Genomic DNA, 144,179 nt, shown 5'->3' with positions numbered 1-144,179 from the left:
AAAACATCTTGTTGTTGGGTGCTGCAGAGACAGCTCTGGAGTAGGAGCCTGGTGTACTTGGAGGGGATCCGATCAGTTCCCAGCACAAGTGTAGTGGCTCACAACCATTCATGACTCCTGTTCCAGGGGACCCAGTGCCCTCTTCTGACCTCTATGGGTACTGTAGGCATATGGTATACTGCCATACATGTGGGCGTTTAGCCTGTGTGTGTCAGTGCATGGTGCATGTGCAGTATCAACAGAGGCCAGAAGAGGGCATTGGATGCCCTGGAACTGCGGTTTGATTGGATGTGAACCACTATGTTTGTGCTGGAAACTTGAGCACGTCCTTCGGTAAGCACAGCTAGTGCTCTTAACTGTGGAACCATCTCTCCAGTGTGTCTGACAGGATCTTACTATATAGTCCTGGCTGGCCTGGAATTCTTTGGCCTTGAACTCACAGAGTTCCTCCAACCTCTACAGCCTGAGTCCTGGGATTAAAGACATTCACCACCACACTACCACGACATTTTTCTATTTAAAAGAAGGCAGAGATTCCCATTTGAAAGGTTGAGTATGGAGCTGATAAATGGATAGCATTTAAGTACACCAATCTTACTAGGTATAGCTCTTTGAAGAACATTGGGGTTTGAGGAACCCGCCTGCCTCCATTTTGAAGACTGGTGTCATCATTCTGTATTGTTAAAACCAAGTTTTTATTTACTGTAAAAGCTGGGTTTTTGTTTCTAAGTCTGTTTCCTGGAGCCTGACCTGCCCAACCCATGACCCTGACTTGTTTTTGAGAACACGATCCCCTGTGTTTTTGTTTTTGTTTTCTGTACTTCCTTATTGTTCCATTATCTCTCCTCTGTAAACCTGCTTTGCAACTACTTGTGATTTTACTCCTTGAAAGGTGTCCAAGAAATAGATTCGGGGCTGCTCTCTTTAACCTGATAGGAAGCAGTTGCTGGCCAATTCTTGGGTGCACTCCAATAAAATCAAGCTTGCTTCAAATTTGGCTCAAAATTGTGGTTGTGGTCCTATTCTCCCAGTGGCAGGATTAGCATGTTATTGGGTCTATAGGCACTGCTCAGCCTCATACACCAACACTGGCTTAGACAGGTTTTAGACTGAAAGGCCCGCTGCCTCTCTGTCTCCCCCCACCTATGCTGATGCTGGGTGTTCTCTCTGGAGCAGCCGGGATGGGCTGGGAAGGATGGGGGCTGGAGAGTGCAGCGCGGGCGATGCTGCTTGTCCGGGAGCTGCGAGCTGCCGCGGAGCCGCCCTGCTTCCCCCTCATCCCGCTGTCCCTGCCCCCGCCGGCCTCCACTTCCCCCGCCGCCACACCCCGGCTGCCGTCTTCCCTCCCAAGCCGGTTCACCCCCCGCCCCCCCCCACCCCCCACCCCCCCCGATGGGGAACCTTCGTCCCAAGGTCAGCCACCTGGGCGCGGAGGGAGGAATCAAGTCTGTTGTACCAGACCTTGAGAATATGCTGATCTGGAATGGCTCTGTGCCTCATTTGAACCATCCAATAGAATCCCTGTTCCTCGCTTGCGTTTTTTTCTATAAAAAGGCACCTCTCCCTTGGCTCGGCGCGCTTGGCCTCACAGAAGCTAAGTCGCCCGGGTACCCGTATCTCCAATAAAGCCTCTTGCGGTTTTGCATCCAAGCTCGTGGTCTCGCTGATTCCTGGGTGCGGGTCTCCTTCTACGAAAGTACCTCTTCAGGGGTCTTTCAAGACCTTCACTCTGCATCTGGTGCTGGGCTCAGAGACAGCACATGCTAGACACTTAGTGCGTGTCCTAGGGGTTCCTATTGCTGTGAAGAGACACCATGACCATGGCAACTCTTATAAAGGAAAGCATTTAATTGTGGTGGCTCAGTTACAGTTCAGAGGTTCAGTCCATTATCATCATGGCAGGAAGCAAGGCAGCACACATGTAGACAGACATGGTGCTCGATAGTTCTTACAAATATTTTGATTCACAGGAAACAGGAAGTAGTCTGTCTCACTGAGTGTAGCTTGAGCAAAAGAGACCTCAAAGCCCACCCCCACAGTGACACACTTCCTCCAACAAGGTCATACCTACTCCAACAAGGCCACGCCTCCCATTAATGTCATTCCCTTTGGGGCCATTTTCTTTCAAACGACCACATGTGTGAGGGGTAGTACACCCGCTTAGCATATATGAAGCACCAAAAAGAGTAAATAAATACGTAATTTCCATGTAAAGAGGGCGCCATCATTATAACTGCTTTATAGTATGACAAACTTGCTTGTTAAACTCCAGTGAGACTGTGACCATCATTAGAGCAGGCCATGCTTTCCTAGAACAGGCTGTTTCACCTGAGGTGAGTTTATTTCAACTCTGCTTCTTAATACTTAATATGGAGGTAATTTCTCTGCTTTCTGCAGGTTCTGTAGGGTAATTTATTGATTTCACGGGATTTATCCACTAAGAGTATAATACATGTGTTATTTATTTTTGTCTAATTGCTGTGACAAAATGCACAACAAAAGCACCTGAAAGGAAGGTTTATTATGGTTCACAGTTCTGGGGGACGTCACAGCCGGATGAAACCGTGGTAGAAGCAGGAGGTGACAGGTCGTAGAGAGCAATGAGTGCTTTGTGTTTAGTTTTGTGCTCTTTGTTCTGCCCAGGGCCCTACCCATGGAATAGTACCCATCCTCAATTAGGGTGAGTCTTCCCACCTCATGTAACCTAACTTACATACGGCCTCGCAGGCCTGCCTAGAGATTTGTTCCCATGGCAATTCTGAATCCCATCAAGTTGACGATCAAGATCTATTAAGTTGACAAGCAAGAACCATTGGACTGGCAAGATGGCTCAGTAGGTAAAGATGCTGCTAAGCCCGACAACCTGACTTCAGTCTTGTTAGGTCTCAAACACAGGACAAATGGCTGAGGTACCTACTTAACATATCAAAGACTGGCTGCCAGTCTCCCTCAGTCCCTACCTGTTACAGAGTCCTGGCTCCTCAGCACTGGGCCTGACCCCCATCTGCAACCTCTCCAGCCCCTGAGTTTCACTGCCCTTCCCCCCAGCTGCTCTTCCCTATAAGCTCAGCTACTTGGGCGACCATCCTCTTGGCCTCTCTGGGCTCTTGGTGTGGAAGGAGAGAACCATACACATGCCATGGCATGAATACACACACATGCAGCACACAACACACAATAAATCAATGTAACAACAAAAAAAAATCACACTGCACAAATGTTCTCTGATTTCTACATATCTATCTTCATACCATTTATCCTCAACATACAATTACTTGTAGATTTGACTTGTTTGTGTCTACTCCTTTCTAAAGAAAACATATGAAAGACCTCAGAAGAGGCACTTTTGTAGAGGGAGACCCACACACCCAGGAATCAGCGAGGCCACGAACTGGATGTAAAAAACAAGAGGCTTTATTGGAGACTCGGGTACCCGGGGCGACTTAGCTTTTCTGAGGCCAAGCGCGCCGAGCCAAGGGAAAGGGGTCCTTATATAGGGAAAAAGGCGCAAGCTAGGAGCAGGGATTCTATTTGATGGTTCAAATGAGGCACAGAGCCATTCCAGATCAGCATATTCTCAAGGTCTGGTGTCTGGTACAACAGACTTGATTCCTCCCTCCGCGCCCAGGTGGCTGACCTTGGGGGCGGAGACCTTGGGACGGAGTGTTTCTCAACGGGGGGGGCGTGGGGGCGAGGGGTGCCCTTTCCCTGCTCGGCCCCAGCCCCGGCGCGGTGCCAGGGCAGCCCCGCCTGGGTGAACCGGCTTGGGAGGGAAAACGGCAGCCGGGGGAAGTGGAGGCCGGCGGGGGCAGGGACAGCAGGATAAAGGGGAAGCAGGGCGGCTCTGCGGCAGCTCGCCCGCGCTGCACTCTCCAGCCCCTGGCGGTATCCTGGCTCTGCCCTGCTCCAGAGAGAACACCCAGCATCAGCATAGGCGGGGGGAGACAGAGAGGCAGCGGGCCTTTCACATAGGGGCTGGGCATGGTAGCACATGCCTATAATCCCAATATTCAGGAGACAGAGGCAGACAGATCTCTGTGAATTGAACTCAGGGTGTGGTTTTCAGGACAGCCAGAGCTATGTGAAGGACCCTTTCTCAAAACTAAAACAAAACCAAAATTTAAAAAAAAAAAAAAAAAAAAAAAAAAAAAAAAAAAAAGGAAAACATAGGAGCTGCAAATGGAGTCATGCCTGCTGAATTCCACTTCACCAAAGGAGTTTCCTGTAAGATGTGACTTTCCAATGAGAACCAGCTGATTTCATTAGGAGGAAGAAAACTGGGAATGATGGAGCCACAGTTATTCTTTGTCCCTGCTTTTCTCCACCTCTTTCTGCCTGTGAAACTGCTGGCCTGGAGAGCTTTGCCATTGTAGACTGGATGATACCTATTTACTGCTTCTTTGACATGTTTCACCCAGAACTTCCAGAGGTTTTGGGGGACAGACGTCGTCTATGGTAATCCTCGCACTAGGACTAGTGCCAATCACCACATATTAGTGATATGGATGGATGGGAGAACGGAGGAGAGATGAATAGAATAAATGATAAGGACGGAAAGGTTTGCAAGTAGCTTTCATCTGAAAGCACAGGCCCTCTTTGTTCTGTGTGTGGCCTGTTAGAACACTTGAACAGAGGTCAGAGGGCAAGAACACAGTTCTGCCTTGCAATTGACAATGCTCCAGACAGCCCTGAGCAAGGCAAGCATTGTCTTTTTCTCCTGGTATTTTCAGGTCAACGTTTTCTCATCATCAGAATAGAAAGATCAAAAGTGTTGGCCAAAGAGAGAAGAGGCCTTTCAAGTTGCCTGCAGGGTTAGGTTTAAGGTTTACAAGATGCACTTCTATGGCCCATTACCTTTTGGTATGCTTGGCTTGAGGTGAGATCACAGTAATGAGGTCAATTTGCCCAGCATTGTCCTTTCGCATGTTCTTCCCTTCCTGCTTGACAGGAACACGTTCAAGGTCCTGGGCCTCCCAGCTGGATGCCCTCATGACACGGTCCCATTGTCATCCTAGGCCAACATTTTGCCAGCTCGGACTCTGCCAACTGGTCTTGTAATCTGCTCTGGGGGGAAAAGTGTTCCATCCTTCAAATTTTCAGGATTTCCACAAAGGTCAGAAAGGCTTGTTTTCATACCCCAAATTCACAGCACTAGTTTATAAAAAGACCCGTAGTTAAGGTGACTTATTTAGAATTATTTAACCCAGTCTGTAAACAGATGCTAACTGTGTGAATCTGTTTTGCCTCAGCAATCTAATTTGACCTTGGTGGTGTCAAATTCTGAAAAGCCCCTGGTGTCTTCAGAGGGCGGGGTGGGGCTCGGGACTTAGCAATGAATCCATCCAAGCACAGGACTCAGCCACCGGCTCCAACCTAAGGGAGCAGATGAAGTCTTCATTGAAGAGAGTCCACGACAGGAGGAGGAGCCCTTGCCTGCCCTTCATGTTTTGCTGGATGCATGCATACTCCCGCATCGCCGCAAAGAACTAAAAGAAGTGTTAGCTAATGACATTTTGCATTTTTCCACATAGTTTTGGACTTTATGTTCCAGACTCCTGGAGTTTGGTCTACACTGGAAATAGAGGTCAGCTCCCTATGTGGGTTGTGTGTGATTAGCTTAGTGTTCATTATATAGCAGGGATAATTAAAATCGGGATTGCATTCAACATTTTAGGATCAGGATTTCACCAAGTGGACTATGCAATCCATTAAGTAGTAGTATGTATGTCTTATATATGTATATATGACTTAAAAATACATATATACAAGTCAGAAGCACACGTATGTACCTTACCTTTTTTGTTTGTTTGTTTGATTTGGTTTTGGTTTTTCGAGACAGGGTTTCTCTGTGTAGCTTTGGAGCCTATCCTGGCACTTGCTTTGTAGACCAGGCTGGCCTCGAACTCACAGAGATCCGCCTGCCTCTGCTTCCCTAGTGCTGGGATTAAAGGAGGCGTGTGCCCCCAACGGCCAGCCTTTTTTTTTTTTTTTTTTTTGAGATAAGATCTTACTATGTAACCCTGGATGCCTTGGAACTCCCTGTGTAGACCAGACTGGGTTGAACTTGATTGAATTCACAGAGGTCAATTTGCCTCTCTGTCTTCCAAGTTCTGGGATTTAAGAGATGAGTTGCCATAACTGTCAAATACTGTTTTTTTATGTTGATTAATTAATTATATGTGTATGAGTGTTTGGCCTCAAATATGTATGTGTAACAAATGCATGCCTGGTGCCCACAGAAGACAAAAGAGGGCATCAGATTCCCTGGAACTGAATTATGGACAGTTGTGGGTGCTAGGAACTGAACCTTAGTCCTCTGCAAGAGCAACAAGCGTTCTTAACTGTTTTGCCATCTCTCCCATTTTATGTGTATGGGTGTTTCACCTGCATATATGTCTGTGCACTACTTTTTGCCTGGTACCCATGGAGGCCAGAAGAGGGAGACAGAGCTCCAGGTTGTAGTTACAGACACTTGTGAACTGCCGTGATAGTGTTGGGAATGGAACTTGGAGAGCAGCTAGTGCTCTAACCACTGAGCAATCTCTCCAGCCCCAATATTTTCTTATCTCAGTGTCTTTCATTCAGGCTTTGCCTGTGTAGCCGTGTTGGCTCTGAGTGTCAGGAACGCTCTGAGACCTTACTTAGCACACCGAGAAATGCAATTGTCTTCCCTGAGTGTGCCTTCCCGTCTGTCATGCTTGAAGGGATTTGTGACTAAAAGCTAGTGTCCTGCTCAAATTCTGTCCTTCTAGATTTCCTGGAGGCAGAAGCTGTCAGATCATGGCCAGATCCACAGCCTGAAGAAATCAGGCCATACACCCCCATCTGTATCTCTATCTCTATCTCTATCTCTATCTCTATCTCTATCTCTCTCTCTCTCTCTCTCTCTCTCTCTCTCTCTCTCTATCTCTATCTCTATCTCTATCTCTCTCTATCTCTCTCTCTATCTCTATCTCTATCTCTATCTCTCTCTATCTCTCTCTGGGACAGAGCATTAAGAAACCATGCTGTGCTCTGGTTCCACAACCCATAAATTATGGTTCTACCTAAGACCTGGTTCCTCCATATTTCTTGTCTTATAGGCTATCTCAGACTAAATCACATGGTGTGGAACTTCCTGCCACCCTCTGAAAGGACACAGAAGTCAGACTCTTGCCTTTGTTTGGGGGATTTCTCTGAAGACTGTCCTCTCCCTACCATGCGGTCCCTTTGGTCGTTCTCTTTTACGTTAAGCTGTTTCTCTTCATGAAGCCTCACTTTCCCTTTAAGGCCTCATTATGCTTTCTCTGATACAATGCATCGTGTCTTTCTATTGTTTTTCTTCCTCAAGGCCCAATCTTGGCCTCCAAGTTCTCAAGACTCTCTCCTAACAAAGCTCATCGCTGAAGGGTGACTGTGTGTCAGCTCCTTCCAGAAAACCACCTGCTGCCGCTCCTCCTTTTGTGTCTGATAAAACCACATTTTGTTTTTCTTCCCTTAAGAAGGTCTTGTTAATTGGAAACCTAATGAAGTTATGCAAGGCTGAAGATATGGGTTGGAGGAAGAGCAGTTTCCTAGCAACTACAGAGTGCCAGGTTCAATCCCTAACATCACACACACACACACACACACACACACACACACACACACACACACGCTATACAGATGTCACATTTTATTTGAAATCTCTGTAACTTTTTCTTTTTTAATTTTCTTTTAATATCTCTATTTGAGCCTGAAGTTATAACATGCATACTGAATATGTATGAAAACAGGCAGAGGGTAAAGGTGCTTGCCACCAAGCCTGGCAACTTGAGTTTGATGCCTGGGACCCACATGGTGCCCTATAGTTCCAGCTTCATCTTCACAGCTTTAAGCATGGCCTCCTACAGCCTTCTTGCAGGAATTAGTGATGGCAATCTCAATTGTCAACTTGTGATCTATTAACAATTACCTGGGAGACGAGACTATGGGCATGGGTTCTCCTAATTATGCTGAGTTGAGAAAACCCCACCCACAGTAGGTAACACCATTCCCTGGACTTCAGAAAAAAGAGAAAAGGAACGGAGGGAGCGCAAGCATTTTCTCTGCAAGCTTTCTCTCTCTGCAAGCTTTCTCTCTCTGAAAGCATTCTCTCCCTGGTTACTGATTGTGGGTGCAATGTGACTGCTTCAATGAATCAATTTTGGTTTACAATTAGAACAGAATTTCCAACGATTTATGAAATTACCTTGCTTTCCTTCTTTAAAACATTTTTTTTTTAAACCAGGTGGTGGTGGTGCATGCTTTTAATCCCAGCACTCAGGAGGCAGAGGCAGGCGGATCTCTGTGAGTTGGAGGTCAACCTGGTTTACAGAGGGTGTTCCAGGCCATGGAGAAACACACAGAGAAATCCTGTCTCAAAAACCAAACCAAACAAACAAACAAACACATATTTTTTTTAAACAATTGTCTTATTTTGTGTAGATGAAGCATGAGTGTTGCCGTGACAGGCGTGTGGAGGTCAGAGAACAACTTTTGGGAGTCTGCTCTCTCCAGGAATCGAACTCAGGTTGTCATGCCTACCAACTGAGAAACATCACCAGGCCTCTTTCCTCTGTCACTTGCCCTTCCTTTCTCTTGTTCTGATTTTTAGACCACTGATTTCAAGGACTAAAATCTTCCCTGAAAAAGCCTGGCATTGGTAAGTACCCGTTGAAAGCAGCTGTGTTCCATTTCTGTTCTGGTTAAACAAAACAAAACTTCCTGCCACACAGAGATAGATGCAAACATCGAGACAGCTGCTCTGCGGTGTGTGATAAGTGCAGGCAGCTGTGGGCACTGCTGGGTGGGTCTCAAACGCCTCCCTGCCCACCCTACTTCTCCCTGCAACACCCACTGCAGAAGAGGTGAGTCTGATTTCTCTAGCAGGAAAGTGTGGAGAGGTTAAAGCTACAAAGGAAGGAAACAAACAAGAAGCTACTATGACTGAGTTCCGCATAGGGCTTCTCCAGCCTTCTGTGCCTGTCACCCATCCTGAGCTTCCTAACATGCAGGGTCTGAATATAGGTCTCAGGGGAGCCCCATATTTCATTTTTATTCATTCATCTATTTTATATTTTATATTCATTTATCTATTTATTTTGAGACAGAGTCTCCGGTAGCCCATGCTGGCCAAGGATGACTTTGAACTTCTGATCCTTTTGCCTCCCTTGCCTGCTCCCCTCACACCCCCCAACCCCTGCTGTAATTGCAAGCCTGAGCCCAAACAGTGCTGGTTCGTGGGCTGTTGGGAATGCGTGCATGCTAGACATGGCTGGATGTAGCTCTACCGGCAGAGCTATTGTCAGGGAGCTGACAGTATGTATGTAGTAAGTGCTCCGAAGTGCCTCAGCTTGGAGCTGGATGGCTGCGGTTAGGTTGCCCTCTAGTGACAACTGAATAGAAATCAAGGTGTTTCTCCACAACAGACACCCCAGTTGAGACCTTCCCAAACTCTAAAATGATCAATACCAAATTAATGAGATATTTACAAATATGGAGATATATGGAGCTATGGCTCAGTGGTCAAGAGCACTGTCTTCTTCTCCAGAGGACCAACTTGGTAACTCATAACAGTTTGTAATTCCAGTCTCGGGGGGATCTGACAGCTTCTTCTGGCCTCAAAGGGCACCAGGCACATTCATATATGTAGGTAAAACAGCCATACACATAAATAGTAATCTCTTTATTATTTGAATCACTTCAAGTTCTTTTATTATGTACATTTTTAATCATTTATTTATTCTCAGTGCTGGCTTGGAACCAGAGGCCTCACCTGTGGTGAGAGTGTGCTCTCCACTGTCTGCATCCTCAGCCCTTTCACGTCTGAAGTTTGTCAGACTCCAAGACAAGCAGTACCAAAGCTGTCTTTCTCTCTCCTCCCTGCAGGTTTTGTCCAAATAACCACAGCTTATTTCCACAACAGTGCTGGTGGCTGAGCTGGGCCTTCCCCATGTCCAAGTGTCCTGCCGCTAAGCTGCATCCCCAGCCTTCTTCTTACCTTTTGCTTTGAGATAGAGTCTCACTAAATTTCCCAGGACAGCCTTGAACTCAGCTCGTCATCCCAGGCAGACCCTGAGGCTGTGATTGTTTCTCTGCCTCAGCCTCTGGAATGCTTGGGATCACTGGCCTCGGCTACCTGTCCTGGATGCTTTTTATCTTGTTGCTCCTTGAGGAACGTTTTTGAGGCTCCCCTCAGCTACAGTGTGGAGTTTTACAGTCTGACACCCAAGAGCTGCCACAGTGTGGCTCTAACTCTTCCTGTTTTAACTGCATCATCATATATATGAGATAGTTCTACAACACTATGCCAAGTGTTTTTTTTAAAAAAAAAAAAAAACAAAAACAAAAACAAAACACTTTTTTACCAAATATCAGGTCTGCATGTGCTTCTAGTACTGGGGTGGGAAGCTACAGTTTACAATCTTGCCATCAAATAGTTTACATTTTTACTATGTCCCTCCACCCTTTTTTTTTGAGACAGGGTCCTATTATGTAGCCTTGGCTGTCCTGGAACTTGGTATGTCTACTTAGGCTGGCCTCCAACTTATAGCTCCACCTGCTTCTGCATCTCAAGTGCTGAGCCATGACGCCTGGTTTATGCTCTTTAAAAATAGACAAACAAAAACTCCTGGGGTAGCATACTCCAGTAATCCCTGCTATTTGGGAAACTGGGGAAAGTGGATTAAATTTGACATGAATGTGGAGAGATGCTGCCACACACACACACACACACACACACACACACAAATTATAGAGCTGGAGGTATAGCTTAATGATAGAACATTTGCCTAGCATGTATGAGACTTTGGGTTCAATTTTCAGTACTACAAAAAAAAAAAAAAGTAATGAAGCCAGGCATTGGTGGTGCATGCCTTTAATCCCAGCACTTGGGAGGCAGAGGCAGGTGGATCTCTGTGAGTTCGAGGCCAGCCTGGTCTCCAGAGTGAGTGCCAGGATAGGCTCCAAAGCTACACAGAGAAACCCTGTCTCGAAAAACCAAAAAAAAAAGTAATGGAGGGAGGGAGATAGAGAGGCAGATAGGCAGACAGAAACAGAAAACGACATAGAGTTACAGAGACTGAGAGGCAGAAAGAGAGAAAAAGAATTCCCAGGTATCAGTATCTGCTGTGTAGCTCAGTGATTTTTATAAACACAGTACAATCTATACTCATGTAACTTGGTGATTTTTATTAACACAATGCAGTCTGCACCATCTACTGTTGAAGGAAGAAGGAGAAGAATGAGGATAATCCGTTTTCTCAGGCTATATCCTATAAAGTACAGCTATAGGAGTAAATTATGCTGGATTTCATGTCTGTTGTGTATTGACAGATTTCTCACCAAAGTCCCAAAGTATTGCCAAGTGTGTTAGTTACTTTGCACACTGTGGGACAAAATACCCAATAAAAGCAGCTTCAGGAAGGAAGAAATTATTTTGACTCACAGTTTTATGATGGAGCAAGGCAATGCAGAGGTTTCTCTGTTTTGTATTCTTGCTTAGGCCATTTTAAAATAAGAGTTTAGAGTTAAATTCATTTAATTAGAATTTGATCTCCTTGATGGAGACTCCCATGGAAAATTACTCATCTTTATTCTAGGAATTCAAGGTCAAGATGCCCCAGATAACTTCTCTTAGCTTCTGTTAAACTGCTTGCTTGTGCAGAATCCTTTTCAACTAACTGCTTATCTTAGCTTCTGTTAAACTGCTTGCTTGAACAAACCTCCCCCTGCAACTGCAGATACCAGGTTTTTTGTTTGTTTGTTTTGTTTTTCTCTCTCTTTAAAACCTAAACACTTGGGTTTTGACTATCTGAGTCATAGTCCCAGCTGACCAGAATAAGAACTTTCAGTTGGCTATAAACTATGGTCTGTGTAGTCACCTCTGATGGGTGCCTATTAACAGTTTGAGGGTTCAGTCAATTATGGTGGAGACATCATTGTGGCAGACTCCTAGGGAGGCTGGCCACTTTGCATCCACAGCCAAGAAGCAGAAAGAGATGAATTCTGGTGTTCAGTTCACTTTTCTCCTTTTTTCCCAGTCCAGGATCCCAACCCAAGGAATGGTGCCACTTATAGTTAAAGTGTACCTTCCACCCCAATTACCCTATCTAGATAGATTTGTCTTCTAGGTGATTCTAGATCCTGTCAAGCTGACATTCCATATTAACCTACTCCAGGTTATCAATAACATATTTTTACTAGCTTGTGTGTAGAACTTTTTACTTTATGGGACTTTATAATTTTTAAATGTTTTTGTTACTTTGGCAGCTGCATTTGTGGATTACTGCCAACCCATCAAGGTCTTTGTGCAAACAGAAAGCAGCCATGGGACACACCTATGACTGGAGTACATCTTTGTGCTTAAACATGCCCACTTCCTGGATGGATATGGTGGATGATGGGGCCTGGGATTGGAGCACAGGCTAGGAACATATGAGCAGCACAGCCCCCTACCCATGTCAGTAGCATGCACACCCTGGGCCTTCCTAAGTGACTTGGCCTAAATCCATCTAGCAAACATTTAAACTTCCAATAAACAAGCTAAACACCATAATTTTAATGTCAAATAAAATGAGTACATGTTGAAGATTTGATTGGTTCATTAATGAATGAGAAGTCAGTGAGATGATGCTTTGGACCTCCATCTCCATATGCCCCCTGCCAAGTATACTAGAAATGGGAAGGTTAGCTTCTCCCCTTCTTAGAAAATATCACACAAAAAGGCAGAGGTGTCTTGGCTTTGTTGAGGTCTAATAAGGCAAAGCTACTTCCTCCAGGTCAAGAACTGAATCTAAGTTCTTCTGTCTCTGGCCCTATATAGAGACCCCAAAAGAGTTACATACTTCTGTTTCCTCTTTCTCTTAAGAGTTAATCGTGGGCGGTGGTGGCACACGCCTTTAATCCCAGCACTCGGGAGGCAGAGGCAGGCAGATCTCTGTGAGTTCGAGACCAGCCTGGTCTACAAGAGCTAGTTCCAGGACAGCCTCCAAAGCCACAGAGAAACCCTGTCTCGAAAAAACCAAAAAAAAAAAAAAAAAAAAAAAAAAGAGTTAATCGTGGGCTTGTCAATTACCCGGCCAAGAGTCCCCACCCCAACCCTCCCCCCTCTCAGTCCTCTGCCAAAGCCTGAGTCACTTGAAGCACAGAGGACAAATTACCCCTTAATGAGATAATATACATTTCCTTTCCAGAGTCCCTCCCTGGTGCAGCCACTTGTAGGGTTTCCATGGAGCAACACTGCCTCTGCCATGCATCCTGCCCGCTTTTCTTAATTCGAATTTACTCACAAAAATGTAACTTTTCCTTTTTTTTTTCCTCCCTCTTTTTCCTTTGTATGTTGTGTGACCAAAGCCTGGGCATACTTTCCTGAATTCTCTGGGCCTTCTCATTCATCCTCTGAAGCTCTCCTCCTCCACCATCCTTGAAAACCTCCATTGCCAAAGGGAAGACTTTCTGTCTTCCTCTTCTCCATCACCCTCTGACAGCCGCTGAGATTGACAGCTTGTTATCTCCCCCGCCCTCCCACACACACACACACACACACACACACACACACACACACACCCTGTGGTGGTTTGAAAGAAAATAGCCCCCAAAGGGAGTGGCACTATTAGGAGGTGTGACCTTGTTGGAGTAGAGTAGGTGTGGTCTTATTGAAGGAAATGCCACTGTGGAGGTGGGCTTTGAGGTCTCCTATGCTCAAGCTATGCCCAGTGAGACAGTTCACTTCCTGTTGCCTGCAAGATGTAGGATTCTCAGCTGCTTCTCCAGCACCATGTCTGTCTGCACACTGCCATGTCCCACTAAGATGATAATGGACTGAACCTCTGAAAAGTAAGCCAACTACAATGAAATGTTTTCCTTTATAAGAGTTATAAACCATGGTCATGCTGTCGCTTCACAGCAATAGAACCCTAACTAATACATCCCCGAACTCTAATAAAATTGCCCTCAGACTTATTGCCAAGGCCATTTTTTTATTTATTTATTTTTTTTGAGTTTTTCGAGACAGGGTTTCTCTGTGGCTTTAGAGGCTGTCCTGGAACTAGCTCTTGTAGACCAGGCTGGTCTCAAAATCACAGAGATCTGCCTGCGTCTGCCTCTGGAGTGCTGGGATTAAAGGCGTGCGCCACCACTGTCTGGCCCCAAGACCATTTCTGAGTTCTTTTATTAATGAAGCCACAAAAGGGGAACCCTACTTTCTCTAGTAACAATAGTGTCCTAGTCATTGTTCTATCGTTGTGAAGAGACACCATGACCAAGGCAACTCTCATAAAATAAAGTATTTAATTGCTCACTCATTGCTTCAGAGGATTAGTCCATGATCATCACTGCAGGGAGCTGGAGCAGTAGCTGAGAGCTACATCCTTATCTGCAGGCAGAGAGGGAGAGACTCCCCCAGTGACAAACCTGCTCCAACAAGACCACACCTTCTAGTATTTTTCAAATAGTGCCTCTCCCTGGTAACTAAACATCAAATATATGAGCCTGGAGGGCCCAGTCGCTGGCATCCATATACCCAAGGAGTCTGGAATGTTATGGTGGAGGTTCCACGCAAGCCCCCTCCCCCATCTCCCTCCAAACCCTGCTGCATCTCAGAAAGCCCTCCAAGTGATGGTCCCTCCCCCAGAGATGCTCAGGACCACACTCACAAGGTATTTAAACTGCCTCCCAGCTCCCTTTCTCCCCTCCTCTCTGGGGACTGGGGGGGGGGAGCGGGCACCGGAGGCCATCCAGGAGCATGGTATCAATTAAATGTTGGCTTTTCCTAATTCTGTTTGATTTGGTCTGATTTGGATTGCTGCATCAGGGGAGAGGCTTATCTGGGTGCAGAAACTTTTCAGTAACAGTGTGATCCTTTTGTTAGACCCCAGGAAAACTCAGGCCTCTGGGGTCTCAGCCCAGGACCGCAGTCATCCCAATCACCAGGCAGATTCGAAAGCCTGATGCAAACAGCACAAGGCTTTATTGTTGTTTAACGAGCTAACCCCGTGTTAGCTAGGGTCTTTCACCCACCCACTGTGGCGGATGGCTAGCAAAGACAGCTCGAAGGGGCTGCATAGAGATCTTGTAGGGCAGCATAAGGGGAGTGTCTAGGGGTACGCACAGGCTCAGGATTGGTGTGCCTCCAGGCTTGGAGGGCTTGCCCTGTGTTGATTGGCCAACTGGTTGTTATGGCCCATAGGCCCTCCCAGGGTGGTTGCTATGCTCTGTGCGTCATTGCTGTGAGCTTGTCTGTGAAGCACACCCAGAGCCGTAAAGCATAGCAATGCCAGCTAACTTCTGATTGGTTCCTTGCCACGAGGCAGGGATCTGACTTTCTAGTGACTAGGACAAGGTCATGGCAAGCATGTGTTACTGTCATGGCTGCCGAAATGGGGAGCTGGTCCCTTCACTTTATGGGGTCTTTGTGAGTGAGGGGTGGGTGCAGTAAAGAAACCACCGACAAGGCTGATCCATCGTGGGCAAGGTCTTTATTGTAGAAGAGAGAGAGAAAATAGTCAAGAGGCATCTGGGGTAGTCTGCCTGGGCTATCTCTTGGGGACAGAGAAAAGGCAGAGAGAGGAACAGACTGACAATTGCCAGGGCTATGGGAACACAGAAGATAGCAAAAATGGTGGAAGAGGGGGGTGGTGGCACACACCTTTAATTCTAGCACTCAGGAGGCAGAGGCAGGTGGATCTTTGGGAGGCCATCTGCTGTACAGAGCTAGTTCCAGGACAGCCAGGGCTACATAGAAAAACTCTATCTTAAAAACAACATATAGACAGACAGACAGACAGACAGAGAAGAATGGTGGGTGAGTCCTTTAAGGGGTTGTGCTGCAGTGGGAGGAGGGCAGGTTAACTGGAACAGTCTGAAAACTAGGGTGGGGCTCTGACCTTGTTAATAGAAAACTAGATGCCTTCTCGAGGTTGGGGGCTGCAGGAGCCAATAAGAGAGTAATGGCTTTTCCTGGCAAACAGAAAACCAGTTTACAAGGTTTCTGAGGAATGCTGGGTGTTTATAGGTCAGAGTCCTACCTGAGCTGAGCCCAGCCCACCGCCTTGGGCACGGGGCTGGGGGTGGAGTGAAGTGTTGGGGACGGTGAGACCTAACAGTCTGAATGCTACCTCTTATAGTCAGAGTTTTACATTGCACATTTAGGAAAAGTTGATTTTAATCTGTGAATTACCTTGTGCAACAAAGAGAAGATTGAGGAATATATCTGCTACTTGTCCCAAGATTAAAGCCTGTTTTTATCCTCCGTGGGGAGAGCCACTGTCTCACTCACTAGCTAGTTATTCCAGACTGTATTGGGAATGATTTCTTACTCCAGTTGTCATAATGTGTTGTCCCATTAGCTGTAGGAGGGGATGTAGGGCAAGAGGTTCAAACAGTGTCAGTTAGTGAAGATGCCTGGTGTACAGTGGCAGAAAATCAGAAAGGGAAGTTCTAACCTCTAGCCGGAGATACCTTGCTGCTCACAGCGTTCTCTCCACATCTGCCCCAGTCACATCATTGGCAGGCATTTGCAGTGTTGTGAATGGAATACTGATTTCCAAAGACAAGGCAATCAACAGTTGCTTGATTTGGAAACCAAATGGTTCCTGTCAATTTGCATGGCAGTGTTCAGAGTGTGGCTGTAAAGAAGGCTGTTCTGATGAAGTGAAAGAAAGTGGGTCCCTGCAGGAGCCTCTGGAAACCTGGGGGTAGGGATGGCAAGGGCCTTCTCCCCTCCATGTCCCTTCATGTACTGTACTACTGTGTCCTGCAGCCTGCCACACAGCCTTTACTTTCTCTGTCTAACCTATCAGCTCTGCCCCAGCTGTCACAGGACCAACCAACTGTGTCACAGCAGCCTGCTGCTCTCCCTGTCTCTGGACTTGGTCACGACAATGCTCTCCCTACACGACTTCTATCTGCATGACTGTTGTAATGTGTTTTACTTCCCAGATCAAAGTTTTGAATGATTCCCAGCTAACCACAGGATATAACTCAAACATTTTATCTTTACCGTTATCTACTTCCTCGAGTATTTATTTACTGTGTCTGTGTGTGAGCGTGCATGTGCGTGCGTGCGTGCGTGCGTGCGTGCGTGCGTGCGTGCGTGTGTGTGTGTGTGTGTGTGTGTGTGTGTGTCAGAGTTCACGAGACAAGTTGTAGGAGTTGGTTCTTTCCTTCCACCAAGTGCAAACTTAAGTCATTAGCTTTGGTAGTAAAATGCTTTCCCTGCTGAAACTCCTTGCAGGCTCTATGGCGTCTGAGTTTGGCATACAAAGACCTCAGAACAGCCATTTTCTTTCCTCCTGTTGTCTCGAAAAGCTACGTCTTCCAGAGTGTGGCACTTTTTAGTCCCCTATTCACACTGATTTTCATCTCAATTATTCTCCTCTGTAAAGAAATCCACCACACTGACAGGCATACCCAGGGCCCCCTCTGCTCCTGCAGTACTTGTATAAAACTTCACACTACAAACCATCACTGTCATCGTTGTGTTTAAACCCATGCTCTAAGTTTAAGGGGCAGCCTTTTAAGATCTGAGCTATTTTTGTGCACCCCAAGTTTGAACTCTTAGAACCCGGCATATAGAGTACACATTATTTAGTCTTGAGTGAATTAAAAACTGTAAGTTAAGAATTTCACAATAATTTAGCTAAAATAATAATGATGATGATAATAATAATAATAAAATAAGTAACACATGTAAAAAGTAGTATGCTATTTTCTATTCCATATTTACCACTTGCCAGACCATTTACAAATACTTTATGTTGATGTTCCCCAAATTTCAATGTACATTATTTTCTGCAATTTGACACATTTTACTAGTATAAAACTATTTTAGGGGTTGGAGAGATGACTCAGCAGTGAAGAACACTGGCTGCTCTTTGAAAGGATAAGGGTTTGATTCACAGCACTTACACAGGGCCTCACACCCAACCATCTGCTAACTCCAGTTCTAGAGGATCTGATGCCCCCTTCTGGCTTCTGAGGGTACTGCACACATGTGGGACACAGACAATACATGCAGGTAAAACACCCCCACATATTAATTTTTTTTTTTTAAATTTTGGGCTGGAGAGATGGCTCAGAGGTTAAGAGCATTGGCTGCTCTTCCAGAGATCCTGAGTTCAATTCCCAGCATCCATATGGTGGCTCACAACTGTCTGTAATAAGATCTGGTGCCCTCTTCTGGTGTGCTGGCAAATATGCAGACAGAACACCATATATGTAATAAAAATAAGTAAATAAATTTTAAGAAATTCTCTAAAAAATGTAAAAACCCAGTATTTTAAAGTAAAAATGTATCTCATGGCTGTGTATGAGATACTACTGGCACCTGCTAAAAACAGAAATAAAATAAATTATGCAATATTGTTAGACCCCCGGAAAACTCAAGTATCCGGGATCCCAGGCCACGACTGCTGTCACCCCAATCAGAAAGCTTGCTGCAAACTGCACAAGGCTTTATTGTAATTTAACGAGCTAACCCCATGTTAGCTCGGGTCTTTCACCCACCCACCATGGCGGATGGCTAGCAAAAGACAGTTTGAAGCCGCTGCGCACAGATCTTTATAGGGCAGCGTAAGGGGAGTGTCTAGGGGTATGCACAGGCTCAGGATTGGTGTGTCTCCAGGCTTGGAGGGTTTGCCCTGTGTTGATTGGTCAACTGGTTGTTATGGCCCATAGGCCCTCCCAGGATGGTTGCTATGCTCTGTGTCATTGCTGTGCTTTTGTCCGTAAAGCACACCCAGGGTCGTAAAGCATAGCGCCACCAGCTAACTTCTGATTGGTTCCTTGTCACGAGACAGGCGTCTGACTTTCTAGTGACTAACTTCTGATTGTTTCCTTGTTACGAGGTAGGCATCTGACTTTCTAGTGTCTAGGACAAGGTCATAGAAGCATGTGTTCGGCCGTTATGGCTGCCAAAAGGGAAGCTGGTCCCTTCAATATAAGTGGCCCAGCATTTTGTCAGTTTGCTGGACTGTTCTCCAACAGGAAAAAGAGTGAGGAATTAAAACTTCAATCTCTCAGAGGCAAGAAACATTAAAGGATGTGCCTGCAGGGGGAGGAGCTGCTCTTGTAAACGAGTATCAAAAGTTCTGATTCATGTACATTCACAGTTTCAGTGGTAATTATGTATAATTTACTCTTGACATTTAGAACCAAAATGACTGGAGAGACTTTTGTTCAATAAATTTCAGTTAAAAGAGATGTCTGAATTTAGTTTGTGCTTCTGTCAAATTATTTAGTGACAGCAAAGTGATGAAGGAAGAGTCTGGCAACAGGGTTAAAAAACATGGAGTTTTTTGTTATTTTGACAGTGTCTCTCTACCTTGCTCTGATGAGCCTTGAACTCACTATGAAAATGAGACTGGCCTCAAATTCATGGAGATCATCCTGCCTTTGCCTCTCTTGAGTGCCAAGATTTAAGGAGTGCGTGCACGCACACACACACACACACACACACACACACACACACACACACACTTATTTTTTAAATTGTTGGGTTTTTGTGTCTGTGTGTGAAGGGACTAGCTCCCCATTTCGGCAGCCATAACAGCTGAACATGCAATTGCCTGACCTTGTCTTGGTCACTAAGGTCAGATGCCTGCCCCTTTCGGTAGCCATGACAGTAACACATGCTTGCCATGACCTTGTCCTAGTCACTAGAAAGTCAGATCCCTGCCTCGTGGCAAGGAACCAATCAGAAGTTAGCTGGCATTGCTATGCTTTACGGCTCTGGGTGTGCTTCACAGACAAGCTCACAGCAATGACGCACAGAGCATAGCAACCACCCTGGGAGGGCCTATGGGCCATAACAACCAGTTGGCCAATCAACACAGGGCAAGCCCTCCAAGCCTGGAGGCACACCAATCCTGAGCCTGTGCGTACCCCTAGACACTCCCCTTATGCTGCCCTACAAGATCTCTATGCAGCCCCTTCGAGCTGTCTTTGCTAGCCATCCGCCACAGTGGGTGGGTGAAAGACCCTAGCTAACACGGGGTTAGCTCGTTAAACAACAATAAAGCCTTGTGCTGTTTGCATCAGGCTTTCGAATCTGCCTGGTGATTGGGATGACTGCGGTCCTGGGCTGAGACCCCGGAGGCCTGAGTTTTCCAGGGGGTCTAACATGTGCTTTGTTTTGTTTTAGTTTTTCCAGACAGAGTTTCTCTATGTTTTTTAGACAGAGTTTCCCTAGCTGTCCTGGAACTCACTTTGTAGATCAAAATGGCCTCAAACTCATGGAGACTCGTCTGCCTCTGCCTCCCTGAGTATTGGGATTAAAGCACTGGGCTTTTTTTTTTTTTTAACTTTAAAATTTCCCAGTAAGGCTTTGGCTGAGACTTCAGAATCAGTTTGTTCATTTAATAAAAGGAATCAAGCACACTCCAGATATGAAGGGGGTGTCCCTTGTCTATGTTACAAAGGTGTTCACTTTGTTTAAAGGGACCAGTTTCTTCACCCAGCACCCTACTTTAGCATCTGTGACAGGCTGCAGAAAAGACTTGTAGGCCTCTGACTCAGCACATGTATGACCTTGTTGAGCCTGCCCTAGTCACGAGAGGGAAGTCAGATACCCTCCTCGTGGCAAGGATCCAATCAGAAGTTAGCTGGTGGGACTCTGGATGTGCTTTATGGCTCTGGGCATGCAGAGCATAGCAACCACCCTGGGAGGGCTTATAGACCATAGCAACCAGTTAGCCAATCAACACAGGACAGGTCATCCAAGCCCGGAAGCACACCAATCCTGAGACTGTTGCATACCCCTAGACACTCCCCCTTACTCTGCCCAGTAAGTTCCCTGCCTCATGGTTTCTCAGGGTCCACCCCCCCCCCCATCCACCGTGATGAATGGATGAAGGGCCTGAGTTGTTGCAGTTATTCAGTTAGCTTGTTAAACAAGAATAAAAGACTCCTTACTTTTGCATCGGAATGGATCTTTTGGTGATTTTGGGGTTCAGAATTTGGGCACAACATGCTCAGCTGGGAACGCTGCTTTGTGGGAATGGAGTTCGGCTGTTAGTTTATGCTGGGATGACAATCTACACAGTCCTGCAGCTGTGGGAGGATGAAGGCAGTTGGCCTTTCTCCTGATTTGGGTGAGCACCCGGGAAACCAACTGGCCTCAGTGCCCACAGAACTAACAGTCCTGTCCAACAGATTTGGTCGTTAGTGCCATTTTACTAAATACACAGGCATTCTTCTGTGTCTTCAGGCATTTGAGGGTTTCCCTGTTCCAAACCATTCTCACAGGCTACACTTTGGAATGAATCTTGGACAGAACAAATCCTTGTGGTTCTTGCCCCAAATGTGTGACCACTGACCTATCATCTCAGTTCACACGTATTCTACTTGCCCTGTGTCACACTCATGCTGGTGAAGAATTGCAGGGCAGGTTCAGTTATGGAGGGTTTAAAATGCATGACCACTCCTTTTTTTGTCTTGCTTTTTGAAACAGTTTTTACTAGGTTTTCTATATGGCAATAATAGGTTTCTCTGCCGACAAAATAAGTCAGATCAAGCCAAATTGAAAAAGTAAAAGAACAGGTTTATTTGAGCAAAGCAACTTCCTGATGAGCTCTCTAGTCCCAGAGTTCAAGGCAGGAGAAGCCACATGCCTGTAGGTGAGGGGTGATGATGTGTCTGCCACAAACTGGGTTTGTGTTCAAGTATAGTCAAAAGCTGGGTGGGGACTTAGGCTGTTGGCTACTTCGGGGAAGGATCTATTGTAGCCACTAAGAATGCTTTCTGGTGCCTTCCCTTTGTTCAGAGATTCTGAGAGGGCATGGTTTGGAGAGACACAGGGAGAAATGGGGCTTTCTGGATCAAGCAGGAATGAGCCGGAGATTCCAACAGAACAGTTTTCCCTGTGTATGCGCCCTGGCTGTCCTAGAACTTGCTCTGTAGACCAGACTGGCCTTGAATTCATAGATTCTCCTGTCTCTGCCTCTGCCTCCCGAGCACTGGAACTAAAAGTGTGTGCCTCCACCACCCCTGGCTACATGACTGATCTTAAGGGAGGCGTGGGGGGAAGGAGGTAGCTGTGGTATAACCACTACATTGTGTTAGGAGATGGAGACTTAACTTCCTGTTGGGAAGACTCCATATTCCCTGTGGGTGAGGACAGTGTTACAGAGGACAGGACCAAAGATGGTTATGGGGGCACTGGTTATTTTTCTCAACACTGCGACAAAATGCCCAGCAGAAACAGCCTAAAGGAGGAGAGAGAGGCGTGTTTTGGCTTGGAGCTTAAATCTATCAAGATGAGGGAGGTGTGGTGGAGTGGGTCTGTTTGTCCACTGTGGGGTTTTTTTGTTGTTGTTTTTTCGAAACAGGGTTTCTCTGTGGCTTTGGAGGCTGTTCTGGAACTAGCTCTTGTAGACCAGGCTGGTCTCAAACTCACAGAGATCCACCTGCCTCTGCCTCCCAAGTGCTGGGATTAAAGACGTGTGCCACCAACACCTGGCTGTTGGTCCACTGTTTGCAAGAATGTAAGGCAGAACCTGCTCACCTGGCAAAGCCCAGGAAACTGAAGACAGGAGCTGGAGGCAGACCACCTAGTTCCACTAATCAGGTCCTACCTCACAAAGGTGAACATGCTGTGAATATTTTAGCACAACTTTAAAATAAAGCCCAAAAGAAGAACATGCAAAGAAAAGTCTTTCTTAAATTCTGGTCCTGTTTGACGATCTAGGCCAGCATATCACTTTGTCCATCTCCTGGCCTCGGGCATGATGGGCAATGTCCCTTTATGCCAGAGCCTTGTTATCAGTTCACAGTTTAGCAGATAACAAGTGGGAGGACATTTTAGTTTATATTAAATGAGATCCTCAGCTATGCTGTCCATTAGTTTAAACTCCCAAGAGGAAAAAAAAAAAAGAAAAAAAAGAGAAGAAAAAAAATGCCCACAGCTGGAGCCTGAATTTGCAGTTTTGTCTCAAGAGATGGGAGAACACCTGGTCCCAGCAGACTTTCTGTTGAATTTTATACTGTTTTAAAAAACAGACACAAACTTAGCTGTCTTTTTCCCAGTTGGCCCAGGCTCAAGCAATCTCATGAGATTTTACTCTTGTTTTTATCAACTGGGAAAGGGATACACAGAATTATGTTCCATCTTTGTTAGACTAAGCCATCATTTTGACAGCTCAGATGGTGACCGAAGTGACTTCAGAGGTGCAGAGCCTTAGAGGTACACATTCTTGACTGGCCCTCACCTGTAATCCCAGCGCCAGGGAAGGGAGGCACGAGGATCAGGCAGTTCAAGGACAGTCCGTTTGAGGCTAGCCTAGACTACTGACCAGAACCCGAATTTGGCTTAAGGCTCACGTGCGGACGGCTTGGTCCCCAGCTGGTTGTGCTGAGAGGTCCCTGGATCCTGAGAGTGGTCACTGTTAAGTCGCAAATCCTGGGACAAATGGCTGAGGTACCTATTTAACAAATGGGTGCCTATTTATCAAAGGGAACCTGGCTGCCAGGTTCTCCCAGCATCCCTGAGTACTTACCTGTTACAGGGTATAGCTGACATACCCCGTCCCCTCCCCGAACCCTCCAGCCAGTGGCTGGACTGCCCTTTCCACAGAGGCTCTTCCTATATAACCCAGCCACTTTGGCGACCCGCTCCTTTTTTGTACCTTTGCACTCTTGACTACCATACCTGGCTCCCCTCTCTTCCCTCTCCCTCCCCCCCCCCTCTTCTCCTCACATGGTTCAGGGTCATGTCCACTCTGGACTCTCCTAGGTGTCCCCGCTTCTGGCTAAGCCCTCTCTTTTATCTACAGTAAACGCTCTCCTCCACCATACCTGGGAGCAGCCATGTCCTTTCCTCTTCTCTTTTCATCCAATTACTTCCTCAATGGATTCATTCGCTGATGAGTTCTTGCTGAATTCGACATTGAGAGGTAGCCTTCGTTGGAGAAAGTAGACACTGGGACTGTACCTTGGAAGATGGATCTTTTTTGTTGTTATTGTTTTATTTTGTTTTTGTTTTTTCAAGGTAGGGTTTTTCTATGTAGCCCTGGCTGTCCTGGAACTCACTCTGTAGACCAGGCTGGTCTTGAACTCAGAGATCCGCCTGCCCCTGCCTCCCAAGTGCTGGGATTATAGGTGTGTGCCACCACACCCAGCTGGAAGGTAGATCTTGTCATCATTATTTCCTGTCCTGTCCTGTTCTCTGTTTCTTGGCCACCGTGAGGTGAGCAGTCTCTGGCCCCTCTCCTCGCCTCCAATGTCCTGCTTTATCTTGGACACAAATGGGTCCAGCCCCGGTGAACTAAAGCCTCTGGAACTTTGGGAAGAGCTCCAGGAATCCTCCAGATGACATTTTAGTCTACTTATTAAAGCTGTGTATTTCTAGAACCCACCCAGCATCTGTAAAGGTTGCCCGTGAGGCTTGTTTGTTTTGTTTTGTAGTGCTGAGGGTTTGAATCTAGTCAAGCTCTCTGCTACTGAGTTATATCCCCAGCACTTCTCTCCCCCCACCCACCCCACCCTACCCCACCCCAGACTCTTTGAGACAATAAACTGTCACAGTGGCTTTGAATTCACTTATATCCCAGGGAGACTTTGATTTAGGATACTACTGTCTCAACCTCCCAAGTATCTGGGATTCAAGGCATGTGCTACCAGGCAAACTTTCCCAGTGCCACACGGGGGGGGGGGGGTTGGAGGGCTAAGAGTAGCCAAGTCTTATGCTAGTGGGGATGGAGGCCCTGTGGCTCCCTATACCCAGGCAGAACGGATCTTCAAGGATGTGGCTTCATCTCCCAATCTCAATTCCTTTTCTCTCCCCAAACACTAATGTAGTGGAGTTTGGAACAAGAAAGGAACCTAGGGGAAGACAGTCATTGCCTTAAGTCTTCAAAGAATCAACTCCAGGCAGCTCAGATCTGCCCTGAGCTTTTCTTGAGGTGGGGGGGGGGGGTTTGCAGTATAGTGAGGTCCAGGGGTGGCTGTGAAGACTCCTCCCACTTTATGCAATAGCGTGAATTATCTGTCAGCTTTGAATAACAGCCAGTGTGTGATCTCAGGGGAGGAGGCTTGGGAAAAGAAGTCCTTCGTGGGATTGCAGTCCTAGGAAGAGGTGCCTCAAGATACACATTCACTCCCTAGGAGCTGAAGACAGACTCCAGGAAGCCTGGGAAGATAAAGGCACACAATGGACACTTCACCTCGCTGCGCCAAGTGCCCAACTGTCTGGCAAAGATGAACTGAAGTTAACAGGACTCAGTGGATAACTGTGCAATCTGCCCTGCCCACTTAGTCTGCAGGGCCAGAGAGGCAAGCAGAAACACCAAGGTGGCAGGAAAGACACTGGAAAGTCCTTTCTCACCTGGGTTTACTGGAACATATAAGCTTGGGAGGCCATGCAAAAGTCCTGTGAAAGGCTGTCTAGGAGGCTGGGACCCCACAGGTCTTTCCTGGCTCTCTGGCCCACCTCCCCGGACATCAGGGGTACTTTCTCCTTCATTCACTGCCTCTCTTCTATTCCTAACCACAATGCCAATTCGTTGTCCTCAGACACAATAACCTGGACTTGGGTGTCTGCTGAGCTCACATCCACACCGCTAACAGACAGTATGACTGGAATTCTACTCCAGACTGGCCAGTGCAGTGTTCCCTCAAACAGCTGAACTGGAGCAGGCTAACCACGGCCAAGGTCACCCAGCTAAAGAAGGAAGTTGGTATTGGAACTACAGCTTTAATCTTCTGTTTATGAAATGTCGATTTTGCAGTGCATGTGCTTTTACTGGACTCTGATCTATCCAATTGCTACACACTGTATTTTGTCGTCCTGTGATGTGGGTAGATTTTACATACAGCATTCAGTAGAAGTGGCTATGGCCAGGACAAACCCTGGAATTTCGTACATTTCTTTGAGTTTGCATGGGCGTTCACAGTCCCGGTACTCACAATCCTGGTGCTCACACTCACCGGTGGGGCTCCTTGATCACATCCTCTGAGTTCATTCCGTAGGGTGTAGCGATGGATGTTAGAGAACATGCATTTGACTCCTGCCAGGTAATTTAATAATCGATTCAGGGCACATTTGCACATTGGGTGACGTCTCCTTGTGCAGTGACAGGTTGCTTTGATTTCTTCCCGTTTTCTTTTTACAAGGCAGAGTCTTGTCACGTACGTATCCCAGGCTGACCACAAATGGGCTGGCGCCCGGTTCTTGACTGTCCTGCACTAAGACTCCTAAGTGCTGGGATTTCAGGTGTGTGCGGCTATGCCCAGTTTCTAGTGCTTAAAACACGAGTTTTACAGCATCATGTTCACAAGGTAACAATCCTAGAGATGGTGTGCGTCTATTCCAAGCAGGCCCCGCCCACTTCATAATATACATGGTCTGCGGGTGCTTCATTTTCCACTTTCTCCGCAGCCCCGTGGTTTCGCTCTATCCCCAAGATTGCCACCAGGGGGCACCCGTGGCTATCTACCACTGACAGCTCGCTGGAGAGGCTGAATGGGACAGCAATTGGCTGCTGGCTTAGAGCGGTAGTGTCTTATCAATCAGCCTCCGGCCCGTGGCTCCAGAGATCTGGATCTTGTTGCCTCTGATTGGAATGGATTCCACAAATTCTAGCTTTGGGTTATCTCTGTACTGCTAATGAGTAAAGAGGCATGCTTGCCTCTGATGTGGGGTGTGTAAGAACAAGACTAGACATTTGCCTGAGGGCTCCCAGAAGTGCCCAGGTAGAAAGCATCAGCTTTTTTGTTTTTTTTGTTTTTATTTGCTTGTTTTTTTTTTTTGTTTGTTTGTTTTCCGAGACAGAGTTTCTTTGTGTAGCTTTGTAGACCAGGCTGGACTCAGAATTTGCGTCTACCTCCCTAGTGCTGGGATTAAAGGCATGTGCCACCACTGCCTGGCAAAAGCATCAGTTTAAAGAGCTTGATCTTTAATTTTTTTAGATTTATTTATTTTACTTTGTGTGCGTGAATGTTTTACCTGCACGCTTGTATATGCACCACATAAATATCCGTTGGAGCCCCTGGCGTCATGGATGGTTATAAACCACTATGTGAATGCTGGGAACAGGATCTGAGTTTTCTGCAAGACAAATAAGTGCTCTTAATCGTGGAGCCATCTCTCTAGCCCTCCTATTTAGTTTTAGAGATTTATTTTTGTTTATTATAAGTGTGTGTGTGTGTGTGTGTGTGTGTGTATGTGTGTACATGAGTGCATGCACCCAGGAGGCAGAGACATAAGATCCCCTGAAGCTGCACTTACAGCCGATTGTGAACTGCTCAGTGTGGGTACCGGGAACAGAACTCAGGTCCTCTGCAGGAACAGCATGTCCTTAACCACCGAACCATCTCTCCAGCCCTGCACAAGTAGAAAGGATAGCTGTGAACAGCACAGCAGCTAAGCTGATAACACAGAACTGCAGCTCAATGCACTCCCTGTGGGTCTTTGTGATCCTATATACTTTCCTTCCCAAGTGTCGTGCTCCAAAAGAATCCAGGGACAGAAATAACCTTACCTATACCAACCTCCTCAGTCCCTCAGAGCCATCAAAGGTGCTTGTGAAGGAAGAGACCTTCTATATCTGTGCTTAGTACAATGGCAGAGGGCTTGACTTTGGTCTCTGTGGTATGTTGATAAGTGTTTAGTGACCAGCTCTTCACACAACTACCTGTCTTTCCTGTTTCTGATTCTGTGGGGGTAAATCACCCCACCACGGCTGAGTCAAGCATCAGTGGGATTCCACAGAACGCTGAGCTGGGAATGGCTGTCAGAAGCCTGGGTGTGGCGTCAAGAGCACTGCTCATAATAAATCCAACAGGATGACTAGAAAGTGATGAGTTTGCTTAGGGTCACTGCTTTTAAAAAAATTTAACTGTGATAAAATACACATGATGAAGTGTATCTTAACTATCTTTATCTGCTTAATTTAGTTTGTTGCACATTTTTGTAGGACCACTGGCCAGACTCACAAAGCTGGTCTCTGTCTATCAGTGGTTCTCATTTCTCCCTCCACCATGCTGTGGTGACGTCTACTTTACCTTCTGTGAGATGACTACTGTAGATCATGTATGTGGCTGCTCTGTTTCACTCAGTATAATACATTCGAGGTTGCTCTAGGCTACAGTCACAGCCTTTGGTCTCATGGCTGAGTGATACCCCCAGTGTGTATGGAAATACCACTTTTGCTTTGTAGACGAACACCTGCCTGCTCTCACCTCTTGGCCGTTTTGAATAACGTTGCTATAAACACATGTATAAAAATATCTTTTTGAAATTCTGCCTCCAGTTCTTTTAGACAATGGAATGGATGCTACTCTATTGTGGTGGGTAGCAAAATGCAGGTATCTATATTTCTGGGCTGTATGGAAGTCCATGAAGATTGTTTTTTAGCATCACAGCTGCTCTGTTTGGTCTGGGCCCACTCAAGAACAGCCCTGAGTGTGACCCAGGAATTGGGGTTAAGGTGTCATCATTCATGTAGGACCACAGGGCGAAACAGCTTAATATGTAGGCAGAATCATGCCCAGGGGCCTTGATTCTGAGAATTTTGAGACGACATGGAGATTACTGAGAACATTTTCCAAGTTCCCAGTTAACAACACTATACAGGCTGCAGTTGAGAAGAGGGGAGGGTTATTTACAGGGGAGACTAGGCAGTGGGAGCCTTGAGACCAGAGAAGGCAATGGGAAAATAGATGCCAGCTAGCCACCAGCAGCTAGACAAGACGTGAAGCAGTCTGCCCATAGCTACTTCAAAGGGGGTGTGAGACTGCAGTTACCTTGACTTCAGCTCAGTGAAATAAATGTATTCTGCACTTAGGGCTTCTTCCAGAACTGAGAGAGAACACATTTTTGCCAGGTATGTCCAACCTTTGGCATCCTGACACACTGTTGCTACTCACAAGGCTCATACACAAGGTGCAATCAAGTTACAAAAAAAAAAAAAAAATTGTGTTCTATTCAGTTATCATTGGCTGGAGAACCCTGGAGGCTATCAAATTTGTAGTAATGTCACTATGGGTGGAAACTAATATTTGTGGTCAAAAATAAAGCTGTCCTCATGCTGGATGGTTCAGTCGGCAAAGTGCCTTCCATGCAAGCATGAGGTTGTGAGTTTAAAACCCCAGCACACATATACAAAGTTGGATGTGGTGGCATAAAATTGTAATGCCAGTGGGGCAGAGATGGGCTCCTGGAGTTTGCCAGCCTAGCCAATCCATGAGTTTTTGGTTCAGGGAGAGACCTAGTCTGCAAGTTGTTCTTAACCTCTATGCACATGCTATGACACACACACACACACACAGACACACATACACACACACACACTCAGATATGGTAATAATAAAATACTGTAGAGGACATTGAACTCTGGCCTCCATGTGTATATGCACACTGCCACATACCCACTCCACATATATACACACCATACCAACTCGCACACACAAACGGACACATACCCACATATATATACCCAACACATGTACCCACACTCATACATACCCCATGTCCACCTGCCTGCACACAAAAGATCAAGCAAGCCTTCTGTAACACTAGTGGTCCTTCCTGTTCTTTTATAGAATTATAAATGTATACCATTCTCCACTTTTTAGCTTTTGTACCTCTTCAGAATATTGTGGAATTATCACCTATTTTATTCGGCCGTGTAGCCTGTAATTTCAGTATTATATCATTGTGTTATCAGTATTGTGTTATATTATTCTGATTTCACTGTTACTATGATGATAATGTGATGAACAGCAGTGGTAACAGGCTAGTGCCTTACTCCCGTCCCGCCTGTCACTCAAAGAGGAGTCTACCAGGATGTAAGCAGCATGGGAGCTGGAGCTCTGATTCCTTTCTCAGCACCTGCAGGGACGCCTGACATGGAACATAATGCAATTGTTGGGTTGATGTGCTGTTGGTCTATTCCTCTGTTGCTGTTATTTTCGAAGCAAACCCCCCACCCTCCCAAGAGGACCCACAAACAAAACCCCAAACCTTTGTAATTTGGAGTCCAAAGAGAACACAATTTCTTTACCTAGGTAAAAAGCCAGTGTAGTGTCTGTGAGGTATCTGGGGGTTTTGTTCATCAATTGGACCAAAGCGTAGTGAGTGTCCTCTAAGGTTACCTTGGTAACCATGGTAAGGATGGTTACCAAGGAAACTGCTTCTGTCTAATCACAGAATAGCTGTCAACAAACACTGCCACCTTTGGAGTCCAGCAGGAATGAGTTGCAGCCTGGGACTGCCAGTCACTGTGACCTTTTCTCACTTTCCCTAAGGCCTTCTTGTTTAAGCTGCTCTTTTGTCATTGTCATCCAGTCCTTTATTCCATGCTATTACAGCTTGGTAGCAAAAGAACTGAAAACACAGTGTAGGGTCCCCCAAACCTGTTTTGAAGGCATCTCCTTTTAAAACTGTGCACATTGGTTTGTATGTTCCCACAACCTGTTGTGATGCAACAGAACAGATGCTGTGTGGACCGTGACTAGTACCTGTCAATCAGCAGTCCAGCGCAGCTGCATTCCAACCTCTCCAGCCAGGACTCATTTCCTTGTTCCCCAGGACACTTAGCATCTGCTTGCAGACACAGCAGGCAGGCCTTGGCCTCACACTATCTGCCCTGTGCGCTTCAGAAAGACTGCCCCGACCTCAGTTATTCTGTAGCACATTTATGCCAGCAGTTTGTAGACTAGGTTTTCAGTAGCACTGACTAGACACTGGGCTAGAAAGACAAACCTTTTTCTTTCTCATTATACATTTGAGGGTGGGGATTGATTATCTTAGAGGTAAAATGAACTCAGAACCACCTTGTCGCCATGGATGCAGTAGACTCCCATATCCCTTGCTTTTTGTAACCTTATGCCTCCAACTTCAACTACAAAGATTAATGTTTGAGCTCCAGCTCAAACCCCTCCCAACTCCCACTGGTTTCTACGTGGTGCTCTCTCATCTTGGACTTGGACATTTAATGAGTATCTCAAACCTTCCCGATTCCCCAGACCTACTTCCTCTTACAGTACGTTCAACCATGGTCATCTGCTCAGGTAAAATATCTTGAACTTAAGTTTGTCTGTATGTCCACGTGGAGGTCAGAGGGCTCCCTTAGGAGGGGTCCACCTTGTTTTTTCAGTCTCCCATTGCCTAGTTTCCAGAGTAGGCTGGTCTAGCTGGACAGTGAGCCCTGGGGCTGCATTACCCCTCTCCCTCCTTCTTCAGCCCTGGGATGACAAGCACATGTCACTACCTGGTTTGTTCATGAGTTCTGGGAACCAAACTTCTGTCCTTACTGCCTCTTTGAAGTCATTCTTCTCAAGTGCTTTACTGAACAGATTCATTCAGCAAGTATTTTCTACTTTGAGACACAGTATCTATATATCTCCAACTGTCCTATAATTCACTGTAGACAAGGCTGGCCTCAACTCCTACAGAGCCTCCTGCTTCTGCTTCTAAAACCATGTGCCAGCCAGGCATTGGTGGCGCACGCCTTTAATCCCAGCACTCGGGAGGCAGAGGCAGGTGGATCTCTGTGAGTTCGAGACCAGCCTGGTCTACAAGAGCTAGTTCCAGGACAGCCTCCAAAGCCACAGAGAAACCCTGTCTCGAAATAACAAAAAAACCAACCAAACAAAAATGTGCCACTACACCTGGCCAATGAACAATTTTTAACAGGTCCCTCTAAAAACAGAAACAGACCCAACCAATTCATGTTTTCCCTTGGACCAGTCTGGTCATCATCACCGGGAGCTCCCCCTGAAATCTAGTCTGGACACTGAGGCAGCTGACCCCTTCTGCTCGAAGCTCTTTTCTGTACAGAAGAAAGGCAGAGTCTTTTGCCTGCATGCATAGCTATGTCACCAGGCCCCTTCTCTTGTCACACACTGCTGCTGTTCCCCCTCTCTGCTACCTCTCATCCCTGGATTGATGCTCTCCTCTGCCCAAATGCTTCAGCTGCTGGGTCTGTGACCCAGCCCGACACGGTGGACACCCTTGGCTTTCTACGCTCGCTCAGTGGGCCCTGCCTTTTTCCCTTGTTGCTTCCCATTAGATGTAACACATTCTAGATCTCATTTCATTTACTCTCTTACCTCCACAAGATTATAAATCAAGGGCAGGGATTTCTTTCACTGATGTAGGCATAGAGTCGTGTCAAAATAACCACTGAAAACATGAACTTGAAGCCGTCCCTCCCCCCTTCTCTAACCAAGCCCCTTTACTGAAATAACACAAAGTCACACAGAGTTCTGGAGTTGAAAATAAAAGCCAAAGACCACTGTACGTTAGTTTGTCAACATGTAATGCCCTGGGTTTATTTTGTGAGAATTCTATCACAATGTTTCCAGGTGGGATTAAAAACCTTAAGGATAACGTATGCCATTGGACTGGGCATTCAGACTTCGGTACTGACAAAGCACTAGTAGTAGTCTGGTAAGTACCGTTCTCTTCACAGAAGAGAGGTCAAATATTTCCAAAGGAAGGCACCCGATATTTGTGGCTCTGGCCTCGCAGCCTTCTGGAGAATCTTAAAAGGAAAAAAGCTGGCTGGCTGTTTTACAAACTGGAATGACGATACACGGACAGCAATTACTGCATTCTTCTCCCCTATAGCCTTTCTGTAAGAACAAGTAAAGAATGAAGTCTTTAAACGATTCCACAATAAAAAAGTACATCTTTTTGTGCTAAAAAAAGGGCAAGACAACATAAACTCCAGTTGTAAGGACTCCATTTGCGTACTTGATTTAACACTTTTTGGCGTGGAAGGAAATGGGACGACTGGGCTGTTTGCAGAGCAGCAACATAACATTAGTGCTTTAAGTACCAGGGGCCGCCCAAGCTTGCAGGCGGGCAGGCGGGGATGGGAGGGTTCAAGAGACTTCATTTTTAGCTTGTTGCGCGTCCTAATGGTAGTAGACCAGGAAGATCCCCATTGAACAGTACATTCCCCATTTTAAAAAACTGATGCCTTTTTTTTTTTTTTTTGTAAAATTCTGTATGTATGTCACCATTTTTTTTTTTTTTCACATGATACACAGAAAACTCAAGGACCCAGAGGGAACCAAGTTATGTTATACCATTTACAAAATACCAAGGAGTCCACAGCTACCTAACACATTTACTACAGCACAGGAACCAATGAGGGTACAGTGTACAAAACCTGTAAACACGGCACAATAAATAGACAGCAGGTTCCGCACCATGCACATGATGTGATGACACCAGCTACACAGCTCACAGCTCACACTCTTGTTGCAGTTTATCCCCCCACCCCCCGCCCCCAAGTGCAAAGCATCACAAATGAACATTTCTGTATTCAAGTAACATATATACAAGGGTATTACAAATATGCAGTACTATACAGATAATTGCTGTATTCTTAATTTACAGATGTTGATTTTTTTCCTATTAACAGTAAGAAAAGTTGAAGCATGAGAGATGCGCAGTGCTGCCGAGTCCCCACAGCTGCCATGGAAACGCATGTGTGCATTCCATCCTCCCCTGCGTTCCAACGCCTCTGATGCATAGCACCTGATCATGTCCCCAGGCTGCAGTCCTGCTCCCAGGGAGCTACGTCACCTCCATTGCTACTGTGTTGTCTGCTATATTGTTCAGTGCTGGCTTTTCCGACTCATGATTTTCCCTGTTGGGATAAAAGTTCAGTTACTTAACTGTCACGTACAAACTGAGCAAACAAAGAAAAAGCATTAGCTACCTTTAATGGTGGCAAGAAACTTTATTTATGTGACAGTGGAGCAAAGAGAAGTATGAATTTTTACAATTATGAAAAACAGGCAATCAGAAATCAGGTGTCAACAGTCAATTCCATGGCCAACTGTACTGCTGAAAGACTGCAGAAGAGCCCAAGTGACTAGGGATCTGTATACTAACTATCCAAACATCTCAAGCTCTGAAAGTTACAGCTGCAGCTGCCTTCCACACTCAGCTTCTCTTCTTCTATTTATTGAGTGTGTACGTACATACACAACTGGTTCATCACAGTATATCATAGTTGAACTTTTGTAGAGTTGGTTCTTCTTCTACCATGTAGATTCTGGGGCTCAAACAGCTTGTGAGGTTTGGTGGCAAGTACCTTTACCCACTAAGCCACCTTGGAGGCCCTAAGCCACCAAGGCTTATTTTGGTGTGTGTATGTGTACGTGAGCATGTGGAGACCCAACGTAGATGTTGGGTTCCTTTCCTATCACTCTTCCCCTGAAGATCAGAGAGTTGGCTAGGCTGGAGTTTTAGGGATTTGCCTATCCCACCCCTTCCTGCACCCCCCTACAGGGTGGAGGTTATAGGCACTCAACACTACATATAGCTTCTTTTAAAATGTGGGCTCTGGGAATCAGAACTCAGTTGCTCATGCTTATACTGTCAAGCAACTTACCACCTGACCCATCTCCCTAGGCTGCAAACCCTCTCTAACCCTTTATATAATTGTGTATGTGCCTATGTGCGCCAGTGTGGAGGTCAGAGGAATATCTTGCCCGGTTTGGTTCTCTCCCTCTACCAGGTGGATGCAGGGAATCAAACTCAGGTTGTCAGACTTGAGGGCAAGCACCTTTACCCACGGAGCCAACTGATTGATGTCAGGGCTTTAAATCTGGGTCCTAATGAGCCTCACAAAGGAAGTCAGATACAGGACTAGTAATCAGAACACTAGGGTTGTCTGCAGGGATCCTTGGAAAGTCCACTGACCTCTAGGAATTTGTTTCCTGCTTTTAAACAGAGACAGGGATCTGAGAAGTCCCATATACCACAAATGTTCCCATATTTGTACAATTCTACAGCAATGAAAGTCATGACAGTTGGTGATGGAGGAAGAAGGGGAACCACAGTCCACCCATTAGCCATGACTAGACCAACAATACATACTGGTACTGAGCAGAGAGGGACCTGTGGGTGTGTAAAGTAAAGGCTACCAATAAGCTGCTATAAAATTGCTTTCCCTGCAACTCCCCAACTCTTGGCTAAAGAAATCTTAATGTTGGTCCAACACAAGTTGCTTGTGTGGTCTGCCCTCCTCCTGTCATTCCTTTTCTATTAAGCTTCCTAAGTCCCTAGGAAAACCGAGTACTTGTTAACCACTAAACACTTGCATTTCCCCAGCGTTATATTTCCGTTTGCCAACTCCAACTTCTAGAAATGCCCCTTTTCTTCATCCAATCAATTATTACTCCAGGTGGAATTAGATATTTTCTAGAACATACTCAGAATTACTGTGGTGTAAAAAGATTTCTCTTTGTTTTCAAATGATAGTCATTGTCTATATAATGAACTGGACAACATAACAGTGCTTTAAGATACATCCAGAATAGTTTTCACCGGCACCGTCTCTTAACATTAGCTTTCATATTTTAGGCTATTTCTTGCTAATCTGAAAAATGCAGGTCTTTGTTTCTTTTTCTCCTAGTACCTTGCAGCAGTGGGGTTTTAATTATAGTTGATATTGAAAGTGTGATACAGCCTTAACAAAATGCTAAACTGTCTACTGAAATTCAAGAAGGCGAGTGACCAGGGAAACAATGCCTCAGTTAAATGTCACCAGGCAAGGATGCCATTTCCACTATTAAGAGTAACTTGCAGGAAGGTTTACCAATTCTGCTCACACAGTAAACTACAGACAAAACCAGCAACACAAACATCCTAAAGAGAACACCTTCCACCCAAAGGCTGGGGAAGAGTGAGAACATTCTAAGTAAGTTATTGCTGCATTAAGAGAGGGAGACCCTGGGAGTTAAGAGCACTGACTGCTCTCTTCCAGAGGATCAGATAGGGTTCAATTCCAAGCACCCACATGGCAGCTAGCAACTTTCTGTAACTCCAAGATCTGACTCCCTGACACAGACATACATGCTGACAAAACATATGTATGAGGCCCAAGTCACATAACTATCACTATCTCAGTGGACTGGCTCATTCTCAACTAAAACTGAATTCAACTGACAGAATTACAGCATCCACATGCTCAGTTTTTAAATAAACGAGGGTTTCTTATATCTACACATTTTGAATACATGGAAGGAAAAGCAGAGAAAACTCGGGGACAGCCACTCCAGAAGGCTGAAGTTAGATGTCTTACTTTTCAAACATTTTTTTTTTTCCATCTAAAAAAAAAATTTTTTTAATTTCATTTTGCATTCCAATCACAGTTCTCCCTCCCACCTCCCTGCCCTCGACGGCCTCCCTAACCCACCCCCAGTCCACTCCTCCTCTCGGGTAAGGGTTCCCATGAGGAGTGAACATAGACCAGCACAATAGGTTGGGGGAGTGGGCTCCAACAAGCTAACTCATGTACTGGGGATTATATTGTGGTCCTACTGCCACTGTGCATGGCATCCCACTCTAAGGAATGGGCTCTTTCCTAACATTTTAAACTTAGAATAACTACTCACCTTGGAACTGAATCTACAGAGGATGATGAGGGGACCTTGGAAACTTGACAGTTTGCCGCGGCAGCCAGCTTTAAGGCAGATGACGGAACAGCACTTAAAGTCCTAGGTATATGTCGTGCATTTATTGGGGCGATAGAGTTTACAGTGGGGACTGATGAAGGTACAGTTAATCGAATGTTGTTCCCAAACAGAACCTGAGTTGTTGCAGAATTGGCAGCAGTTACTTGATGACTCAGTGCACTGTGGGAACCCGAAGTCTGTGTGATATTTGAAGGCTGTAACAAAGTTGAACCTGCTGTCGACGGACTCGTATGCACAAGCGCTGTTGGTGTAGTGCTACTGAGGTGTAAGCCCTTGTATACTCCTGGGGAGAGAAAGGGAGCATGTAAACACTGCATTCTGTGTCTGTGCCACAATGTGCACAAATATGTATGCACAGCAAAACCACAGGGCCACGGAGATGTCTCTATCCTCACCTGAGGCTGGAAGGACGCCATTCACCCCAATCCCAAGCACCACATCATCCTTCATCTTGAATCCCATCAGCTGTTCTGACGTCATCAAAGCAGAAGCAGCAAACTGCGCACTAGCAGAATCCAAAGTCTTAGAAACAAAACCCTGGAAGGAGAAAACAAAAGAAAAGCCATTAGTGTATCAGTCTTGGATCAGCATTAAGACACACAGGTGTACCAAAGTCAGCTTCAGTAGCATTTTAAAAGCTGGCCGGCCGGCCGGCCACTGAAACCTGAGTCTCTTCTTACCGACAGAAAAGTTCACTAATTTAAAGGCTTATACGTTTTGACCTTCCTATAAGATACTATAGAATACACAAGTCAATTATCAAAATTAACCCTGTAGTACAGAATGTGACAACAGCAGAAAGTTCTAACTGGGAGGTTAGAAATATATTTCTCAAATAGTTCAATGCTGGACAAACATAAGGCAAATATGAAGCTTCTGTGTAACCTCTATTGTCCTCCCTCCCTGCTCATACCCAACCACTACACAATCACAGACATCTTTAGATAGTAAGACAATCATCCCTCAATAAAAAAGTAAGATAACATAATTTAATTTAAAAATTTGTGAAATTCCCTTAAGATGCTGAAAAGACTCAATTCTCAATCTTCAGTCCCAAATCTATCCATACAGCAGATATTTTTCCAAGCTTTAAATTTACAAGTGTTTTAAAAGAGTAGAACAGGTTTGGGTTTAATTCTGAAACTGGAGAGTGAGGTGCATGGGGCTTTAGGCTTCGGACAGCGCCATTACAGACTACAGGTCAGTCGGCAGCAACTTCACAGCTAAGGGAACTATGTTCTTATGTTACTTTGTACAATAGGCAGCAGAAGGGACAGCTCCCATACTCACCTGGAGTGTTCTTTCTAAACCCTGTATATTCAGGCCAAAGCCACTTTTCTGCTGGTTAGATGCAAGGCTCTATGACAACACTTGGTAATTAGAGATGAACTCTGGTGGGAAACAATGAGGGATGATCATAAGACACACAAGGCCCTCACCTGTGGCGCGGCGGTGGAGGAATTACTATTTGCTTGCTGTTGTTGAGTTTGTGCAAGCTGCTGCTGCTGCATGAGTGCCAGTTGCTGCTGGTGTTGCTGGTATTGTTCGGCTGTAAATGCTGAACATAAAACAGGGAGATGATTCACAAAAATGCACAGACACCACAGACATCTTACAACACTAAAAAAATCCAGCATTAGAAAAGGGTGGCTTTGTGCAAAATTGAAGCATTAGGATAGGATAGGCATGATCCTGCTAGAGATCACTTCTAGATGGAAACCCCAGCCTTTCCCGCCACAATTAACAAAAGTGGCTCCAATTTAAAGGGAAAAAAAAAAAAAAAAGAAAAGAAAAGAAAAGAAAAGGAAAACGAAGCTTCCCGAATTAAACACAGGAAACTGCTGCTTTTCTAAAGCTGTGGCACTTGTGCTGGACAGTGTAGGAAGTGCTCTTGTATTCTCAGTCCACAGGCTTGGAGACGCACTTCTTACTGAGCGTGAGGTGAAACCTGGTGACCACCATTACACTTCTAGTTTACCCAGATCGCCACGCCAAGGCACCCAGGCCTTCCCAAGAGCGCTGTGTGCATACGCTTCTAATGTCTACATAGCTTCTTATTTTAGTCATTAGAAAGGTTTCCTCTAATAAAAGGTAAATCTGATAGCTTATGACTTAAAAAAAAAAAAAAAAGCCTAATCTTTTAAGTTTAACAGGAAGAAAAGAAGTTCCAATGTTAAGTCAATGAATTTTCCCCACCCAATTAACCCACCTGGACAAAATCCAGTCAATAAGAACGGAGTTATGCTGATTACTGTACAGAGTGATGACTGAGGAAAGACACTGTGTTATGCTATTTATGTGTGTCTATGGAGAGCTCAGTTCTAAAAAAGACAAACAAAAAAATGTTCATTTATTACCCCAAAAAGTGTGTGCAGTTTTAAAAAGGAAACCTGTTTCTTTATTCTTTTCCTTTGGCCAGTTTATTTTTTTTTTTAAAAAAAAGGGGGGGGCACAAAAACAAACAAACAAACAAAAAAAAAAAAAGAAAAAGAAAAAAGAAAAGAAAAAGAAAAGCACATAACCCTAGAATCACCTGACTGCAAGGGCTTCCTTAAGAAACCTTTCCTGTCTGAGTAAAGTTATTTTAAGGAAAAAAAAAAAAAAGTTTAGCACATATCCCCAGGTGCCAGGGCACCAACTGCTTATTCGAAGTTCCTTGAGCTCCAGTTTGCAGTTTTTAAACACCTCCCTGATCTGCTATAATGTCTCTTTTAGTTGGAACATCAGCCAGGCCCATCAAGTTTTCTAATTTTCACCTGTAACTTAGGGGGGAATCTTTACTACTGCTCAGGATCCCATTTCTGTCTACTACTACTATACAACAGCTAACACCCCCATCACATTTTGAACGGACCCAAAGTCAAGAGCTTGAGAAAGCCCTGTCCAACTATTAGCACCTACACACATCTTTGAACTAAACTAAGTTCGTGGACCACATGGGCAAAAAAGTACCTTCTCACTGGGAAATACTCCCATTGAGTCTCCTCTTCTATGTGTGTGACAGCACCATTTAATTGGTTATCTGTTTTCCTGTTTGTAATCTACAGATCAAACTCTATGGGAGAGTTATTGATACTAGGATGTTCCCCAAATAAGACATAAGTAATTTCTTGTCATGTATACATCATGTAACAGAAGTGATTGGGTCAGAACCATTGAAAAAAACCTACAAAATGAATGCTGCTCGGAATAAAGGTTCATAGTTAACATAATTATTTTCCATAAAACAACTGTTTAAACACCTTAAGATACTTAATTAGCTATTTTTTAACCAATGTGTTTGAAAGTTATACTTTAACTTCCTAAAAGCAAATGTGCCACCCCAGCCTTTGCTTTTCCAATAGGGAATATTTAGTAATTAAAAAAAAAATATTTCTAGAAGGGCCAGGTCATACTTAGAAAAATCGTAATTCAGCATTCACTCGACCTCTTTCATGAGTGAAAGTAAACAGAAATGCTCATAAAAATAACAATGTCTTTTCCCTGTAAAATTCTTTTGTGTATCTTTGACATTTGTGTTTTAGTTAAGCATCTAGTGGTAATTAACTGGGAACCAACTTTGATAAACTTCCACATACCTTTGCCCTAGTTAAATCAAGTTCACCCCAGTTTCTGCTGGTGTGTCAATCTCATTTTAACATCTGTTTCCTGCTGATGAGGATGCAGAGATAAAGACACAACATTTAACCCACAGCCAGTCAACTCCATCTGAGAAGGCTGTTTCTTATTGGAGCTATTCTGACTGGAGACTAGTTGTAAAATCTGGCCTGGATGTTTCTGGTAAATGATCTGTAATTAACAGAGCAACAAACAGGCTGGCAGCGAAGAGATAAAAGCCTATCACAAACAGTGCTTCAAAGAGCATGCCACCCTTTGTGGTTCAGTGTCTTCATTTAAATGTGACAAGGATTAAACGAGGTGACTGCCAAAGTCCTCTTAGCTCCCTCTCAGAAATAGAATTAAAGGATGTGAGTTTGTACAAAGATAAGGTAGTAAATGTGGATAATTAAAATGTGAACTGGGTTTTATATTCTCATCCATCACAGAGACTGTAGAAGCATTCAAGGTCACCGGTCCATTCCAACTCCAAGGTCTAACCAAATGCTCCATGGAATAAAGTGAAAGCGGCCAACTTTCTGAAATGTCTAATGAACTGGGGCATCAAGGTAGAACATTTTCAGCTATACATCTACTTCAGATAAAGTGCAGCAGTCAAATTTAACTCACAAACGGGGGTGGGGGCGTGGGAGGGTAGGGGAGTCAACCAATCAAATCTAGAATCACAACTGCTTTGCAGAACCACAAGGGCTGTGGTCAGGTGAGATCCTTTGTACCTAACTTCCTCCTATAACCTCATACTGGAGATGAAGACTGAGGTCCTCGAGTCAAAAAGCAGATGGAAGACAACCACCACCACCACCAAACAGAGAAAAACAGCTTTGGATTTGGAGTTTACAAGATATAATAAAAGCCTTAATTATTCACCTGCATGAATAAAATGCTTAAAGAAATCCTCACAGGCAGGGCACCTGGCCAGCAAGAATGTATGTGGGAAGGGAACTGTGTGAAATAAAAGGCTAGGGGAGGAAGTGGGATGTGACTTCAGATCTTAGGAGGACAGTGTGACAGTGGAGAGCGAACACACTTAGCATGTTCCCATAAGAAAACACAAGTCTGAACTCAAGAAGGCTGCTTTTGGCACAATGTATGGATAAACTTTCTAAGCAAGCTCCTTCAATGTAGAATAAATCGATCTGTTCTATTTCCCCTCATCAGAAATATTCAAGCAGATGTCAGAAACTACTCTGTTTTTTCCAGGAAGGGTTTCTCTGTGTAACAGCTCTGGCTGTCCTGGAATTTGCTCTGTAGACCAGGCTGGCCTTGAGCTCATAGAGCTCAGAGTACTAGGATTAAAGGAGTGTGCTACTATCACCACCACCAGGAAATGTACTGACCCAGTGTCTGGAATGGTCTAAGGTCCTATAGGCATACACATCCCTGTGGCTGCAGCAATCTAACTGAGGTGCTCAAATGGGTGCAGGGGATACCACTAAGAAATGAACCATTTCAAAATGGAGTCTGGATTATTTAAAGGTATTTATATTTCATTAAACAAACAAACAAACAAAAAAACCAAAAGCCATAAATCTGTTTTAAAACATAACCTCGAATCAGAAACTTCTGATTCTAACAGACCTAACAAAAAAGTGATTAAAACAAAAGCTTCGGGTATGGCTCAGTGGTGTAGAGCACTTGCCTAGTATGCAGGAGACCCTAGATTTGATCCCCAGCCCAACAAAAACAAACTAAAGACCCAAGCAAAACAACTACAAATTGAAATGATTCTAGCATTAAGGAGCTGAAATCAAAGGGGTTGTTCCCAAGCTCTTAGCCATCTAAAACCCAACTTGAAAACCAAGATGTGTGCAATTCAAGTGATGGCAAGCTGTGTCAGACCTGAGCACACATGGCTGTGGATGACGTCAATGTGACATTTTTCTAGCCCAGTGCTGCTCTGGCTGCGACTGCCCTTGCACCATCTACATACACCTGCTGAGCTCACTGTGCACCTTACAGGTGCTGTGTGAGAAGCCCACCTTCCAGAAAAGATTCTGCATTAGAAAGCCTCTAGATAAAGCTTAGGGTCCTGGAGTCTTACAAATGTAACAAGAATCAGTGCACAAGAATAGTCCCTTCTACACACAGATTAAGCCAAACATACTAAGTCTATGCACAGAACGTCTGTCACTTACAGAAATAAAGCAGATTTTTACAGATGGTGTGAGTTTAGATAAACAGCTTACAATGATGCTGAAATTCTACTGGGAGCTAGGATTTTAAGGCACATCACTGTAGTCAGAGCTTTAGTCTTACTGAAACATCTATACACTCATACATTTCCTTCCCTCTGACTGTGTGTATTTCTGTCTTTCTTGCGCTCTATGAGAGAGACAGAGTGTGCAGTGCACCAGGAGGACAAAGGACAACGTGTGGGAGTTGATTCTTTTTCCACCATGTGGGTACCAGGGACAGAACTCAAGATAGCTGGCTTGGCAGCAAGTGCCGTTACCTACTGAGCCATGTTGCTAGCCCCTGTAATAGGGTCTCATCTAATTATGGTAATTTGATATCACTTCAATTTCAAATGCACAAAATGAATGTTTAACTGAGCAAGCACTAAATTTGATTGAAAAGGTGCTATTATAGTTTAAAAGCCTAGAAAATTATTTGGAAACAGTCCAAATCATGTATTTACTAATGATTATTAAGAAGAAATAATTTATCCGTAAGTAGACCTAGCCCTAGAAATTCTAAATCCCCATCAGCAAGTCTTTCCAAGATCCCCTTCTGTTACACAGAACAAAGGGGATACAGGATTCACTGACACCTCCACAGAGGCTACCTAACATCAGACATGTCCTACTCAGGAGACCCTCTGTGGTTACACAGCCTGTGAAATGGCCAAGACTGAGATCCCTAGTAGTGGGAACAAGCTATACATCTGAGGGCACTCTTCAAGGAAATGAGTGGACTCCTGGCACCTTTATTCAGAACTTCCTGTTCAAGATGAGTGTATGAGAACTCACATATAACTACTTCAAAAAGGAGCTGTTTGTAACCATCAATTCCAATGATCTGAATCAGTAACTGAATAATCAAAAAAGCGACACATTTGAAGCCATCATTTGGCTTAGGCAGCAGGGAAGTGCATTAACTGACTCACATCTGACGGGATAGTTAAGTCAGCACACAAGTTCAGCTTGACAATGCCTTCGGAGAGGACTTGGTGAGACTTAATCATCTTAGTATAGCCAATGCTTCCTCTGGCATCAACCAAATCAGGCTTTTTTGGTACCAAATGTGGTTTACATCTGGGGGCCATGGTGTGAAGGAAAAATTAAAAAAAAAAAAAAAAACAAAACAAAAAAAACAAACCACAAGTGTGATGGAATGAGATGACTGGCCTATAAGGTAGTATCTGAACTCTGCAGGCCAACTTCAAGTGAGACCTCGTCTGATTTTGGTGCCTCTAGAGAATGCTTTCTTTAAGGAGAAATGTGCTTCAACTCCCATGTAACATGCCAATAGCTAGATTTTCTTTTAGGAATTCGGGGGCTGTTAGCTGAACTCACTATGGTGCACATGACATAATTTACAAAGCCATAGAGAAAGCTTCAAGATCTCATGAATATTCACAAGTAGGAAAGCAGAGTGTCACTCTGCAGTCTGTTGGCTTTTATTCTCTAAGTATATACGAAAATAAACACAGCATTTAAAAAGCTCCATTGTCAAACAGTGATTTAGATGAAAAGTTACATGATTATTAAGCGTTTTTTGGGCCAACTGTTGCTAATGCTCACCTTTCAATGACAGCTGACAAACAAACCAGAAAGCTCTGCAACTGACACCAACATGTCTATATAAGTAATGTGCCTGCAAACTACCTTACCTAAAACAGTCATAATGAAATATCTGGAGGTCTGTTACATGCTTCAATGTCTGTACTTTAGGAGGTGACATGATGTGGATTGATGGAACATGGCTATTTTCTCTATAAGGTCTCAAAAATTTTTATACATCTTAACAACTAATTTTGGGCAACGATTAAAAATTTACACTGGTGCTTGTTTAGGGCTCCACACCGAACAGCAGTTCAGCCTGATGGTAAGGACTATATGGATAGAGACACAGTCACCACAGTTAGTGGAAGTACAGTCAATCAAGCCCCAGAAACAGATTTCCAATTGATTCTCAAGTTTGGTCAGTTCATAGAAATTACTGATTTTGTAACTAACAGGTAAATTAGTTTATGAAGCATTTTCTGAAGGTTTCCGAAGGTACAACAAATTCTCATGCTTAGAAAGCACTTTAATGGTAACTAAAATAGGTAATTAGGGAAGCAATCCTAAAAAAAAAAAAGAAAGAAAGAAAGAAAAAAAAAGAAACTATTAAAATTAACCTAGAAGAGCTTTAACAATGTAATTTAAAGATATTTTTAAACATAAATCAGGCATGGTGGCACATGTCTTTAACCCTGGTACTCAGGCAGATCTTTGTGAATTTGAGGTCAGCCTGGTCTACAAAATGGGTTCCAGGACAGCCAGGGATTCATAGTAAGACCCTGTCTTAAAAATCACAAATAAACAAACTATTTATTCATTTATTATATTCATATACTTGTGTGTATGTATGCACACATGTATGCAGGCCAGAAGACAACCTGAACCAATGGGTTCTTTCCTTCTACTGTGTGGGTCTTGGGGCCTGAACTCAAGATTGTCAGGCTTGGTTAAGCACCTCTACCAGCCAAGCCATCTGGATAGGGAACTTCTATAATTTTATACAATTTGGAAAATGTGGACTCAATGATTTAAAAAAGAAAGCCAAGAGTATTGCAGTATTTTTAGTATTTTAGTCAAAGCACACCAAAGTAGGTATTATCTAAAAATGTTTCCAAAGTATTAAAACTCAGTTTCTCTTGCATGTACTCTGAATGACTACGTCAGCGTATGTTATGTGTAACTATATATATGTTATGTGTAGAACAGATTAGGTGTTCAAGTACATACCGCCAACAACCTGGATCCCTTTTATTTTCTTATTACTTGAAAATTAAAGAGTCTCGTGGTTCATGGGCTGCCTCAAAGAGTAACAAATTAAACATTAAATATATAGTAACATACCATCTCTTTATGACTGTGGTTAAGAAAGGATACATACACACAAAGTCACATAGCAACATACTACTAAGAAGAATTCAAAGAAATAGTTAAGACATCTCACTATGGGTGCAATAGACCACCACATCCTCAACAAGATGGATGACCCCACCCTGATACAGACATAGCAATGGATGCTACAAATGAACGTACCACAGTGTGCGGAGCCACTGCTACTTTTACTCTGCGTGGAGGTACTGCATGTGTGGGTCCCAGGCTGTGCTGTTCCTGTTCGATTTATACTCCTATGTAATTTTCTACTGGAGAGTTCATCACTGTCACTGTCATGTAGGGATGGTGTCCGAGGCCTAAAGTGCCGCCATCTACATGATTTGATATCGACTAGTATCTGACTGAGGTCTTTAGAGGAAGATCTGTCCGAGGTATTGGTTTCTGAGGTATTGGCAAACTGATTGACTGGAGAAGGTTGTGGTGAGGAAAGCATGTCCAAATCCAGGTGGTGAAACATACTGTCATAGTCTGAATGCGCTCTGTCCAGCAGGACCCTGCACAAGGAGCAGATGTCAGAGATTACATCAAAGAGGTTTTTTTCCTTTCCCGAAAGCCCCAAAAGCTGAATAAAAGTATACTGCATATTTAAAAGCCATAAAGTTCATCATTGCAGTACTTGGCTCTTTACACAGAGTGTGTACATGGCACATGGCACTTGGCACATGGCACAGCACGCATGCAGAGGTCAGAGGACAAACTTCAAGAGTCGGTTCTCTCCTTCCACCTTGTGGGCACTGGGAATAGAACTCAGGCTGTCATCTTGGTGGCAAATGCCTCTTCCCACTGAGCCATCTTGCTGGCTCTGGTTCTTTTAGCCTCAAATCTCAATGCTGGATAAAAGTTCTTTTTTTCAAATTGTCTTTCAACCAACATTTCCTGTGCTTTGCAGTTCCTTCTCTCCTCCTCTATACGTATGAAGGTATTCTACTTCAGACCCAAGAACCGTATCCTGACAAACCGAGGCCATGAACAGAAGAGTTAATCACTGAAGTAGTTAATGTCAACTTTTCCCCAGATTTCAATGACTTTTTTTGTAGTTTCCTGAACCAAATCCTGAGTGAGTAAACACAATTTACACTTGTCCTTTCTTAGGGTTTTATCCTGTGATAACTTAGTTTAGATGTTAAGAAGTTTGGGGAGAAAAGAACCTATATGGGGTCCATTAGCAAGAACTACATAGTGGGTGAGGCTGGTGAGAAAGTTGAGTGGGAGCATACAGACAAACCGGTTCAGCACAGCAAGCTGGAGTCACTAGAGTCTGTTCACAAGGAAGGCCCCAGTTCAAACTTTGATTTCAGTGCCTAAAAGCATGCGATGCAAGGAAAGCAGAAGCGCATTACCTTCCACCGCGCCCAACCCGTCTTCGTGCAAATCCAAGACACCTCTGGGGTACGGTGAGCGTTGTTAAGCAGTATCTATAGCGAACATCCCCCAATCCTCCATCTTTAGGGCTAGTCCAGGGCCAATTGCCAGTTTGGTCTAAATGAGGCTTAAAAAAAAAATCCAAATTATTGTATTTTGCCAGTTTATCTGTCTTTTGTTCTTTACAAAGAAAGTCTGACACTTACAGCGTAGTACTGACAGCCTGCTTTCCTACGGAAAGCAAAAGGACCATCAGGGTCATTCTCTTCCTCAGCTTCCGAAGAGCCAGACAAAACCTTGAAATAAAACAACGAGAGGTCAAACAGGCTCCTATACTCCTCTTCTGTATGCAGGGGGCTGGTCTTCTGTTTACCTGGGACAGAGGCTCTTCATCTGAGCTGGGGAAGTCATACTGGTTTAAGTCTTTAGCACTGAAGACTGGCAGCGCAGCAGGGCTTGGCTGCTGAGGAGTGGCGGCAGACGATGGGAGGACTTTGGGCTTCTTCTCGTATTTGCGCTTTGGACGAGTAAGATCAGCCTTATCCTGCTGCAACACAGACAGGGATCAGTTACACACCAGAAGCCACATTCTACAAGCTGCAGCCCCTGTTAGTAAGTTTAGTTAATTATCAGCTGGGGAGTCAACTGCTTAAACTATTTAAAAAGGCCCAGGTTTCCTTCCTGGTGGTCCCTCCCACGCTCAGAGGATCATTCTCAGTTTTTCCTAACAATCTACATTTTCTCTGTTCAAAACAAACATACGCTTAAAAGACTTTAAAAAAGTGTGTGTATGTGTGTATATGCATGTAGGTGCCTTCAAGGCCAGATAATTATCAGGTCACCTGAATTGGAACTACAGAGTTGTAAAGCATCTGATATAGGTGCTGGGAACTAAACCCAGGTCCTCTGTAAGAGCAGTGTGCTCTAATTGCTGACCCATCTCTCCAGCCCAACAACAAAAAAATTTAAATGAAAATTAAAGTTAAAAAATGCTCAAGATAACAGGAATATTCCATTAATTACTCTGTCTTCCCCCCCACCCCCCATTTCCGAGACAGGGTTTCTCTGTTTAGGCCTGGCTGTACTGGAACTCACTCTGTGGACCAGGCTGGCATCAAACTCAATAGATCTGCCTGTCTCTGCCTCCCAAGTGCTGGGATTAAAGATGTGCGACACCACCACCCTGCCATAATTACTCTGTCTTAATGGTAAACCAGATCCAAATATATGGCTCATGTTTCTGGAACATACAGAAAGAAAACAATGTTGTGTAATTAGAATCTGAGTTAAATCCTGAAATATAAAAATCAAAGATTTCTGAAGTGATCTGTAAGGCCACACATTTCAGACAGGTGGACCACAGACTTCAATATTAAAACGAGGGGAAAAAAATCCCATTAAAATTTTAGTGCATCTCATATCCCCTATTAGCAAAGCCCTCCTTTATCAGACCCAGAACAAGGCCTTTCCTGGTCTTGTGGGGCAGTAAGAGAAGGAGGAATGAAACTGTCAGGAAAAGCTAGTTTTCTTTCCACCTTGCAGTAGAATTTACTTATTTCTCCTGTTTACTGGATGCTACTGTTACCAAGCCCTAATCACCTTATGAACTTTGAACTCCTTCCCATCCGTGACCTCCTGGTGTTTGAACTGACTGCTGTTAGTGATGGGGATGATGGGAATGGCGTACGTAGGCTTCACCGGCTGTCTCTGTGCCATGACCTCAGACATGATCTCTCCACTGTAGTCACCTAAATTATATCTGAAATGAGAGAGAGGAAACTTAAGCTGTACGTAGAATACAATGAGATGCTTCCATAAACACTGAGAATTCAACATCCACCTCCCCAGTCACCTCATGTGCCTATTGCTGGTGGAGGGGCGGGGCGCATAAACTACTTAAGAGCTACTTTTTTTCTGAGACATGTATCCTAGGCTGCTTCCAACATGCTATGTACTCAGTGTGACACTGAATGCAGATGGGTGGTTTGCCTGTATGCATGTCTGTGTACCATGTGTGTACCTTGCCCAGGGAGGCCAGAGAGGATGCTGGATCCTTGGGAACTAAACTTACATACAGAAGGTAGTGAGATGTCATGAAGGTGCTGGGAATCAAACCCAGGTCCTTTGGAAGAGCAGCCAGAGCTCAACCTTGGAGCCTTTAAAGTCTCTGCCTTGAACTTTTGATCTTCTCGTCTCTACCACTTCCTACAGTTGTGAGTCACCACACCTGGATCATCTGGTGCTGGGCCCTGTAATCTTATCTTGGAACACAGTGACTGAGAGGCAAGATCCTAAGGCTGAGATGCCTCAAGTAGTGTCAAGGGACCTCCGCTAATTAGGGCTGTCTGTGCTACAAAACTATTTTTTTCCCTGAAAGAATCATAAGAAATTTAAGTGTGTGTGTGTGTGTGTGTGAACCTGGAGCTTTCATTCTCTTCCTCAACAAGTGTGTTAAAATTTATGCACATCTGGTGCTTAGCAACATGCTTGCCTACAGTGTGCAAGGCCCTGGGTTTCATCTCTAGTACTAAAAATCTCCCACAAACCTACAAAACACCCCAAATAAACAACCAGTATTCAACATGAACCCCTTCACACTGCCTCAAACTGCCACAGAAAGAACTCAAAAGAACAAAAGAATTTCTCAGTAGAAACACCTGATACATTTCTTAGTGAGCCCAATCACTTTGAGAAAATAAGACAGAATTGTGAATATCATTTCACAACGTTCAACCACAGTCTGTTACTAAAGAAACTATTTCTGTGATTACAGATAAGTAGGAAATACACAGGCTGTGACTGGCAGCAGTCCTAGCATATAAGCACAAGGGTCACCTCTTTTCCATAATTTCCAGTGTCAGGTGCAGTAGCTCCCGTTTGCTCTTCTCCCTTCTCTTTATCATCTCCAGGATAGTCACAGCCCGGCTGAGATCCCGACGCAGCTTAAGCATTTTTTCATATGAGGCTTCATCATTTTTGCGATTCTGAAAATATAAAGTTTTGCTTAACTTCAAGAAGCAATTCTAACAAGGTGCAGATAAGAATGTATGCATTTGCAGGGTTACAGTTTAAAGACACAGGAAGGGAACATATATTAATTTGTACTATTAAGGCCCTCATAAAAACTAAAGGTCAACTTATTTTAATATTTTCCATTGTAATTAAAAGGTCTCTCTCTCTCTCTCTCTCTCTCTCTCTCTCTCTCTCTCTCTCTCTCCTCTCTCTCTCTGTGTGTGTGTGTGTGTGTGTGTGTGTGTGTGTGTGTGTGTGTGTGTGTGTGTGTATACAGTGGCCAGAAAGGAGTGGCACTGAATACTTTGGAGCAGGAGTCACAGGTGTCTGATATGGGTACCAGAATCATAACACTGTCCTCTGATAGAGAAATAAGTGCTCTGAACCACTGGGCAACCCCTCTAGTATAATTTTAAGGACTGTTATATGAAAGCACAGATTAAGTCATAAAATTAAGAACTACAATTTTTCTTAAAAATGTAAAAATTCACTTACTTTTCGAGTTTGCATTTTTTCAGTTCGTCTTCTAAAAGCCACGTAAGGATCATTTGTGCTAGAACCGTCTCGCTTTTCCTGTTTTACCGATGGGATAAGTGATGGCCCTCGACAGTTTTTCCTCTTTTTAATCCAGTATTCATAAACTTCTCTAATTAACTCATCATCTTCTTTTAGTAGTAGTTTGGCTTCCTGCAGACTGACTGGCTAAATGTAAAACCATTATGTCACTTTCATAAAATACATATACAAGGACTCAAAACCATTCTTCATTTAAATAACAACAATCAAGCCAACAATAGTATTGACAGAATGTTTTAAACAGGGTTAGTCTTGAACTTGTGAGGATGACCTAGAACTTCCGATCTTCCTACCACCTCCTAAGTGCTGAGTGTACATCACCACACTTGGTTTACATGGGACTGGGGAGCAAGCCCAATGTGCACGCTAGGCAGGTATTGTACTAATTGAGCCCCATCTCCAGCCCTAGTGCGTTCAACGATCTTTACAACGATCAAATTTCACAGAGCATACAGTTTGCTGTATTTCCTGACGGTAGGACTTGATATTAGTAATATTTTACCTGCTCACCAAATACACAAATGGCAGTTGAAGACTTTTTTGTTTATTATTGTTTTGGAGACAGGGTCTTACCATGTAGCCTTGGCTGACCTTTAACTCACCGAGATCCACCCACCTGTCTCTGCCTTCCAAGTGGTAGGATCAAAAGTGATCAACACATCACCTCCAGTCTATTATTTTATCTCAACATACAGCTGGGGTGACGGAGGCACAAAAAACTCAAATATACTGCTCAAAATGATACAGGATAACACAAGGAGATGTAAATTCATGCTTTCAGTTCCGGAGTCTGCTGGCTCATCCCTCCTCAACACTGCATGATTTCACATAATATAGGCATTATTATAATAGACATACAGAAATGAAGTTGTACCTGCTGACCACTGCCTTTTTCCAGACGGTCAATCATCTCCTCAAATTGCAATGGGCAGATGTCCATTTTCTTCTTCAGTTTATTCACAAACACTTCATCTTCAGAATCCAGATCGTAATCAGGCTGCTCAGCGTCCAAACTAAAAGCTGACAGAGGAACCATAAGCAATCATTTACCGAGTGTCTTCACCAGCAGAGGCCGCACAGACAGCTGCATAAAGCAAGGCCTGGACTTCCTAAAGAATGAACACTTTTTCTAGGTTCTGTCTTCAGAGTCACACACCTCTAGGCTTACTGCTTTGTCTTCTACACTGAGAGCCAAACACAAACTGAATGAAAATCAAAACCTCTAAAAAACAACAAACAGGACTCTCCACCCACACTTTATGTAGGATTTTTTTTTCTAGATTATTTAAGTCCTAGTTTATAAATCATTTAGCTATTATTCCAAAAGACTAAGGAAGCCACTACCAAGAGTGGTGACAACTCCTATGGTTCAAGTCTAAAGAATTACCACCACTGTGCCAGAGACAAGTGGCTTGCTCTTATATATGTTGTCAAGAACTGCCACTGTATAGCATCAAAAATCATTCACTGGCTTACAAACACCAAGGGAGGATGATATTAAGGAAAACTAAATATCTGGATATCAAAGCTCACTTTTTTTTCCCTTTGAGTTACTAATTTCTAACTCTGTAATTGAATGCCTAGGATGGTGAGCCTTTTTTTAAACCGTCTCCCTAATGACAATCTGTGACCACCCAGTAGCATATCAAGTTTCACATCATACAGCATACTATAGTTTATGACTTCAGACCTATGCATTAGCCATTTTTTAGCTACTAAGCAGGTAAATGCCAATGTAATATTTTAAAAATCTAGCATGACATCACTCCTTTAAAGTCCTTTGGCTATCACTCACCCCAGAAGTGACTCCTAAGCTCTTCTATTTCAGAAACCAAACCCAACAGAAAAATGGGCTGTGAAGATATATAATGTTCTGCATAAATTAGAGGCATTTCAAGCAATCCTATAAGTTTTTTTCTTCCCCAAGACAGAGTTTCTCTGTGTAGCTCTGACTGTCCTTGAACTCAGAGATCTGCCAGTCTCTGCCTCATGAGTGCATGCCTTTACTCCCAACCCAGTTAAATCCTAGAATCTTATACATAGCTTTTAAAAAATCTGGCCCCAATCATTCTTCTTCCTTGCACCATTTTTTGTACTGTTTTACACGTTGTCTGTTAATTATGTTTGCCCAGTAGTAACATGAGGCTGATCGTGAAGGGAGTCTGCACCTTATCTTTGTGCCTCCAAGCATTCTAAGACAGTGACATGTCCCTTCTTCTGCTACCCCTGTCTGCAGACTCAATCCAGAAGTATTTTAGTGTTATGTAAATCTACTTAAAGGGGAGAAAAATAACCACCACAACAACTAGTTATTTGTGAAATAAGTCCTCACTGGGTGCCCAGAGGACTCCAGTAAGTACCTGTAGAATTAAATGTATTAGTTTACTGACTTTTCCAACAATGTGGAGGGAGTGATACAAGGGGATGTTTAGACTTACAGAAGTCTCTAAGTGCTAGCATCTGTGTGCCCAGACTTTGCAGCAATTGGATCTTCAGTTGTTTTCCAATTGCCTGTCCCTGATCCATAAGCAGGCTTTTGGAGACCCTTGTATGGAGGGGCAGAAGCAGAAAAGCGTTTGATTCTTTCTACTTCTAACCAAATGATGTTTATACCCTAATCATTTTGACTAAATTTTTTTAGTCAAGTAAAATCTAAAATTCAGCCTCTGCCACATTAGCTGCATTCCAAGTGCTAAACACTCACATGTGCCTGGTGGTAAGGGGCTGTTCCAGAAAGTACAAATTAGAAAACATATCCATCACTCTGGAAGTTCTATTAAAGAAGGCTAACCCAGACCATCCAGAAAACCAGATAATCAGGGGCCAGTACTGAGTTCTACCTTCTTAGGCTCCTCTCCATACAGTACTCACTGAAAAGCTCCAATGTGATATGTGGCTTTTTGTTAGGACAAACCACACAAGAACTCATCATCACAAAGTTTAATCATTCATACGAATGAAAGCAACTTGCCCCGCATCACCACACTCAGCACACTCCCTGACCACAAGCAAATTATCTTGCAGCTGTCAGGGAACTGTGGTGTGACTGGAAAGGAAGATTCCACCATATTACCAGAGAGTGCAGTGACATTACTAAGGGCTCTCTGACTTTCCTGTTGACAGTGCCAACACATGAAAACACCAGGTGTACATGGGTGCAGAGGCCTGACATAGGTCCCACTGTCCAGTTCAGCTGGCCTGGAACTGTGATCCCAGAACTCAGGAGGCTAAGCCAGTTTGTTCCAAGTTTGAGGCCAGCTTGGACTAGATAGTGAGCCCCTCCAAAAAGTTTTATCAATTAAAATGAAATTCAGCTAGTCAATTGCTGTTAAATATCCACCACACTGTGTATCTTGACTCCTTTAAAAAGGTAAACCCAGAAACACACACAACTAAAAAACAAATCAAAACACAACACGGTTAGAGATACCTCAGCACATAAGAACACTTATAGCTCTTGCAAAGACCCGAGTTCAGTTTCTACCTACAAGATGGCTTATAGACATCCATAACTAATTCTAGGAGACCCAGAACCCCCTTTTGGCCTCTGTGGGCACCAGCCATGCATGCTGTGCTCATGCATGCATACATACATACATACATACATACATACATACATACATACATGAAGATAAAACACCGATTCATATAAAACAAAAACAAGCAAATTAAAAAAAAATTATCACCATGCTGTGAGTGCAATTCAGTGGCCCAACACTTGTCCCACATGTATAAGGACTAGGTTTGATCTTCAAAGCCACAAAAACTAAAACAAAAACAAACCTTTAATATTGTGTGTTACATACAGGAACATGTTACAACATGAATCCAAGTGCAAAGAACACAATCAAGAAAAACATACAATATGCTATTTACTGTGGGTGGTATTTGGCAACTTTGCCTTAGATATCAAAGTCAAAGGTATCTCTACTTGGTGGTGACATCACTGAATTCTTAACCTCTTCATGGTGAAGACTTAGGTCCTGGAGTCACTTTTAGAATGCACTGAAGTAGAGAAACGGAGAAGCCTAACCTTGAAATCCCTATGAATTCTCCATATGTACAGCTCTGTGTTTGATGTTATAGACTATGTGACTTTGTCAGTCACAAAGCAGGGCCCTGGACGTGGCAGCACCCCAACCTTCTCGGGTCCCCCAAAGATGGTCAACGCCCCCCATGTCAGCAGGAAGCAGTCTTAAGAAGTCGACGCCCTTATTCCTTAACCTGCCATGTCTAAACACCCACCTTTTTTTAATAATAAGTAGAGGTGGGAATGAAAGGTTCAGGCATTATGCTGGCCTGCCCCTGTTACCTGGTGGAATCCACTCAGGCAATACCCTGGTCAGCCCAAGGTTCCATGGGAAAGAAGTCTGCACGCAGGTGCAGAGGACCCCTTTAAAAGATAGGCCCCTGCCCTCTCTTTCTCTCTCTCTGCCCCTTTACTCCTCTTTCTCTCTGTCTCTGTCTGTCTCTCTCTCTCTCCCCCTGTTTCTCTGTTTCCCGCTCTCTCTCTCTATGGCGACCAGCCATGGCGGTCAGCCATTACCCTGTTCCTCTTCTTAGTCTACCCATTCTGCCTTATAATAAACTTATAGTCAATATGTCCATCTCAATATTTCTCTTTTCTTCTTTTTAAACAAAAGAATAACAGCATGCTTTCAGAATCTGGGCATAAAGGCAGAACACCTGTTCTGAAAAATAATGAAATAATAAGTTTGACTGTGTTTTAAAGTATCTACTGGGGGAAAAAACAACTTTTACATTTCCTTTACATTTGTGCCTGTGCAGCCTTGAGGTCAGAGGACAACTTTTGGGGTACAGTCTTCTTTCACCATGTGGGTGGGTGGGGGTGTTCAAACAACGGTCATGAATGAAAGGTTCAGGCATTATGCTGGCCTGCCCCTGTTACCTGGTGGAATCCACTCAGGCAATACCCTGGTCAGCCCAAGGTTCCATGGGAAAGAAGTCTGCACGCAGGTGCAGAGGACCCCTTTAAAAGATAGGCCCCTGCCCTCTCTTTCTCTCTCTCTGCCCCTTTACTCCTCTTTCTCTCTGTCTCTGTCTGTCTCTCTCTCTCTCCCCCTGTTTCTCTGTTTCCCGCTCTCTCTCTCTATGGCGACCAGCCATGGCGGTCAGCCATTACCCTGTTCCTCTTCTTAGTTTACCCATTCTGTTGCGCCTTATAATAAACTTATAGTCAATATGTCTGTCTCAATATTTCTCTTTTCTTCTTTTTAAACAAAAGAATAACATTTTGGCGCCCAACGTAGTTCCCTAACATAATGAGCTATTTTGCTGATCCACCATCCTTCTTTTAGTCTATAACTCACTATGCAGCCTAGGCTGACGCTTTTTCTGCCTTAGCCTCCCAAGTGCTAGGGTAACAGGTATGAGCCTGTTATGCCCATCATAAATGAAAATCATGCCCATGAAAAAAAAAACAACCCCACCCTCCCAGTATTCCCCCTACAAAACTTTCCTTTGAAAGTCTAAATTTCTGTGCACTGAGAAATAAAAACACTTGTGGAATACTTGAACACTTTTATCTGTATTTGTAAATTGTGGGGGACCAAAGTGTTTCCACTACGGAATATTTTGAGATTCAGCCTTGGGTCTCACTAAACATGGAGCACTGGAAAGCTCCGGCCCACTATTGTATTGTTAATGTCAGTAGGGCTACTTTTGTTTACCATGGCCTCAGGGTAATATGCCTCCTTATTTGCATGTCTATGCACCTAAGCATCTGACTAGGCCTGCACCTGGGCAGAGAGATCTGAGGTGATCTGAGGAGAGAAGGTTGGGAGTGAAGGGGGGAGAGGCCAGAGCATCGAGAAAACAAAGAGAGAAATGGTTGCCTGGTAGTATTAGCAGGATGGTTAAGAAACACCAGAAAGGATGGCTAATAAAGAAATGACTCTAGTTCCACAACATGGAACTGAGCTCTCTGAAGATGACAAGATGCCTGTGTTTGGTCTTTATCGCTGTCGGGTTGCTCGAAGCTTCCAGGTCCACACACCCCCACTCAGGTAGAACCCTCATGGACTAAGGCTGAGACATGCTGGGTCATGACAGTAAACACCCTGGTTTTATCATCTTACTTCTATGCATACCTGAAGCTGTGCAGACTGCTGCCACACTTTCGTTCACATTTGTTTTTTCATTTTCTAAGTCACCAGAGAGTAAGCAACAATAGATAATGCCTCTGCCCAAGACAGGAATTTCACCTGCAGCCTGTATTCCAGTTTTGTCAGCTCATCCAATAGTTTTCAATGACTGTCCCACTGCTACATGTTAAGTTGCTATATTTCTCACTCTCCTTTAAGGTGGAGTATTTTTTACTATGTTAAGACCCTGATAGGCTTTTAAAACTGTGAACCCTTCTAAGCTTTTTATCATCACCACCATTACCACCGCCATCTTTTAGCAAACTCCTTGCTGGACTGGGAATATAGCTCAGTGGCAGAAAGGCTTGCAAAGTGAACAAGACCCTAGGTTTAAGCTGGGCATAGGTGGCACACACCTTTAATCCCAGCACTCAGGAGGCAGAGGCAGGCAGATCTCTGTGAGTTTGAGACCAGCCTGTTCTATAAGAGCTAGTTCCAGGACAGTCTCCAAAGCCACAGAGAAACCCTGTCTCGAAAAACCAAAAAAAAAAAAAAAAAAAAAAAAAAAAAAAAAAAAAGACCCTAGGTTCAATCCCTAGCTGTAATAAACAAAATACTTTCTTCACTTAAAAAAAAAAAAAAAGATTTGTTCTTCCATCATAATTATATTTCGTTCTTGATTACAGTAGGCTATAACTGTCTCAGTCCTCAGAATATCACACCTGGAGGCACACAACATTTACTTGTTCCTCATAACTGATAATTAAAATTTTTATTACATTTTGTCACATCACATGTGTGCACACACATACCACAGCACACTCATGAAGGTCAGAAGACAACTTTCAGGAGTTAGTTCTCTCCTTTCACACCTTGGGCCCAGGGAATGAACTCAGCATGGTGGCATACGGTACCTTTACCAGCTGAGCCCCTTCTTGGGCTCCATCTGGTAGTTTTGATTTACCAAGTCAAGATGTTGCCCAATGACTCCACTATAATGCAGATTTATTTTCCCCCTTCCTTGTATAATAAGCAGGGTAGGGGGAAGAGCTTAAAACCACTCAAATATCCTACTCCTCAGTCCTTAAGTTCAATAGACACCGGTGACCCCTATGATATCATCTTGACCATGGGAACTCCCTCCATTGTGTCACAAGCTCTGGCACTCAACTGGAAGTATGAGACGCTCATCATCACCCTAAGTTTACGATTCCTCCTTCCCATTGGTTTATTATTTATTACTGCATTTAGATGTTCCAGGGTCACCTTGTCCCTCCCCTGCTTAAGCCTGGGATCAGACACTTTCCTAATGACACAGATACTGGGTGTGCTTATTGCTATGGAATAGTATTGCTTTTGATCCCTTGGAGCAGGAGAAATAGCTTAGAAGCCCTACAGAATGGAGCTGTAGACAGTAATGGTTTTAATGTTTCTTCTTGCAGAACTATGAAAAGAGAAAATAATGTCTCTGTTCCTGAGCCAAGCCAACATAAAAACAGAAAGAGTTTCCTAAGCTAATGCTTGATGAAATGTTAGTAAAGAACTTCAGTGACAGATTTACAAATTAACACCACAAGGCTACCATAGCACATACTACACAGCAGTAAAATGCACTATCATTTTGGGGGCAGAGAGAGGCAGGCAGACACTCCCAAACACACTTGATCATGGCCTTCTTAGGCACATTCATTTCACTCTAAAAACACCAAAGAAATAGTTAAGGCACTCTCACTCCTACCCCTGATATTTCAATCAGCACTACAGAGCCATGGTGGCATAAACACTGAGGTACTGGCACAGAAACAGACCTGTACATCAATGCAACAGAATTGAGCATATAGAAATAAACCCATGCTCCTATAAACACATAATTTTAAAACAAAGATTCAGGGAATAATGCTAAAAATTGACAATTGGGACCTCTTAACAACCACCACCACCCCTCAGCACAGCAAAGGAATAGATAACTGAGCAAAGAGACAGTATAGAGAATGGAAGAAAATCATTGCAAGCTGAACATCTGACAGGACTAATATCTAAAATATACAACTCAAGAAACTAAACAGGAAATCAAACTACACAATGAATAAATGGACAAATGGAATGACCAGTTTTCAAAAGTGAAGATTAAATAGTGACTAAACATATGACAAAATGCTCAACATTAGTAGCTATGAAAGCTCATAAAAACCACATCAAGCCTGGGTCTCACTCTAGTCAGAAGAGCTAAGACAAGGATGACAAACGACAGCAAGTGCTGGAGAGAAAGTAAAGGAGCTCTCTCACCCTCGTGATCTGACCTGACTGCTGACTGCCTGCTGAGGGGGAGTGAACTAACCCCCCACTGCTCGCTGATTGTCAGTGAACTAACTAATCCAGCCATGTTGGAAATCAACAGAGATTCCCCTCAAATAAAAATGAATCTAATACACGGCCCACTCCCTGTGTTTACTGCTAGACTGCACATCAACTTGTCACACAGTTCCATTGCACACCAATGTTTCCTCACAACAGCTCAGTTATAAGCCAACTTGGGGGTCCAAAAGTAGAGGGATGGATAAAGAAAACGTGGCCTGAACACAATGGAACCTTTCAGTCACAGAGAAGAACAAAGTTAGATCTTTTGTGGTACAATGGATGTGGCTGGAGATGACTATATTGAGCAAATTCAACCAGTTCAAAAGGCAAATGTTGCATGTTTTCTATCATTTGTGGGTCTTAGGCTTTAAAGATATATAATAAAATCATGTATTTACAAATGACATGAAGCAAAAGACTTTCTAGGGAACAAAGAAGGAACAAAGGGGACTTAAGAAGGGTAAGAAAGGGGAAAGAAACACAGGATGGGAGTGTAATATGATTAAAACACATTTACATGAAAATGGCCTCACATAACCCTGTTAAGATAAAACAAAAACAGAAATTCCAAAGAAAAATCAGTGTAGCTTTTTTTCCCCCTTAAGACAGGATTTCTTTGTGTAGCCTTGGCTTCCTAGAACTAGCTCTGTAGACCAGGTTTGGCCTCAAATTCAGAGATCCATCCACCTGCCTCTGCCTCCCAAGTGCTGGGATTAAAGGTATGCATCACTCCCACCCAACTAAATTAGTGTAGCTCTCAGAGCTTCCCCCACTAAAATTATTTTATTTATTGCATGTCTGCACGATGTATGAGTGTGGGCACAAGCATGCCAAATATAGTGAATGTATATGAGTGGGTGGGACAGAGGAGAGATAGAGGACTATTTTTTGGAAGCTGGTTCTCTCTTCCACTGAGGGATCACAGTGATCTAATCCAGGTTGTCAGATTGCATGGCAAGCAAGGCCAAGCACTTTTACCCACTGAGCCGTCTTGTCCTAGTTTAGGAGGGAACTGAAATGCACTCTGGTGTATGTATATGCACTTCACACATGTACACGACTGTGTGTGTGTGTGTGTGTGTGTGTGTGCATATGCACACACACACAGTTCCTAAAGAATTATATATAAATGTGACTAGTTCATATATATATAAACTATTCAGAGAGTTCCTAAAAATTCAAAGCAATGCCTCTTTTTTTTCTAACTTTTTATTTTTGAATTTCACATCATGCACCCCAATCCCATTCATCTCCTTGTCCTTCCATATCTGCTCTCTGCCCTTGTAACCACACCCCCCAAAGAAAACAAAAAATAATAAAGAGTAAAACAAAAAAATCTGGCTGTGGAGGCTGCAGTGTGTACAGCGTGTCAGTATATCCTTTGGCCCAAACAGCTTGACTTGCAAATGTTGGTTGCAATTAATGACTGGACTGGTTTAAGGGGCAGGGCCAGCTCACCAGTGTGTCACAGTTGACAAGGGGCGGGGCTTATTCTCCTGCTCTCATGCCCTCAGGGCCAGCTCCCTTATGCTGCCCAGGTGAGGAATGGATCAATGTAGTCTTCATAAACTAGTTATTAAGTTATCTACCAGAGTCAAGAGTCCATTTTCCATTCGAAAGAAATTATACTGTTTGTGATGGCAATTCTTGGTTGTCAACCTGACTACATCTGGAATTAGCTAAAACCCAAGTGGTTGGGTACACCTAGAAGGGATTTTCCCTCCCTTCTCCTGTCTTCCCCTCCCCCACTTTTGTCTTTCACGACAGGATTTCTCTGTGTAACAGCCTTGGTTATCCTAGAATTTGCTTTGAAAACCAGGCTGGCTTTGAACTCACAGATATCTGACCGCCTCTGCCTCCCGAGTGCTGGAACTAAAGGTGTGCGCCACCATGCCCAGCTGAAGGATATTTTTTTCCTTTTTTGTTTTTTCCAGACAGGGTTCCTATGTGTAACAGCCCTGACTGTCCTGGAACTTGCTTTGTAGTACAGGCTGACCTCAAACTCACTGAGATCCACCTATATCTGCCTTCCGAATGCTGGGATTAAAGGTGTGTGCCACCACTGCCCTTTGAGGGATATTTCTTAATAAAATCATTTGGGGTGGGAAGATCCAATTTTAATCTAGATCTTTGAGGTGGGAAGATCCACCTTTAACCTGGACCACACCTTCTGCTGGCAACCTATGTAAGGGACACAGAAGAAGGGAGCTCTCTTTTTTTGCCTGCTTGCTCTCAGTCATGCTCGAAAGTCCACTCTTTCACTGGCATTAGAGCCCACTTTTTCTGGATTCCAGCACTGAAGACCAGTTGAGCCTTATGGACTGAACAACTACTGGATTCTTAGACTTTCCATCAGTAGACAGCCATTGCTAGACTACAGCATGTAAGTCACTCTAATAAAGCCATTCCATATATATATATATATATATATATATATATATATATATATGGAAAATATATATATATTTCAACTCTATCAGTTTTGTTCCCCCAGAGAACCCCGACTAATATACTATATAATGAACTTTTCTTCATTTATCATAGTACACTAAAAACCATAATAATTCTGTTTTTTTCCCCCCTCCTGAGGTAGGGTTTCTTTATATAACGGCTCTGGATATCCTGGAACTTGATTGGTAGATCAGGCTGGCCTCAAACTCAGAGAGATCTGCCTGCCTCTCCCTCCCCGAGTGCTATGATTAAAGGTGTGCACCACCATCACCCAGCTCCATTAATAATTCTTTAAGAGTTAATGCCAATGTTATTCAATTTCTTCCAAAAAAAAAAAAAACAAACACAAAAAGAGGGAACATTTCCCAATGTGTTTTATCACATCAATTCTAATGACACCTAAATCAGGTAGACAGATGATCACAAGATGATACTAATACCGCTCATGAACATAGATGCCAAAGTCCTCAATAAACTCTTACAGAAAATATCTCATCCACCAGTGTACTGAAAGACACAATATGCCACAGCCAAGTGAGCTATATTAAGGGTGGAAGGCCAGGTCAGCATTTGAAAATCAAGCAGTATAATCTACCACATTAGCAGGCTGTGCTGGTTAGATTTTTGTTCATGTAATACAAGAGTTACCTGGGATGAAGAACCTCAACTGAGAAAAATATCTATGTCATATTGGCCAGTAGGCAGTTTTATGGGGCATATTTTTGATCAATGATTGATGTGGGAGGGCCCAGAGCACTGTGGGTGATACCACCCTGAGCAGGTAGCATTGGGTGCTGTAAGAAAGCAGGCCACTGATGGCATGATCCCTATGGTTTGTTTGCTCAGCCTGTTTTCTACCACCCAGGACTTATTCCCAGATGTTAAGGGTTATACTTAGCTGTAATAATCAAGATAGTGGTGTTGTATTGAGATAAATACAAAGATCAATAGGAAAGAATTGAGAATTCAAAAATAGACCCAGCAGGTGGTACACGACTAAAACCCCAGCACCTATGAGGCCAAAGTAGAAGAATACCAAGTTTTGAGTCCCTGTGAGATACAAAGTGACACCCTGCCACAAACAAACTAGCACCCACATAATACACTCAATTATTTTTTGACCATGGAGCAAAAATTAACTCAATGGGAGAAAGCTTTTTTGGTAATTGTACCAGAGTAACTGGGCATACTAAGGAAAAACAATTATTTTTTTATTTCACCTTCATGTTTTATATAAAAATTAACTCAAAAATGGATCACAAACATATATAAAACTGCCAGATTTCCACCACAGAATAAAGAATGCTCTAAAAGCCAGGTGTGGCAATTCATGCCACCCAAGGCTACAAAATAAGAGCAGTCATGCAAAGGGAGTATCAGTAACTTGGATCTCACCCAAATCAAGACTTCTGTTGTGGGAAGTGAAGAGACATGTGACAAAGTAGAAGAAAATATTTGCATCATGTATCTAATATGTTTTTAAGCCCAGGGTTATGTTTTCATTGCCTCTCAGGAGTCAAGAGTTAAACAACCCATTAGAAAATGAATGGGTAAAGATGTATGATCGGTCCCCGAAAATGGCACAAATATATGGCAAATAAAGCCACAAGATTCATCTCTCCAGGAAGTGCAAAGTAAAAGTAAAGATAATACTATATACAGTCTGAAAATAACCATAATGCAAAACTACTGACCCCAGATGCTGGAGAGAGCATAAAGCAAGATTCCACACATGACTCTGACACTAGTCAACATGAATACTGAACCTAGATAGATTCACCTTTCCAACTATTTGTTTTTAAGTTGCCAACTACTTGAGGCTAGGCAAGTGAAGTTATAGTAACAATGCAAGACATACCATCTTAAACCCAAAAGCTCTCAGTTCATTGCCACCCAATGTGGGCCATTTAGGCAATCATTTCTAGTTCACCATCAAGTGGAATAACTTTCAAATTAGAACTTCGACACTTAAAATACTAGCATCTTGTCCTCCTAGTGTAGCACAGGTCAGAGACTGGCAAACTATACCCCATGAAACATCTCTGGCTTGCTATCTGTTATTATCAATAAAATACAGCTGCCTATATACTACAAAACATCAAAGGTGAATATTTGTGACAGAGAATGGAAACCTTCCCAGGAAAAACTGACTCCTGACTTACATCAAGTTCTTTGAGGCCAGTAAACATTACTAATTCCTTCTAAAAAAACAACTGATTTTATTCTGAGGTATATTAAAATCCTACTTGTCTGAAACAGCCTATGATGAAATTATGTAAAGACAAATGCCATCTTTTTATAAGCGATATCTCAAACACCACACTTTCTTTTTTTCTGGAGACAGTATCCATGATGACTTCAAACTCAAAATGTAGCTGAGGATGACCTGAACTCCTGATCCTCCTACTTCTACTTCCCACATATTAGAATAATAAGTGTGCACTACTGTGACCAGTTTATTAAATGCAGGGCTTTGTGGCATGCATGTATCCCAACAGATGAGACACATCCCCAGACTCTCACATACCATGTTAAAAGTGGAAAATAGGCTCTATTAACTTAGGCCATGGTGGTCAAGGAAACAGGTTTTGCCAAGTCAAATAAAGCGATAAATACAGAAGAGAAACCAATCATTAAAAGAACACTCACGCTGTATGTGAATGAGCTGCTTTGGCATCTTGAACTCCCCAGGGTATATGGACTCATAGTAAGCGATGTTACTTTCTGCCTCAGGAACTGGAATAACCATATTATCCCGCTTCTCGCCGTACACTTGCTGTGCAGATATAGCCCGCTGAAGATGGTGTTCCTAAAAACAGGGAAAACACAAAATGTAAGCTCTAAATTATAGTCATCAGAATGTATAGCCTTACAGAAGATTCTGCTCATTTGCTTTCAAATGAAGGAATTCTGGTAGACCTAACAGCACAGCTAGTATAAGAATTTTTTTTTTTTTGACACAGGGGCTAATTATGTAGACCAGGTTGGCCTCAAACTCACAAAGATTCATCTGACTCTGGCTCTGAGTCAGGCGTATGTAGCATATAAGAGTATTTTAAGTAGAGACGCAATTTCCTCAAAAGGCAGTATTTGCCAAAGACGAAAATCTGACTAATGGCATAAAAGCTTACACCTGAAGACAAGAGTTATTTTTTAAATTCAACTCTATTTGTTCCCATTTAGGATAATACAAGACAGGTATCAACTAGGAAGAAGATCAGCACAAAAATATCAATGCAAATTTGTTTACAGGGAGGAATCAAGAGAATGGAACAAGTTAGAATGAGTAGGGAGACAATATCAAACCCACCCCACAGTAGCCAGGTTACATAGGGTTACCACTGAAATGTCTAATTAAGTATTACCTACTAATCTTCAAGAGGAAGGAGAACCCATGAATGGTGATTTTTCACGGCAACTTTTGAATTTTCCTTTATGCACTGAGTAATGCTCCCCAATGCAACTAACCAACTATGCTTTACCAGTAAGCCATTCTGGGCTAGTGGACACAAGTTTAACACAGAATTGACATCTGGGGTTTGAGAATGCAGTGATAATTATATTTTGGCTTTTATTCTAGATTCTTGAGGCATATGAAGTGAAGGCAGCTACACTTTTGTGAGAATCATGAGTCTCTTGTGACCTACATGCAAAGTATACTGTCTGCATGAATGGGACTGTGTTGGCTGAGGCACTTTACACAGGCAGTGAGCCTAGATGTACCATGCCGATGCATTAAAATACAGCACACTATGGAGCTAAGAGCACAACCAGCAGTGTGCTTCATCCAGGAGAAAGGTGACTGGTCCTCACACACAGCTAAGCCCACCCAGTTGTCCTAAATCATATGCCACAAGTATCAGGTTTCCAAGCGAAAAAACGATTCTAGGAAAGTCAGTGAATCTTTTCAAAAGTGTCACATTCATAAAACCAGGATAAGGCTACATCTATCTTGAAAGCTGAAGACAACAGATAAGAGGAGTTTCAGTCCTGAAGAAGATGCCCCCCAGCTCTGAGAAAGCATCATGTGTGTAACAAAAGTGGATGAGGGAACCTGGAAGGTTCAGTCCATTGCACTGTGAATGGAATCCAAACCTCAGGTTGGAAGTGAGCCATTTGGCTGTTCATTAACACTAGCACTATCTGTTTAATGACATGTTCAAAGGAAAAAGCAGGCAGGACTGTAATGGTAACTACAGTCCCAGATGTTGACTCTGCCTGCGATTTGCAGGTCCTTCAGTCCAACAGTGTTCTGTCTAGTGATTTCACGGGTGTTAGGCTCAGAGAAGGCCATCTCTGGCAGCAGAACCATCTTTCACTATAGATGTTACCTACTTTTCCACTCTGAAAGGTAAAGCCAAAAGCCTGCCTGCGCACCTAGGGTGGAGCGACATCAGAGCTCCAAGCTGAGGATTTCACCACTGATTTGGAGTACTCAGACTAACATAGAAGGGCAGAGGAGGAGCCTGGACTAGCTCCACAAATACCATTAGCTACTGATTTATGCCTAAGTCCAATTCTTTCACCTTGATCCTTACACAAAATAATTTCCTGAAGCCTGGTGGTAGTGATGCACACTTTTAATCCCAGCACTTTGGAGACAGAAGCAGGCAGATCTTTGAGTTCAAGGCCAGCCTGATCTATAGAGTGAGTTCTAGGACAGTCAGGGCTACACAGAGAAACCCTGTCTGAAAACAACAAAAATTCAAACAGAACACTTCATGAATCCATTGCTTATTTACTGCTCTGTGAAGTTCAGCATCATAAGCTGATAGATGCCACCAACAGTTTACACTAGAAGGTCTTGCTACTAAGCCCTGAGCCGGGGCTCCAGAGGCAAAGGGCATACTTGCATGCATTTCTTCATTTAAATTCAGTCCCACATATTAAGAGAGAGCTCCAGACACAATTGAGGACAGAGATTTCCACCCTGAACAACTAGGGCATAAGCTTCTGTCAAAACTGCTAGGCTGGCAGGAAAGACAGTATGAGCCTGAATTAATGTCTATATTGGAATCTTCATGTGATGGATAAAGAGACATCATTGTAGGTGTCTTCTGGACTACAGGACTGCACCATTGCTGTCTGTTGCTGGTACTACTTACTTTAAAGAACCAGGATGGAAAGCAGAGCTCAACTTACTATATAGGAAGACAAGCAGACTATGATTAAGAAATATTTTATGATTCAAATATCCTATAAATTTAAAAGGCTCTTTCATGGGGATCAACTAGAAGGATCCTTTCTTGGAAAGGAATTATTATCTTCCTCCTAATAAACACATACTCAAAAGGCCAATCTTCTGTCACAAGTAATAATTTTTCTTCTGAATTTCTCAAGTCCCCTCTGGACACACAATAAGAATAGGAGTGGAAGCATGTGCTCTGAACTCAGGCTGTTTGAATTAGAGCCAACTCCAACAGCTAACGGTTTGTGATTCCTGGCAAGTCTTCCAGTTAGTCAGTGAGGGGGGAGGGGCAGGGTACTGAAAGTGCCTTTACAGAATTGGCTAGAATTTAAGTAAGATAAATGTGAGGCTGAAAGGTGTGGTATAACAGGCATGCAAAATAAGCTTTGATTCAGTTATTACTCAGAAAGCTCTTACCAGTTGAGAGAACACCAGCTGCTAAAAAGTATTGTCCTCATCTAGCCCTACAAAAGACTAATTTAGCATAAACTTACACACACACACACACACACACACACAAGAAAAGCATTCCAATTGTCTGAAAAGCTCACTAAGAATGTATATATTCTCTCAAATACTTTTCTATACATGTAAATACAATCTGTAATACAGTAATACAGTGATATACAGAGAGCATTATTGTACAACAGTCTTACTACATGCTTTGTGTCACTTGATATATCTTGAAGAGCTTTCCATACTGAGACTTTACTCTCTTCAGTAGATACTCTAGGTTTCGTTGTATAAGTCAAGTGCAGATTGATAGTGGAGGAAAAACAAACCAGGGAACAATCTAAATGCATAAACTTTCTCCTTAAATGCTATAAAAACAAATCATCACTGTTGTACTATATACAGGCATTTTTTTTTTTTTTTTGGACATGGGAAAGCATCTACAGACAATTACAACGTGTTTAAACAGACTCTCAACATCTATTCCAACATCCCCTGGGGTAATACTATTCAGCAACCCTGGCCACCCCCCCCCCCCACCATACAGGGTTTCTTTGTGGCTTTGGAGGCTGTCCTGGAACTAGCTCTTGTAGACCAAGCTGGTCTCGAACTCACAGAGATCCACCTGCCTCTGCCTCCCGAGTGCTGGGATTAAAGGTGTTCACCACCACTGCCCCGCAGCCCTGGCCATTTTTATTTTTATTTTTTTAGACAGAATCTCACTCCGGAGCCCAAGTACTGGGTTCCAAGCAGATGCCATTGCCTGGCTTAGTATCTCTTTTAAAACAAACAAAAAGCCCATCAATCTTTATCTCATTTTATATATTTTTATTTTGGTATAACAGGTGTGCATTTTCCTTACAAGTTATTGCTAAGTTCCCCCAACTGTCGCTTTTCTTTGCTAAGCTCTGAAAGGGCTTCCATTAATGTTAAAGGAATGAGTTTCATGTAATAACTGTACAAACTTTTGCTATAGTTTTATCTTCTGGATTTTTTGTTTTGTTTTGTTTTTGTTTTTCCAGACAGGGTTTCTCTGTGTAGCTTTGGAGTCTATCCTGGCACTCGCCCTGGACACCTGCCTCTGTCTCCCGAGTGCTGGGATTAAAGGTGTGTGCCACCAATGCCCGGCTGGATTTTTTATATATAGAAAGTTCTGTAACTCAAACTCACAGGCCACTTTATAGCTTGTCACACTTGATCTCGGAAAAGTTGCAAACACTGTGGTGCATAAACAAATGCTTTGTTTATAAATCTGTTTTATGTTTGTGTCGAAACTTTCCATTACTACTGGTTCCCGGGAGATGGCAAAAACTAAATGTGAACGAGGAGGAGAATTGATGTTAAGCCCAGAGACAGAGACCCCTGGTAAGCCCCAGATGGGAAGGCAGACACAGGACACACTTCTGCTCTCAGATGCACACACTTCTGGATGTCAGCAGGAAGGAGAGGGAGGAGGAAGGAGAGAGGTAGGGCACTTCATCCTCACTTCTTACACTTGTTCCCAGCTCTGAACCTTTTAGTCATGGTTTATCTTTTATCCTCCTGCAAATCTACCCTGCACCCTGAGGATACATTTGAAATGCAGAGAGTGTTGTAGCACATCTGTAGTCCCAGCGTTCCTGCAGTGAGCTTGGGAGTGGATCCAGGAGTCTCCAGAAGCCTGAGGGCCAGCTAGCTTGCATACAAAGCAGCAAATGATGAGATCCTGTTACAGATAAGGTGTAAGGTGAGGAAAGACTGACAGCCAAGATTGTTCTCTGACACTGTCTACAGTGTCATTAGATTGTCATTATAAGAGCTGGTTGAGGGTACTTGCTGCCAAAGAGTATATGCCTCTAAATAGGCCACATCCTTAATTTCTGAAAAGTCAGAAAAACACCTCTTGCAAAAATAAATAAATAATAAAAATCCCAGAATTCTTAGCTTCCAGGAGATGAATCTGTCTGAAAGGTGGGTCCTGTCAATGTGTCATAAGCATCTATCTGCTCACATGGGGCTTCGTGTGCTCCAGCTACTCACCACGCTCACTCCACCATGGAAAAACCCCACTTGTTCTTCACAGTCAAGCTTATAACAACCTTCTCTACCTCATGCACAGGTACACAAAACTGTCATCTCATGTCTGCTCCAACAGAAGCACATTTTACACTTAGCATAGCAGGCTGTCATTATGTTTACACATTAATCCCCAGCATGTGAGCTCCATTAGATTAGAGGTGTCTGTCTAGTTTACCTTTTTAACTTTTTCTTTAAAAGGTGTATTTTCTCATGGTATTTGGGGATTATAATTTTTTTTTTAACCTTGAGGACTAGTTGAGAATATCTTTGCAAACTACTAAAATTTTAGTTTAATAATCTGTCTTATTGTGTAGTATTTTATAAATTATCACTGAGGAAAGCTGAGAAAGAGCAATATCAATGAAGAATAAGGAAACACATTTTTTTTTTCTGCTATATAACAGAATGGGATAAATGCCACAAACCACTCAATTTCTATTTAAGCAAGCAATGACCTCACAGCAGCAGTAATAATCAGGGCCACAATTAGACTATCCTAACTGAATTAGAGACAGTCTGTTCTAAGTAGCAATAATACATAAAATTCCTTCTGGGTAATAATCCAGCTATAGTCACACACAGAGTCTTTGCTGTTGGTCCTTTCACATCCCCTTCAAATTTGGTACACAAGTCTCCTAAACAGATCATTGCTTATCAAGGCTCTTCCACTATACTCTAACTAGATCGGCTAAAATTGAAAAGGCCAACATCAAAGGATGATGAAAGATGATGAAGATTTGGAAGGAAAGCATTTATATATTTTGCTTTGACATTTCAAATGTCCAAGGGAATAGTTAAAACTTGTTGAAGGACAATGTGCATGAAAAGGCCAACTTAATGTTTATAATTTTTCAAAAGAAATAAACAGAAAAGGTAAAATTATTTGCCACTATACTAGAACTTAAAGTATAATTCTGAAATCCTATTTCTGGAATTTTAAGTATAACGGAAATTTTGTTATGAATTATTAGCCGATTCATTACTAAAGTTGAGCACTGGGAATGTCTGGGTGGCCTGAGAGTCTGTGGCAAGGATGTTTTACAGCCATTGCCAGGAGGCTACAGTTCCTAACTCAATGGAGAAGGTGTTCTCATTCTACCAGAAGTTTGACAATAATGGGTAGCTCAGCAAGAACACCTCCTAGCAGCCATCTCACCTCTTGCCAATACTGTGTAATATTGGGCTAGCAACTCCCCAAAGTACAAATGACCTTTGTTTCTGAGACTTGCAGAAACTGAAAAGACTAAAGTCAGCAGGCCAGAAGGTGCATTTACTCTCCTGTGGCAGGAAGAAGCCTGTCAGTCTGGGAACGCCCATGCTCACCTACCTGAGCCCCTTTTGACAGAGGGGCAGAGAGCCCACTGCTTCTCACTGGGCGAGCTTTTGTCTAGTCTTTCTTCCCAAAACATCTTGTCTTTTGATTTAACTGGCAGATGGTTTCTTTAAAAAACAACCAGGGCTGCTGGGCATTGGAGGCATACGCCTTTGATCCCACTACTTGGGAGGCGGAGGCAGGCAGATCTCTGTGAGTTCCAGGCCAGCCTGGTCTACAGAGCGAGTTCCAGGACAATTTCTCCAAAGCAATATGGAGAAACCCTGTCTCAAAAAACCAAAAAGAACAACAACAACAACAACAACAACAAAAACCCTCAAACAAACCAAAAAAATCAAAACCAAAAACAACAAAAAACAACCACGGCTTAGGTTACTAACATGTTCAAAGGCAAAAAAAAAATTAATTTTGATGCTTGTCTTTAAGTCCTTCTTTGCAGCCCCAATGGGCTGTCTGTGCTGCACTTTTCAAGCTCCTGCAAGGCTGGTGATGTTCAACAAGGAGAGGGCAAGATTAAAATAACAGTTCCTAACTTTTAGGAGAGTCACAATCTAAGCAGAAAGTGCCCTACAGCCCCTTCTCTCCCTTTCTGGTTAGAAATGTCACAGTGATGGTATCTACACTTCACATCATCAGCTCCTCCCCACCCGCCTCTGGCTTATTCTAACCCAGTCAAAGAAAACACAAAGGCTATTCTTTGTAAAGCCAGTGTAGGCATTACCTTGACAGAAAGCAAACACATCCAATGAACATTAACAGCTACATTAAGGCATTATGGCCACTTCCTGTCCACACTCAGCTCTCCACTGTCCCCTACTATTTCTACGGTGGTGGTGGTGGTGGTGGTGGTGGTGGTGGTGGTGGTGGTGGTGGTAGGTCTACACATTTCCGCTCAGATTTAACAAGAGCTCCAGAGCAATGTCTTTTCTTGTCTATTTTTTCTAGAAGTTGTTCAGTATTTTCCACCTCAAAGTTACAGATTATGAGCCAGCGGAACACACAGCTCCACCTTCTCTTTTGGGGCTACTGCCAGTGGTCATTCTGAAGAAGCTGAACCCCTCCCCCCTCCCTTTTAAGCTTTCTATTTATTCTTTGTGTCCCATTCATTTACCCGTTCCTTCGTATCCACCCTCCGCCCTTACAAAGCCCCCCAAAATAAAGGAAAAACCAACCCCATCATGGAAGCTTCAGTGTGATAGTGAGTCACACAGCAAACCCTTTTGTCCATATATCTTTACTTGCAAGTGTTCATTGCAGAGAGTCATTGGTCTCGTTTGAGGCTTCTGGTTTCTACTACACTACCGATGTTGGGCCCTCACTGGGATTCCTCTTGGTTTATTATGTTGTTGCCATGGAGATCCTGCAGCTTTGGATCTGCATGACTGGTCTCTTCCCATGCTCTAGCAGATCACAGATGGGGTGGAGGTTGGAGTGGGCCAACTTATACCCCTGGTTCTGGACCTGGGTAGTTACAGGGTTGGTCAGAAGCTCAACTCTTAATCGGAAGCTTTCTACTGTCTTCCTGCTTCGAACTGCTTGTGATGTTTATCTTACTAGTTCTTCCAACCCAACAATTCCCACCCAGAGTCAGCATTTTACAGAACTTTCTAGTAATACCAAAATGTAGTAGTTCCCTGTCTTTAACCCACTTATAACCCTCTTCATTTTACATGACTGTGGGATGTCTCCCACCATTTTTACATAGCACAGTTATTACAGTAACAGAGAAAACACCGAGAAGTGATTCATAAAAGTGTCTACCTCCTTAGAAAGCATTAGGTGAAGGATGGCTGACACCAGAAGTTGGAAGTCAGCCTGGGCAATACAGAGGGTTATGAAGACTAGTCTATCATCATATTCAACTGAAATCTTGATGAAGTAGAATACCAAGCAAGGCAGAATCAGGAGAAAACCTCCTGATAATGAATGAATTGATGCCCCCAAACTACCTGCATCACACATGTGAGAAAGAGGTGGGACAAAACAGGCAAGAATCTCAAGCAGGTGAGGGCCACAGGCCTGTGATGCCAACATTTGGGAAGTGGAACAGGAAGACCAGGAGTTCAAGGACAGCTCTGGCCACACAAGACCCTGCCTTTGATTATTCACCCCCACTCCCACCCCCAAACCCTAATGGACTGAAATAATTAAGAGCAAAGGGCCATGATGTAATAAATGGTTTGTGAAGATAAAGGGGAAGGCCCAAGGGGGAGAGGGTAGAAGACAAGAAAGCAAATGGAACAGCCACATAGCTTACATGGTAGAGATAACATAGTAGCAGAATGATGGATACAGTTCTGAACAGAGGAAGCAAAGTTCAGGGTTGACAGGATCAGTCACTTTTGAATACATGTGTTATACTGATCCATCTAGGAAAAGTGATTTAAAACAGTGGTCTTGGAGGGGGTGGTTCTAAAACTGGAATGCTGTCTTTGAAAAGTAGTTCTAGCAGTATCATCTAGCCAGAGAACAGCTGTGCATCCATCTCAGCAACAGGCAGAGAAAAGGATGTAGAGTCCTTGCAGGTGCCATGTTCTGCCCAAACAGACATGCCTGTCGTGTAAGCACTTCATATATCTTCCTTATTCATGTCAGGGGGATGCACTGCAAAGTTTGATGAGGCCCAATTCACAATGCACAATAAGCTTCAAATCAAGTTGTAATGTTAGGCTGTGATGTGCTCAAATCATTCTCTTCTACAACACAATCACCTATTTGGGAAATTCTTGTAGTTCCTTCCACTGTTGAATTTAAATGAGCTATTTCCCACTTAACATTTTTATTTTTCTATCTTTAAAAGCAGGGGAGGGGGGGCTCTATTTACTATAGATGCTGTAATGCTGAACCACGCTTTATGGAAAAAGATTAGAGGTTAGCAAACTAGAGCTCGGGATGGGGTGGGGGGTGGGGTCAGTGTTTGTACATGCCTCGGAAGCACAGCCTCAGCCTTGTTGAGTCACTCAAGACTACCAGAGCGTGATTTTGTCCCACAGCAGAGTTGAGGAGTTCTGGAAGACTGGAAGGCCTGCAAAGCCAAGCATCTACTATCCAATTCTTTACAAACCAGTTCCAGACCTTTGACATCTGTCTAAATTCTGATATGAGATGGTATGGAATAGTGAGACTCCCAGTGGCAGCTACTAGAGCTCCAATAACATGGTAAAAATGACCAACAAGCAAGACACAGCTTATCAAGTAGAAGCGTTAGACTATACAATGCACACTTCATGTTTACTTCTAGGTCTGTTACCAGGTAAAACCACTTTACAGGAAGGTGAAGATCAGTAAGATCATGTCACTTGCCCACAGTGGGAGAAGATGCACTTTGGTTTTGGTCTGGATCAATAACTCCAGTCTCTCAAAGGTGCCTAATTCCTCCACATTTTTTTCTTTCCCAGCTCTGGCTGAGTTCAGGTTGGTTGCTAATATTAAGAGGAGCCACAAAAACTTCAAGCAGCTGAAAATATATATACAATGGCTACAAGGACCATGAGGAGCTACAGTCAACTTAGGAAAGCAGCAGTTTCCTAACTTCCTTTACTCGACTGGGAAGCCATAGACCCGTGCTTCCGGATAACTCATCACTTTATAACTCAATTCTGGGTGTACTGAACATGGTGAAGGGAAATTATGACTTCAATAAGCATTATTTTATCTTGCTGAGTCTAAAACCAGAATATTAATATTCATGAGTCCGTCCAACACATAAACTTTGGCACCACACTTACCTAGTATATGGGCATAATGTAGTTTGTGTGTTGGGGGTGGGGGGATGCTGAGGTCAACACGGAGTGGCTTCCTTTATGAATGTTTACTACACACACACACACACACACACACCTACCTGAGGCAGAGTTTCTCGATGAAACCAGGGCTCACAGACTGAGCTACACTGGCTGCCTATATAAGCTTTGGAATCTGTCTCCAGCTCCCCTGTGCTGGAAGCCTTCTTGTACGTGCCATCATGCCTAACTTTTACATGGTTGCTGGGGATCTGAACTCAGGTCCTTATGCTTGCATAGCAAGCACTTTCTCCACTGAGCCATTTTGCAAGGCTGTGGTTTATTATTTATAGAATGCACTCAAGAATAGAAATTTCCTTGTAGGAAGAGAATTGGCTGTCAATTAAAAGGAAATTAAGAAATTCACTTGGCTTTAGAATTAAGTATTAGTATAAAATCATTTTTACTGTGTAAAAGAAACAAATTATTCACCATTCGGAGAGAAGACTTGTGTGATGAGCAAATCTGGTTAAAACAAAGTGTCAAGCTTGATTAAATTTGACCTATAAAGAATAGGTTTTATCTCATTTGTTTTCCAGCTGGCTAACGTTACAAACAGTATTCAGCTAGTGTTCCATTCACCTTATTAAACATTTTGTGTAAGACACCTGAAAAATCAAACTTTCAGAACATGGGTGAATGCTGAGACCTGGGCTATTAAGGAAACTGGGGCAGTGTAACATGGTCTGGAAGGGAAAAAGTGACAGTTCTGTGTCCCTTGGCTTCTGCAAAAGCATAACCTCTTAGAGTCCCCTCTCATATGTGTAAACAGTAGTATCTTCCCATGGCAGTTAGAAAAGGCCTGGTGATCTCAAATATCCTCTTTTCTTCATTTGCTAATTAAATGCAGGAGAAAATAAATATCTGATAATTTCAAATCACCAATAAGCTTAACATGTGATACAAGTTGTTTTTGTTTTTAATGGCATATGAAAATAATTTGTGGACTCCAGTAGAATGCTTTTCAACAGTCAAGCAGAAAGGCATGTAAAAGGTAACATCAGAAATGTGGGCTGAGCTGGGTGGTGGTGGCTCACGCCTTTAATCCTAGCACTCTTGGGAGGCAGAGGCAGGCAGATCTCTGTGAGTTCAAGACCAGCCTGGTCTACAAGAGCTAGTTCCAGGACAGCCTCCAAAGCCACAGAGAAACCCTGTCTTGAAAAACCAAACCAAACCAAACAAAAAATAAACAAAAAACAAAAAACAAAAAATCCTCTGCAGATCATCAAATCCTGACAAGGGCTTTCTCTGAAAACTTCAGGTACTGTAAAGCACACAGACTCCAGCTGGCCACTTCAGCTTTTCTAAGACAACGATGTCTCTACACACACACTTGGAACACAAAAGGAGAAAAGTGCATCGAAGCCACATGGGATTCTGTTCTCACAGCTTCCAATCAAAACCACAACTGCAATTCATTTCAATACTACTTATGTCACACACAGTGTGTGACAACTCACAGGAATATTATTTCCCAACTCTGAATGCTACCTGAAATAAATCTAATCACCTCCTTCCATAAAAACAGACAAAATGCATTAATCACTTTAATACGAGGAAGAAGGGGAAAAAAGAGCTGCAAATTGAACATAACCAATGAGGCTCCAAGTCTGATATAATTCATTAAGTATTATCTCTTTAGTTGATGTGCACAGCGACAGATGACACATTTCTTCTTGTAAAATGAAGAGTAAATACAGCTCAGGCAGCATTTGAGAGAGACTTCTTCCAAATGATATTAAAACATGCTCAATTTGGAACTCAAGAATTCCATTAAATTTGGTGAGAATGATAGGCTGATTCTATTAAACAAACAAAAAACAAAAGTAGGCATAATCTCATCCCAAAGACAAACTGTAACAGACAGTGCCAGTCAATCTTTTCATTTTTTAAAGTCTAAAATGGCAAGTGACGAGCCGGGCGGTAGTGGCTCACGCCTTTAATCCCAGCACTGGGAGGCAGAGGCAGGCGGATCTCTGTAAGTTCAAGACCAGCCTTGTCTACAAGAGCTAGTTCCAGGACAGCCTCCAAAGCCACAGAGAAACCCTGTCTGGAAAAACCCAAAATAAATAAATAAATAAATAAAATGGCAAGTGAGCATTGCAATAATAAATGCTGGCACAGGAGAGGTGTTAGAACATCTGTTCAATTAGGGAATTTGATCAGTCTATAAATTCCAATCACAAAAGAAGCTTCCAGTAAGTAAATGGTATTTTAAAACCCAATCAAACCATGGTCAGAATGTAAACTCTTTTTGTAATAAGGGGGAAGCTAGATTAATAACTAAAGTGTTAGAAAATACAGCCATCTTAAGACACACACCTCTAATCTGCTCTAATCTGCTGAGCTAAGCATGGTGATATACACCATTAATCTCTTGAGGCGGAGGTCAGCCTAGTCTACATAGGATGTTCAGGACAGCAAAGGCTACATAGAGACCCTGTCTCAAAATAAAACAAATAAATGGTTCTCTGAAAACAGGACAGTTAGCAGACTGCTCCAAATACAAGGTGCTGTTGGGTACATTTCATCTTCCCCAGCCAATAAAACAGGGACACTCAAAGTACCTTTCCTTCAATGCTCCTGGGAGGACCGAACTTTCTGGCAGGTCATTCTCAGTCAAAGTGACCTCCATCTGGACCATAACATTTAAGTGCTAGGCTAGGATTGAAAGATTTCAAAGCACTTTCTAGTATCACCATGTTTGAAATAATGGTTACTGTAGCAGCCTGTATTCCCAGCTGACCTAAGGTGATCTAAAATGTGACAAGAGCAGGAAATAATCCACACACTCTTCTAGGAGGGTTTAGAGACAGCATTTCTCTGTGTAGTCCTGGCTGTGTTGGAATTCGCTCTGTGGACCAAGCTGGTTTTGAAGTGCTGGCATTAAAGGGGTGTGCCACTACCACCTGGCCTAATAAATAAGCTTCTGGCATTATTATATCCTGAGATTTTTGAGGCTGTTACCACAGACATACCATAACCTGACCTACGTATATTCTAACTTATAAATAGGGGGTAAAATAAAACCTGAAACATTAAAGAAAACTAAAATTGATGCCACAGATTCCAAAGTCAGGAAGCAAGAACAATGACAATCTATAGAATGCATGGTGAAAAATCACTTACGACAACTTGAAAGGACTGGTAACGTACTTTAATTAAACCTGCAGCCCTAGGAAAGTTTTTAAAAAGTGAAAGACAAAACAGTGTACTGGTTGTTCTGTTTGGCATTACACAAAAGGGCAGATGGACACACACACACACACACACACACACACACACACACGGTGGGGAGAGACAATGGGCAGGTAGATACAGACAAAGCCAGTAAGGAGGCAGCTTTTAGGAGACATCTGGACAAGAACACTGGCTGGCATACCAAGCAGAAAGCTTAACTGCTGACAAGTAAATGACAGACATCAAGAGCCTGCACAAGGCATCTGACAGGAACTAGACGCATGCTTCTGTCTCTGCTTTGCCATACGCAGAGAGGAGATTGTGAGCTGTTCCGGCTATCAAAGCCAGAGCACACATCAGATGAAGCCTAGAAAGGCAAAAGAAAAGGGGGATCTCTCAGATGTCAACACAGAAGCCACAAAGAGTTATGGAGCAGGGGCCTCCTCACAATGGCAGACAGGACTGAAGAACAGGCATATCCTGTGGATTTATTTCTGCAGCACTTCTAACCTTCCTACATCTACACGCAGTGGTTATTATTGTCATCCTGTCTCTGTTAATCAAGTCTCTGATGAGAGGAGGAGGAAGGTTACAGTCTTCATTCACATCCAAGGCAAGAAGCAACACATCCAGACCTACAGACAGAATTACGTGTAGCATCTGGAAATAAAGACTTCACGTGTGGTAAAATATTTTAAGGTGGGTGACTTTTGTTTATGCTGCATTTGTTTAACTCTGTGAAGCTGTGATTCTTTGCCTGTCTAAAACACCTGATGGTCTAATAAAGAGCTGAATGGCCGGCCAATAGTGAGGCAGGAGCAAGGATAGGCAGAGGCTGGCAGGCAGAGAGTATAAATAGGAGAAACATGGAAGAGGCGCAAGGAAAGAACCAGGGGAGGAGGATGTCAGGGGCCAGGCAGCCACCCAGCCAGCCACGGAGTATGAAGAAAAGTAAGGTAAACAGAAGTAAGAGAGATAAAAGCCCAGAAGGGATTATTTAAGTAAAAAGAGCAGGCTAGCAACAAGCCAAGCTAAGGCCAAGCATTCATTAGTAATAATAAGACTCTGTGTGTGATTTATTTGGGAGCTGGGTGGTGGACCCCCCCCAAAAAGCCAAAAGAGTAAAAAATGTTCTAACACTACATTCACATTTCCTGCTGTAGTTAACTGGGACTTTCAGGTAGACTGTACTGTGCCGATGAGTTAACTGTGCACCAAGGGAAGACTTACTACTAGTGTTACCTCCCCAAATATTTACATTTCTTCCAGCCACATGCTAAGACTGCAATTACTGGTTCCTGTATGGTTAAGTTTGGTACATTATTTTTGCTAGCCAAATTCTGACCAGAGCATTTAACATTTAACAGTCTGATCTTCCTAAATTTTTCTTTCACTACAGTAATACTGGGGATTGAGACCACTCAGTCTATATCCTGGAGGGGGGTTATGAAGAATGGAAAACCCCAAGTCAACCAAAGGGCACTGCAGTGACATAAGTCTTTGTTGCAAAGCCCCTAGGATGGGAAAAGGTTTTATGCTTATAGTCTAGCTTCTCTACCCTATCTAATACCTGAAAGGGACAGTCAAGTTAGAGTCACACTTATGGATCTCTATTGTCAGTGACAAGAGTGTGGCAATGAAGCCTGGTGGTTAAGAAACTTGTCTCAGAATAGCAATCACATGGGAAAACTAGTGTCTTGATAAAACTCTAAAGTTTAATAGGAGCAAACACAGCCTTGGAATAGAATGGCTAGAAATGCATGAGTAAATTAACCAACAGTCACAAATAATGGAGGCAATAAAATCCAATGCTAAATTGGATTTACATAAAATAAGCTTCAGTGGAGATACCATAACAGAGAGAAACATTTTAGGTTTACAGAGAAATCAGATAGGGTTTAGTTGGGAGGGGGTAGGGAAGGCCTGGAGGGACAAGGGAACTGGGTTTGCCATGTAAATCAATCTTGTTTCTAATTCAAAAAAAAAAAAAAAAAAAAAAAAAAGCTTCAGCAGCAATTGCTATGACAGTCTGACATACTTGTAATGGACAACTAAGGAAGCGACCTAGCTGGGACTTGTAGGGGAATGCTTCAATAACAGGAACAGAGAGCTGATCTTACTGCTGAAGGGAACCTGAAGGCTTCAGAAGAAAAAAGCAACAGGTCAGATGATATACGGCTCCGAGCACCTGTCCTAGCTAGGGTTTCTACTGCTGTGATAAAACACATGACTAAAAGCAAATTGGGGAGGAAAGGGTTTATTTGGTTTACATTCCCACATCATAGCCTATCATTAAGGAAGTCAGAACAGAAACTCAAACAGAGCAGGAATTTGGCAGCAGGAGCTGATGCAGAGGTCATGGAGATGTGATGTGCTGCTTACTGGCTTGCTCGACCTGCTTTCTTATAGAACCAGGACTGCTAACCCATAGATGGTCCCACCCACAAAAGTCTGGGCCCATCCCCCCATTTAGAAAATACCTTACAGCCAGATCTTATGGGGCCATTTTCTCAATCGAGGTTCCCTCCTTTCAGATGTATCTAGCTTGTGTCAAGCTGACATAAAACTAGCCAGCACAGCTTCACACACCACTTCAAAATCAGCAGCAACAGGAATTTGGAAGGCTCAGTTAGGATTACTTAAATCTGTGTGAAACACTGTCCCCTAATCGAGGGAAGGAGCATAGCAATAGGAGTAACAACATTAATTTTTTTTTTTAAAAAAACTGTATTCTTTGTATGATGTGTGTGAATAAATCAACAGGGTGAAGTCATGTTCTTTTCCATTTTTACATGGCTTCTGGAGATTGAATTCAGGCCATCAGAAATTCAAGGCAAGCACTTTTAATTGCTATAACATTAGAAATATTTAGGAAACTACCATAGATACTAGCAATTTATTCAGGGTATTTTCGATGTTTATTAGCCTGCCTGAACTTGTCCAACTAAATTCTCAAATTCTTGCCAGCCTAACCTCTTCACAGGGATTCAGCAAATCTGGGCATGAACTGGACACATGGGCAGCCTAGCACCAGGCTGCTTAGCTGGGTAAGAAAGAGACAGAATTCACCGGGCACTGGTGGTAAATGCCTTTAATCCTAGCACAGGTGGATTTCTGTGAGTTGGAGGCCACCCTAGAGGGAGTTCCAGGACAGCCTCCAAAGCCACAGAGAAACCCTGTCTTGAAAACAAACAAACAAACAAAAAACAGAGAGAGAGAGAGAGAGAGAGAGAGAGAGAAAGGAGACAGAATTATTCATGTCATGGTATCTCTAATAAGAGCTAGTCATTCTTTTATAAAACTGGGTGTGGTATCATATGTCTATAATTCTAGCACTTAGGAAGCTGAGGCTAGGAAGACCAAAGAGTTCATGGCCAGCCTGGGCTACACAATCAGATCCTGTTTACAAACAACCCCCCCCCCCCCCAAAAAAAAAAACTACAGGACAAATGCATCAAGGAACATGTATTTATGGAGCAGATTCTTTAATATTTCCCGGTACACAGAAGAAGAAGAAAAAACCCTACTGTTTTATTTTAGTGCAAATGTCTTATAGGGAAAAATCCACAAAAGAAAAAACTGGAATTCTCAGGTATGGTGCTCCACTGCCAGACGGTAGATGAGAGTTTCCCTGCCAGTAAGAAAGCATTTGCCATCAATCTTACTTTCAGATCAGAGAAATGGAAATCAATGTTAAAAAAAAAAATAATTCAAGTAAAAAAAAAATCAACTTTGAGAATATATGACTTAGTCTACTTATCTTTGTTTCAAATGGTAAACAAGACTACTTTTTAGAAACCACTACAAGTTGGCTGAGTTTCCTTACACTGAGTGGCAACGTAACTGCTGCGCTGAAAATTATTTCTCATCCTTAAAAAAAAAGAGAGAATTTAAAAACAGACCCTTCACACTGTCTAATTTATCATATGAATTTTAAGCCCCATGTTTGCAGACACCACGGCATGAACACGGTGGGAACCTTGAGAGTTTAGTTCTAGATGTGCAAGCTGGCACACTCAGCACAGAACTACACAGATTATTACAGGAAAGCTCATGACACTCTTACAGTTTTGATTCATTACATTTCTCATGTCCTTCATGTAACCCAATCTTAAAATCCTATTTCACTAGTCTCACTCCCAAAATACAAATGCTGAGTATCATTTAAGAAGATGACGTTATTGAGTGCAACTATTTAAACATTCATTCAAGAAGCGTTTGTTACCTCAATATTCAGTTTTTGAAGATGCTGCTTTCTGCCATCAAAGGGCTTAGAATGGTGAGCATATATACCTTAATTTGTTCTCTAGTGTTCAGGAGCCACGGCACTTTCATCTAAGCTGACAGTTAAAAGAGTTCACTGAGATGTCTAGATGTCTAAATGGGGACAGTACTGCCCAATGGCCAGAGGTTTGTGGTGGCTAGCCTTCAAGACTAACCTGAGACATCTGCTTCTTGGTATTCAAAATCCTGGCTGGTGTGTGAGCAGCAGGGTAAAAGTGACCCTAAGGCATTAATAGGACTAGGTAACCAAAGACCAGCCGTTGGGTGTGATCTTAGTGTCTCTAGGGGAAGTGACACTGGCAAGTCATGCAGATAGCCATTGGAAAGGCCAGGGTGATGGGGAACAGAAACTATGGGCTTACAATGTGAGTCTAGAAGCAGTCTGCAAGCAAGCAGTGTTGGCAATCCTGTAGGACTCTTCTGAACCTGAGTCAGAACTGCCAGTCAAGTGGCCCCTGGACACTCTGAAACCATGAGATTATAGATATTTGATGTCTCAAGCTGCTAACTTGAGGACAGTTGCACAGTAATAGATGACACACAACTGATATTGATTCCTTGCCTCCCTAAGAAAAATCTAAAGTATCAGAATAGCTTTGGAACTGGTCCATGAACCAAAGACAGCTCACCAGTGAAGAGGCCACCGATTAAAGCCGGGTAGTGTGTCACATGGTATAGGTGAGGACACAAAAGCAAGGGGTAGGGTACTGAACACTGGAAGGCATAGAGTCATAAGTCAACGTTTAATTAGTAACTGGGTGTTGGAACTAAAGAGACTTCTGAACCAAAGTTAGAAATGCTTTTATTTTTCTGTTATACATAGTAATAAATAAGAAGAATTAAAATAGGAGCTCTTAAAACAAGAGCCAGGCTGATGATTTTGAAAAAAAAAAAAAATGCAGTATCTCCTTACAAGTAATGCAAACATTTGGAAATGGATACTGAGCCAAAATCAAACCCTAGGTACTGCCAAAAACTACGGTCCAAATGGCATGCTGACAGCAGTATCTTTCTTGTGACAGGGTCTCACTATGTAGCCCAAGCTGGCCTCAGCTGAGATCTTCCTTCCTTAACCCCCTCCCCCAATACTCTGGGATTCCTGGAGAGTGTTGAGACTATAGGCTCAGGCCCTGCCTCTTTTGCAAATCTCTGAGACCTCAGAATGATCAGAAAAGATGCTTCAAGTACTTGTTTCACAGATTAGCTCATACAGCCTTTCAGAAATTTGTCATCTCTCAGTAGGACTAGTAAAGGGACGATCTCAAAGAAACTTATTCACACAAGGCAGGTGTTAGGTACAGGTAGCTTACACTTGTGACACCAGCCCTTGGCTAATGATTAGCAATTTCAAGGTCATCCTTGAGGACATGCCAATTCAAAGCCAACCTGGGCTACAAGACACTTTCTCAAACAAAACCAAATAAATAATTTAATTCTACAAATGGTTTCAAATAATAGAACTCAATATAAATTGAAGACTCAAAAAGTTTTTAAAAGAATTATATATGTAGAAATATGGGTCTCATGAGTTGAAAGAGACAAGAGATAGTAGAAAATAGACACTATTAGAAGCCTAAATGTTGGCAGAGAGCAAACAATGGTAATGGGTTGAAAACATGACTCAGTATTACATGTTGGAGAGAGGCAGGTAATAATAACTTTCTTTACTTTTAGCTTTCCAGGTCAAAGATAATGCTCATGAAACTGAACACTAGGAATATACCCAGCAACCCTCAATTGTACTGAATTTGTCTTAGGTGAGATATCAGCCTTTGAGCTGATACTGTAGTGGGATGAACCTTGGGGGAAGTAAGAATAAGCTGCATATAGAAGGGACGTGATGTCAATGGTGATGTCTCTCTGGCCTGGCCTAGATAGATCTATGTGACCAATAGCATATTAATGGTATATAGATTCTGAAATCAGATCATAAAAGACTATGGCCCTCCCCTAACACTTATTCTGGGGGAAGTGAGGTGCTATGTTGGAAGGACATAGGCTCCAGGCCAGTATCATGAAGATAAGCCACATATAGATCTTCAGCCCTCAGCATCAAGCAATTTTGTGGAATATTTGTGCACTGTGAGAAAATGTATTGCTGTGATTGGTGTAGTAAAAAGTTGAATGGACAATAGGCAGACAGAAGGTATAAGTGGAACTTTGGGGCAGAGAGAGAACTCTGGGAAGAAGAAAATGAGAAGGCCAGCCAGATTCGGAGGAAGCAACATGAGCAGTACAGAGAAATGAGGTAACAAGCCAGATAGAACACAGATTAAAATAAATGGGTCAGTTTAAGTTATAAGAGCTAGTGGGACAAGCCTAAGCTAAGGCTGAGCTTTTACAATTAATAAGTTTCTGTGGCAGCTGGAGGCCCAAAGAAAAATCTAGTTCAAGATGCTAAACTTGGGAATAATTTGTCTTAGAGCAAGAACTACTATACTTGTGAGTTTTTTTCACTTTCCCTAAGTAAATCTAGTTCTGTTCTAAAGCAAAGAAAAATGAAACAAAAAGAAAAAAGAAAAAAAGGGGGTGGGTGGATGGGAAAAGCAAAGGAGCAAAGTGAAAGACTACAAGTGGAGACATTGCATCATGTTAGGCCCCTATACATCACAGAATCTGCATCTTCATCTATGAGATAAAGAGTGATGGTAAATAAACCTTCCTGAGAAAGTGCTTTAACTTTGTACAGAGAGTCTGAGATTTGAATGAATCAAGTGTCAGAGCAGTTTCTAACAGCTTAAAGTTACTAAAATAGCTGGTCATGGGTGGAGCATGCCTGAGGCAGAGACCGGTAGAGCTCTGTGAGTTAGATGTCAACCAGGTGGGTCTACATAGTGAATTCCATACCAGTCATTGCTACAGGAGGAGACCTTATCTCAAAACAAAACAAAATGCCATGAAAATACACAGAACTTGTTAAAAGGCACAGAATGCTCCTTTCTCCTTAAACTCTTTAGACAGCTGATAACTTTTTTCATAATGCATTTATGCCCCTGAGACATCCCATGGGAAACAATTTATCTGAACTGACTTTCTTGTCCATTAAGCAATGGTGCTGAATACATTATGTCACACTAAGTCATAAATAAAACTAGGCCTGTATAAAAATCCGAATCTACGACTATTAAAGCACTCCACAACCTTCATATCCTCATTTGATAGAAACCTGTTGACATCTTAAAACCCACTAACAGTTCTGCCCTTCAACCAAAAGAAGTTGAACTAATCTTGAGTCCTCACACTGAAGTGTTACAGTGAGTTGATAATGCCTACAAAGGTTCTGAGAAAATCCACTAATTGTATACTAAATAGCACTTTACATACTAGCTACATTCCTGGAAAATGCAGCACAGCATGTCTCAAAACTACATGAAAGAAAAAGACTTCTCAGAGAAACATGAAATTAGGGGCCTACATGCAGATAATTCACACACAAATTTTATCTATTTGAATGTTCTGTGGGACTATTTTGTTTTATGTGTACAGGTCACCTTCTAATAATTCAGCAATATCTCAATAATTGTGACAGTTGAAAGTAGCCTCTAAAACTCCGAGAAAGTCTTCAGGTAAGAAAACAGTTAAGCCTCTGTCATAAACAATGTAGAGAAAGGGGAGGTCTCAGATAATCTGTAACAACCCATAAAGGCCCACTTCCTGAGCATTACAACAGTTGTGCTGTGTAAAAAATTCTCGTGCAAGTATTTATGAAGCATGGTGATGCACATCTGTAATCACAATACTTGAGACGCAGTGACAAGAGGATTGCTGCGCATTTGAGGCCAGCCCACCTGGAGTCATCCCTCCTCTCAAAAGGCTATTTATGTGACTGTCTGTGAGGAGTGACAAGCATCTCTCCAAGGTCAGGGGGCTGAGAACTTTTACCCAGCGAGCAGCCCTTCTTCAGACTCACACCACCTGACTGCAGCATGGTCCCCTTACAGCTCAGCCTCTGGCGGGACTGCATCAACTATTATTGCAGAGTATGAGAAATCAGCATGCCTCTGGCTTTTCCCAGCAGCTCATGTGAGTGACCCAATCCTTCCACTCTTCCTGTCTTTTCCAATTTCTTTATTTCCAGTTCCCTCATCTTCTTGCTCTTATGTAGCTGTCCTTTTCCTACACACACACACACACACACACACACACACACACACACACACACACACACACCCCGACAGGTGGGATACTGTCTTCCTTGATTTCCACATCTTGCCCACACCGTGCTTTTTTTGTTGTCCTGTCATACCATGGTATTCTTCTGAGAGTTGTCATGTGCTTTGGTCAGCCAGAGCTCACCACATTCCCAATAGCATACCCTGTTATCATTCTTAAGGGGATCCACAGCTATAATCACCGATACCAAGACTCTCTCACCACACCTGAGGGTCTACTCCAGGCAGCTTGCTTTCACCAATAATTGTACCTCTAAAATCTAAACTCAGGCATCCCGCTCTTTTCTGCCTGACTCAGTTCCTTTCAACTATCCAAGCACTCCTACTTTTGCAATTAATTCAATGGCACCCTCCGTTCCAATAAGTCCTATATTAATTTTCTGCTATTCATTAGCTCCCCTATGTCTTCCTCTGCTTACACAGTTCAGATTCCCATGGCTCAGCATCATAATTTGCTTCACAAATACTTGTGATTTCATCATTCCTCTCAACCTCTTCTGAACTTGCTGGACAAACGTCAACCTTAGATAAACCCCACTGTTTACACTTTGTGTCAAAAATCAAATTGAATGCTTGATCTTCATTGAGCCGTTCACATAATCACTTTAAAATGATCACAAACACTGGCCTTTAGCAAATCCATCAATCCCATTACATTTTCTCATTAAGTTTTTGCCATGTCTGACTCTCCAGGTTCCCTCCTCACTGGTGATGACCTCACTTCATATGCTGCAGAGAAACAGAACTGAGGATATGTGACCTCACCCTCATTACCAATTCTACTAACTAATGCCGACTCTAGATACAGCTTGCCTTCCTTCCTTTAAAAAAGGGGGATATTCCTTTTCTGACTAGTAACCAATTCCCCCAATCAAATGGATCCAAGAGAGGCAGGGAAAGAATTATGAAGAGCAGAGCCACTGAGTTAGAGAAGAAGGATCATCTCCTCTTTTTAAATGAAATCATTGTTATACTAACTCTAGTAATTTACTGTTATTTACAACTTTAAATGCTTTTATCTACTTATGTGATTACCTAATTGGCCACATATTTCTGTTCTTTGTATGTCTGGTAATTTTTTCTTCTTTCTGAGAAAGGGTCTTGCAATGTAGCCTTTGCTAGCCTTGAACACACTATATAGTCCAGGCTGATCTCAAACTCAAACCAATACTCATGCCTCAGCTTCAATGTGTTAAAATTACAGGTGTGCCTCATCATGCCCAGCCCCATCCTGGTGATTTTAGTTGGATGCCAAACGCTGAGTTTTGTGCTGTAGGATATTTGAATTTTGGCTTCCAAGAGTTGTGGTCTTTGTCTGGAACACAAGTTGCTTTAACCTCAGGTTGCTTGAGCCTAGTGTTCAATCTTTGTGAGCCCAGAACAGTCTTCAGCCTAGAATAGAAGTGGTGATAATTTTCGAGTGCTTTTCTAGACCCATGCCCCTTCTGGCCAGGCAGGGTAACACTCCTGGCCCCATGTTTCTAAAACAGTCAGTCCCTCTTCCCACAGACTTGGAAGTCCCTCATTAGCTCAGATCAGCTTCAGGAGAGCTCAATGGGATCCCTGGAGCTTTCTGCGCAGCCCCTGTATTCTACCCAAACTCTGAATTCTCTTCAATGAACTCTGTTGCCAGGCTGTATTTGGGATTTCTTCACTGTGCTGCAACCCAAAGATTCTCAAAGCTGAGACTCAGCTTTCTTTACCTCCTTTGTCTGAGTCAGGACTCTGTAACTCACTTAGTCATCATCTGCAGACCTCAGCCCCTCCAGTTTCCACCCAATTATTTTCTCCCTTTCATAGCAAAGATACTCCGAAGCATTCCTTGTACTTGCCACGTTCCCCCTTTCACCTTTTATTATTTCTCTAGCAATGAACATTCCTTTCCACCACTTCACTGGAACAAGCCAACAGCACTAAGCCAACCACATTAAACTTTCCTATAGTCGTGGCTGGCACCTCTAACAATCCTTCCTGAATTGTAGGCCATAACTTTAAATATCTATCATACACTAAGGTCTATCAAATGAAATAGTACTATTAGTTACAATCTTCATTGCTTTCTTTCAAAAACACCAGACAAATGCAATGTAAGAGTGGAAAGGCTCATTTTACCTCACGGATTAGGGGGGAAAGGTATGGTGGCTGGAAGATGTTGTCACAGGTGTTGACCAAAGAAGACAAGTCTACTGGACACGAGTCAGAGAGGGCTATTCCAAGATGGATCCCCAGTGACTCACTTCCTTCAGCTAGGTCCCACCTTCTAAAGGTTCCACACACTCCCAAACAGCTTCATCCAAAGTTTCAGAGTCTAAATACATAAGCTCACCCATTTCCTACCCAACCTACAAGTACCAACCCATGGCTTTCAAATCATTCACGTTCTCATTAGCTCACTGTACTACTACACTCTTATATGTCTAATTAAATTTGGATTATGAGATTTTTTTCAAACTCTCTATCTTTTCTATATCCTCCTTCCTAATTTCTCACATCTCATTAAATGTCCCCATCATCTATCCAGCTGCTCAACAAAAAAAAACAAAAAACAACAACAACAACAACAAAAACAAACTCAGGGCATCTTCCTTGCATCCTTTCTCTACATCAGTACATTAAAATTCATCAAGCCCTGCTGGTTCTACCTCAAAATGTGTCTCAAATCCATTGAGTTCTCTTCATTTCCATTACCACCACCTTACAAAACAAACAAAATCCTCCCACTCTTGCCCCAAAGGCCTTATTCCCCACATGGTATTTCAGAATGACCTCAGGGGGGAAATGGTGGAGTATGTTGCTCCTTTACATGAAAGCTTCTTTCAAAGCACTTCCAATTCCTCACCCCCAAGGACTGTGGGCCTCACTGTGTTCTGGTCACTGTGTTCTATCCTTACACTTTCTGCCTGGAAGGTTCTCTACCTTCTCTGCCCTGTGAGGTTCTTCACAGGACAGGCTCATTCTCTCCACTCAAGTCTCATTTAAGTGTACCTTTACCACTACTTAAGAGAAAATTGTCTTCCTTCCTTCTGGAGGAATTTTTATCTTACTGCCTTTTATACACTCTGGTCTCATCCAATCATTTAATATTGACATTTACTACACGCCAGACACTATTTCAGACTCCAGAAATTATCTGCAACTGAAGTAGATAGATTCCCATCTCATAAAACCGACAGAACGGAGTCTAAGAAGACCCGCAGCACATCTCTCAGTGGTCCCTGCTGCATCCATAGGGCTCATTAGGCCCCCAGAGAATGCAACATCTGCTACTTACGGGGACAGAACGGGCTTAACTGTGCTTATTGTCTGCGCAATGTCTCTTACCTCAAGCATCTCTAAAATAAGGACCAAATCTCTGCTTTATACTTCATACTACATTTATATATTTAAACTTCAGACCTCCTGTACTGATAGAACATTAATTGGAAGTGTAATTACTGAATTCTGACGGTAACCCCAAATTGACACAACAACCAAAGTACTCTGTGACTATTTCATCCATTTATTTCCTGCATATCCTTTAGAACTCAGCTTTAAACTTGAGCCTCCCAAGGCAAAACCAGAACCAATAACTCAAGAGCCTTGACTGCCTTCTTTGTAAAGGACAAGCAAATGATGCCATTAATTCATTCAAGATTTAAGGCACAATGCCACTTTAATAGGAAACTATTGTAGGTCAGGACCTTGACTTTCACAGCTTAGAAAACATGGTGTTGTGTATACTCAAGCAACATCAGAGGCTGGGCTAGACTTTCTAACTAGCTTCCTAACTAAATTTAAAGACAGTTTTTACAGCTATATTGGGGAACTCTTTAGGGAAGAGAGCACATTTTACACCAGATAATCAAAGATTCAGGCTACATAAATGTTAAATTACTTGTGAGCATCAATCAAAAGGGCATTCTAAAACCAGACTAGGACTTGGCAATAGCACTTGTGTGTCCACCATTCTTACCCATGCCTTCTTTACTCCTCAAAGCTCTCCTATAAGGTGGGTCACAGGACTGCTAACACACCAGGAGACTGAAGTCCACCCAGTAAGGTTAGTGACCTGCAAAAGGACTCAGGCTTGCTCCATTTTCTTAGCGTATATATCTGCTATTTGGGGCTCTAAATTATTAAGCTAATTCATCCCAATACATAAAAAGACTGGAACCAAGAAAATTATTCCCCACAGGACATTTTATAATGTTATGTTTATACCTGCTAATAATACCAAGGGGAACATACTCCAAATGACTTGTTTCAGGAATCTGTTGCAAAATTCAGCAAGCTATGTCACAATGCACATCCAAAGCTGAAAGAAGCTTTTTGAAGCTAACATCACACTGTTCAGGAATTCATGTCTGCACTCAACAAGGCTGCAACCCAGACAGAATGCCACAAACTTCTCAAGGCCAGCAAGTTTGTTATCTATTTACAACAGAGAAACAGTGACTGCTGGATGAAATTTACTCATTGTAGAGTTGGGCTCCACTAAGTTTAGAATACTGTAACAGCCCAGTCACTTACCACCATAGGCATTAAGAAAGTTAGCAAAGACTTCAGTCTATGAACACACTGAAGATAATAGCACTGAGTAATCCACAGAAAGTAATCCTATGAAGGTAGTTAAGTGATTTCCTTATAATTTGACTTACTCTCACCAGAAAGCTTTTTCGACAGGGTCTCACTCTTCAGCCTAAGGCAGCTTCTGACCACACCCACCCTCAGCAGGACTACAGGCATGAGCCTCCACGCCTAGCTTTAGAAGTAATGTTTTAACGGTCCAAAGCTTACTTCAGAAGTTACATACAGTTTGTCTCTAAGTTACATTATTCTTTCATATCACTTGTGTACCCAGAAACAATTTGCTTTACTACCTAACTGTAATAAAGTCTAATTTCCTTGTGTGTTATCTAGTTCTAAGGAGTCAGTATTTTCATATGTGTAAGCAGGGCACTTAACAAGTGTTAAAGACACAACCAAATATTGTTATTTGTGTATTTACATGCTATCCATAGCTGTTTCGTTATTATTACTATTCTTAAAAACTGTGCCATGGAACACAAAATATAAAAATAAAGCCCATTCTGTTTTTAATAGAACACTGATTCAATCCTTCCTGAGACAATCTTTTAGAAACAGATTTTTATCCCTTGTTTGTTCTATTTTTAAGTAGTTCTTTTAATTAAATTCTAGTAACGAAAAATGTAATTTGGTAAAAGAAACTGTATTGCTGATCACAACCCACAAAAATTCCTTTAGATATATAAGCTACCCATTTTGATCATAATTTCTTAACATGAAGTTGAGATATAAACTAACCCTAAATATCAAACTGCAAAATAAAATGGAAGTTAAACTTGTGCCGAAACCCACTGACTGCTGCCAGCATCATGCCTCTGTGCTCCTCTCAACAGTCTCTGGATGAAAAGATGACAGACAACTACCGAGTGCACTCCTCTACAGAACTTGGTTTCAAAAAAATATATATTAAAAGCTCAAGTGAATAATACTTGAGGCAACCAGGCACTGCAGTTTTCCGTGGGTCCCTTTGGTAGTTTTTTCTTCCGTCTCTTTCTGGGTTCTCTACTCATATTTTTCAGTCATTATGGATTGTCTACTCATGTTTTTCAATTATCATCCCTTTATTGGATTTATTTTTAAAATTAAAACATCTTCATTTGAAATTTCAAGACAGCAGATATTAACCTTGAAAAAAGAATGAGCCTTCTCCTTCAAAAGACTTCACAAAACTTTATACGCTTATCAAGGGAATTCTCTAACTTCCGGAAGCTATGTAATCTCCAAACCCCAGTTTAGAAACCTTTACTCAATGCAGGTGTGGACTCCACACGCCTATAATCCCAGCACTCACGGGGTAGATTACAGTATCAGGAGTTTCATGGTAAGCTTCAGCTACCTGACAGCCTGTCTCAGGTAAAATCACTAGAAGTGGAAACTGACCTTTATTTTTCAAATTATCTAACCTTTCACTATCTAATGCAAAATGCCCAAATCTTCCACACTATCCGTAGTTTCTTAATTCTACTTCTGCTACAATAGATATTTCACTTCACTTGCAAGATCATTGACAGGATGGAAAAAATGGGCTGAATTTTACAACTTTAGACACAAGAAACTTATACCTGGCTTCGAATATTAAGGGCAAAAAAAGTCTTCTTTCAAAAGGAAACCAGAGCTTCAAGATTATTACTTCAACTGTCAAACTTATTTTCATGAAACTGCAAAAGTAGATCTTGTAAAAAAATTAAATGCAGAGCTTTTAATATTAGGAATATGTGCATATTTCTAATTTTTCCATACCTTAAAAAAGTTTAGACGAAAAGAACAGAACTGTCTATAAATCCTTTACTAGGGTGTGACAACACTCTATACCAGATCAGAATGAAGTCGAGACAAGGCAGGACCATCAGACTGTTGTGTCTAGTCAGAATCCTATAAATCTATGGAGTTGGGTTATGAGAACTAGATTTCTACCAATCTCAAAAAACCTAGTGGCTAATATCAACATGGCATCATTTGCATTCTAATTTCAACTAACCCAGCCAGGAAACAGGCTAAGTCTCCACTCCTCATAAATGGCCTGTTCTCTTATGTCTCCCAGGAGAAGTTAAAGTAGCCCCTATTTGCCAAACATCACTTTAAAAACAACTAGTTTCGACCTGCAAACATGCTTCCATACAAGGAAACTGTAAAGTCCCAATTTTAGCCGCTGAAGTAAGTTGTAACAAATCCATCCAACAGTGCTACTATCCTTGGAAAGATACCCTCCAGTTATAAGTAAAACTGTGGTCCTGTTCAGATCTTACAATGAAACAACATATTTAAGAGATGCTAATTGATAATGGGACATCCACCTCTCATTTGTTTTATAAACCTTTGTCTTTTTAGTCCCCACCCCCTCCAGTACTCACTTTTCTCATGAAGTTACTATCGCTTCCCTGGACTTTAAAATTACAGGTGACAAAATTTCCACTATTACTTTTTGATGTATTACACTGTACCAACTGAAACATTTAATCTCCAACATTTTACAATTTGGCCAAATATTTCAAGCACTACAATCCAGTTATTTTTTTTTTTCAGTTCTACACTAAGTTTTAAAATGGAGTAACAATGTTTTACCCCCACCCAAAAAAGGGAGAGTGTCATCATTTACTTAAACTTGTTTCTTAAAAAATTAAGCATACCTAATTAGGCTTACACATTCACCTTTTTAAAGGTACTGGTGATGGACCCAGAACCTTACACAAGGTAAGATTCTATCACTAAAGCAGGGACCTAGTCCTTTGCTTTTGTATCCATTTGGGGATAGGGTCTTGATAAATTCCCTGGGCTGGCCTCAAACAGATTTCTTAATACAGATTTTGCTACCAGGCTTTATTCAGTTTTTATTGCAGAATAGGAATACAGGAAGAAGTTATCCTCCCAGTGCTAGAAGATTTCTAAGCTGGTACAGTGGCTCTCACCTAATCCCAGTACCAGGGAGACTGAGGAAGGAAGACAGTGTATTTGAGGCAAGCCTGGGTTACACAGCCAGATCAAGATCTAGATTTCTTTAACTACAAAGATATAAAGTCAACAATTATATCTTTAGGTAGATACTTGCCATACTACAATTCTGCAAATGTATTTTTTATCATAAAATGCTTTCTTAAAAGCAGTGGACAAGACATTATCCTCATCTAAATCTGTTTTGTCTAATTAGAATCCCATTAATCCATGAAGTTGGATTATGATAACTAGATTCTATGTCTTAACAGTCTCAAGACTGACACTAAATTAAGAGTATATGCCCTTTTCTAAACTGGACAGTCAATTCAGGTCCCAGGTTACAGGACCTGGCAGGAAGCATAGGCCACATGCCATGAACTTTGCTTTAACTCTTCTTTTTCCAAGTACAAAAGATTACCTCCGAATTACATCATGCTTGGTACTTTTCAATACTACACAACATACTACCTTCAATACCATGACTCACATAGCCTGTCACTAGCAGCTGGACACACACAGTTTGTTTACGAAGGATTTTAAGTTCTATCAAACAATCTAGGCTTCACTTATATACAGTTTTGATTGGCTGTGACTTGAAAAATTCTAAACAGATGATGGAAAAAGGTACCCTCAAGGGGGAAAAAGGAAATCCCCATATCTAACAAAAGTTGGACCTTCACCTGCTAAAACCCAGTGACAGTCATTGCACAATACCAAGACTGTTTCAGTGACCGAAATTATCTGTAAATGTTAATATGCATGGACAGACCCTTAAGTTGAACTCAGCTCTTGTTTTAGATTGTAGTTCTTGGGACTGTCCAAAAGACTCAGATAAGCAAGACCTAACTCCATTTCTAAAGTGCACTGTTGTGGGTCTTGCTCTTGCTTAATGATTTCCACCTTAGATTCACAAGAGCTACAAGTTAATCCCTCAAGCAGGGTATCACCAGCACCCCAACTTGAAAGCAATATCTGTAAAACTTACATAGAGAAACAAAAATAAAACAAAAAGACAAGATTCTGCAGTCACAAGTACTTTAATTTTTTAAAAAAACAAATCACTTATTTTAAAAATAAACAAATGGCACCATTCTACTCTAAGTTGATACAGGTCAAAATAAAGAGCACTGCGCTCGCAAATAAGCTGCTGAGAAGTCAGCACACTACCCACACATCTCATCTACTACATACACTTAGCACTCAGCTGTGAAGGTAGATTCAAGACCCTCCGCCCCAAAGTAACATTCGACTGTCAAAACTATTTTACTTTAAAAGGTTAAACAACCCAAGCAGTTTGAAGAGTTTTATTTTGAAAAACATTACAGAGAATAGAAAATTCTTACAGTACCACAGAAGTATTACAGTACAATTTTCCACAACAAAATTGGAGCACACAAGTCCATGGGAATCCTTGACTTCCTTGAACTGTCAACACAAAGCACCCTGTTTAAGTGGCTGTACCTGGAAACCAACGTATGCAATTCCTCAGAATTAGAATTTAAAATGTTAACGATTTAGGGGAAATGAGAGGAAGATTCTCTTATCTCTGTGTCGGACCCAACTTCCACAGCAAGGTAAAGGCCACGGCTAAAGTAAATCATTAGCTGTATAAACAATTTAACTACTGCAGCCCACCCAGTTAGGACATCTTAATGTTAGGATGTCTGTGAAGAATTCACTCAACTTTAGCTCGGCTATTAATAAAAAAAAGGACCTTCTTTCAAAATTTATAGTTTTAAGAGTTATTGAACCGAGTCTTCTCCATCGTTACTCTGAAAGCAGGCAAACCCAAATTTAACTTACAAGTAACTAAAAAGTTGCAGGCTGCAGAGGACAGATACAATATTGTAAACAAATCTGCAACATTGTCTCAAAGATCAAAAAGTTGGGGGAGACAGTGGGTTCTTTTATTTATTTTAAATCCGCCGGGTTAACAAGCACAGCCGGTGCAAGCAAGCATATACCGGGAGTTTTATCTTCTCTAAAAGTAAAGGCGTCTGGGCAGACAAGGGGCACCCTCGGCATTTTCCTGCAGGAATCGGGAGAGAAATCAGCCTGAGCCCTGAAGTCAACATGACAGGCCCCTCGGAGGCTCCACGTGGGGGACTGCACCGAGCCGCGGGGAAGCGCGCCCGAAGCCTGCGCCGGCAGCCGCTGCCAGGCCGCGGCGGGCCCGGAGCGCCACCCAGCGGCCCTACGAGGGACCTGCAGGCGCGGCCCACTCCCGGCTCGCTGCACCCCCACCGCCGCCCAGCCCGCTTCCCTCTCCGGATGCACAAGGCCCAACCCAAGAACTGAGACCACAAAATGGCTGCCGGCGGCTTCGTCACGTGACCCCTTTGTGCCTTTCGGGCCCCCGAACTCCGCGGGACCCGGGTACCAGTGGCCGGGGGCGGCGGAAGGCCTTCGAGGGGGCCCCGCTAGGCCTCAGCGGCCCGGGACCGAGCACCGGGGAGGCGGGGGACCGGCCCGGCCGGCGACCGAGAGTCGGCGGCGGAGAGAAGATGGCGGCCATTTTGTGTGGGTCTGCTGCTCCGCCGCCGCCGCCGCGGGCAGCGGAGGGCGCGGGCCTGGCGGCGGGTCGGACAGGGGAGTTAACACGTACCGACTCCTCTTCCTTCTCCATTCCGGTGGGCATCTGCGGCACGGCCCGGTTTATCGAGGCGTATTCGTGCAGGTCGGGCAGATCCTCACAGCGGAAGACCGGCAGCGGCTTCGAGGCGTCCAGCGCCCGCGCCCGAAACGACAGTTTACTCATCTCAGGCGCAGCAGATACCTCTCCGCTCTGGGGAAACGGCCCCGGCCAGCGGGATCATGGAGAACCGGGGTTTCGGTCTCCACTCGCCTGCCGCTGCCGGGGACTTGGGGGCGGAGCGCAAAGCCCGCCGTCCGGGCCCTGACACCAGCCGGGAGGGTGGGAGGCTGTGCCGCTCCGCGCCTCGCTCACTCGCTCTCTTCAATACGCCATGGCCAACATGGCGGACATTAAAACTCCACTGTGCGCTCTTCAGCCAACCCCAGCCATTCCCCACACTGCATCGCGCAGCGGCGCGGGCACGCGCGGGGGGAGCGCGGGCTCGAGCGGGCGCCGGCGCGGCGCGGCACGGAGCGCGCGTCCCGCCAACCCCCGGCCCGCCGGCCGCGGCCGCCGGCCTCGTCTCGTCTCGTCTCGCCTCACCCGCTCCGCCCGGCGGCCTCGCGTCCGCCCGGCGCGGTCCTCGGACGGGCGAAGGTGCGACGAGCTCTCGGCGCCCGCGCGCGGGGCCCTGGAAAGGCCGCCGCCAAGAGCGGCCGGGATGCTCGGGCCTGCGTCCCGGGCGCGGGCACCTGTCACCGCGGGGCTGGCCGCGCAGGGCGAGCGCAACGCAGCGCAGCGCAGCGCAGCGCAGTGCGGGAGGTGCAGGACTTAGAAATAAACCTGCACGCGAAATCACAGGCCAACTCTTTAAGTCAAACAAAACTGAGTTACAATTCTGAACAGGTTCTGTCATCAAATCGCCGGTCAAGTTCCCACCCGGGGCTCGCTATAAATACCACTTATATATATATTCAGCTCCAAAGCAGTTTTTATCCAATCCTACCCCTTTTAGTTTAATTGACGCTCGCAGGATAATTGCGGCAAATTGTAACAATCTTTGGTGAAACACAGTTTCCAAATTCCAGAGCCCGTGTCGCTAGCTAGCTGGTGCATTTCGGCAGTATTAGAAGTAAACGTTACTTCAATGCAGCCGTAAGTAGGTTCACACTCTTGCCATCTGTTCTCTGGGAAACTTTATAAAATCGAATCAAAGACCTGTATTGGTTCGGCGGCCACACCAGAAAAGGGACATTAAAAGTTAATTTATTAAAAAAATAGATGTTGATAAGACTTTGAATATTTGGTTTGTATTATACATGAAAATTAGTACCCAGGTATCTCTTTTCAGTGAGATATTTTATAAACTGGGAGGGCTGTTAGGGTGGATTTTGAAAGATTGGCGGCAAAATTTCAAATGTTCATCACGGTTTTAAAAACCTGTTTTAAGTCTGCTTTTCTCCCTGAGGGCTACATAGTAAAAATAATCACTATTCTTAAATACAGGGTTTGATATGAACTGTTAATTAGTTTAGCGTACACTGGCAAACTATCTCTCAGGTTTGTTTCTATGCAACATTAATTACGACCTTCGTCCTAAAAGAGCATGCTTTGCTAGAGCAGACAAGCAGAATACCGACTGCAGTTCTTCCAGATTACCCTAAAACTCCAATACTGACAGATCATCTCTGGGAGGAAGTGAGACTTTTTACTTGCCTTTCCTCCAGCATCTAGGTTCGCTAACTGCCTCTCCCGAAGAGTTTAGGATGGAAACCAATGCTTACTGGAACTGGCAGAAGTGGTCTGCAACCTAGGTTGAGGCTCTACTTAAGTGTTCACAAAAGGTTTGGGATATGATATCTGAATGAGATCATGTCGGTTATGGGAGGAAGAAGGAGGGATAGACAGATCTCAAGAGTCATGGAGACCATATCACATTCCGGGAACCCAAAGAACTGCCAGATCCACCATGGAATATAACATATTTTTAGCCAGGTTCAACAGTTAGGGACACATTGGCTAAACGTTACGGTGGCAGCAATCCTGCCTGTAATACAAGGCTACTAAAAGTCCTAGTAGGACAATTTATAGTTGGGGGAAAGTGAAGATTTTAGAAGACAAAATAGTGTCTAGTGAGTGAGCCAAGGAAATAAATTATTTTGCTCTTCATTGGAATGACAGCCTAAGGGCTCCCGTGTAGAGACTTGGTAGCATGCACAAGGTTCTGGGTTCCAATCCTAGCAATACAAAACAGACTGACAAGCAGGTTGTGGATGTATGCTTTCTACATCCTACAGCAGCAATAGACATGGCAGAAATGTTTTTGTTTTCTAGAAATTTTCAAACCATCCTTCACAACAAACTTAGATCTACATGCAAATCAGTGTGTCCTTTCCATAACACACGCCTGCTAAGGAGCACCTGTTTTTGAATCAGTTCTTCATCCATCTCCTTGTACCCTCAGATCCAACTCTCCGGCCCTTCTAGGTTTCCCAGGACCCAAAGGAGTTCCACTCCTCTGCCACACTCACTTCATACGTCCTTGTCCTGAGAAGCAGGACAGAGTAACGAAGGCTCAGCTCCAATCTTTCTCAGTTCTCCTACACGATTCCTTCGGAGAGACTATCATGAGCCCTGCACTATCTTTTTCTCATCCATCTTTTAGTTAAACCTCCCTCCTTTTTGTAAGTATCCCCAATAAGAGCTACATGAAATTCTCAATGTTGCAAAAGTGGACACTAGCACTATATGATGAATACACTAAACTTTCCTCAAACAGAAACATCTTTGGGAAGAGAGCCATAGTTAAAAGATCTATAATGCAGATCACAAAGAGATAAGGAACAAAGACATCATGATGGGCTACCTCTGTAGAAGACACAAATGAGAGAGCAGTGAACCAAACATTGGGCAGCACTGGGAAGTGTACAAAGCGGCAGTCAGAGCAGGGTGTGGCGGTACACACCTGGGATCCCAGCACTCAGAAGGCTGAAGCCGGAGGATTGCTGGGTTTCTACCAGCTTGCACTATATAGGAGAACCTCAAAAAAAAAAAAAAAAGCCAAGCATCTCTCTCTCTCTCTCTCTCTCTCTCTCTCTCTCTCTCTCTCCCTCCCTCTCTCTCTCTCTCTCTCTCTCTCTCTCTCTTCTCTCTCTGTGTGTGTGTGTGTGTGTGTGTGTGTGTGTGTGTGTGTGTGCAGACAAGTTGACCAAACATCAAATGATCAAATGATGGCAGCATGGGTTTTAGCTCTGGAAGATGCCATGGGGGAATGAAATAGTAGAAGAAAGAAAGGTGTTAGTGGAGGAGCTTAGGGAGGAGGGATTGCCAGATACTCAGGAAAATGGAAGAGGTATTCAGCCAGGGGATAGCAGGAGGCTCCTGCAACAATCCTGCTACAAAACTAGCAAGTAGGAATTTGAATGGACAGTGTTGAAGTAGAAAGTAAAGAGATGCAAGTCTCTTTGGAGTGGTTTTGCAGGTGTTCTTGCTGTTTGTTCTGAGAGAGGGTCTTGATATGTAGTCTAGGCTGGCCTGGAACTCACAGTCCTCCTGCCTTCTGAGTGCTGGGATGCAAGTGTTGAGTCCTGTCCGTTGTCCCCTCATCCTGCCATGAGATGCAAGGTTTAATCAATGAAAATACTGATTACTCATATTATCATCACCCTGATATTCTGAGCACAGTTCAAGCTGTGCCTTTAGCAGGGTGTCACAGTACACGCCACACGTCAACTTGCCTGAAACCCAACTTCTATTCCATGTCCTCTTAACCCAAGTCATACACTTGTAATTGCTCCATATTTTGCCCATGAGGAAAGCTAAAGCTGGTTTTAAAATGGGAGTTAAGACCTCCTGTAATGCTGCTAATATCACTTCTCGTTATTACCCAAGTCAAGCTCTTCACAGGTCAGTCTCATCAACCCCAGCAATCAGCGCAGCTCTCCTACCTCCAAGTTTCTATTTATGCTTTTCTACATTCGTGTTCAGCTCTAGACTATCTTCAGAAATCCTATCTTACAAGAGTGTCTTGAAGACTGAATGAAAGAACCCATGAAAAGCATTTAGAACGGTCCGTGACCTATAGAGAACAGTCCATAGTTACTGCATTTGATGGCACACAGAATGGAACTGACAGCCTCACACATCCTAGGCAAGTGTTCTATACTCAGCTTCATACATCCTCAGCCTTTGTTTTCTTTTTTTGCTTTTGTTTGTTTGTTTGAGATGTTTTCCCTACATACTCTGGGTGGCGTAAACTCTTCATTCTTCTGTCTCTGCCTCCAAGTGCTGGGATTATAGGTACATGCCACCAGCTCCAGCTAAAAGAAATTTTATTATCCTTCAAAATCCAACTCAATATCACCTCCTCCCTGAAACTGACAACTTAATTCATCTAAACTCTACTTTTCTAATCTGAAAACCAAACAAGCAATTAGATGAACTCAACAATCCTTAAGCCTACATGAACCTTTCTTTCTCTAACATCAACTCCACTTTTGATCAGGAGGAATAATGCCCATCGCTCACTGTACACTTACTACATTCCCGGCAATGTGAAAGAGCTTGGCAATAATACTTCACTACTTCCTAGATAGCCCTATTTGATGTGTCTGCTGGGTTAGAGAGGGTATGTGAGCTAGCTGCCTATGGTCATGAAGCTGGTGAGAGGCAATGCGGAGGTTAGAATAGAATCTCTGTTATCTGATTTTAGAGGGGGAGTCCCTGAAATAAGATTTAAGTGGGAAGGGAGACCATACAATGGGAAGGACGGGTGGTAGGGCACAAAGAGCTAGCTGGGGATTTTCTTTTGAAAGGTGGGAGAGATATGGGCACATTTGTATTAAACACAAAGAATGGTACAGATGAACTCACTTTAGGACAATCCTTTTACTCATGAGAAGGAAGACATGAGGGCAGGAATGGAGAGTAATACAAAGAGTTAAATTCTTTGATAGGACAACAGGATTAAATATAATACCAGGTGAGTTAGCAGGAGTCTAACTTCCTCATTCTTGTAAGCACTTAATAAATATTTACTTGATTCAGATTAGGGCAAAACTGTCGGTGCTAGAGAAATGAGACAACACCGTATGTATAACCTCTCAAAGGGAGGTGCTTCTATTGTATTTAATTGGGGAAATAGGAAAATAAAATCTGTAAACATGAATGGTCTAAATGAGAATGTTGGTACTGAGCACTGTGCAAAAGCACCAGTAGTGAATGAACATGTTTATACTTAAGGCAATAATTTCCCTTAACTTGTTTTTTATTTTCATAATAAGCCACAAAGAAATGACAGTAAATAATTCTTCCAACATAACACTTGACAAAATTTACACTGAGTACCCTTTCTGATGAGTTAGGTTTTTTTTTTTTAGCCTAGAAAATGCTAGAAAAGAAATATTACAGTTTATATTTAATAGAGTATCCCAGAAATCATATTTACATACTGAATTCTCTACACTGTGATTTATGCTTACAATTTAAAAACTTCATGAAATGATTTCACCAAAATGGACATTAAAAAAAAATCTCATCCAGCCTGCCTTATTGTGTAAAGCACATTCTAAAGTTATAGAAAACCTACTTACCACCATACAGATTTTGTCAAAATGCAGAACTTCTATCCCTCTAAGGGTGGGTGAGTTTGACAGTCTTTTAAGATGTGTCCCTTCAGTTCCTATAGGCCATGGGTGTTTTGCTCACCCGGCAGGCAGACAGCTGAGACCCCTGGACTGCATTTTAATGACATCTACCTGTTATAGCTGGAGAAGTGGTGGAAAGCCCAAGTTGAAAACCACTGAAACTTGAGCTTGAAGAGCAGTGACTTAGTGTTTAACTGAGAAACCAGAATTCTTTCCTAAGTCATGGATATGAACAATGAGGTGGCTCAGAAGAATAAATTCCATTTAGAAAAAAATATAAGAATTAAACCGTGTTTAATTAAAAGTATTTGGCAGAGTGTATCTCAAATGAGTTGTGTTAATTACTGTTGACTCATGTAGCCCTCTCGGGTGCTCACATGAGGCTTGGAGTCCAGGAAGGACCAAGAGTCAGAACAGGAGGAAAACTCCGAGCCTCAGACTACAAGCCTCAGGTACCTTACAATTCTGAATAGATGGGATCCGAGACCTGTGCACCATTTCCCAAGAAATACATATGTGAGCCAATAAGGCATCGTTGGCACAGGTGGGTAAAGGTGTGAAATCTGAAGATGCAAAAAAGCTTCCAGTAAAGCAATGGCTTATGGGAATGATCAGACAGGTGGACTGGTGGGGATGAGAGGGCATTGGAGAAAGTGAGGTTACACTGAATTGCTATTGCTTCCACAGTAAAATGGGATTTTTCTAGTTTCTTTGTAACCCTGGGTACAGGAGTCTCTTTCTTGTCATCAAATAAGTCAACGTAGTGAAATGGAGTATTGTTTTTCACTGTGTCTATTTTCACTGACACTTTGAGTAACGTTGCCTGCATATGCACTATGCATCCAGTTCCCTGTCCCTTCCACAGGAGGGAAGAGAGAGTGATGATTCCAAACCCATGGGAGTAAGATTACAGGTGTCAGAAATGAGTCACATAGCAAGAGCTGAAGAGCACAGAGGATGGAGCCCCAGGGCACACCAAGAGTCCAGACAGCAGAGGAAGAAGAGCCGGAGAAAGAATTAGGAGAGTTGGGAGAAGCTTGGAGACAAGCTGAGCTCATCAGGAGAGCAAAGGAAGAAGACGGTCACCAGAGAGCAGAGGATCACTTCTATAGGGTACTGTGTGCAAAAGGCTGGGGAGTTGACAAGTGAGCTGGAGGAATGAGTGGCTGTGGTACCTGGAGCACCTTAGTTATTCATTGGCAGGCCAAAGCCAAGCAAAACTTCAGTTCATCTCCAAGTGCCCTCCTATAATGATTTTTTTTCAATTTTTATCTATTTCTCTGTTGTTGGTGGGAAGGCAATACCATGGCCCATGTATAGAGGTCAGAGGAAAACCTGTCAGTACACTCTCCACCTTGTGGATCCTGGGCATTGAACTAGGTCGTCAGGCTGGGCAGCAAGCACTCTCACCCACTAAGCTCTCTCACTGCTCTGTCCTCCAATTAGACTTTTGTAGTTTCTTGTTACCATTTGAATTTGAAATGTCCCTCTCAGGCTTGTGTATGTGAACACTTGGGCTCAGTCAGTGGTGCTGTTTTGGGAAATTGTAGAATCTTTGGAAATAGGGTCTAGCTGGCAGATATAAGCCTTAGGGACCTTTTGAAGATTCTACAGTAGCCTTGATCCCAGTGTGGCTTTCTGCTTCCTGGCAGTGCCATGTAACAAGCTCCTACTACCATGAATTTAGCCACGCCTTTTCCATAAGACAGACCTTTCCCTTTCAATTGTTCTTCTCTCCCACGTGTTTCTGTCTGCTATTCTTGTCATAGCAACAAGAAAAGTAACTAGCCGGGCGTTGGTGGCACAGGCCTATAATCCCAGCACTCGGGAGGCAGAGGCAGGCGGTTCTCTGTGAGTTCAAAGCCAGCCTGGTCTACAGAGAGAGTTCCAGGGCAGGCTCTAAAGCAATACAGAGAAACCCTGTCTCGAAAATACCAAAAAACAAAAACAAACAAACAAACAAACAAAAGTAACTATTCATTCACCTCCCAAAAGGAATTGTAGCGAAATCAGCTCAGGTTGAGGCCCTAGCCTGAGGTTCTCAGTGTTCACCCTCATGGCATCCCTTACATTAAAAGGGCACATTCCATACATGCATTCATTTTGTACATCCTCTTTCTGGTTCAAAGATGCAGAAGCTACTGTGCCAAACACTTGTCTGCCACTGGGAATTACAGACAGAGATAAAATTCATGTCCAGATCTGAAACCTTAAGAAGTGAGTTTCCCAAACATGGGATACATGAGCCCAAAGCCGAGACCAATAGTGCTGTGTTGACACCTTCAGATGTGGTAATATATTTGTGTAATCGATTTATTACAAGGTTAACATTTTGGTGTTTTCATTTCTGCCAATCTTTTGGGGCTTGATTTGTTAGATGTTGGTTTTACTTTTCCCTTGCTTATTTTACAACGTCAGACTAACACTACATATTATTGGTAACACTCCTGCTATCTGTTTTATGGCCTTTGTATCTCCATACAATTGGAGGATGTTCCATTTTTACTAAATATACTTTTAAAATTATCTGGTTATTTTTCAGACAGGGTCTCACTGTGTGGCTCAAGCTGGCCTCAAACTTGCTACCTCCTGCCACAGTATCCCACTATGGGTAATTATGCACAGCCTCATAGTATGTACCATTGTTTTCTTAAGCATTTTTCTCTTAAGGGACCCTTTATGTACACTGACTCTTGTTTACTATAAAGAACACATGTAAAACCAGGCAGTGGTGGCACATGCCTTTAATCCCAGCACTCAGGAGGAGCTCTGTGAGTTCAAGGCCAGACTGGGCTACATAGTGGGTTTCAGGACAGCTAGGGCTATAGAGAGAGAGAGACCCTGTCTCAACAAACAAACAACACATATGAATAAAGATGATTAATAAGCCTGAAAAATGACTACTGATTACATCTTGCCCTTTAAAAAGCTATGGGTTCATGATGTGTAGGTTTAGAGGCAACCTGCAGAAAGAAATGGTATGCTTAATACAATGTATCTGGATGTACCTATAGCACACCAGCAAATTCTAGTCAAGACAACTCAAGGCAAATTCTAGTCAAGACAACTCAAGCAAACAGAAAATTTCTAACCACATTATGCATCTAATTATCTAAGATGCCCGATACACAAGCTTTGAAGAGGCTTGAAGATCTATATAGCCATAAAGTATTATATTTATTACATTCACACTATATTTATTATATTTATATTTATTACATTTAAAAATATTTTGCTTTTATTTTTAATTATGTGGGTATGTACACGCACTCAGGTGTACAGGTGCCCATGGAAGCCGGAAGAATGTGTAGCTGTCCTGAAGTTGGAGTTAGAGGTGACTATGAGCCACCCCACTGGAAGTGGGAACTGAACTGGGGGGCCTCTGCAAGAACAGCAGGTGTTTGTAACTGCTGAGCACCTCTTCAGAGCCCGATTAAGATTTGTATCCTGATAATAAACAATGTTAAGCAAGACATTTAAACAAAGAACTGGACAGAATTCCTACAGAAATAAGAGCAGATCACTATATTCCACAGTATTTTTGGTGCTTAAAACTCTATATCTAAAAAACTTCAGCTTTACTTAGTCCTCAACACTTCTGGAAATTGCTTTGCTCTAGTCTAAGCCCTTAGAGTTGCTGTTTCCCAATTCAAAAGCCAAGAATCATAAACCTATCAGCAAGGCTGCTCCAAGGATTTGATGAAATACTACATGCAAAGAGTGCCTGAGCCATCTTCTCCTTTTTTTGTTTTTTTCTGAGACAAGGCCTCACTGTGTGGACCAGGCTAGCCTAGAACTTCAGCCCATGCTGGCTTCACACTAGTGATCCTCCTGCCTCAGTCTTCCCAACACTGCAATTACAGGTATGTGTCACAGCACCGACCTCCACAGGACCCATTTTTAAAGGATATTTACATTGTACTTATTTTACTTTCTCAACTTTATTTTTGTTCCTTGTTGCTGCCAGGGAACTGAACTTGGTTGGACCTCACACATGCCAGGCAAACATCCTATTCACATCCAAACCACATCCACAGCTCTGCAATTGACTTTCTGTATGCTTGGCACCAAAGGTAATAGTGTTTGTAAGGGCCTCAACTCCTCTAAGTAAAGAAACAATAAAACCCTCAAACCAAACACCTACACAATATTTTACAGAACCAGCATATGAAAGTATGGTATTTTCATAGTCTACAGGGGTTTGTTTGTTTTAATTCCTTTCCATTTAGCAGATGTGCACCCTTCAGGCAGCTCGAACAAGGAACCACCTCCCCTGCTCTCTTCACCTCACTACCAGGGGATTAACTGTCAACTAAAAGGTTGCTCAAGTTCTCAGGGCCCAAAGCTTCCAAGGCAAAGAGTTAGTTACCCAGGGGAAAACTCCCCAGGGTACCAGGGCTTCTGGACACAGCTGGCTACCGTTTGCCTCAGGGAGAATGCAAATGGATAGGTAATGATTTACATTCAAAACACCCATAGGATTTGGAAAGGACAGTAGCTTCCTGGGTTGAAGATCTGGATCCAGATCCACTACCTACTATTTGCCATGACTGTTCTGGTTACAGCCCTAAGTGTCCCTGAGAAGCTTCTGTGTGGAAACCTTGGTTCCCAAGACAACATTGTTCAGAGGTGGATGCTGAGATAACGGCTCTGACCTCATCAATGATTGACAATACATTCATAGATTTGTAAAAGTGAAATCTTCATCTCCTCTCCTCTGCTTCCTGACAGCTGTAAGTGAGCAGCTAATACCCAACCAATTATGCACAGCCTGCCACCAACTGCATCAAGTTACCATGGACTGCAACCTCAAACATGAGCCAAAGTAGATCTTTCCTGTTGATTTTCTCAGGGATGCTGTGATGATCCGCAGTTGACCAACACAATGGCACTACAGAAATGACCTCACATGAATGGTCTAAGGAATGAACTCTCCTCCTCTCTCCTCTTAGGCAGTTATCCAGAACAAATGAGATACTACACTGGGAACCATCTCTACAAATTCCAAAGTGCTGTCAATAAAAGGAAGATCAGATGAGTCAATTTAGTTTCAACAGGGTAGCTGGGAGGGCACACAGCCCTCAGAATAACAAGGTAGAGCACAAAATGTATGCCCTGTTCACTGCTCACAATTAATCACAGAGGATTTAGTTGCTAGAAAGGTTCCTTCACCCATTTTCCTTTCATATGAAATCTTTAAAACAATTTTACTTATTTTTCTTTGCCCCCTTTTAAATCTAGCTGGCCATAGTTCATCATTGGGCTTTAGAGAATGTTGAAATCAGGCTCATTATTACATAAACGATGGAGTGGATTTATACTAACCTTTCAGCCATCCAGTCCCTCTTTCCCTCGAAGAAAACGATAAATTCTAGACCTTAAACACAAATTGCAAATTTTAAGTCTCTCTCTCTCTCTCTCTCTCTCTCTCTCTCTCTCTCTCTCTCTCCCCTCCCTCCATCCCCCCCCACCTCGCCATTGGTCTCTCTCTGTCTCCCTCACTAAGGATGAAACCTTTGTGCATTCGAACATTCTGCATCTTCAGTAAGACTTAGTTCCTGGGCCGGATGGTGGTGGCACACGCCTTTAAATCCACCAGAAGCAGGCGGATTTCTGTGAGTTCGAGACCAGCCTGGTCTACAAGAGCTAGTTCCAGGACAGCCTCCAAAGCCATAGGGAAACCCTGTCTTGAACCACACACCCCCACACCCCCCAAAAAAGAGTTAGTTCCTGGATACAACTTCTTATTCGAGGCAATGTTAATGTACACACACTTTTCCATAACAGGCTTTGGGGGAAATACCCATGCTTGCACTGCCCTTTCTAGTTTTTCTTGTTGTAACACAACTCTCTTTGTCTTTATTTTGAGCTGTCCCAGTGCTTTTTCCAGATAATTTAAAGCTCACAATCTATGGGAAGAGCAATTGTTCATAGGTATCAACTGTGACAGACTGTACAATTGTCTTTCTTCAAATTCTTAATTCTCAGTTGGAATGAGTATAAGAGCATAGGGCTGGAGAGATGGCTCAGTGGTTAAGAACACTGGCTGCCCTTCCAGAGAACCAGTGAGTCATACATTAATGGGTTTGTGAGGAAAGGGCTTCCTAACAGCCATGCGGCTTAGCTCCCCATACACTCTCTGCCATGATGTCATGCCTTAACACAGGTCTAGTGACTGGTGTGAGTCAAGTTTCCACTCCCAGCACCCACATGATGGTTCAAAACACCACTCAAGTGACTTGACACCCTCTTTTGGACTTTTTAAGCACTGCATGCATGTAGTGCAGATATATGCAAGCAAAATACCCACACAAATAAAAATAAAGAAAAAATGTTTAAAAGAGCATGATTTCATGATACTGCCCCCTCCTGTTATGTTTCAATGTTGTCTTAAAAAGCAGAAGGCATTCCCAGTCATGTGACAGTTTTTAGAATTGACTCACCAATAAGCTAAAAATCTATAAAGATCCACCTTTCTTGTATCGTGATTACCCCTGAGCATTTTAAAGAAGCCAGGCTCCAATGCTCTGCTGCCAGCCAGCTGTGTGATCTCGTCCCTCTCCTTGTGTTGCTGGGCATCAACCCAAAGTCCTGTTCACGCCACACTAGTTAGTGCTCCAGCACTGAGCTACAAACCCCCCAGCCTGATTTCAAACTAAGTCTCCTGGGTTTCCCTGTCCTCTACTCTGAAAAGCATGAATTCTTGGTGATGATGCTTCAATTTTCTGAAATCTCCATTCTCCTGTAGTTCACAGAAAAATAATATATGAAAAAAATTAAATATAGAAAAAGCAAAGACAACTCTTTGAGAAGCCACGCCCATGATCTCAAAATGTACCTTCCTTTCTTTGAGTACCTTTTCCTTCTAACCCTTGTGTTCACACCTATATTAAAATACTTCACATAAAACCTCCAACTCTGGTTCATTAAAAAAAGAAGAAAATCTAATCAAATATGTTCAGGGGCCAGTGAGATAGCCCTGTGGGTGGAGGACTTGCCATGGGAACTTGATGGCCTGAGCTCCACCCTGGGAAACCACATAAAGGCAAAGACAAGAACCAGCTCCACAAGGTTCTCCTCTGACCTTCACGCATGGGTTAGGACCGCCCCCCCACCACACACATATACACACACACACACAATGATCATAAAACTTAAAAAGCTTTTGAGATCTGTGAGTTGTATAGATCTGTGAAACTATGCCTTCAGCATTTCCTGGTAGAAGGTAAACAGAGACTAGTTTAGAGTGTTAAGAGTACATTAAACAAAATACTGAGAGATGCTCCAGGAACAGGAATTTCAATGACGGAGCCAAGGGAGTGATGGTGGATTGGGAATCCCTAACACTTGATCACTGGGGATCAAAATGAGGGCCTCTTGCATGCTGAGTACTCATCCTGCCCCACAAGAGGCTCCTGTAGTAAAGCTGGATGTAGTTCTGCACTGTGTGATCAAGTGTGATTTGAGGGATCCAAGCAGCTTACAAACATATTGAAACTAGAAAAGAAGGATGCAGGGTTAATGTGAAGATAAAGACAAAGACTTAATAACAAAGGCTGACATGGAAATGATTCAAAAAATTGTCTAGGGAGAGGGAAAAAAAATCTGCAACTAGAGTGATATTCTCCCTGAAAAAGGATAGAGAATTTCCTTGTAATGGATTTAGAAGATAATTAACAACAATAGCATAGTTTAGGAACCAAACAACAATGACAGAACACTTTAACTAGTTTAATAATATGAATTGTTACATGTATAAAGAATCAATTTAAGTCTACACAACGAAGCTTGATTATGTTTTATATAACTAGCTTTTCTGGTCTTGTTTACCAAGCCCTACTCCATGCCAGCTTTGTATTACAAACCATGGAAGAGAACAAAGAAAAAGATGTTTTTGACCTTGGTCAATTTTTTTTTTCCTGTTCACATAAACAAGCTACCCTATTTGAAAGGAACAGTTTCTTATCTTTATGCTTCCAGATTACAAAATTATTTATCAAAAATAAAATATGGGTAATAATTCATAAATTTACAAAGTAATTTATTTATATCTAGCTTAGTCCAAAAGCATATTTATTGTTTCTGGTTCTCTTTAATAAAATTAGAAATCAATATTCAATAACCATAGAATAGTAGGACACTATTTTTTTAAGAGATAAATATGATGCATATCAATACACACAGAAAGCATGGTGCAGAATGCAAAGGCAAGCACACAATGATTACACAGCCTCCAAACACAGGCAGGGCGCTGAGAACCATGGAGGAAAGGAGAGGGAAGAGATACAGGCTGGCAGAGCGGAGAGGGTGGAGGGAGGCAGAGAGGGAACTCAAAATTCAAGTGGGCTTAATGCAAAGCTGTACTGATAAAGGCAAACTGCAACATATAAAAAGGTGTTTAAGAGGAAGGTGAGGTGGTTCAGTGAATAAGGGCACTGGCTGAGCAAGCCTGGCAGATGACCTGAGTTGACTCCTGGAAGCCACATGGTGTAAGGAGAGAACAACTCCCCCACAAGTTGTTCTTTGACTTCCACAAGCACACCATTGCACGCAAATATACATGTGTACACATGCACACTCTTGCCCTTGAGTACACACACTCAAATAAATCGGTGTATAAAATAATGTTTAAAGGTATCTGAGGAAGCTTTCATTCTTTTACAGCTAACATCACTAATTAATTATTCAAACCTTTAAAAAGCTAGCACAAAGTGAATTTCCGTAGCAATGTTTGAATAAATTCATTGCAGACGATTTTAAATGCAGATATTATGGAACCTTTCATTTAAAGTCCAACAAATGGCAGCCACAGTGACATGTGGGAGCCCGAGGATGGAAGAAATTGAGTTTGAGGTCAGCCTGGGCAACAAAGTGAGATGCTGTATAAAACAGCCAAGAATAACTCCAAAAAACTTGCAGAGTTACACATTTGAACATTTAAAATTCTATGTTTTTTGTTACGTAAAATAAAATGCACACTCAAATTTAAAACTGAACAGTTTGTTTGGTTTGAGACACATTATCATGCAATTCAAGCTGACCTTGAGCCTCTGGTGACCGAGCCTCTGCTGGGACTAGAGTCATGTGCCATCACATCTGGCTCAATTCATTATTTACCTGCAGTTTCATTTCCCAGAGTTACTGTGCCCATTCACTGCTTTTTAACAGTGTAGCTAAATATTGGAAAAATGAAAGATCTGGGGCTGGAGAGATGTTAAGGGAGCACTGCTCTTCAGGAAGACCTGATTGCCCTTCCCAGCACCAGCAGGTTAGTTCAGGAGCACCACAACTCCAGTTCCCTGGGACTGGACGCCCTCTTCTGGCCTCTAAAAGCAATTGCACTCACATGTGCATCCCCACCCCCAACCATATACATGTATCCATAAAAAGAAAATAAAATCCATTTTAAAAGGCAGAGACATTAGAATCATATAAACCCAGTTGAAGCACACTGTGTGAAGCTCTGGGTTCCTATACATTTGAGAGGAAATGATGCACAGAATGTTTTCTGTCCTCTAAGGTAAACATCTATGCTGCTCTGCCATTAGCCTATCCCAGTGAAGCTATTATTTTGCTACCTGTTAATTTCTAATCATTCTGGGGAGAAGATTGATGGTATTAATATAGGTTGTGTTAGAAATATAAGCTCACAGTTGACAAGAAACATTAGAGAAACAACCTACGACTTCTATCAACTTTCAGGTGCTGCCCCCTGCTGCCCTGGGCCTATGTTTCCTGAAACCTGTCCTCAACCTTCAGTCTTCCCACCTCTTTACTCTCCAATAAAAACTGGCCATCGGCAGAGATTGTGGTCAGTAGTGAGCAGATGCTATCATGAAGAGGCAGTTTTCCAGTCTCTGTCTCTACCATTTTGTGGGATCACCTTTGGCATGTTCTGGGGGTACTGAGTTTTAGATGGCCCAGCTTGAGGTTCCAAGGGCCATCCCACACTGTGTTCTCGTTCTTTTCAGAGGTGCAAATCTATACAGCCCACAGGATTCCATCAAAGCTGCCTTCTCTAGAGTTTACTTCATTTCCAAATCCTGCTCTTTCTGCTTCTTTCTAAACCTCAGCAGTTTTTTTTTAATGTGGTAGAAGTTCAATAAAGATTTGCTTAAGATATAAAACTGCAGTTGGACAAGAGCCATGGACTCTGTGAAGTCTTGAGGTCTACTGAGAGCATGATAAATATGGTTGATAACAATATGCTATATTTTAAAAGTTGTGAGATAGTATACTTTAAGTGTTCTCAAAACAAAAATGATGAATATGTGTGATATAACATGTTAATTGGTTTAATTTAGCCATGCCATTGTGAACATACTGTATTATGTATCATTATTTATGAGCTAAATAAATGAAGAAAAAAGATTTGCTTAATAGGTGAGAAGGAGATAATACAGAAACTCTTGAAAAGTCTGTTTCATTCACTGATTTGTGTGTGTGTGTGTGTGTGTGTGTGTGTGTGTGTGTGTAGTGTTGGGGTATGGTGTGTGTGTTCCTGTGTGTGTGTGTTTCTGTGTGTGTGTGTGTGTGTGTGGTGCCTGCACATAAGCCTGTGCATATGAGCATCCAAGAGTGCAAATGCAGAGGCCACAACAGTATGTTGGGTTTCTTCCTCCATCACTCTCCATCTTACTGACTTGACACAGCGTCTCTGCCTGAACAAGAAACTTGTTTTTGGGCTAGACCGGCTGGATCAACCTGTCTCCAGCCCCCAACATTGAGGTGACAGGCACACACACAGCCTTTTCATCTAAGTGGTGGGAATTCGAACCCAGTCCTGATGGTTGTAGCGCAAGTGCTCTTACCCACTGAACCACCTTTGCAGTTCCTTACTGACTTTTAATAAAGCACCTGGAGAAGACAGCACTCTGCCCCAGGAGCCATTCTAATACTGAGGACCCATGTGTTTAAATGAGACCACGGGGTGGGGATGAGGGTGGGGACTGGGCTTGACCCAGGGCTTCACATAGGTAAGCAAGTGCCCTACCACTGAGCTAAGTGGGGTGATCTGATGTCCATTCTATCTCCTAGGGTTGGGACCTCAAGTTTCCTACAGTGTTATTGAAGGTTTGGTGTCATGGGAATGCTATGGGGAGATGGTAGAGTCTTTATTTAGGCGTTTGGGCCAAGCGGGAGGACGTTAGCTCATTGGGGGTGGTCTCACGGGGAAAGGCAGGGCCACATTCCCTCAATCTCTTTTGCTCACTGGCCACGAAGTGAGGGGATATGCTCTGCCCCACTTATCCCCACTATTATCATCTGTCATCTCCAGACAGTGACAGGCCTCCAGTCCCAGACCAGAACTTCTAAAACGGAGCCAGCAACTCTTCTGTCTTTATAAATTAATTTTCTCAGATGATTTGTTACAGTGATTATGGAAAAACATGGAAAGGTGTTTTGACCTCTGCAATCAGAAAGTGAGTTCAGAGAATGTATTGAGTGCTCCCTGCTGGCCAGAAGTGATCGTAGGTGCTCCAAAGGCATTAACTAAGTTCTCCCAGTGCTAAGGTGAGTGTCACAGGAAACAGAGGGTCTAACAGGCCTAACATATTCCAGCTGTAAAGGGTGCAGTTCAGAACGCAGGCGAGCTCACTCAGGAGTGACTCATCTGTACACCATCCTCGTCTAGTTGGCTTTTCTGCACTACCCTGTAAACTGGAGCTCTCTGGAAATGTGGCCATACAGTGGACAAAGCCCCATGAGATGTCCAGAGCCCACCAGGCATGTGCTACAGCTGCAAGAGCTGACTGTTCCGTAAAACAGAAGGTAAAACCACGTGGCATCCTGCAGTCTTTAAAAGTCTCTGAGGTGCTGGGTGCACACCTTTAATCCCAGCACTCCAGAGACAAAGGCAGGCAGATCTTCTGAGAGTTCGAGGCCAGCCTGGTCTACAGAGTAAGTTCCAGAACAGGCTCCAAAGCTACAGAGAAACCCTGTCTCGAAAAACAAAACAAAAATCTCTGAGGCTTCACTATAAGAGATTATTGTATAATCCAAAAGATTAAGAAATGCAAAATCCAAATATCTGTCAATGGAGTCACTTGGTGTGAGGACCATAAAATTCTAATCCAAACTGAGTATGGTGGCAAGTGACCGAGGCAGTAGGTTCACGGTTTTGAAGTTATCCTAGGCTACATAATGAGAACATGTCTCAGAATACTCAAAATAAAATAAAATTTAAGAAGGATTTTAATCTTTAAAAACAGGTAAAGGCCAGCCAATATCTAACTGAAATATGCCCCTGGAATATATTTTTAATTAAAAACCACAGTGAACACAAAGGGAGACTCAGCATGGCTCAGAAAGTCCCAGACAAGGATGTAGCTGTCTTGTCACTAAAATCTCTGCTTATCAAATCCCAGCAAGCTTGCAAGTCACCAGGGGAGGTAACTCCCAGAGACTATACATGAGGGGTATAACTGTTCCCATAGGAGCTGAGCACAATGCAAGCCAGAATGACTTAGAATGCACAGTGGAAGGCACAATGATCACTTTAGTTTTGAAACAGGGTCTCATGTGGCTAGCCTTGAACTCACTTTGTAGCTGAGGTAGTCCTTGAACACCTGATCCCTCTGTTTTCACATCCCAAGTGCTAGGTTATAGGCGACTGCCCCACACCTAAACTCCTAGGAGATTTCATCAAAAGGAGCTGTACTGGTTTAAAACAATGGACTCAGTGGAGAAAAGGTCAGACTCAGTGGAGAAGAGGTCGGCCCACTGCACGTTTAAGCAAACATCTACTAAGTTTATGGGTCTCCCCTAGTTAAAAACTGTGTGGTGAGGGCCATTAGCTTTCTGTTTTCCCTTCACACAGCAGGCTCAAAGCTGCAGTTTTTCTCTATTTACTTAAGATCTCCTCCACCTCCTAGGAGATAGATTTCTGGCTACTAGGTAAGAGTAGCAGCAGCACTGGTTCACTTGCAGCCCTTCCCAAAGTTGGGCTTCAAGCCTTGCTTCAATAGTTATTAACCTACTGATCCTCAGCCTCTAGCTGCATAGCAGAATAGCTGTGGAAAATGCTACACCCAGCTCCAGCATGGATCAATAAACTCAGAATCGCCTGAGGTAAGACCTAGGCATTTTATTTGCAAGTTTCTAGGTGAATCCATGTGTAGATAAAAGGCTGGGAGTGTAGCCCAGACACAAAGTGCCTGCCTAGCAAGCACGAGGCTCTGGCTTCTGTCCTCAGCACCACACAGTACATAGGTGAATAAACACAGGCACACATGTGGGCAGCACTGAGAAGCACTGGGATAAGATTATGAGCCTGCCATAGCATGGAGGATCCAGGTACATTCTGGACCAGGGCTACCCAAGAGAGCCTTCTAGAACATCGGAAACGCTTCAGAGTCTGTGCAGCCCAATATAGAAGTCACTACTAAGTAACCACCTGAAATGCAGGCAGTACGATTGAGAAACTGGAACTTGAGAGTTTAGATTAATTCAAATTTCAGTATACACAGATGCATGTAGCAAGTGGACTAGTGTACTGGAGAATACAGCCCTTGAGTTTTATGCCCTTTTAAGAGCCAAGTCTGTTATTAAATGGGCACTGAATGGTGTGTGTGTGTGTGTGTGTGTATGCCCCAGTAGGTAGTGTGTTCTGTATGAGGAGGTCAGCAAACACTTTGGGGGAGTAGGTTCTCTCTCCTTCTGCCATGTAGGTCCCAGAAATTGGCCTCAGGTCATGAGACTTAGCCAGCAAGCACCTTTACCTGCTGAGCCATCTCACTATCCTCAGACTCTTTTAGATTCTAGGCCGTGCTATTCACACCTCTTTGAAGTTCTTCACACCATTTTCCTGGCAAGCACTTCAGCTGAACAGGACAGACTGAAGGTGATCCTGGCTTCTGAGGAAGGTAAGGACTTCCCTCTCCCTCTCCCCTCCCCCATTCAGGTAGAAAAAAAAGGGGGGGGGAAGGTCTTTATATCTAAGTGTTCTTTAAGTCTTGTAGTTTAATAATGGGGAAGTGAAGCGATTAAACTCAGGGGAGAGTCCTCTTCAATCCTTGGCATAATACAGTGCTTTCCAAGTGGGGGTTGTGACCTTTGCCTTGGAAGATGGCAAGTTTCCAAGGATCCGTGGTGACAGCCTGAGTTCCAGGGCTAAATATAGGTCACTGGCAATGACAGCTTCTCTTTCTCAGGCACTTGGGAACCCAGTCCTATGAATGAGGTTATTTATTGATGGTTGGTGGGAGACAAGACAGAGAACTGCCAGGAACATGGCACAGATAGAGGACTCTTTCCACCGCCACTGCCGACTGAATAAAACCAAACTGCGTTTACCTGATTTCCAAAATGACTTGTAAATTGTGGGTGGCTGTTTTGAAATTCAGAAAGAAAAAAAAATTATGCTTTTTCATTTAACAAAGTTTGAAAAAGCAAGAATGGATTTATAAAACTTAGTAGCAATCCAGACCAGGATACCTCCCCATTGGGGCAACACAAGCATGTGAACTGCAATCAAACAAATTTCAACGGTGAAATCAACACCCATCAAGTCTTAGTCAACTATCACTGTTTCAGCGAGGCCACCCTGCCCACCCTATTTAATACATCGATATGTATTCATTCATTATATCTGCCACTTATTAAATGATAGTTTGTGACCCATTTTTTGAGGCCCAATTAAGTATTATGGCTGATGGCCTGAATGTACTGGGCTGTGTTCTCCAAGGCTGTACCCTGAAGGAATGCATACAGGTCACTTGGGACTGGCTGAAAGAGTACATTCTCACAGGACATCCCCAGACTTCCTGAATACAGAACCTGAGGGGTGTAACCCAGCACTCTGTGTTTTTATAAGCCATCCAGGTTATTCTAGTGCTAAATTGACATCCACTGATCTAAAGTATTATAAATCCCCCCCAAACTGTCCCCCAGGAAAAGGTTTCCTTATCACCTGAAGTTGAAAATGACAAACATTTTACTATTTTTTCTTGTTCTTGTTCTTCTTCTTATTATCGTTATTACTATTGCACATTCCAGGGAGTGTGCACATGTGGAGGGCAGAGAACAGCTTTCAGGAGTTGGTTTTCTTCTTCCACCAGGTGTCTTCTGGGACTCGAACCCAGGTCATTAGGCTTGTGTATCAAGCACCTCTATCGGATAAGTCATTTTAGAACCTAAATCTGGCCTCCTATGTTATAAATCAGAAGTCATTATTCTATCTGGACTTAATTTTATGAGTACTGAATTTCCCTGTTTCCACAAGGCTTCTTTGTTTTTGAATGAAATTAATTTTCATAAGTTCAAAATTCGTAAAAATCAACTTCTGATGATGTCGTACAAGGGTACCTTAAAGAAACTCAACATAGAGAACTTTCAGAAGTAGGGCTGGGGCGATTACTCTGCAGGTGAGAGCCCTTGCACCCCAAGCCCAGTGACCAAGTTTGATTCCAAAACCCCCCAGATGGAAGGAGAGAACCAACTCCCACAAGTTGTTGCCTGGCCTCCAAGTGCCTATACCAGAAATCACACATGCACACAATAATAATAAATAAGAAAGAAAATGTCAGATGTATATCACTCCTAAATGAGGATCACTCCTCCCATGAAATGATTATTGGTTCTAAAATAATGAATAAATTCACTAGAAACTTATGTAGTTATAGTATACCATGCATTTAAAATATGTCAATTCACAAAATGCAAATTTGTAGATATCTAATGTGGCAATGGTGAAGAGGCTCTGACCTCAGACCTCTATGTTCCAACTCTAGTTTTTCATGTACTAGGTAATGGGGGTCATGCCTAAGGTGTGCCAATTTCTCTGCCTGTTTCCTCCATAAAAAACGAGTTAGATTGTCCTATCCTACTTCTTGTGAAGGTTCAGAGACAGTACATATGAACAACATATGTCCAGTTGAGTACTGTTGCTGTTATTGCCTTTTAAAACATTTGTTCATTTATTTGTGTGTGTCTGCATGTGTTTACATGCACCATGCTCGTGGTGTACCCGTGGAAGCCAGAAGAGGGTGTCAGATCTCCTGGAATGGGAGTTACAGGTTGCTATGAACTGCCATGTAGGGACTGGGAATCAAACATGAGTCCTCTTAACCGCTAAGTCATCTCTCTGGCCCTAGTTGTTCCTTTTTGAATTAGCTCACTTGTGACTAGTCTGGTCACTAGGAACACAGATGACACTGACACTCCATCACTCCAGAGTATGCAACTGTTAAGTCTACACAAAGTAAAACCAAGCTAATGACAATGAATTCTGGATACCCAGCAACTATCCACACTTCTAAGCATCCCTCTCTAGCCAAACCCACTGTGCTTACTTCAATCTCCTTGCAAGTGACTGGGTAAAGTGAGGCATGTCCAGTGACCTCTGTAATTCTGGGAAAGGACATCTCCCTTTACAAAAACAGAAAGTCTCCTCATTTTGAAAACTGTGATCCTAGACTGATGCGTGCATCTCAGCAGCCATCTTGGTAGCACTGACAATGTCAAAGGAGAAAACCCCCAGGAAGGTACATAAAAGGGATGAGTTAGTAAGTCAAACCTAGAGCTGTGGCTTTCCTCCAGAATAATAACTTAGTTAAATAATAAATATCCTTAGTTTTAACATTGTTACCAGCAGAGTTCAATATTAGTACAAAAACAAATTAGGTGGTTAACATACCCAGCTAGTATGAGGTAACAGGTTCTATAACAAAGTTTGCTATCTTAAATCACTGCAACAACTCCTTATCTGTTCCTTCTTCAATTTGTCTGTGCAGAAAATAACATTAATTTGACTTTTCTTGATCCACAATTGCTTAGTGGAGTAAACATTAGCTAGATGTCTAATGTATTAATTTCATAAAATATTTGTTTTGTCTTTAAATTTTCTGTTATATGTCATTAGAAATTTCCACAGAGGATTTTAAAATAAAAATACATATTAAAAGGAGCTGCTAGATATAGCTTTTTGTTACTCTTTTTATTGATAATGAACACAGTGAGTTTAAGTCATGCCTATGGGAGTAAAATGTAGAAAACACATTTAAATAACAAAAATCATGAGCCAGGTAGCCCACACCTTTAATTCCAGCACTCAGGAGACAGAGGCAGGTAGGTGCATCTCTGTGAGTCTGAAACCAGCCTGGTCTAGAAAGTAACTTCTGGGACAGCCAGGGCTGTTACACAGAGAAACCCTGTCTCAAAAAAAAAAAAAAAAAAAAAAAAAAAAAAAAAAAAAAAAAAAAGAAAAAAAAAATCCAACCCAAAAATAAATAAAATAAAAATCATTACATATTATCTTTTCGTTGCTGCTGTTTTTTGTTTTGGGTTCTTTCTTTTCTTTTTGAGACACAATCTCCTATAGCCCAGGCTGGCTCTGAAGTACTGAGTTTTGTGTCACCATGACCCTTCTTAACAGTTTTGTTTTGTTATGTGCATTAGTGTTCTCACTTCATGTATGTCTGGGAACTGGAGTTACTGAAAGTTTTGAGTTGCCATGTGGGTACTGGGAATTGAACCTGGGCCCCTGGAAGAGCAGTCAGTACTCTTAAACAACAGCTGAGTCATCTTTTCAGCCTCAAGTTTAACAGTTATTTTTTAAAGTTAACATGAAGGACTTTGGGCTGAATCCTAACCATCAATACAAACAAATGGTGCTCAGAGACACGCCCCATCCTAGCAGGGAACCCTCTCAAGGGCTTTCTCACACAAATAAGCCAATGTTGTATTCTTTGCTTTGTTCTTGCTTTGCAATGGGAATGCATGTCAGGTGGCTCTCTGGTTATGTAGCATCTGTTTGTGTTATAGCTAAACATGAAGACCAACCATCACTTTCCCCAACCTGGGTGTGACTACTAGCTGCCCAAATTATGATCCTTTAATGGAAGGACACTTGTCAGATCCATATAGCAGGTCAAAATTTAAACATTTCTCTCCTCTAGAGGAATGACCAATGGCTCCAAATGGGAACACCCCACATCTAAGGCCTCCGATCTGAAACATTAGAACATGGAGCCATATTGGAGTTTTAGTTACATAAAAGAAGGAGTCTTTCCCTTCTCTTTCACTACTGTGACCCAGCATCTTATCCTATAGATGGAGAGAGGTAGACCTCAAGCAACCAAACACCCCTGGTAAATTCGGTGTTACACGCAGCAAGCATAAAACATGCTTATCTTTTCAAGAATGAAATCCTTATGTCTGCTTTACAGTCTGCTTGGCGTCTTTGTCTGAGGGTCACTGTGGAACGACCAAGTGAGAACACAGCACACCCATTTTGCATATTATTTTCCTTTCCTTGGCACTGTCACACCAGCAACAGTAGATTGCCTTTGCAGAATGTCTGCAGTGTGTCTAAGAAATAACAGAAAAGAAGCAAACACATGCAAGAAGGGCAAAACTATGGCATTTAAAACACGTAACTTCAGGTCTGGATTGAAGTGGCATTCAGAGAGTATATATTTTTCCCTTTAAAAAGTTCATCCCAAGTTAAGGGAACCTGGCCCTGAATGTGGTCAGCATCAACCACATCTTACCTCTATATCTCAATTTCTTTTCCCTTTGTTGCCTCATCCTACCATTACCTATTACCTAGGGGGTTTGGCTAATCTGGAATGTATGTCCTCAATACTTGGGAATAACAACTACTACACAGGAAGGAATTAGGAAACTATACTAGTTCAGTACATTAAATCTGAATATAATCTTCAGTTTATTCCTATTATTGAAGAATCAAAGTTCATTTTTCTGAGCTGTATTGTCTAGAATCCAACTTAAAGACGTCTCTGTCTTCTGTATCCTTCCTTCTGCAACCTGTTTCCTGATCATTTCACTGTTCATTAATCTCTCCCTCCACAAGAGGGATGGGCAGCACACACACACACACACACACACACACACACACACACACACACACACACACAAATATTTTAATAGAATCAATTTTGCTACTCCTGTCTCTGATAAAATTATATGCAAAAAGTGTCAATGTGACTGAAATGACATAGCAAAATTCTGAAAAAAATAATTTTTGATTGTCTATGATCTAGCAATTACTTCCATGAAAAAACTGAATTAGTTCTCAATATGTTAAATTTTATAAAGGATTTTTTAATGATCAAGAGAAAAACTGGTTTTATAATTCTAAGAATAACCACACCAAATCCATGAGCTAAATGTCTATAAAATGTATCAATTAAAAAGAATTAATTCCCAAAGAATCAAGAGCTAAAACGAAGCACCAGGTACATTTTAAAATGGAGAATATAAAATAGGGAATTATTTTTACCTTATAGTTTTAAACCTCTTTACTTACACAATGATGGAAAGGTCACATATAGAAGAGTATGTATGACAGAAATGTCTATGGGTATTTTCAAAAGTAACCATTGAACTCTAATGGTTACTTCATAATCAATGATGTAATAGTCAGGAGGAGAACAAAGAGGATTGCATAGCTACGGATGGACTTCCCAGTTCAGTTTGCTCTTAAAAGAGGTGACATTAGGCAAACACTGTCAGTTTTAGAAACCAAACAAAATGAAAAATTACTGCATTATGGAGAACAGAATATTTTAGCAACAAATGTGCTGGAAGGTATATTTTATTCAGCTGATCAACTTCAGAGAACTAAAGTCTCAGCACTACCAGGTTAGATAATACATTTACACCTGCAATATCTCATTCCATAAATAATCTATACTATCAGAAGCCACGCCGCATTCAGACTCTACAAAGAGAGAAAAGGAAATGTGCCCATGGACACATCCAAACCTTCCGAGCATGGCATAAACAAAATACAGGCATTGGGTATGATTATTGTGAAGTTCAAGGAAAGAGATAAACAGATTCTAGGAAATACTATTTCTACTCATTTTCACACATTCTTTTACTCCACACTGCTAAAGGATTAGTGAAAAGGTCATTTACGTATTTCAAAGTAAATAAAGACACTTAGCAACTCCTGACATTGTCACTCTCTCAAGACATAACCTATTAATCAGATAATCCAGATGCTATGACAGTTGTTTTATTTTATTTAGCAAATAATATGTTTCATGGTATAATTACTGATTCCTCCCACTTTCTTCCTGAACTGAGGACATCCCTATTATCTTCACAAACAAGTAAAATGTTTACAGAGACCGGTAAAACCGATGTCATATTGTGACATATTTTTGTTCCTAGCAGGCTTTGGGCCTAAATCCCATATTCTCTAATCAGATAACTCTCAAGAACAAAGATGTAACCCCGTGTGCACATCAATATTTTTAAGATAAAAGTAGGTGTGAAATATTCTTAAAAAATTATCTTAGTTCCAAAAAATATTTGCTGTTTTTTTTTTTTTTTTTTTTTTTTTTTTTTTTTTTTTTTTAAACAAGGCTATCTATAAATTCAATTCAAGGAGCAGCTCAAAATAAAACAGACACGACAAGCTCCTAGAACATCCTCAAGATAAACTCAGGAAGGTATTTCAGAATTCCCTGATTCAAAATGAAATCCAACTTTTACAATGTCCAAGGAACTAATACTCAAATGTTTTGTTACATTGAAAGGGAACTAACCAGCATGGTTTTGTAAAATAAGGAAAATATAAGAACCAAACGCTAGTGAGGAGAGGGAGGGTAAATGACAGCTTATTATTAAAGAATCTGATAGAGATAATAAATCAGATCAGATCAAACACAACTGCCAACTGCATGCTTGTCCATAATGTCCCCTGAATTGGAAGTGACGACATGTCTGCTCTCACCACGGTGCACAGAGCACAGAAAACGCTTAAATAATATAGCTGACCAAATTGAACTTTCTTTATGAAAATTAAAGGATAATAGATAAAATCTTGCCCCACCTTTTTTCTTCCTTTTTTCTTTTAGTAAAACTGACAAATTGTTGAGGAGCACTACAGCGCCACCAACACAGATCAATGCAGAACAAAAAAAAAAAAAAAAAAAAAAAAAAAATCTCCCACCGTGTGCAAAAAGAAGAAAACTAGAAAAATACCAAAAATTACAAAATGTCTCCCATATGTACCTTTCCGGAGAAAACGTAAGATAGGTCTACAGAGATGAATTGACAAAGAGCTTTAAAGAAATCACATCCTAGACCACAAGTTAGATCAGCTCAGCAATAAAAGAGCCACTATTTAGCAACAGCCATAACTTAAACCCGGTTATGTCAATCTCCACCTTCATTATACCAGAGCTGCTTTCTGTAGTTTGTATTCAAGTACTCCATCAAGGGAATCACAATAGGTCTATTAAAAAAAACAAAACAAAAACTACAACGGTAGTTTGTTGATAATTTACTCTAGACAAATTAGGCAATAGATATTTTTTATAAAGAGGGTATGCACATATTTGGCACTACCAACATTGCTGGCACACAAAAAAAGTCCATCTTGAAACATCTGAGTTCCCCTGTAGTTCACAGCAATTAAAGTATAATTTTCATTATATATGTTTATCTTTAACAATGCAGAGAAAAAAAAACTGTTTTTTTTTTCCCTTCCTTTTGGCAAAAATTAACCAGACAAAAATACGTGGAACGTGCACAGATCGAAGCTAAAGAAAAATACAAAGATTGATTTTGTGAGAAGAAACACAATGAAAATCTCTCTTATCTGGTGCTCCCTTCAAAGATGTAATGCCAAGAATGTTTAAAATTATAAACTTACCATCAGTGTAGGCAAAGCAGCAACCAGCCCTCAAAAAAAAATTGTAACAATATAGGCTGGGGACTGGGCTATCCAGAAAAAACAGCCTCCGGGCAGCGTACGGATCTTCAAACATCCTGAAAATATTTGGTAAATCAAAAGTGAGACTTTCCTCCATGGAGGGCGGCGGAGCGGGGCGGGCAGCCGCAGGATCCGAGGGCGTTCGGGGGAATGGAGCAAGCTGGAGGATGCGGAGCGGGCGGCGGCGGGAGGCTCGGGGTTAACAACTTTGCGCTGGCGGGCGGGCGGGCGCGCTGATTGGCTGGCGGCCGCCCAGCTCGGTCCTCGCTCCCGCCTCCCGCAGCTCGGAAAGAATGCACGACTGTGCCATTTTACACCGGGCTCGGGAGAGCGCCGCCGCCCGGGCCCCGAGTCCGGGCTCGGGATTAAGTGACAAGCACAACAATGGCAGCGGCCGCGTCCTCGGAGCATCTGGGCACGCCCTTGCGCGCGGCGCGTGGGGGGCTCCACGCGAGACGGCGCCCGTGGGGGATGTGGATGCGGACGCGGCCATTTGGTAGAGAAGCCCGTGCAAGTGTGCTCGGTGTGCCGTCCCCCAGGGCCTCCCGTAGCCACGAGCACCACGGTCCCTGCATTAAGTAGCTGAATCCTGACATAAGTTGAAACCATATTCAGCTTCACCCCCCCCCCCTCCCCTTCCCGGTTCAACACAGCTTCCAAACCCCTTCCTGGCCGGCCCAGTTCTACAGCTCCGCCTTACAAACAAAATGGCTGAGGTGCCCAGTTTTTTGGATCCTTCCACCCGGCCTCCAGGAAGTGGTAAAAATTCAAAATAAATATAGCACTAAAGTACAACCTTGAGTCTGAACTCCGGACCACCCTTTGGTGCTGGTGCTAGCGGGGTGCCTAGGAAATGCGCTGCTTTTTTGGTTCGTTTTTTTGTATTCTTTTAATTGTTTAGAAAAGAACATCAATCACTAGGGATTCACTTGACTGTAATTTGAACTTCCTGCTTTACATATTTATAAGGTCTTTCACCTATCTTGGCAGGCTTTCAAATTAAGTGGACTGGGAAACTTGATTCTCTCTAGTTGTGAGCTGAGTAGGGTTGTTGCAAACAGGCTTTTCTGATAAAGACAGTCTGAAAAACAGAACATAAAAAATGTTAGAGGAACCCAACATTTGTAATTGCAATTGTAAAGTCCCCAAAGTCAGCTATTATTCAGGTGTTTCTAATACTTATATGGGTGAACTGAACGCGTTCACGGTACAATTCCTTTCCAGCTAAATTTCTAATGAGCTGAAGATGAAAGAAGAAAACACTAAAGGATGAAAATAGGACGGAGAATTGTCTACATTCTTCAAGACCACTCCCACTCCCACTCCCACAGAGGTCTGGTATGCTTGGCTAGTATTTAGTAGTTAACCACCTTAACAACAACAAAAAACTATAGCTAGGGTTACTGTATCACCCATTGTCTATGACAAGACTCCGAGAATAAGAGAATAAATGTTATTAATTACAGAACAACTAGAATAAACGGCCTGCCTCCAGGAAACCAGAAGTTGACAAAACTAGAATTTTGTCACACAGGTAATGACCCACAGGTCTGAGGCTCATTTAGATAGAGTCTGAGCTAGGCTCCCTTCTCTGGCCTCTATATTTTGCAGCTGATCTATAGTCAGCTGAAGCAGATAAGTGGGGTAGACCTGGACTCACATATATTTAATGAGCAGCCACGGTAAGAAAAATATCTAGACTGGAAGAGACACTTATGTAAATATACAGGTAGGTCCTTTTTATTATCTGTAGGCTAGACTACTCGGAGCCTTTTGTGAGGTGTGCATATTTTAAATTATAAATTTTCTGATGAAATAGTTTGCTTTACAATTTTTGAAGGCATATTCACGGTATACATGAATAGGTTTCTTGTTTTTTTTTTTGTTTGTTTGTTTTTCTGTGTGTACAAAGGCAAGATGCAGGATAAAGTATAGAAAAGTTCTCAGAGAAAAATAGCTTTGAGGTTCATTACAGTTCCTGAAAGCTTAGCATTTGCTGTGCACAGCAGTTGCTGCTCATAGATATTAATGAATAAGCATATTGTTTATCTCCTGTTTCATGGAACTTAAAATCCAGAGGCAAGACGGACAAGTAGCAAGGTAACAAATACATAATTAAAATTGTAGGTGAGTGCCATCTACCAAGCACTGCAGCAGTCCAGGCAGAGAATACATCAACAGGGAGACACAGAAACAGCCTCTTAGCAGATAATATTAATGTTAGAGGTGAAAGGTGGGGAAACTTGAAAACTACCTGGGAAATAGCAGCACGACATAGACTAAGTCACTGAGGCAGATTCCACAGTCACATTCTAGAAGAGACATGGAGGCCAGAATGGAAAATGTCTACATGGTTATATTTGGTCAGGGGTGCAAATATTGAAGATTGAAGTTAAGAGTGAATGAAAAAAAGAAATAAAAAGGAAAGGACATGACTACTCCTAGGCATGGTGGACGAGAAGAAAGTTAATTGTAAAAAAAAAAAAAAAAAAAGTGAGAGCGTAGTCAGAGGTAGGAACATCTGGAAGAATCATCCAAAGTGGACTTGACCTTGAGCCATGTGAGGAGAGGAGGGAGGGGTAGGGAGAGGAAAGAGAGGGGAACTAGGTATGGGCAACCAGGAGGCCCAAAGGTACTAAAAGGGTCAACAGGCAGAGGTGGTGCATGCCCTTAATCCCAGGAGGCAGAGGCAGATCTCTGTGAGTTTAAGGCCAGCCTGGTCTATGTGAGTTCTAGGACAGTCAGGGCTACACAGAGAAACCCCGTCGCCAAAACAAAACTAAAACTAAAAATTCTCACACCTTTTTAATCAGTTGAGTATCTTCTGTATTTATAACTGATGCAAAGCATTGTTGAAGTTAGAATTTAGAATGCTTATAATAGAAAGTATTTTTTTTCTGTTTTTGTTTTTCAATTTGGTTTCTGACTTCTAGCAAACCAAACTTCCATGTGTACATGAGCAGAAACAGCACGCCAACTGCTTAAATCTAAGATCTAGAACATTCATTGTTCTATCAGCTCATGGACACCTTGAAAGCCCTTAGGAACCAGAATTTTCAGACACTGGTGTATGAGTAAAGTGTTTACCTCCCAGAACTGAGACAGACTGGAAGATGTTTTTGAGTGCAATCATTTTATTCTTAAGAGGTGATACAGAAACTTTTAAATCTTAATAAAGTTTATTACAGTTTTTGCAGTCAAATACATATGGCCAGTTGCAATAAGTGGGATAAATATGACAGGTAGACCACAGTAATTCAAGTCAGTTTTCCCCACCAAATAGGAGAATGCAGCTTATTACTAAGTTTTTCAAAGATATTTCCTCCTTTGTAACTGTGGAGAAGGAATTGTGCATCTGTAGACTTTATTCCCTCTCAGATAATTTAGAAAAAAACTATTCTTAGCTGAAGTCAGCATCTGTAACCCTAATGTGCATGGACAGCTCCAATTTGGAAATACCCAGATTTGTGGTCACCAGGGAATGGTAGTATTAAATTTTGTGCATTCTTGGGGAAATCCCAATATCACCCCTTATGGTTTCCCCATGTTTCTGCCTTAAAAATAGGGAAGCCACACTTTTTACAAACTTATTTTCAAGCAACACTTGACTATTTTGTTTCCAAATGTTGTGGCACCCTGGATACACAGTCACCAGCCACAGTGAGCACTGGGTGCTTACCCAGTGTAACTCAGCAACAGTCAAACCAAAAGAAGTCAGAAGTCCACAAGCAGAGGTCATTCCACCAGCACACACCTGTCACAAATTCTGAGGGCACAAAGCAAGCTGCTTCACCACTACATTTTTATTTTTTATATGTTTCATAGTGTTTTTCTTCTACATATTTAACAGAATTTTTACTTTATTGAATTTAAAATTCTTATGCTTGTTACCCCCTCACAAACACATATCCTATACTCATCCAATTTTGTTCATTTTTTTGTTCATGCATTTTTTTCCTTGTAGGGTAATTTTTTTCATTATCTTATTTCCTTTTTTGCTTTTATGTCTTCTCCCCACCCCCCACACACTTAGTAGTATTTTGACTTTATCTTATTGGCTTACAAAATTCTCATGCTTTTGTTATTCTCTTTCATACATATATTCAAGTTTGTTTCTGAACTTTGTCACTGTTGGAAAACTTTTTCTTTCCTCTGAGCTCTCCTTCTCTACTCTCCTGTACACCATTCTTCTCTACACGATTCTTATTTCTCCTTTGTCTATTTAACACCCTTTCTCTCCTTTCCTATTCTCTGCATCTCATTTCATTTACCATGGACACAATTACCCTGAAGAATTTTTAAGATCATAGCACATTCCACACTGGTTTTATTATTTTTAGTTCTATAGTCATTGGTGATGGATTCTTGGGCTGTAATTGATTTGAGTGTATTTCTGTATCTTATAGGGTTTGACATGGCTCTTTACCAAGTAACACTGGGGATTGAGCCATCAAGACTAAGTTGTTCAATAAAAAGGCACTTACGCATACACACTATGGGAAGACTTCTCTGAGAAATGCTGCTTGTAGCATTTACAAATCAAAATTCACCCAATCTGTAACTAAGTTAATAATGTTCTTTGAAATCATTTATGACTATGTTCTCATTCTGCTCACATACTGTGTACTTTATCTATTTAGAATTAACTGACTTTATACCCGGCATGGTGGGGCATACCTTTAATCCCAGCACTCAGGAGGCAGAAGCAGGAGGATCTCTGTGAGTCTGAGGCCAGCCTGGTCTACATAGCAAGTTCCAGGACAGCTAGGACTAAATAGAGAGACCATGCCTCAAATGAAACAAATAAAGAATTAATAGACATTTAAGAAAAACAATATAGTTAATCTTACTGTCTTAGGGTCTCTATTTCTCTAGAGACACCGTGATCAGAGCTACTCTTATAGATGAAAACATTTAATTGTGGTAACAGCCTACAGTTCAGAGGTTTAGTCCATTATCATCATGTCGAGGAGCATGGTGGTGTGCAGGCAGACATGTTGCTGGCTACATCTTGATCAGAAGGCAACAGGAAGTGGACTGACTGTCACACTGAGCAAAGCTGGAGCAAAGAGACCTCAAAGCCGCCACGTGACTCACTTCCTCCAACAAGATCATATCTACTCCAACAAGGCCTAGCCTCCTAATAGTGCCACTCCCTGTGAGATTATGGGGGCCAATTACATTTAAACTACCACACTTACTATACATTGGACTCCTCAACATACCATGTTTCCTTTTTTTTTTTTTTCCTTCATCCATTATGACCCTGACGCAGAACTATCTATGTGTGTATCCATAAGATGTGGTTCAAGACCTAAGATCATTTGCTGGAAGCAGCAAGGCATTGAAAGCAACAGCCCCCACAAAGAATATTGACAGCAACATGTGGGCATAGATGGGTAACATTTGACTGATGTGTGTGCTTCTCTGAGTCAATAGGGTTAGCAAAACAATTTTCCCTTGTGAGACTCCTGTAAAAGATTGATTAAAACAAAAGTTCTTTATTCTTTTTCAGTATCATATTTGCTGTGCTGTTCAATAAATATAGAGAGCAGCCTTTGTTTGAACAATCAAATGAGAAATCTTCAGAACAAATCAGGCTCTCTCTGAGTAAACAACATAACAAATCTATGCTGTTACAATGAAAGGAGCCTTTCCAGGGAACTCTATATCTCCAAGTGCCGACATTAAAAAAACAGAGAGGCTAGGCACAGTGGTGCTTTAATCCCAGCACTCAAAAGTAGGAGGCAGGTGAATCTCTGTGATTTGGAAGCCAGCCTGGTCTACATACAGAGTTCTAGGACAGCCAAGACCATGTAGAGAGATTCTGGAAATCAGAGAGATCTCAATAACCTAATAAATAAATAACCTAATGATACTCCTCAAGACCCTGGAAAATGAAGAACAAAACAAACCCCAAATCAACAGACAGAAAGAAGTCAGATAAGGACAGGAATTAATAAAATGAGAAGAAACAAAAACAAGGAGAAGAAAGAGTTACTGAAACAAAAAGTTGGACTTTGAAAACATAAACAATATTGGCAAAGCATTAGTCACTAAACAGAAGGAAGAGAGAAGACCTAAATTAATAAAATTCGACTTGAAAAAGAAGCTATTGCAACAGATACCAATGGAATTCAGAAAAATCATTAGGTCTTACCTTAAAAACATGCTTATACTAAGTTGACAAAATCTAAAAGAAATAGATGAATTTCTAGATGCCTATGAGCTATGAAATTAAAATAAGATGAGATAAGCAATTTAAACAAAGCTATATCAAGTAGTGAAATTGAAGCAGTAAGTTTTAAATCTCTCATTAAAAAAAAGTCCAGACCCAGATAAATTTACCAGTGGATTTTACCAGATCTTCAAAGAAAAACTGAAACCAAAGATTCTCAAACTATTCCATAAGACAGAAAATTAGAAAATATTACCAACCTTTTTTTTTTTTGAGACAGGGTTTCTCTGTGTAGCTTTGGAGACTGCTCTGGGACTTGCTCTGTAAACTGGGCTGGCCTTCAACTCACAGAGATTCACCTGCCTCTGCTTCCTGAGTGCTAGGATTAAAGGTGTGTGCCACCATTGCCCTGCTTACCAAATTCATTTTATAAAGCTAATATTATCCTGATACCAAAAGTAGGAAAAAATTGTCACAAAAAATAAAATTACAAACTACTTTCCCTGATTGAGCATAGATGCAAAACTTTTCAACAAAACACTTGCAAACTGAATTCAATAACACATCAAAAAGATCACTTACAGTGAATTAGTTGACTTTACACCATCAAGGCAGAAATGACTCAATATTTGTGGTAGTTGGAACGTAATTGGCCCCCATAAGCTCATAGGTGGTGGCACTATTAGGAAGTATGGCCTTGTTGGAGTAGGTGGTGTGGTCTTGTTGTTGGAATTGTGTCACTGTGAGGGTAGTCTTTGAGGTTTCCTATGCTCAAGCTAAATGTTCAGTGTGGATACAGACTTTTTCTGCTGCATGCAGATCAAGATGTAGAGCTCTCAGCTCCTTCTCCAGCAGCATGTCTGCCTGCAAGCTTCCATGTCTCACCATGATAATAATGGACTAAACCTCTGAAACTGTAAACCTCCCAATTAAATATTTTGCTTTATAAGAATTTCTGTGTCTCTTTACAGCAATAGAAAACCTAAGACAATATATATGTAAATGGACACAAGAACAGAAATCACATGATCATTTTGGTAGAAGCAAAAACTGCTTTTGACAAAACCTCTTCATGGTAAGGTCCTGGAGAAATTTAGAATAGACAGATCAGGCTGCAACATGATTAAGTCTGTATATGACAAACCCACATCCAACATAATACTAAATGGGGGGGCGGGGACCTCAAAGTATTTCCACTAAAATCAATACCAAGATATGGGTATTTACTTTCACCATTTTTATTCAATAGAGTACTGGAAGTCTTAGCTAGATCAATAAGACAAGAGAAGGGGTACAAATAGGAACGGAACATGATATGTTATTATTCTCATATAAGAGTCCACTGGAAAATCTCTATAGTTGATAACCACTTTTAGCAAAGTGGCAGGATACAAAATTAGCATACAAACAGCAATAGCCTTCCTATACACCAGTGACAAACATAAGTGAGAAAGAAACCAGGGAATGATTCCATTTACAATTGCTTCAATAATAAAAGCCTTGAAATGAAGTTAAACAAGGATGTGAAAGACTTCTATAGTGAAAATTTTAAAACAGTGAAGAAATAAATAAGGGAAGACATTAAGAAATGGAAAGAACACCCAAGCTCATGTATTAATACAAATCAAAAAATGACAAAATTCAAAATCTCTTCATCCTATCTAAAGCAATCTCCAGATTCAATGAAATCTCAAAAAAAATTTCCAGTGATAGTCTTCATAAGTACAAAAAAATCTTAAAATTCATATGGAATTAGAGGAAAAACCTTGATAGCCAAGTTATCTTGAGCAAAAAGAATACTGCTGGAGGTATGACCAAGTTCAGGTTATACTACAGAACCATAGTGTGAAGCCTGCATAGTGCTGGCACAAGACAGAAATACAGACCAATGAATTAGAATAGAAAGCCCAGAAAGAAATCCATGCAATTGCAGCCATATAATTTTTTTAAATAAAAATGTACATTTAGTAAAAATATCTTCAAAAAATTGTGCTGGGAAAACTGAATAGCTACATGTAGAAGAATGAACTGGATCCCTAACTTTCACTCAGCACAAAACTCAACTACACATGGATCAAGGACCATGATTGAAGATCTGAACCTGCTAGAACAAAAAGTAGGGGGAACACTTGAAGATAGGGGTGTAGGAAAGGACTTTCTAAAAAAAGGACCCTGATAGCTCAGTAAATTAGCCCAAAAATAGACAGACGGCAACTCATGACATTAAAAGGCTTTTCTACAGCAAAGGAAACTGTCAATCAAATGAAAAGGCAAACCTACAGAATGGCAGAATATTGTTGCTAACTATACATCTGATATAGGACTAGTAGAATTTACAAAGAACCCAGAAAACTAAATATCAAGAAAACAAACAACAAAACTGAAGTGTCAACAGAGTTCTCAAAAGAAGAAATATAAATGGCTGATAAATATTTTTTAAAGGTATGCAACATCATTAGCCACAAGAGAAATCTAAACTAAAACTATTTGAGGTCCCATCTCACTCCAATCAGAATGGGTATCATCAAGAATACAAATGTCGACAAATGCTGACTTGCATGTGGGAAAAAGAGGAGCCCATATCTAGGGTGGTGGGATTATAAGCTGGTACAACCACTGGGGAAGTCAGTCTGAATGTGTTTCGGAGAGTTAAAAATTACCATATACCAGACCTGACACCCTTGGGCACATACCCAGAGAACTCCATGTCCTCCTTCGCAGATACCTGCACATCCATGTTCATTGTTGCTCTATTTGCAACAGCTAGATGGACTCAGCCCTGATGTCTATCAACTGATGGACTACAAGAAAAATGTGGTGCATGGGCACAATGGGATTTTATTAGGCTGAAAGGAAAATTGAAGTCATAAAATTTTTAGGAAAATGGATGAGACTAGAAAATATTATACTGAGTGAGTAGCCCAGGCCCAGAAAGACAAACACATGTTCTCTCTCATATGTAGATCTTAGCTTCAAGTTTTTCTATTTGTGTTCTTAATTTGGAATGTCTGTAGAGATTGCTGATGTGTCTAGAACTTATCTTTTCACAAACCCAAAGAATTCTTGGAAGTTCCAGGGAGCCAACTCAGATTCACCTCAAGAAGGTTAGATGTACCCCTCAATTAAGTACTGTCAACCAACAGCCTAAGCCTCCCCTTCCTCAATTATCAGGACCTAAGGAAAAAAAATCCCCTAAACTTAACTTTATCCTCTGCTCTGTCCACATCTTTCCAAGTCTAAGAGGCAACAAATGGTTCCACAGAGCAGTGGAACAGTGAGCTATTATTCCTGGACTTGGCCTGCACCCCAGCTTTCTCATGTCCCACAAAATGTGACACCCCTGGGTCAGCAGGAAACAGTTCCAAGAAGTCTGGTGCTCTCATCCCTGTCCCACCTGCTATCCCCTTTAACTCTTCATCTTTTTTTATAATAAGCAAAATTCAGGCACCTGTACTGGCCTGCCCTTGAGGAACTGGCAGGATTTGTGCATGTACTTGCCGGTACTCAGGCAGTGCTCTGGTCTGCTCAGGGTCCTGACTACTTGGTCTCTTTGTACATGCCCTACTCCTCCCTTTAAGAGGCAGTCCCGCCCACTCTCTCTCTCTCTCTCTCTCTCTCTCTCTCTCTCTCTCTCTCTCTCTCTCTCTCTCTCTGTTGCTTTTCTCTCTTTCTCTCTCTCTGCCTCTCTTTCCTCTTTTCCACCTTGCATATCTCTAGAGGCCGGTCTTCCCCTCCCATCCCCTCTTTCCCATTCCTTTCCCCTAATAAAGAAACCTTCCACTTGAGCCCTGTGACTCCGTCTCACTGTTTTTTAAATTATAACGTCAATAGGCAAGAAAAAAATGCAAAAACTATACAGATACATGGAAACTGAACAACACACACATGCATAACCAGTAAGTCACAGAAGAAATTGGAAGAAAAGTTTTTTAAAAGCCCCAGAACCCAATGAAAATGAGAGGACAACTTGCCAGAATTCTTGGTATGCAGCTAAGAACAAAGTTAATAGCTATGAGTGCCTATGTCAACAATCAAGTCAACAACCTAACAATGTACCCAAAAGTCCTAGAAAACCAAGAATAATGGAAACTCAGAAGCAGCAGACGACAAGAAATAAGAAAGATGAGTCAGTGAAATGAAGACTGAAAGGTCATAGAATTGATCAAACAGAAAGTTGGCTCATTGAAAAAAATAAGATTAACAAACTCCTAGCTAAACTAACCAAAAGAAAGAAAAGACCCAAATTTAGAATAAAAGGGGAGATAACTACCAACTGTAGCACTTTGAAAACTTACATTGCCCCAAACTAGAAAATGTAGAAGAAATAGACAACTTCCTAGATAGATGGGACCTACCAAAGTCAAATCAGGAAAATAGGAACAACTTAGCCAGATATGTAACTATCAATGAGATTGAGGAGTTAATAAAGAGAAGTCCTGGACCAGAGGGATTCACTGGTGAGTGCCACCAAGTCATTAAAGAGCCAGCACCAATGCTACACAAACTTCATAAGCAGACAGGGAAGGAACATGATGACCACAATTAGTCTATAAAGTCAGCACTACCCTGGTTCCCAAACCAAAGACTCACAGAGGAAAACAAAACAAAACTATAAATTTCCTCGATGAACAATGATACAAAATTTCTCAATAAAATTCTTGCAAATCAGATTCAAGAATACATTTATGAGATCACACAGCATGACCAAGTTAGTTTCATTCCAGAGTTCAATTGCTTCAGAAAAGGCCTCTGACAAAGGTCAACATCTCTTCATGATAAAAACCCTGAAGAAATTAGGAACAAAAAGAACATGCTTTAACATAATAAAGGCTATGTATGACAAACCTATAGCAAGCATAATATGTAATAGAGGAAAAGACAGCAATTCTTTTCAAGTCTGAAGAAAGCAAATGCTGACAATACCAGATGGAAAGGCCTTCTGTGCCCACAAATAGGCAGAGGCAATACTGTGAAATAGGCTATATTAACAAGAGCCACAAACTAAATTCAGTTCCCATCAAAAATCAGAAAATTAAAAAAGCAATGCTGACAAGCACAAAGGGTCAACAACAGAAAGCAATCCTTAGTTGAAAGAACAACATTGAAGACATTACACACCTGACTTGAAGATACATGACAGAGACATAGTGAAAAGAACACAGCCATGGCATAAACCCAGATGTATAGGCCAATAGAGCAGGGAAGGAGACCTGTGAGTAAATCTATGCAGTTTCTGTGCCTAATTTTGGACAAAACTATCAAAAATACATTGAATGAAAGACACCCTCTTTAATAAACAATGCTAGGAAAACTGGACACCCACCTGTAGAGGAATGAAACTATTTTCTATTTTCTTACCCTAAAAAATAATCAATTAAAAATGGATCAGAGACCTTAATGCAATACCTGCAACTTTAAAATTAAAATGTAGAGGAAATAGTTCAGAGACAGGCATTACCAAGGATTTTCTCAGCAGGACTACAATAGTACAGGAAATAAGTCTGAGTATTGACAAAGGGTGTTTACCACTCTTGATGGCGGGACTTGGAAGAATGGAGCCAATAAATGAGGCAGACTAAAGTCTCATCCAATAGCCAACTTTATTGAGAGCATTAGACAATTTATACTCTGAAGGTTAAGAGGAGCCACCCTAGTCAAGTGTCCAACCACAAGGACAAGACACATGTGGCAAAAACATGTTTTCCATAGAGGTATATAAAGAAATAACAATAGTCAGTTGTAAGTAATAATTGGAAGCAAACTCACTCCTTTCCACTACACCTAGGAAGGGCATGAAAGCATAATCTAAGAACAATTCTGTGTTCTTGGAGAAACTTAGATCACAAGACTCTTTTCTCAGTTTCTTGGAGTTTTCTCACAAGCACTCAGAAATCTCCTTGTACTACTCTGTTCTTGGACCATGTTCCAACAAAAGGGTATTACATGAAATTAAGACGAATCTGCACAGCAAAGGAAACAACCACCAGAGCAAAGAGAAAGCCGAAAAACAGGAAAAGAAGCTGTGCCAGCTACACTTCACACAGGAGATGAATATCCATTATAGAGAAAGAACTACAAACCCACAAATTTCTAGTCAATAAGTGACTTTTCCATGGAAAAGATACAAGTGTCCAATAAATACTTGGAAAAAAGTTCTCATCCTTAGGAAAATGCAAATAAAAATTTCTTTGAGATTCCTGTAACTGGAGTTCTAATAGGTCTTAATGATAAAAGCCTGGAGTCAGAGACAGGGGAAAATGCTGAGTGATCAGAGAGATGAAGGAGCAAACCACAGCCCTTACCTACTCAACTTCCCAGCCGAAAAGAGACTGAGCTCCTGTCTCCTCCCGCTTTATCAGTTCCTCTCTCCATCCAGCCATCTCACTTCCTGTCTGTCTGTACAGACTTCCATACCCCTGTGATTAACTAGTGCCTAGCTCTGCCTTCTGATCTTCAGGCAAGCTTTATTTGTTAGAGTATAAACAAGATATCACTACATTTCCCCCTTTTGTCTAAAATTTCAAAAGGTTATAATATAAGGAAAACTATATACAATAAGTACAGTGACTATATATTATATATATATGCAATAAATGCATCAACAATGTCTAGTACATTAACAATTGGCAAATTCAGAGAAAATACTCCGTATCTCTTCTATCTTGATGAGTCCAAAAAGTTGTGCTTAATTCGTTTTCTATTCTAACTTGCATTACCAAAACTCTCTTTTTATATTTCTCAACCTTATACACTTTACCTTTTTTCAGTGAATTTCTTTTCTGAATCTGGTAACAAGGAAAACTATAACTGTAAAGTCTTCCAAAAAGGAAATAATATTCTCTGAGTAAACAGGAAGTGCAAGCAAGTGACTTCCAAAAACTGTGAGATATGACAAAACAGCTGGCTTCCTGGACAATCTCCCAAGGTTTCTCTGCAACATTGGGGCGTCCATCTTTGGCCTAAGTGCCTAGCATATCTGACAGATTTTTCTGTGAAGCAGGATATTCTCAAGGGCTGTCCTACCTTGTGTTGGCAAAATTAGGCAGTCCTTTCTTTTGTGTCCTGCTTGTTCAATTTGGACAGCATACTGTCAGCAGTCAAGATAATAGCACTTTCTTACCTAGTGGCTAACCTTTGCTACAAGGAAAGTAAAGTCCAAGTAAACTTCAATGCCTATCATCTTCTCTGAAGTAGATTGGTGCTGCCAGGAGCAGACATGTCTCGTCATAAAAAAAGAAAAGAACCTATGTTATTAAAAACATCTTAAATGCCATATTATTTTTCTTTTTTGTTTGTTTTTCCAGGCAGGGTTTCTCCGTGGCTTTGGAGGCTGTCCTGGAACTATCTCATGTAGACCAGGCTGGTCTCTAACTCACAGAGATCTGCCTGCCTCTGCCTCCCAAGTGTTGGGATTAAAGGCGTGTGCCACCAACGCTCGGACCTAAATGCCATATTCTATAGATCTCTGAAGTGTTTGAAGATGGCCTGTCTATCTAAAATATATCTCTCTTTGACCTTGAAAACATACCTAATCTGACTACAAGTTCGATTGTAATAGGCGACTAATTACTAACCTGCATTTCTTTTAGTCCCAGCTTTGAATCAATATACAAAAATCCAAGCCAATATAAAATATTTAAACCAGTATGTGCTTTTTTGGTTCAGAAATAGATTCAATAATCTTTTTATACTATTTCTATATTCCCTTTTTTTTCTCTTTTCAGAGTAGATTCAATAATCTACCCTTATATACTATCATATCTATCTATATTCTCCCTATTTTTCAAAACAAGAACTCTGAATCTAATCTCTTTTGTTCAACATTTTTATCTGACCATTACTAATAAGAACTTGTAACCAACCCCGCTAAACAATGGCAAATATCTATAACCCATTGTATGACCAAAACCCACCCACCCTACCTCTTGGGAATGTGGGCATCATATTCTTAAATTTACTTCCTTCTGGCTGGGGGCTATAGCATCTTTAGGGCATCATAAAAGAAAAATTTGGGTTAATTGTCAAGTCCTGGGAGAGGTAGTTGTATCATTTGTTGTCCCGTCTCTGAGTAATGGAATAGCTAAGGACTTGTCTCAAGTCTCAGTTACTATGTGAGGCTGGATCGTCCCAGTTAGCCACCTCAAAATTGTTCTGAGCAGTTTGTAGTCCAAAGTCAATCTTTAAGTGATGCTTTTCAACTTAGTGGCATTGTCACAATCCTGGTGGAATTGTCATTGTGGGGCTCCATCATCCTTTTGTAACTTCAAAGGGTGCTATTTGGCATGGACATGGTTCACTGAAGAAAACTTAAACGTTTTAAATGTCATATGCAGCAGATCTCAAAGAGGTTAAAGGGTCAATATTTGTTATGTACATCCAGAGTACAAAAAAACTTAATTTCAGTGATTAGTTGTGGGTGTCTGCTTCTACTTCCACCAGCTGCTGGATGAAGGCTATAGGATGGCATATAAGACAGTCATCAATCTCATTATCAGGGGAGGGCATTTAAGGTAGCCTCTCCTCTGTTGCTTAGATTGTTAGTTGGTGTCATCTTTCCCTATGCCTGATTTCTCTGTAAACCTAAAATGTCTCCTTCTATTCTGGTATCTCCTTTCTTGCTTTCTTCTATTCTTCCCCCTACTCAACCTTTCTGCTCCCTCATGTCCTCCTCACCCCCCCTTCTCCCCTTCTCATTCTCCTAGCTCCCTCCCCCACCTCCCTTGCTCTCAATTTGCTCAGGAGATCTTGTCCCTTTCCCTTCTCCAGGGGACCATGTATGTCTCTCTTAGGGTCCTCCTTGCTTACTAGTTTCTCTGGCAGTGTGGATTGTAGGCTGGTATTCCTTTACTCAATGTCTAAAATCCACATATGAATGAGTATATACCATGTTTGTCTTTTTGTGATTGGGTTACCTGCTCAGAATGGTTTCTTCTATACCATCCATTTTCCTGCAAATTTTAAGATTCCATTTTTTTTTCCACTGAGTAGTACTCCATTGTGTAAATGTATCACATTTTCTTTATCCATTCTTCAGTTGGGGGGCATCTAGGTTGCTTCCAGGTTCTGGCTATTACAAATAATGCTGTTATGAACATAGTTGAACAGATGTCCTAGTTGTATGAATGTACATCTTTTGGGTATATGCCTAAGAGTGAAATTGTTGGATCTTGTGGTAGATTGATTCCCATTTTCCTGAGGAGTCACCATACTGATTTCCAAAGTGGCTGTACAAGTTGGCACTCCCACCAGCAGTGGAGGAGTGTTCCCCTTTCTCCACATCCTCTCCAGCATAAACTATCATTGGTGTTTTTGATTTTAGCCATTCTGACAGGAGTAAGATGGTATCTCAGAGTTGTTTTGATTTGCATTTCCCTGATGGCTAAGGATGTTGAACACTTTCTTATGTGCCTTTTAGCCATTTTAGATTCCTCTATTGAGAATTGCCTATTTAGTTCTGTTTCCCACTTTTTAATTGGATTGCTTGGTGTTTTGGAGACTTGCTTCTTGAGTTCTTTGTATATTTTGGAGATCAGCCCTCTGTCAGATGTGGGGTTGGTGAATATCTTTTCCCAGTCTGTGGGCTGCCGTTTTGTCTTGCTGTGTCCTTAGCCTTACAGAAGCTTCTCAGTTTCAGGAGGTCCCATTTATTAATTGTTGATCTTAGTGTCTGTGCTACTGGTATATGCAGAGAAGGATGAATGATGAGCAAAGGGGTCCAGACCAGGCTGGTGAAACCCACAGAAACAGCTGACCTGAACATCAGAGAGCTCTTGGTCCCCAGACTGATAGCTGGGATACCAGCATGGGACTGATCCAGACCCAAGGAACGTGGGTTTCAGTGAGGAGACCTTGGAAATCTACCGGACCTCCTGTAATAGTTCAGTACTTATCCCTAGCATAGGTGTGGACTTTGGGAGCCCAATTCACACAGAGGGATACTCCCTGAGCCAAGACACACGGGGGTGGGTCTAGGCCCTACCCCAAAGGATACAATAGACTCTGATGATCCCTATGGAAGGCCTCACCATTCCTGGCGAGCAGAAAGTATATGTGATAGTTAGGGTATTAGTGGGGGGGATGGTAGGGGAGGAGGGGAAGGAGTGGAAACTGGGATTGACATGTAAAACAATCTTGTTTCTAATTCAAATAAAAAAATTCAAAAAAAAACTTTATTTCTAGTTACCTGATAGAGACCCAAATCCAAAATGTTGTGCAGAAAGCTAGATGAAGCCTTTTTTTCTGGAATTATAAGATGGTTCTTCTGGCATGAGATAGAGATTTTGGATTTTATTTTAACAAACATGTCTCAGTTCAGAGAAGGAGAGAGCTGCACTTCAACTCCAAAGCAAGCTTTAATTTTTAATTGGAGAGGGACTACAAAAAGACCATTAGCATTATATGTCTGTAGAGAAAAGCAGAAACAAACATTTGGGAAGATTTATGAAATTGTATCCTGTTGGAGATGTGATATACTAATGAGTCAAATTACTCTTTTTCTTGGAATTTTTTTTTCTGGATTACTTGTCCCTTTTTTTCACCTATCTTATTTGTCTTATAGTCTTCACATTTCTTAGCTGGATGCCTTCATTCTCCTGAAAAGACAAAAACAAAACACTTCCTTAACCCTGATTTTGGGGAGGTTCCCTTATGGCAAGCTATATCTGATCAAATGAAAAGCATTTGTTAGTATTAAAGTTAGTTTAGATTGCACGGGCATGCTACTTGATTAACTACCACCTCTTCTAATCAAGTGATGTCTCTTGTTCAAATACAATCTTTTTCAATTTCCATTGTATCCATAGCTTTTCCTCTCCTGTGGAAACAAAAGCAAAACCCCTTCCCCACTGTAACACACATCCTTGTTTCCATTCTGAGGTCAGCACATCTTTAGCATATCCAGGATAATTTAATTCTGTAGTTTTTCTATTATCCAACGTCTCTCCACAGCTGTTGTTCTTTCCCATTAGCATTCAGAAAATTCAATATATTTCTAGGGGTCTTTATTACCTCTTTATGTTTATTTAGCATATTCTTTAGAGTTCAATTTTATCTTTCTATAACTGCTTGCCTGTAGGATTGTGTGGTATATTTGTAATATGCTTTATATGGTAATAAGCAAAAAACTGTTTCATTTTACTAGAGACATATGTACAGGTATTCCCATGATGGCCATAACTTCTAGCAGAAATTATGTGTGATTTCAGAATCAGTCTTTTTAGAACTCAAAGCAGTTGCTCATTGAAAACCTGAATAGTTATCAATGCTGTGGTGTACATATTTTAATTTTCCAAATTCTACAAAATGAAACACATCCATCTGCCAGATTTCATTCTTTTAAGCATCCTTTGGGATACTTTCTGCAGATACTGGATTTTGGTTGTATAAAGAACAAGTAGGACATTGCCTTATGCTTTCCTTGACTTGTTGCCAAGTGATGGAAAAATCTTTTTTCAGACATTTGTATTGACATGACTTTTTTCAATGAAATTTTGAAACCTCCAGCACATTTCTAATCAATTTCATCATTACCTTGTGCTAGAGTGCCTGGCAGACCCATATGGGACTGGATATGATAATATATATATATATATATATATATATATATATATATAATTGCTATTCCTGATTATCCCTTGTAACTGGTATAAATTCAGCAGTTTCAATATGGAAAACAACTCTTTCTGCATATTGCAAATCAGTAACTATGTTGAGAGGTTCTGTAAAATGCATTAATACCATGAGAATATCATGTAATTTTGTTTTTTGGACAGAATCATAAGGACTTTGAGCCACTTTACTTAAATTTTCTGATTTGTAATATTTATTTGCATCAGTATAAAATCTAGGGGCTCCATATATTGGTGTTCCCTGTACAATGTTAGTAAGGATTCAGTCAGTTCTCTTTGTAAATTGAATTCTCTTACTTTTGGGATATTTGTTATTAATCTCTCCCAAAGATTACTGCAAGATCTTTGCCAAGGTTCACTTTCTGCCCATAATTGTCAGTGTCATCATTATTAAAGTGTATTAAAATTTCTGCAGGATTTATTCCTGCTAATCGATAAAGTCTCAATTTTCCACTTAGAATCATCTCAGAGATCTTTTCCACATAAGTTTTACTTGGTTTATGTGGTAAAGATCCATTCTAAGATAATATCTTCCCTCTGCATTAAAATTCTTGCATGAGAGGGTAAAATAATCAAAATGCAATCAAGCTTTGGTTCCAAACGATCCATGTGTGCATATTGTAGTTTCTTTCCCACCAAAGCAAATTCTCTCTGAGCTTCAGCTGATAATTCTCTTAGAGTATTTAAATCATTTTCACTCTCCAAGGTTTTGAACAAATTACTCAGTTCATTTTTTTCCATTCCAATAGTGGGCCTTAGATAGGAAATTATCTTAGCAATCTTTGAAAGTCATTAAGCATCAGCAATTGATCTCTCCTAGTTTGCACCTCTTAGATTCTAATTTTCTGTAGACCTATTTTTATATCCTAAACAATTAATGGAATCTCCTCTTGGTATTTTTTCAAGAGCAATTTGTAATCCCCAACAAGGCAAAATTTCTTTACTTCTTCAAGCATTCTTTCTAAAATCTCTACATTTGAGTCAGCTAGTAAAATATTGCTCATATATTGGTAAACTATAGATTGAGGAAATTGCTAACGTATTATTTTCAATGACTGACTTACAAAATATTGGCACAGGGTGGGGCTATTTAGCAGTCCCTCTGGGAGACCCTTCCATTGATATCTCTAACAGTTTGAGATATCTTTAACAGTTTGAGAATTATTGTAAGTAGGCACTGTGAAGGCAAATTTTTCTTTGTTTTTTTTCTTGTAAATGTATAGTGAAAAAACAATCTTTTAAATCAATAACTATGGGGTCATCTTTTAGGTAATGAAGAAGGCAAAGGAATTCCAGGCAGTAAAGAGCCCATTGCCTGAATCACCTTATTAACAGCTCTTAGATCTGTTACTATTTTCCATTTTCCATATTTCTTTTTAATAACAAATACAGGGGAATTCCAAGGGGGCTGATTGATTCTTCAATATGTTGAGCATTTAACTGCTCCTGTACCTCTGTTCTAAGGTTTGTAGTTTCTCTGTTGTTAAAGGCCATTGCTTAATCCATACAGATTTATCTATGAATCATTTTAAAGGTAGGGTTGTTGGTGCCTTTGAAAGATCAGCAGCTATTGTGGCCTGTACTTGTACAACCTGAATGGTCAGTGACTGTTCTTTATAATATCTTCTAGTATTTTCCCAGAAATATACATCAATTTATGGTTTGTTTCTGAGATTGGAGGAATGTTAATCTGAGTATCCTATTGCTCTAACAAATCCTGTCCCCATAAATTCATTGCTATGTTAGTCACACATGGCTTTAATTTTTCTCTCTGCCCTTATGGCCCTATATATTTGACCCATCTCATGCTTTGTTTTACCTGAGAAAAAATTCAATCTCTAAAAGCTGAACATTTACCTCCTGAAGAGGTCAATTTGGATACCAAGATTCTGGTGCAATTATTGTAACATCTGTACCTGTATCTACAGACCTTCAATGACAATGCCATTTACTCATATTTTAAATTTTGGTCTTTGTTCATTTATAAAAGTTTGCCAAAATATTTGCTTTATTGTTTTTCCTGAATTTTTTGTTTTCTCTTCTATAGCTTTTTTTTTTTATTATTATTCAGAGCAATATGGCTTCTTATAATGGGCATTAGGTTTATTTAATTGCTCTGGGAAGGAGTTTTCTCCATGGTTACAGGAAATGACTGAACAAAGTTTGGCATGGGTGACTGCAAGAGGCCCCTCAAGGTATTTCCAAATGGCAAAGTGTTACCTTGACTGTTCCTTGTTAACCTACATTCATTTGTCCAATGTCTGTCTTTGCTATACCTTCTTCATAATCCAGAAAAAAACATTGTTTCTAAGAATGCCCTGCCTGTAATTACTTTTTAGGTGACCCTAAACACTAGACATTTCAATTTTTCTTAAAACCTCTGGACATCACCTCTTGATGGGGGTGGTCTTTCTGTGTATGTTTATCTTATTGGTTGTTGAATAAATCGCTGTTGGCCAATAGGGGAGCAAGATAGGTGGGACTAGGAGTCGAGGAGAATTCTGGGAAATGTAGTAAAGAGAAGTCTTATGATCTAGGCAGGAAGTGACATAGCAGACATACTCAGAATACAAGCGGGGACAAGCAGGAAATCGCTCTCTTCCTCCTCTTCTCTGTAATAGTCATGTGATTGCCGGTAAGAAAGGGTACATACATCTGGTGTCCTCAATAAGATAAGTTCATATAAAATATATAGATTAGTAGTTATGGTTGATAATTAAGACTGAGCTAGCAGATAAGAAATCCTAGTCACTGACCAGCAGCATTGTACCTAATATTAGTAGGTACAATGTGTTATTTTGGGCACCCATGTGGCGGTGGGGCTTGTGCAGCTTGTTGAAGGATTTATCCTTTCAACCTCTCCCATCCATGCATCACCATGGTCATGTAATTCAATATCGACTTTATCTCAGATCCATTCCTCCAAGGGTGCTGATCTTGCCTTTAACTTCTAAGTACCCTTTTGCATTGTACATTAGCATTTTCAAAAGCCAGAGATTCAGTTATTATTTGTCTAGCTTCTGAATTTGGTATCATTGTATTTACTGCTATAGTCAGTCTTTGCAAGAAATCCATGAAGGCTTACTTTGGGCACTGTATAACTTTAGTAAATGACTTAATTTTCTTTCCTGCTTCCCCAATTCTGTCCTAAGCATTCAAAGCTGCTGTGTCACATAAATCCAGGTCATAGTCATCATATAGAGATTGCCTTTGTACATCAGTGTAATCTCCCTCTCCAAGAAGTTGTTCTTGGGTGATTTCCATACCTCTAGTCCTACATTGAATTCAATGATCATAGCCTCATCTTTCCCAAGGTCTTCCATTGTAGTTTAGGACCAGGCTCCAAGACTGCTTTAAGCAAGTCTCTCCAGTCTCTAGGGTTACTTCTATTACAAGTTGACCATGAGTTTAACATCTGCTTCACAAAAGGTAAATGCATGCCATATGAGACTGTCACTTTCTTGAATCTCCTTAAATCTAACATTT

General features: G+C 42.1%; 1 protein-coding gene across 4 annotated transcripts; it reads right to left on the bottom strand.

The window, feature by feature from the left end:
• Positions 1-32,238: 32,238 nt before the first annotated feature.
• Positions 32,239-123,065, bottom strand: Epc1 (enhancer of polycomb homolog 1). 4 transcript variants are annotated; one of them, XM_035442769.1, is made up of 15 exons: positions 95,583-95,997; positions 63,680-63,839; positions 50,992-51,137; positions 50,037-50,243; positions 49,365-49,513; positions 48,129-48,288; positions 46,903-47,076; positions 46,736-46,825; positions 46,508-46,656; positions 45,309-45,661; positions 37,875-37,993; positions 37,726-37,794; positions 36,831-36,972; positions 36,355-36,718; positions 32,239-33,596 (listed from the first exon to the last, which is right to left on the bottom strand). In XM_035442769.1, exons 1-15 carry the CDS (start codon positions 95,733-95,735, stop codon positions 33,524-33,526), a joined length of 2,508 nt encoding a protein of 835 aa, XP_035298660.1. In that variant the 5' UTR covers positions 95,736-95,997; the 3' UTR covers positions 32,239-33,523. The 4 variants fall into 4 exon arrangements, with proteins under 4 accessions (XP_035298660.1, XP_027261279.1, XP_027261277.1 ...); XM_027405478.2 differs by lacking the exons at positions 37,726-37,794; positions 95,583-95,997 and adding an exon at positions 122,829-123,065; XM_027405476.2 differs by lacking the exon at positions 37,726-37,794.
• Positions 123,066-144,179: the final 21,114 nt, after the last annotated feature.

Source organism: Cricetulus griseus, chromosome 3 (genome assembly GCF_003668045.3).
Source record: "Cricetulus griseus strain 17A/GY chromosome 3, alternate assembly CriGri-PICRH-1.0, whole genome shotgun sequence".
NCBI classification, from domain to species: Eukaryota; Metazoa; Chordata; class Mammalia; order Rodentia; family Cricetidae; genus Cricetulus; species Cricetulus griseus.
The sequence above is the reverse complement of the archived record's forward strand: the minus strand, read 5'-3'. Positions and strand labels throughout refer to the sequence as shown.

Coding starts and splice junctions, on each gene's coding strand:
- Epc1 (XM_035442769.1), bottom strand. CDS start 95,735: ATGAGTAAACTGTCGTTTCGGGCGCGGGCGCTGGACGCCTCGAAGCCG. Junction 63,840..95,582: donor TGGAGAAGGAAGAGGAGTCG/GTACGTGTTAAC, acceptor CCCTGTTTTTAG/GAACACCATCTTCAGCGGGC. Junction 48,289..49,364: donor CTGGAAATTATGGAAAAGAG/GTGACCCTTGTG, acceptor CTCTCATTTCAG/ATATAATTTAGGTGACTACA.